Source organism: Amblyomma americanum, chromosome 7 (assembly GCF_052857255.1).
Source record: "Amblyomma americanum isolate KBUSLIRL-KWMA chromosome 7, ASM5285725v1, whole genome shotgun sequence".
NCBI lineage: Eukaryota > Metazoa > Arthropoda > Arachnida > Ixodida > Ixodidae > Amblyomma > Amblyomma americanum.
This window is the reverse complement of record NC_135503.1, coordinates 136,505,553-136,649,731: the sequence shown is the minus strand read 5'-3', so window position 1 is coordinate 136,649,731 and position 144,179 is coordinate 136,505,553.

Below are 144,179 nucleotides of genomic sequence, written 5' to 3'. Positions count from 1 at the left end.
TTACGAGTGATAGCGTAAGCCTGCCGATGTCTGTTTTATGCGGAATCTAACGATTATGTTACCGGGTCAGCGATTTCTCGCAGCCGTGTAGAAAGTGATCAAGTTCCGACCATTCATTTACGGCCAGCACCTTCCGGACGTAAGCGACCAGCACTCTTTCTCCTGGTTGATCTAAAATCTCTCAATGAACTCAGTCCTACTCATACAGCGGCAGGACGGCGTCTTACGAGTGATAGCGTAAGCCTGCCGATGTCTGTTTTATGCGGAATCTAACCATTATGTTACCGGTTAAGCGAGTTCTCGCAGCCGTGTAGAAAGTGATCAGGTTCAGACCATTCATTTACGGCCAGCACCTTCCGGACGTAAGCGACCAGCACTCTTTCTCCTGGTTGATCTAAAACCTCTCAATGAACTCAGTCCTACTCATCCAGTGGCCGGACGGCGTCTTACGAGTGATAGGATAAGCCTGCCGATGTCTGTTTTATGTGGAATCTAACCCTTATGTTACCTGTGTCAGCGAGTTCTCGCAGCCATGTAGAAAGTGATCAAGTTCCGACCATTCATTTACGGCCAGCGCCTTCCGGACATAAGCGACCAGCACTCTTTCTACTGGTTGATCTAAAATCTCTCAATGAACTCAGTCCTACTCACACAGCGGCAGGACGGCGTCTTACGAGTGATAGCGTAAGCCTGCCGATTTCTGTTTTATGCGGAATCTAACTATTCTTTTACCGGTTAACTGAGCTCTCGCAGCCGTGTAGAAAGTGATCAAGTTCCGACCATTCATTTACGGCTAGCACCTTCCGGACGTAAGCGACCAGCACTCTTTCTCCTGGTTGATCTAAAACCTCTCAATGAACTCAGTCCTACCCATCCTGTAGCCGGACGGCGTCTTACAAGTGATAGCGTAAGCCTGCTGATGTCTGCTTTATGCGGAGTCTAACCACACTGTTACCGATTAAGTGAGTTCTCGCAGCCGCGTAGAAAGTGATCAAGTTCCGACCATTCAATTACGGCCAGCACCTTCCGGACGTAAGCGACCAGCACTCTTTCTCCTGGTTGATCTAAAACCTCCCAATGACCTCAGTCCTACTCATCCAGTGACCGGACGGCGTCTTGCGTGTGATAGCGTAAGCCTGCCGATGTCTGTTTTATGCGGAATCTAACTATTCTTTTACCGGTTAACTGAGCTCTCGCAGCGGTGTAGAAAGTGATCAAGTTCCAGCCATTCATTTACGGCCAGCACCTTCCGGACGTAAGCGACCAGCACTCTTTCTCCTGGTTGATCTAAAACCTCTCAATGAACTCAGTCCTACCCAACCTGTAGCCGGACGGCGTCTTACGAGTGATAGCGTAAGCCTGCTGACGTCTGTTTTATGCGGAATCTAACCACACTGTTACCGATTAAGTGAGTTCTCGCAGCCGCGTAGAAAGTGATCAAGTTCCGACCATTCAATTACGGCCAGCACCTTCCGGACGTAAGCGACCAGCACTCTTTCTCCTGGTTGATCTAAAATCTCTCAATGAACTCAGTCCTACTCATACAGCGGCAGGACGGCGTCTTACGAGTGATAGCGTAAGCCTGCTGATGTCTGTTTTATGCGGAATGTAACCATTATGTTACCGGGTCAGCGAGTTCTCGCAGCCGTGTAGAAAGCGATCAAGTTCCGACCATTCATTTACGGCCAGCACCTTCCGGACGTAAGCGACCAGCACTCTTTCTCCTGGTTGATCTAAAATCTCTCAATGAACTCAGTCCTACTCATACAGCGGTAGGACGGCGTCTTACGAGTGATAGCGTAAGCCTGCCGATGTCTGTTTTATGCGGAATCTAACCATTATGTTACCGGTTAAGCGAGTTGTCGCAGCCGTGTAAAAAGTGATCAGGTTCAGACCATTCATTTTCGGCCAGCACCTTCCGGACGTAAGCGAGCAGCACTCTTTCTCCTGGTTGATCTAAAACCTCTCAATGAACTCAGTCCTAATCATCCAGTGGCCGGACGGCTTCTTACGAGCGATAGCGTAAGCCTGCCGTTGTCTATTTTATGGGGAATCTAACCATTATGTTACCGGGTGAGCGAGTTCTCGCAGCCGTGTAGAAAGTGATCAAGTTCCGACAATTCATTTACGGCCAGCACATTCCGGACGTAACCGACCAGCACTCTTTCTCCTGGTTGATCTAAAACCTCTGAATAAACTCAGTCCTACCCATCCAGTAGCCGGACGGCGTCTTACGAGTGATAGCATAAGCCTGCCGATGTCTGTTTTATGTGGAATCTAACCCTTATGTTACCGGGTCAGCGAGTTCTCGCAGCCATGTAGAAAGTGATCAAGTTCCGACCATTCATTTACGGCCAGCGCCTTCCGGACATAAGCGACCAGCACTCTTTCTCCTGGTTGATCTAAAATCTCTCAATGAACTCAGTCCTACTCATACAGCGGCATGACGGCGTCTTACGAGTGATAGCGTAAGCCTGCCGATTTCTGTTTTATGCGGAATCTAACTATTCTTTTACCGGTTAACTGAGCTCTCGCAGCCGTGTAGAAAGTGATCAAGTTCCGACCATTCATTTACGGCTAGCACCTTCCGGACGTAAGCGACCAGCACTCTTTCTCCTGGTTGATCTAAAACCTCTCAATGAACGCAGTCCTACCCATCCTGTAGCCGGACGGCGTCTTACGAGTGATAGCGTAAGCCTGCTGATGTCTGCTTTATGCGGAATCTAACCACACTGTTACCGATTAAGTGAGTTCTCGCAGCCGCATAGAAAGTGATCAAGTTCCGACCATTCAATTACGGCCAGCACCTTCCGGACGTAAGCGACCAGCACTCTTTCTCCTGGTTGATCTAAAATCTCCCAATGAACTCAGTCCTACTCATACAGCGGCAGGACGGCGTCTTACGAGTGATAGCGTAAGCCTGCCGATGTCTGTTTTATGCGGAATCTAACCATTATGTTACCGGGGCAGCGAGTTCTCGCAGCCGTGTAGAAAGTGATCAAGTTCCGACCATTCATTTACGGCCAGCACCTTCCGGACGTAAGCGACTATCACTCTTTCTCCTGGTTGATCTAAAACCTCTCAATGAACTCAGTCCTAATCATCCAGTGGCCGGACGGCTTCTTACGAGCGATAGCGTAAGCCTGCCGTTGTCTATTTTATGGGGAATCTAACCATTATGTTACCGGGTGAGCGAGTTCTCGCAGCCGTGTAGAAAGTGATCAAGTTCCGACAATTCATTTACGGCCAGCACATTCCGGACGTAACCGACCAGCACTCTTTCTCCTGGTTGATCTAAAACCTCTGAATAAACTCAGTCCTACCCATCCAGTAGCCGGACGGCGTCTTACGAGTGATAGCATAAGCCTGCCGATGTCTGTTTTATGTGGAATCTAACCCTTATGTTACCGGGTCAGCGAGTTCTCGCAGCCATGTAGAAAGTGATCAAGTTCCGACCATTCATTTACGGCCAGCGCCTTCCGGACATAAGCGACCAGCACTCTTTCTCCTGGTTGATCTAAAATCTCTCAATGAACTCAGTCCTACTCATACAGCGGCAGGACGGCGTCTTACGAGTGATAGCGTAAGCCTGCCGATTTCTGTTTTATGCGGAATCTAACTATTCTTTTACCGGTTAACTGAGCTCTCGCAGCCGTGTAGAAAGTGATCAAGTTCCGACCATTCATTTACGGCTAGCACCTTCCGGACGTAAGCGACCAGCACTCTTTCTCCTGGTTGATCTAAAACCTCTCAATGAACGCAGTCCTACCCATCCTGTAGCCGGACGGCGTCTTACGAGTGATAGCGTAAGCCTGCTGATGTCTGCTTTATGCGGAATCTAACCACACTGTTACCGATTAAGTGAGTTCTCGCAGCCGCATAGAAAGTGATCAAGTTCCGACCATTCAATTACGGCCAGCACCTTCCGGACGTAAGCGACCAGCACTCTTTCTCCTGGTTGATCTAAAATCTCCCAATGAACTCAGTCCTACTCATACAGCGGCAGGACGGCGTCTTACGAGTGATAGCGTAAGCCTGCCGATGTCTGTTTTATGCGGAATCTAACCAATATGTTACCGGTTAAGCGAGTTCTCGCAGCCGTGTAGAAAGTGATCAGGTTCAGACCATTCGTTTACGGCCAGCACCTTCCGGTCGTAAGCGACCGGCACTCTTTCTCCTGGTTGATCTAATACCTCTCAATGAACTCAATCTTACCCATCCTGTAGCCGGACGGCGTCTTACAAGTGATAGCGTAAGCCTGCTGATGTCTGTTTTATGCGGAATCTAACCATTATGTTACCGGGTGAGCGAGTTCTCGCAGCCGTGTAGAAAGTGATCAAGTTCCGACCATTCATTTACGGCCAGTACCTTCCGGACGTAAGCGACCAGCACTCTTTCTCCTGGTTGATCTAAAATCTCTCAATGAACTCAGTCCTACTCATACAGCGCCAGAACGGCGTCTTACGAGTGATAGCGTAAGCCTGCCGATGTCTGTTTTATGCGGAATCTAACCATTATGTTACCGGTTAAGCGATTTCTCGCAGCCGTGTAGAAAGGGATCAGGTTCAGACCATATATTTACGGCCAGCACCTTCCGGACGTAAGCGACCAGCACTCTTTCTCCTGGTTGATCTAAAACCTCTCAATGAACTCAGTCCTACTCATCCAGTGGCAGGACGGCGTCTTACGAGTGATAGCGTAAGCCTGCCGATGTCTGTTTTATGCGGAATCTAACCACACTGTTACCGATTAAGTGAGTTCTCGCAGCCGTGTAGAAAGTGATCAAGCTCCGACCATTCATTTACGGCCAGCACCTTCCGGACGTAAGCGAATAGCACTCTTTCTCCTGGTTGATCTAAAATCTCTCAATGAACTCAGTCCTACTCATACAGCGGCAGGACGGCGTCTTACGAGTGATAGCGTAAGCCTGCCGATGTCTGTTTTATGCGGAATATAACCATTATGTTACCGGTTAAACGAGGTCTCGCAGCCGTGTAGAAAGTGATCAGGTTCAGACCATTCATTTACTGCCAGCACCTTCCGGACGTAAGCGACCAGCACTCTTTCTTCTGGTTGATCTAAAACCTCTCAATGAACTCAGTCCTACTCATCCAGTGGCAGGACGGCGTCTTACGAGTGATAGCGTAAGCCTGCCGATGTCTGTTTTATGCAGAATCTAACCACACTGTTACCGATTAAGTGAGTTCTCGCAGCCGTGTAGAAAGTGATCAAGTTCCGACCTTTCATTTATGGCCAGCACCTTCCGGACGTAAGGGACCAGCACTCTTTCTTCTGGTTGATCTCAAATCTCTCAATGAACTCAGTCCTACTCAACCAGTGGCAGGACGGCGTCTTATGAGTGATAGCGTAAGCCTGCCGATGTCGGTTTTATGCGGAATCTAACCATTATGTTACCGGGTCAGCGAGTTCTCGCAGCCGTGTAGAAAGTGATCAAGTTCCGACCATTCATTTACGGCCAGCACCTCCTGGACGTAACTGACCAGCACTCTTTCTCCTGGTCGATCTAAAACCTCTCAATTAACTCAGTCCTACCCATCCAGTAGCCGGACGGCGTCTTACGAGTGATAGCGTAAGCCTGCCGATGTCTGTTTTATGCGGAATCTAACGATTATGTTACCGGGTCAGCGATTTCTCGCAGCCGTGTAGAAAGTGATCAAGTTCCGAGCATTCATTTACGGCCAGCACCTTCCGGACGTAAGCGACCAGCACTCTTTCTCCTGGTTGATCTAAAATCTCTCAATGAACTCAGTCCTACTCATACAGCGGCAGGACGGCGTCTTACGAGTGATAGCGTAAGCCTGCCGATGTCTGTTTTATGCGGAATCTAACCATTATGTTACCGGTTAAGCGAGTTCTCGCAGCCGTGTAGAAAGTGATCAGGTTCAGACCATTCATTTACGGCCAGCACCTTCCGGACGTAAGCTACCAGCACTCTTTCTCCTGGTTGATCTAAAACCTCTCAATGAACTCAGTCCTACTCATCCAGTGGCCGGACGGCGTCTTACGAGTGATAGGATAAGCCTGCCGATGTCTGTTTTATGTGGAATCTAACCCTTATGTTACCTGTGTCAGCGAGTTCTCGCAGCCATGTAGAAAGTGATCAAGTTCCGACCATTCATTTACGGCCAGCGCCTTCCGGACATAAGCGACCAGCACTCTTTCTCCTGGTTGATCTAAAATCTCTCAATGAACTCAGTCCTACTCATACAGCGGCAGGACGGCGTCTTACGAGTGATAGCGTAAGCCTGCCGATTTCTGTTTTATGCGGAATCTAACTATTCTTTTACCGGTTAACTGAGCTCACGCAGCCGTGTAGAAAGTGATCAAGTTCCGACCATTCATTTACGGCTAGCACCTTCCGGACGTAAGCGACCAGCACTCTTTCTCCTGGTTGATCTAAAACCTCTCAATGAACTCAGTCCTACCCATCCTGTAGCCGGACGGCGTCTTACGAGTGATAGCGTAAGCCTGCCGATGTCTGTTTTATGCGGAATCTAACCATTATGTTACCGGTTAAGCGAGTTGTCGCAGCCGTGTAAAAAGTGATCAGGTTCAGACCATTCATTTTCGGCCAGCACCTTCCGGACGTAAGCGAGCAGCACTCTTTCTCCTGGTTGATCTAAAACCTCTCAATGAACTCAGTCCTAATCATCCAGTGGCCGGACGGCTTCTTACGAGTGATAGCGTAAGCCTGCCGTTGTCTATTTTATGGGGAATCTAACCATTATGTTACCGGGTGAGCGAGTTCTCGCAGCCGTGTAGAAAGTGATCAAGTTTTGACAATTCATTTACGGCCAGCACCTTCCGGACGTAACCGACCAGCACTCTTTCTCCTGGTTGATCTAAAACCTCTGAATAAACTCAGTCCTACCCATCCAGTAGCCGGACGGCGTCTTACGAGTGATAGCATAAGCCTGCCGATGTCTGTTTTATGTGGAATCTAACCCTTATGTTACCGGGTCAGCGAGTTCTCGCAGCCATGTAGAAAGTGATCAAGTTCCGACCATTCATTTACGGCCAGCGCCTTCCGGACATAAGCGACCAGCACTCTTTCTCCTGGTTGATCTAAAATCTCTCAATGAACTCAGTCCTACTCATACAGCGGCAGGACGGCGTCTTACGAGTGATAGCGTAAGCCTGCCGATTTCTGTTTTATGCGTAATCTAACTATTCTTTTACCGGTTAACTGAGCTCTCGCAGCCGTGTAGAAAGTGATCAAGTTCCGACCATTCATTTACGGTTAGCACCTTCCGGACGTAAGCGACCAGCACTCTTTCTCCTGGTTGATCTAAAACCTCTCAATGAACGCAGTGCTACCCATCCTGTAGCCGGACGGCGTCTTACGAGTGATAGCGTAAGCCTGCTGATGTCTGCTTTATGCGGAATCTAACCACACTGTTACCGATTAAGTGAGTTCTCGCAGCCGCGTAGAAAGTGATCAAGTTCCGACCATTCAATTACCGCCAGCACCTTCCGGACGTAAGCGACCAGCACTCTTTCTCCTGGTTGATCTAAAATCTCCCAATGAACTCAGTCCTACTCATACAGCGGCAGGACGGCGTCTTACGAGTGATAGCGTAAGCCTGCCGATGTCTGTTTTATGCGGAATCTAACCATTATGTTACCGGTTAAGCGAGTTCTCGCAGCCATGTAGAAAGTGATCAGGTTCAGACCATTCGTTTACGGCCAGCACCTTCCGGTCGTAAGCGACCAGCACTCTTTCTCCTTCTTGATCTAATACCTCTCAATGAACTCAATCCTACCCATCCTGTAGCCGGACGGCGTCTTACAAGTGATAGCGTAAGCCTGCTGATGTCTGTTTTATGCGGAATCTAACCATTATGTTACCGGGTGAGCGAGTTCTCGCAGCCGTGTAGAAAGTGATCAAGTTCCGACCATTCATTTACGGCCAGCACCTTCCGGACGTAAGCGACCAGCACTCTTTCTCCTGGTTGATCTAAAATCTCTCAATGAACTCAGTCCTACTCATACAGCGCCAGAACGGCGTCTTACGAGTGATAGCGTAAGCCTGCCGATTTCTGTTTTATGCGGAATCTAACTATTCTTTTACCGGTTAACTGAGCTCTCGCAGCCGTGTAGAAAGTGATCAAGTTCCGACCATTCATTTACGGCTAGCACCTTCCGGACGTAAGCGACCAGCACTCTTTCTCCTGGTTGATCTAAAACCTCTCAATGAACTCAGTCCTACCCATCCTGTAGCCGGACGGCGTCTTACGAGTGATAGCGTAAGCCTGCTGATGTCTGCTTTATGCGGAATCTAACCACACTGTTACCGATTAAGTGAGTTCTCGCAGCCGCGTAGAAAGTGATCAAGTTCCGACCATTCAATTACGGCCAGCACCTTCCGGACGTAAGCGAATAGCACTCTTTCTCCTGGTTGATCTAAAATCTCTCAATGAACTCAGTCCTACTCATACAGCGGCAGGACGGCGTCTTACGAGTGATAGCGTAAGCCTGCCGATGTCTGTTTTATGCGGAATCTAACCATTATGTTACCGGTTAAGCGATTTCTCGCAGCCGTGTAGGAAGGGATCAGGTTCAGACCATATATTTACGGCCAGCACCTTCCGGACGTAAGCGACCAGCACTCTTTCTCCTGGTTGATCTAAAACCTCTCAATGAACTCAGTCCTACTCATCCACTGGCCGGACGGCGTCTTACGAGTGATAGCGTAAGCCTGCCGATGTCTGTTTTATGCGGAATCTAACCACACTGTTACCGATTAAGTGAGTTCTCGCAGCCGTGTAGAAAGTGATCAAGTTCCGACCATTCATTTACGGCCAGCACCTTCCGGACGTAAGCGAATAGCACTCTTTCTCCTGGTTGATCTAAAATCTCTCAATGAACTCAGTCCTACTCATACAGCGGCAGGACGGCGTCTTACGAGTGATAGCGTAAGCCTGCCGATGTCTGTTTTATGCGGAATATAACCATTATGTTACCGGTTAAGCGAGGTCTCGCAGCCGTGTAGAAAGTGATCAGGTTCAGACCATTCATTTACTGCCAGCACCTTCCGGACGTAAGCGACCAGCACTCTTTCTCCTGGTTGATCTAAAACCTCTCAATGAACTCAGTCCTACTCTGCCAGTGGCAGGACGGCGTCTTACGAGTGATAGCGTAAGCCTGCCGATGTCTGTTTTATGCGGAATCTAACCACACTGTTACCGATTAAGTGAGTTCTCGCAGCCGTGTAGAAAGTGATCAAGTTCCGACCTTTCATTTATGGCCAGCACCTTCCGGACGTAAGGGACCAGCACTCTTTCTTCTGGTTGATCTCAAATCTCTCAATGAACTCAGTCCTACTCATCCATTGGCAGGACGGCGTCTTACGAGTGATAGCGTAAGCCTGCCGATGTCTGTTTTATGCGGAATCTAACCATTATGTTACCGGGTCAGCGAGTTCTCGCAGCCGTGTAGAAAGTGATCAAGTTCCGACCATTCATTTACGGCCAGCACCTCCTGGACGTAACCGACCAGCACTCTTTCTCCTGGTCGATCTAAAACCTCTCAATTAACTCAGTCCTACCCATCCAGTAGCCGGACGGCGTCTTACGAGTGATAGCGTAAGCCTGCCGATGTCTGTTTTATGCGGAATCTAACGATTATGTTACCGGGTCAGCGATTTCTCGCAGCCGTGTAGAAAGTGATCAAGTTCCGACCATTCTTTTACGGCCAGCACCTTCCGGACGTAAGCGACCAGCACTCTTTCTCCTGGTTGATCTAAAATCTCTCAATGAACTCAGTCCTACTCATACAGCGGCAGGACGGCGTCTTACGAGTGATAGCGTAAGCCTGCCGATGTCTGTTTTATGCGGAATCTAACCATTATGTTTCCGGTTAAGCGAGTTCTCGCAGCCGTGTAGAAAGTGATCAGGTTCAGACCATTCATTTACGGCCAGCACCTTCCAGACGTAAGCGACCAGCACTCTTTCTCCTGGTTGATCTAAAACCTCTCAATGAACTCAGTCCTACTCATCCAGTGGCTGGACGGCGTCTTGCGAGTGATAGCGTAAGCCTGCGGATGTCTGTTTTATGCGGAATCAAACCATTATGTTACCGGGTGAGCGAGTTCTCGCAGCCGTGTAGAAAGTGATCAAGTTTCGACCATTCATTTACGGCCAGCACCTTCCGGACGTAAGCGACCAGCACTCTTTCTCCTGGTTGATCTAAAATCTCTCAATGAACTCAGTCCTACTCATACAGCAGCAGAACGGCGTCTTACGAGTGATAGCGTAAGCCTGCCGATGTCTGTTTTATGCGGAATCTAACCATTATGTTACCGGTTAAGCGATTTCTCGCAACCGTGTAGAAAGTGATCAGGTTCAGACCATTCGTTTACGGCCAGCACCTTCCGGTCGTAAGCGACCAGCACTCTTTCTCCTGGTTGATCTAATACCTCTCAATGAACTCAATCCTACCCATCCTGTAGCCGGACGGCGTCTTACAAGTGATAGCGTAAGCCTGCTGATGTCTGTTTTATGCGGAATCTAACCATTATGTTACCGGGTGAGCGAGTTCTTGCAGCCGTGTAGAAAGTGATCAAGTTCCGACCATTCATTTACGGCCAGCACCTTCCGGACGTAAGCGACCAGCACTCTTTCTCCTGGTTGATCTAAAATCTCTCAATGAACTCAGTCCTACTCATACAGCGCCAGAACGGCGTCTTACGAGTGATAGCGTAAGCCTGCCGATGTCTGTTTTATGCGGAATCTAACCATTATGTTACCGGTTAAGCGATTTCTCGCAGCCGTGTAGAAAGGGATCAGGTTCAGACCATATATTTACGGCCAGCACCTTCCGGACGTAAGTGACCAGCACTCTTTCTCCTGGTTGATCTAAAACCTCTCAATGAACTCAGTCCTACTCATCCAGTGGCCGGACGGCGTCTTACGAGTGATAGCGTAAGCCTGCCGATGTCTGTTTTATGCGGAATCTAACCGCACTGTTACCGATTAAGTGAGTTCTCGCAGCCGTGTAGAAAGTGATCAAGTTCCGACCATTCATTTACGGCCAGCACCTTCCGGACGTAAGCGAATAGCACTCTTTCTCCTGGTTGATCTAAAATCTCTCAATGAACTCAGTCCTACTCATACAGCGGCAGGACGGCGTCTTACGAGTGATAGCGTAAGCCTGCCGATGTCTGTTTTATGCGGAATATAACCATTATGTTACCGGTTAAGCGAGGTCTCGCAGCCGTGTAGAAAGTGATCAGGTTCAGACCATTCATTTACTGCCAGCACCTTCCGGACGTAAGCGACCAGCACTCTTTCTCCTGGTTGATCTAAAACCTCTCAATGAACTCAGTCCTACTCATCCAGTGGCAGGACGGCGTCTTACGAGTGATAGCGTAAGCCTGCCGATGTCTGTTTTATGCGGAATCTAACCACACTGTTACCGATTAAGTGAGTTCTCGCAGACGTGTAGAAAGTGATCAAGTTCCGACCTTTCATTTATGGCCAGCACCTTCCGGACGTAAGGGACCAGCACTCTTTCTTCTGGTTGATCTCAAATCTCTCAATGAACTCAGTCCTACTCATCCAGTGGCAGGACGGCGTCTTACGAGTGATAGCGTAAGCCTGCCGATGTCTGTTTTATGCGGAATCTAACCATTATGTTACCGGTTAAGCGAGTTCTCGCAGCCGTGTAGAAAGTGATCAGGTTCAGACCATTCATTTACGGCCAGCACCTTCCGTACGTAAGCGACCAGCACTCTTTCTCCTGGTTGATCTAAAACCTCTGAATGAACTCAGTCCTACTCATCCAGTGGCCGGACGGCGTCTTACGAGTGATAGCGTAAGCCTGCGGATGTCTGTTTTATGCGGAATCAAACCATTATGTTACCGGGTGAGCGAGTTCTCGCAGCCGTGTAGAAAGTGATCAAGTTTCGACCATTCATTTACGGCCAGCACCTTCCGGACGTAAGCGACCAGCACTCTTTCTCCTGGTTGATCTAAAATCTCTCAATGAACTCAGTCCTACTCATCCAGTGGCCGGACGGCGTCTTACGAGTGATAGGATAAGCCTGCCGATGTCTGTTTTATGTGGAATCTAACCCTTATGTTACCTGTGTCAGCGAGTTCTCGCAGCCATGTAGAAAGTGATCAAGTTCCGACCATTCATTTACGGCCAGCGCCTTCCGGACATAAGCGACCAGCACTCTTTCTCCTGGTTGATCTAAAATCTCTCAATGAACTCAGTCCTACTCATACAGCGGCAGGACGGCGTCTTACGAGTGATAGCGTAAGCCTGCCGATTTCTGTTTTATGCGGAATCTAACTATTCTTTTACCGGTTAACTGAGCTCACGCAGCCGTGTAGAAAGTGATCAAGTTCCGACCATTCATTTACGGCTAGCACCTTCCGGACGTAAGCGACCAGCACTCTTTCTCCTGGTTGATCTAAAACCTCTCAATGAACTCAGTCCTACCCATCCTGTAGCCGGACGGCGTCTTACGAGTGATAGCGTAAGCCTGCCGATGTCTGTTTTATGCGGAATCTAACCATTATGTTACCGGTTAAGCGAGTTGTCGCAGCCGTGTAAAAAGTGATCAGGTTCAGACCATTCATTTTCGGCCAGCACCTTCCGGACGTAAGCGAGCAGCACTCTTTCTCCTGGTTGATCTAAAACCTCTCAATGAACTCAGTCCTAATCATCCAGTGGCCGGACGGCTTCTTACGAGTGATAGCGTAAGCCTGCCGTTGTCTATTTTATGGGGAATCTAACCATTATGTTACCGGGTGAGCGAGTTCTCGCAGCCGTGTAGAAAGTGATCAAGTTTTGACAATTCATTTACGGCCAGCACCTTCCGGACGTAACCGACCAGCACTCTTTCTCCTGGTTGATCTAAAACCTCTGAATAAACTCAGTCCTACCCATCCAGTAGCCGGACGGCGTCTTACGAGTGATAGCATAAGCCTGCCGATGTCTGTTTTATGTGGAATCTAACCCTTATGTTACCGGGTCAGCGAGTTCTCGCAGCCATGTAGAAAGTGATCAAGTTCCGACCATTCATTTACGGCCAGCGCCTTCCGGACATAAGCGACCAGCACTCTTTCTCCTGGTTGATCTAAAATCTCTCAATGAACTCAGTCCTACTCATACAGCGGCAGGACGGCGTCTTACGAGTGATAGCGTAAGCCTGCCGATTTCTGTTTTATGCGTAATCTAACTATTCTTTTACCGGTTAACTGAGCTCTCGCAGCCGTGTAGAAAGTGATCAAGTTCCGACCATTCATTTACGGTTAGCACCTTCCGGACGTAAGCGACCAGCACTCTTTCTCCTGGTTGATCTAAAACCTCTCAATGAACGCAGTGCTACCCATCCTGTAGCCGGACGGCGTCTTACGAGTGATAGCGTAAGCCTGCTGATGTCTGCTTTATGCGGAATCTAACCACACTGTTACCGATTAAGTGAGTTCTCGCAGCCGCGTAGAAAGTGATCAAGTTCCGACCATTCAATTACCGCCAGCACCTTCCGGACGTAAGCGACCAGCACTCTTTCTCCTGGTTGATCTAAAATCTCCCAATGAACTCAGTCCTACTCATACAGCGGCAGGACGGCGTCTTACGAGTGATAGCGTAAGCCTGCCGATGTCTGTTTTATGCGGAATCTAACCATTATGTTACCGGTTAAGCGATTTCTCGCAGCCGTGTAGAAAGGGATCAGGTTCAGACCATATATTTACGGCCAGCACCTTCCGGACGTAAGTGACCAGCACTCTTTCTCCTGGTTGATCTAAAACCTCTCAATGAACTCAGTCCTACTCATCCAGTGGCCGGACGGCGTCTTACGAGTGATAGCGTAAGCCTGCCGATGTCTGTTTTATGCGGAATCTAACCGCACTGTTACCGATTAAGTGAGTTCTCGCAGCCGTGTAGAAAGTGATCAAGTTCCGACCATTCATTTACGGCCAGCACCTTCCGGACGTAAGCGAATAGCACTCTTTCTCCTGGTTGATCTAAAATCTCTCAATGAACTCAGTCCTACTCATACAGCGGCAGGACGGCGTCTTACGAGTGATAGCGTAAGCCTGCCGATGTCTGTTTTATGCGGAATATAACCATTATGTTACCGGTTAAGCGAGGTCTCGCAGCCGTGTAGAAAGTGATCAGGTTCAGACCATTCATTTACTGCCAGCACCTTCCGGACGTAAGCGACCAGCACTCTTTCTCCTGGTTGATCTAAAACCTCTCAATGAACTCAGTCCTACTCATCCAGTGGCAGGACGGCGTCTTACGAGTGATAGCGTAAGCCTGCCGATGTCTGTTTTATGCGGAATCTAACCACACTGTTACCGATTAAGTGAGTTCTCGCAGACGTGTAGAAAGTGATCAAGTTCCGACCTTTCATTTATGGCCAGCACCTTCCGGACGTAAGGGACCAGCACTCTTTCTTCTGGTTGATCTCAAATCTCTCAATGAACTCAGTCCTACTCATCCAGTGGCAGGACGGCGTCTTACGAGTGATAGCGTAAGCCTGCCGATGTCTGTTTTATGCGGAATCTAACCATTATGTTACCGGTTAAGCGAGTTCTCGCAGCCGTGTAGAAAGTGATCAGGTTCAGACCATTCATTTACGGCCAGCACCTTCCGTACGTAAGCGACCAGCACTCTTTCTCCTGGTTGATCTAAAACCTCTGAATGAACTCAGTCCTACTCATCCAGTGGCCGGACGGCGTCTTACGAGTGATAGCGTAAGCCTGCGGATGTCTGTTTTATGCGGAATCAAACCATTATGTTACCGGGTGAGCGAGTTCTCGCAGCCGTGTAGAAAGTGATCAAGTTTCGACCATTCATTTACGGCCAGCACCTTCCGGACGTAAGCGACCAGCACTCTTTCTCCTGGTTGATCTAAAATCTCTCAATGAACTCAGTCCTACTCATCCAGTGGCCGGACGGCGTCTTACGAGTGATAGGATAAGCCTGCCGATGTCTGTTTTATGTGGAATCTAACCCTTATGTTACCTGTGTCAGCGAGTTCTCGCAGCCATGTAGAAAGTGATCAAGTTCAAAACATATATTTACGGCCAGCACCTTCCGGACGTAAGCGACCAGCACTCTTTCTCCTGGTTGATCTAAAACCTCTCAATGAACTCAGTCCTATTCATCCAGTGGCCGGACGGCGTCTTACGAGTGATAGCGTAAGCCTGCCGATGTCTGTTTTATGCGGAATTTAACCATTGTGTTACCGGTTAAGCGAGTTCTCGCAGCCGTGTAGAAAGTGGTCAGGTTCAGACCATTCATTTACTGCCAGCACCTTCCGGACGTAAGCGACCAGCACTCTTTCTCCTGGTTGATCTAAAACCTCTCAATGAACTCAGTCCTACTCATACAGCGGCAGGACGGCGTCTTACGAGTGATAGCGTAAGCCTGCCGATGTCTGTTTTATGCGGAATATAACCATTATGTTACCGGTTAAGTGAGGTCTCGCAGCCGTGTAGAAAGTGATCAGGTTCAGACCATTCATTTACTGCCAGCACCTTCCGGACGTAAGCGACCAGCACTCTTTCTCCTGGTTGATCTAAAACCTCTCAATGAACTCAGTCCTACTCATCCAGTGGCTGGACGGCGTCTTGCGAGTGATAGCGTAAGCCTGCGGATGTCTGTTTTATGCGGAATCAAACCATTATGTTACCGGGTGAGCGAGTTCTCGCAGCCGTGTAGAAAGTGATCAAGTTTCGACCATTCATTTACGGCCAGCACCTTCCGGACGTAAGCGACCAGCACTCTTTCTCCTGGTTGATCTAAAATCTCTCAATGAACTCAGTCCTACTCATACAGCAGCAGAACGGCGTCTTACGAGTGATAGCGTAAGCCTGCCGATGTCTGTTTTATGCGGAATCTAACCATTATGTTACCGGTTAAGCGATTTCTCGCAACCGTGTAGAAAGTGATCAGGTTCAGACCATTCGTTTACGGCCAGCACCTTCCGGTCGTAAGCGACCAGCACTCTTTCTCCTGGTTGATCTAATACCTCTCAATGAACTCAATCCTACCCATCCTGTAGCCGGACGGCGTCTTACAAGTGATAGCGTAAGCCTGCTGATGTCTGTTTTATGCGGAATCTAACCATTATGTTACCGGGTGAGCGAGTTCTCGCAGCCGTGTAGAAAGTGATCAAGTTCCGACCATTCATTTACGGCCAGCACCTTCCGGACGTAAGCGACCAGCACTCTTTCTCCTGGTTGATCTAAAATCTCTCAATGAACTCAGTCCTACTCATACAGCGCCAGAACGGCGTCTTACGAGTGATAGCGTAAGCCTGCCGATGTCTGTTTTATGCGGAATCTAACCATTATGTTACCGGTTAAGCGATTTCTCGCAGCCGTGTAGAAAGGGATCAGGTTCAGACCATATATTTACGGCCAGCACCTTCCGGACGTAAGTGACCAGCACTCTTTCTCCTGGTTGATCTAAAACCTCTCAATGAACTCAGTCCTACTCATCCAGTGGCCGGACGGCGTCTTACGAGTGATAGCGTAAGCCTGCCGATGTCTGTTTTATGCGGAATCTAACCGCACTGTTACCGATTAAGTGAGTTCTCGCAGCCGTGTAGAAAGTGATCAAGTTCCGACCATTCATTTACGGCCAGCACCTTCCGGACGTAAGCGAATAGCACTCTTTCTCCTGGTTGATCTAAAATCTCTCAATGAACTCAGTCCTACTCATACAGCGGCAGGACGGCGTCTTACGAGTGATAGCGTAAGCCTGCCGATGTCTGTTTTATGCGGAATATAACCATTATGTTACCGGTTAAGCGAGGTCTCGCAGCCGTGTAGAAAGTGATCAGGTTCAGACCATTCATTTACTGCCAGCACCTTCCGGACGTAAGCGACCAGCACTCTTTCTCCTGGTTGATCTAAAACCTCTCAATGAACTCAGTCCTACTCATCCAGTGGCAGGACGGCGTCTTACGAGTGATAGCGTAAGCCTGCCGATGTCTGTTTTATGCGGAATCTAACCACACTGTTACCGATTAAGTGAGTTCTCGCAGACGTGTAGAAAGTGATCAAGTTCCGACCTTTCATTTATGGCCAGCACCTTCCGGACGTAAGGGACCAGCACTCTTTCTTCTGGTTGATCTCAAATCTCTCAATGAACTCAGTCCTACTCATCCAGTGGCAGGACGGCGTCTTACGAGTGATAGCGTAAGCCTGCCGATGTCTGTTTTATGCGGAATCTAACCATTATGTTACCGGTTAAGCGAGTTCTCGCAGCCGTGTAGAAAGTGATCAGGTTCAGACCATTCATTTACGGCCAGCACCTTCCGTACGTAAGCGACCAGCACTCTTTCTCCTGGTTGATCTAAAACCTCTGAATGAACTCAGTCCTACTCATCCAGTGGCCGGACGGCGTCTTACGAGTGATAGCGTAAGCCTGCGGATGTCTGTTTTATGCGGAATCAAACCATTATGTTACCGGGTGAGCGAGTTCTCGCAGCCGTGTAGAAAGTGATCAAGTTTCGACCATTCATTTACGGCCAGCACCTTCCGGACGTAAGCGACCAGCACTCTTTCTCCTGGTTGATCTAAAATCTCTCAATGAACTCAGTCCTACTCATCCAGTGGCCGGACGGCGTCTTACGAGTGATAGGATAAGCCTGCCGATGTCTGTTTTATGTGGAATCTAACCCTTATGTTACCTGTGTCAGCGAGTTCTCGCAGCCATGTAGAAAGTGATCAAGTTCCGACCATTCATTTACGGCCAGCGCCTTCCGGACATAAGCGACCAGCACTCTTTCTCCTGGTTGATCTAAAATCTCTCAATGAACTCAGTCCTACTCATACAGCGGCAGGACGGCGTCTTACGAGTGATAGCGTAAGCCTGCCGATTTCTGTTTTATGCGGAATCTAACTATTCTTTTACCGGTTAACTGAGCTCACGCAGCCGTGTAGAAAGTGATCAAGTTCCGACCATTCATTTACGGCTAGCACCTTCCGGACGTAAGCGACCAGCACTCTTTCTCCTGGTTGATCTAAAACCTCTCAATGAACTCAGTCCTACCCATCCTGTAGCCGGACGGCGTCTTACGAGTGATAGCGTAAGCCTGCCGATGTCTGTTTTATGCGGAATCTAACCATTATGTTACCGGTTAAGCGAGTTGTCGCAGCCGTGTAAAAAGTGATCAGGTTCAGACCATTCATTTTCGGCCAGCACCTTCCGGACGTAAGCGAGCAGCACTCTTTCTCCTGGTTGATCTAAAACCTCTCAATGAACTCAGTCCTAATCATCCAGTGGCCGGACGGCTTCTTACGAGTGATAGCGTAAGCCTGCCGTTGTCTATTTTATGGGGAATCTAACCATTATGTTACCGGGTGAGCGAGTTCTCGCAGCCGTGTAGAAAGTGATCAAGTTTTGACAATTCATTTACGGCCAGCACCTTCCGGACGTAACCGACCAGCACTCTTTCTCCTGGTTGATCTAAAACCTCTGAATAAACTCAGTCCTACCCATCCAGTAGCCGGACGGCGTCTTACGAGTGATAGCATAAGCCTGCCGATGTCTGTTTTATGTGGAATCTAACCCTTATGTTACCGGGTCAGCGAGTTCTCGCAGCCATGTAGAAAGTGATCAAGTTCCGACCATTCATTTACGGCCAGCGCCTTCCGGACATAAGCGACCAGCACTCTTTCTCCTGGTTGATCTAAAATCTCTCAATGAACTCAGTCCTACTCATACAGCGGCAGGACGGCGTCTTACGAGTGATAGCGTAAGCCTGCCGATTTCTGTTTTATGCGTAATCTAACTATTCTTTTACCGGTTAACTGAGCTCTCGCAGCCGTGTAGAAAGTGATCAAGTTCCGACCATTCATTTACGGTTAGCACCTTCCGGACGTAAGCGACCAGCACTCTTTCTCCTGGTTGATCTAAAACCTCTCAATGAACGCAGTGCTACCCATCCTGTAGCCGGACGGCGTCTTACGAGTGATAGCGTAAGCCTGCTGATGTCTGCTTTATGCGGAATCTAACCACACTGTTACCGATTAAGTGAGTTCTCGCAGCCGCGTAGAAAGTGATCAAGTTCCGACCATTCAATTACCGCCAGCACCTTCCGGACGTAAGCGACCAGCACTCTTTCTCCTGGTTGATCTAAAATCTCCCAATGAACTCAGTCCTACTCATACAGCGGCAGGACGGCGTCTTACGAGTGATAGCGTAAGCCTGCCGATGTCTGTTTTATGCGGAATCTAACCATTATGTTACCGGTTAAGCGATTTCTCGCAGCCGTGTAGAAAGGGATCAGGTTCAGACCATATATTTACGGCCAGCACCTTCCGGACGTAAGTGACCAGCACTCTTTCTCCTGGTTGATCTAAAACCTCTCAATGAACTCAGTCCTACTCATCCAGTGGCCGGACGGCGTCTTACGAGTGATAGCGTAAGCCTGCCGATGTCTGTTTTATGCGGAATCTAACCGCACTGTTACCGATTAAGTGAGTTCTCGCAGCCGTGTAGAAAGTGATCAAGTTCCGACCATTCATTTACGGCCAGCACCTTCCGGACGTAAGCGAATAGCACTCTTTCTCCTGGTTGATCTAAAATCTCTCAATGAACTCAGTCCTACTCATACAGCGGCAGGACGGCGTCTTACGAGTGATAGCGTAAGCCTGCCGATGTCTGTTTTATGCGGAATATAACCATTATGTTACCGGTTAAGCGAGGTCTCGCAGCCGTGTAGAAAGTGATCAGGTTCAGACCATTCATTTACTGCCAGCACCTTCCGGACGTAAGCGACCAGCACTCTTTCTCCTGGTTGATCTAAAACCTCTCAATGAACTCAGTCCTACTCATCCAGTGGCAGGACGGCGTCTTACGAGTGATAGCGTAAGCCTGCCGATGTCTGTTTTATGCGGAATCTAACCACACTGTTACCGATTAAGTGAGTTCTCGCAGACGTGTAGAAAGTGATCAAGTTCCGACCTTTCATTTATGGCCAGCACCTTCCGGACGTAAGGGACCAGCACTCTTTCTTCTGGTTGATCTCAAATCTCTCAATGAACTCAGTCCTACTCATCCAGTGGCAGGACGGCGTCTTACGAGTGATAGCGTAAGCCTGCCGATGTCTGTTTTATGCGGAATCTAACCATTATGTTACCGGTTAAGCGAGTTCTCGCAGCCGTGTAGAAAGTGATCAGGTTCAGACCATTCATTTACGGCCAGCACCTTCCGTACGTAAGCGACCAGCACTCTTTCTCCTGGTTGATCTAAAACCTCTGAATGAACTCAGTCCTACTCATCCAGTGGCCGGACGGCGTCTTACGAGTGATAGCGTAAGCCTGCGGATGTCTGTTTTATGCGGAATCAAACCATTATGTTACCGGGTGAGCGAGTTCTCGCAGCCGTGTAGAAAGTGATCAAGTTTCGACCATTCATTTACGGCCAGCACCTTCCGGACGTAAGCGACCAGCACTCTTTCTCCTGGTTGATCTAAAATCTCTCAATGAACTCAGTCCTACTCATCCAGTGGCCGGACGGCGTCTTACGAGTGATAGGATAAGCCTGCCGATGTCTGTTTTATGTGGAATCTAACCCTTATGTTACCTGTGTCAGCGAGTTCTCGCAGCCATGTAGAAAGTGATCAAGTTCAAAACATATATTTACGGCCAGCACCTTCCGGACGTAAGCGACCAGCACTCTTTCTCCTGGTTGATCTAAAACCTCTCAATGAACTCAGTCCTATTCATCCAGTGGCCGGACGGCGTCTTACGAGTGATAGCGTAAGCCTGCCGATGTCTGTTTTATGCGGAATTTAACCATTGTGTTACCGGTTAAGCGAGTTCTCGCAGCCGTGTAGAAAGTGGTCAGGTTCAGACCATTCATTTACTGCCAGCACCTTCCGGACGTAAGCGACCAGCACTCTTTCTCCTGGTTGATCTAAAACCTCTCAATGAACTCAGTCCTACTCATACAGCGGCAGGACGGCGTCTTACGAGTGATAGCGTAAGCCTGCCGATGTCTGTTTTATGCGGAATATAACCATTATGTTACCGGTTAAGTGAGGTCTCGCAGCCGTGTAGAAAGTGATCAGGTTCAGACCATTCATTTACTGCCAGCACCTTCCGGACGTAAGCGACCAGCACTCTTTCTCCTGGTTGATCTAAAACCTCTCAATGAACTCAGTCCTACTCATCCAGTGGCTGGACGGCGTCTTGCGAGTGATAGCGTAAGCCTGCGGATGTCTGTTTTATGCGGAATCAAACCATTATGTTACCGGGTGAGCGAGTTCTCGCAGCCGTGTAGAAAGTGATCAAGTTTCGACCATTCATTTACGGCCAGCACCTTCCGGACGTAAGCGACCAGCACTCTTTCTCCTGGTTGATCTAAAATCTCTCAATGAACTCAGTCCTACTCATACAGCAGCAGAACGGCGTCTTACGAGTGATAGCGTAAGCCTGCCGATGTCTGTTTTATGCGGAATCTAACCATTATGTTACCGGTTAAGCGATTTCTCGCAACCGTGTAGAAAGTGATCAGGTTCAGACCATTCGTTTACGGCCAGCACCTTCCGGTCGTAAGCGACCAGCACTCTTTCTCCTGGTTGATCTAATACCTCTCAATGAACTCAATCCTACCCATCCTGTAGCCGGACGGCGTCTTACAAGTGATAGCGTAAGCCTGCTGATGTCTGTTTTATGCGGAATCTAACCATTATGTTACCGGGTGAGCGAGTTCTCGCAGCCGTGTAGAAAGTGATCAAGTTCCGACCATTCATTTACGGCCAGCACCTTCCGGACGTAAGCGACCAGCACTCTTTCTCCTGGTTGATCTAAAATCTCTCAATGAACTCAGTCCTACTCATACAGCGCCAGAACGGCGTCTTACGAGTGATAGCGTAAGCCTGCCGATGTCTGTTTTATGCGGAATCTAACCATTATGTTACCGGTTAAGCGATTTCTCGCAGCCGTGTAGAAAGGGATCAGGTTCAGACCATATATTTACGGCCAGCACCTTCCGGACGTAAGTGACCAGCACTCTTTCTCCTGGTTGATCTAAAACCTCTCAATGAACTCAGTCCTACTCATCCAGTGGCCGGACGGCGTCTTACGAGTGATAGCGTAAGCCTGCCGATGTCTGTTTTATGCGGAATCTAACCGCACTGTTACCGATTAAGTGAGTTCTCGCAGCCGTGTAGAAAGTGATCAAGTTCCGACCATTCATTTACGGCCAGCACCTTCCGGACGTAAGCGAATAGCACTCTTTCTCCTGGTTGATCTAAAATCTCTCAATGAACACAGTCCTACTCATACAGCGGCAGGACGGCGTCTTACGAGTGATAGCGTAAGCCTGCCGATGTCTGTTTTATGCGGAATATAACCATTATGTTACCGGTTAAGCGAGGTCTCGCAGCCGTGTAGAAAGTGATCAGGTTCAGACCATTCATTTACTGCCAGCACCTTCCGGACGTAAGCGACCAGCACTCTTTCTCCTGGTTGATCTAAAACCTCTCAATGAACTCAGTCCTACTCATCCAGTGGCAGGACGGCGTCTTACGAGTGATAGCGTAAGCCTGCCGATGTCTGTTTTATGCGGAATCTAACCACACTGTTACCGATTAAGTGAGTTCTCGCAGACGTGTAGAAAGTGATCAAGTTCCGACCTTTCATTTATGGCCAGCACCTTCCGGACGTAAGGGACCAGCACTCTTTCTTCTGGTTGATCTCAAATCTCTCAATGAACTCAGTCCTACTCATCCAGTGGCAGGACGGCGTCTTACGAGTGATAGCGTAAGCCTGCCGATGTCTGTTTTATGCGGAATCTAACCATTATGTTACCGGTTAAGCGAGTTCTCGCAGCCGTGTAGAAAGTGATCAGGTTCAGACCATTCATTTACGGCCAGCACCTTCCGTACGTAAGCGACCAGCACTCTTTCTCCTGGTTGATCTAAAACCTCTGAATGAACTCAGTCCTACTCATCCAGTGGCCGGACGGCGTCTTACGAGTGATAGCGTAAGCCTGCGGATGTCTGTTTTATGCGGAATCAAACCATTATGTTACCGGGTGAGCGAGTTCTCGCAGCCGTGTAGAAAGTGATCAAGTTTCGACCATTCATTTACGGCCAGCACCTTCCGGACGTAAGCGACCAGCACTCTTTCTCCTGGTTGATCTAAAATCTCTCAATGAACTCAGTCCTACTCATACAGCAGCAGAACGGCGTCTTACGAGTGATAGCGTAAGCCTGCCGATGTCTGTTTTATGCGGAATCTAACCATTATGTTACCGGTTAAGCGATTTCTCGCCGCCGTGTAGAAAGGGATCAGGTTCAAAACATATATTTACGGCCAGCACCTTCCGGACGTAAGCGACCAGCACTCTTTCTCCTGGTTGATCTAAAACCTCTCAATGAACTCAGTCCTATTCATCCAGTGGCCGGACGGCGTTTTACGAGTGATAGCGTAAGCCTGCCGATGTCTGTTTTATGCGGAATTTAACCATTGTGTTACCGGTTAAGCGAGTTCTCGCAGCCGTGTAGAAAGTGGTCAGGTTCAGACCATTCATTTACTGCCAGCACCTTCCGGACGTAAGCGACCAGCACTCTTTCTCCTGGTTGATCTAAAACCTCTCAATGAACTCAGTCCTACTCATACAGCGGCAGGACGGCGTCTTACGAGTGATAGCGTAAGCCTGCCGATGTCTGTTTTATGCGGAATATAACCATTATGTTACCGGTTAAGCGAGGTCTCGCAGCCGTGTAGAAAGTGATCAGGTTCAGACCATTCATTTACTGCCAGCACCTTCCGGACGTAAGCGACCAGCACTCTTTCTCCTGGTTGATCTAAAACCTCTCAATGAACTCAGTCCTACTCTGCCAGTGGCAGGACGGCGTCTTACGAGTGATAGCGTAAGCCTGCCGATGTCTGTTTTATGCGGAATCTAACCACACTGTTACCGATTAAGTGAGTTCTCGCAGCCGTGTAGAAAGGGATCAAGTTCCGACCTTTCAATTATGGCCAGCACCTTCCGGACGTAAGGGACCAGCACTCTTTCTTCTGGTTGATCTCAAATCTCTCAATGAACTCAGTCCTACTCATCCATTGGCAGGACGGCGTCTTACGAGTGATAGCGTAAGCCTGCCGATGTCTGTTTTATGCGGAATCTAACCATTATGTTACCGGGTCAGCGAGTTCTCGCAGCCGTGTAGAAAGTGATCAAGTTCCGACCATTCATTTACGGCCAGCACCTCCTGGACGTAACCGACCAGCACTCTTTCTCCTGGTCGATCTAAAACCTCTCAATTAACTCAGTCCTACCCATCCAGTAGCCGGACGGCGTCTTACGAGTGATAGCGTAAGCCTGCCGATGTCTGTTTTATGCGGAATCTAACGATTATGTTACCGGGTCAGCGATTTCTCGCAGCCGTGTAGAAAGTGATCAAGTTCCGACCATTCATTTACGGCCAGCACCTTCCGGACGTAAGCGACCAGCACTCTTTCTCCTGGTTGATCTAAAATCTCTCAATGAACTCAGTCCTACTCATACAGCAGCAGGACGGCGTCTTACGAGTGATAGCGTAAGCCTGCCGATGTCTGTTTTATGCGGAATCTAACCATTATGTTACCGGTTAAGCGAGTTCTCGCAGCCGTGTAGAAAGTGATCAGGTTCAGACCATTCATTTACGGCCAGCACCTTCCAGACGTAAGCGACCAGCACTCTTTCTCCTGGTTGATCTAAAACCTCTCAATGAACTCAGTCCTACTCATCCAGTGGCTGGACGGCGTCTTGCGAGTGATAGCGTAAGCCTGCGGATGTCTGTTTTATGCGGAATCAAACCATTATGTTACCGGGTGAGCGAGTTCTCGCAGCCGTGTAGAAAGTGATCAAGTTTCGACCATTCATTTACGGCCAGCACCTTCCGGACGTAAGCGACCAGCACTCTTTCTCCTGGTTGATCTAAAATCTCTCAATGAACTCAGTCCTACTCATACAGCAGCAGAACGGCGTCTTACGAGTGATAGCGTAAGCCTGCCGATGTCTGTTTTATGCGGAATCTAACCATTATGTTACCGGTTAAGCGATTTCTCGCAACCGTGTAGAAAGTGATCAGGTTCAGACCATTCGTTTACGGCCAGCACCTTCCGGTCGTAAGCGACCAGCACTCTTTCTCCTGGTTGATCTAATACCTCTCAATGAACTCAATCCTACCCATCCTGTAGCCGGACGGCGTCTTACAAGTGATAGCGTAAGCCTGCTGATGTCTGTTTTATGCGGAATCTAACCATTATGTTACCGGGTGAGCGAGTTCTCGCAGCCGTGTAGAAAGTGATCAAGTTCCGACCATTCATTTACGGCCAGCACCTTCCGGACGTAAGCGACCAGCACTCTTTCTCCTGGTTGATCTAAAATCTCTCAATGAACTCAGTCCTACTCATACAGCGCCAGAACGGCGTCTTACGAGTGATAGCGTAAGCCTGCCGATGTCTGTTTTATGCGGAATCTAACCATTATGTTACCGGTTAAGCGATTTCTCGCAGCCGTGTAGAAAGGGATCAGGTTCAGACCATATATTTACGGCCAGCACCTTCCGGACGTAAGTGACCAGCACTCTTTCTCCTGGTTGATCTAAAACCTCTCAATGAACTCAGTCCTACTCATACAGCGGCAGGACGGCGTCTTACGAGTGATAGCGTAAGCCTGCCGATGTCTGTTTTATGCGGAATCTAACCGCACTGTTACCGATTAAGTGAGTTCTCGCAGCCGTGTAGAAAGTGATCAAGTTCCGACCATTCATTTACGGCCAGCACCTTCCGGACGTAAGCGAATAGCACTCTTTCTCCTGGTTGATCTAAAATCTCTCAATGAACTCAGTCCTACTCATCCAGTGGCAGGACGGCGTCTTACGAGTGATAGCGTAAGCCTGCCGATGTCTGTTTTATGCGGAATCTAACCACACTGTTACCGATTAAGTGAGTTCTCGCAGACGTGTAGAAAGTGATCAAGTTCCGACCTTTCATTTATGGACAGCACCTTCCGGACGTAAGGGACCAGCACTCTTTCTTCTGGTTGATCTCAAATCTCTCAATGAACTCAGTCCTACTCATCCAGTGGCAGGACGGCGTCTTACGAGTGATAGCGTAAGCCTGCCGATGTCTGTTTTATGCGGAATCTAACCATTATGTTACCGGTTAAGCGAGTTCTCGCAGCCGTGTAGAAAGTGATCAGGTTCAGACCATTCATTTACGGCCAGCACCTTCCGGACGTAAGCGACCAGCACTCTTTCTCCTGGTTGATCTAAAATCTCTCAATGAACTCAGTCCTACTCATACAGCAGCAGAACGGCGTCTTACGAGTGATAGCGTAAGCCTGCCGATGTCTGTTTTATGCGGAATCTAACCATTATGTTACCGGTTAAGCGATTTCTCGCAGCCGTGTAGAAAGGGATCAGGTTCAAAACATATATTTACGGCCAGCACCTTCCGGACGTAAGCGACCAGCACTCTTTCTCCTGGTTGATCTAATACCTCTCAATGAACTCAATCCTACCCATCCTGTAGCCGGACGGCGTCTTACAAGTGATAGCGTAAGCCTGCTGATGTCTGTTTTATGCGGAATCTAACCATTATGTTACCGGGTGAGCGAGTTCTCGCAGCCGTGTAGAAAGTGATCAAGTTCCGACCATTCATTTACGGCCAGCACCTTCCGGACGTAAGCGACCAGCACTCTTTCTCCTGGTTGATCTAAAATCTCTCAATGAACTCAGTCCTACTCATACAGCGCCAGAACGGCGTCTTACGAGTGATAGCGTAAGCCTGCCGATGTCTGTTTTATGCGGAATCTAACCATTATGTTACCGGTTAAGCGATTTCTCGCAGCCGTGTAGAAAGGGATCAGGTTCAGACCATATATTTACGGCCAGCACCTTCCGGACGTAAGTGACCAGCACTCTTTCTCCTGGTTGATCTAAAACCTCTCAATGAACTCAGTCCTACTCATACAGCGGCAGGACGGCGTCTTACGAGTGATAGCGTAAGCCTGCCGATGTCTGTTTTATGCGAAATATAACCATTATGTTACCGGTTAAGCGAGGTCTCGCAGCCGTGTAGAAAGTGATCAGGTTCAGACCATTCATTTACTGCCAGCACCTTCCGGACGTAAGCGACCAGCACTCTTTCTCCTGGTTGATCTAAAACCTCTCAATGAACTCAGTCCTACTCATCCAGTGGCAGGACGGCGTCTTACGAGTGATAGCGTAAGCCTGCCGATGTCTGTTTTATGCGGAATCTAACCACACTGTTACCGATTAAGTGAGTTCTCGCAGACGTGTAGAAAGTGATCAAGTTCCGACCTTTCATTTATGGCCAGCACCTTCCGGACGTAAGGGACCAGCACTCTTTCTTCTGGTTGATCTCAAATCTCTCAATGAACTCAGTCCTACTCATCCAGTGGCAGGACGGCGTCTTACGAGTGATAGCGTAAGCCTGCCGATGTCTGTATTATGCGGAATCTAACCACACTGTTACCGATTAAGTGAGTTCTCGTAGCCGTGTAGAAAGTGATCAAGTTCCGACCTTTCATTTATGGCCAGCACCTTCCGGACGTAAGCGACCAGCACTCTTTCTTCTGGTTGATCTAAAATCTCTCAATGAACTCAGTCCTACTCATCCAGTGGCCGGACGGCGTCTTACGAGTGATAGCGTAAGCCTGCCGATGTCTGTTTTATGCGGAATCTAACCACACTGTTGCCGATTAAGTCAGTTCTCGCAGCCGTGTAGAAAGTGATCAAGTTCCAACCTTTCATTTATGGCCAGCACCTTCCGGACGTGAGCGACCAGCACTCTTTCTTCTGGTTGATCTAAAACTTCTCAATGAACTCAGTCCTACTCATCCAGTGGCCTTACGGCGTCTTGCGGGTGATAGCGTAAGCCTGCCTTGCCTGTTTTATGCGGAATCTAACCATTCTGTAACCGGTTAAGCGAGTTCTCGAAGCCGTGTAGAAAGTGATCAAGTTACGACCATTCATTTACGGCCAGCACCTTCTGGACGTAAGCGACCAGCGCTCTTTCTCCTGGTTGATCTAAAACCTCTCAATGAACTCAGTCCTACCCATCCTGTAGCCGGACGGCGTCTTACGAGTGTTAGCGTAAGCCTGCCGATGCCTGTTTTATGCGGAATCTAACCATTCTGTAACCGGTTAAGCAAGTTCTCGAAGCCGTGTAGAAAGTGATCAAGTTCCGACCATTCATTTACGGCCAGCACCTTCTGGACGTAAGCGACCAGCACTCTTTCTCCTGGTTGATCTAAAACCTCCCAATGACCTCAGTCCTACTCATCCAGTGGCCGGACGGCGTCTTACGAGTGATAGCGTAAGCCTGCTGATGTCTGTTTTATGCGGAATCTCACCACACTGTTACCGATTAAGTGAGTTCTCGCGCCGCGTAGAAAGTGATCAAGTTCCGACCATTCAATTACGGCCAGCACCTTCCGGACGTAAGCGACCAGCACTATTTCTCCTGGTTGATCTAAAATCTCTCAATGAACTCAGTCCTACTCATACAGCGGCAGGACGGCGTCTTACGAGTGATAGCGTAAGCCTGCCGATGTCTGTTTTATGCGTAATCTAACTATTCTTTTACCGGTTATCTGAGCTCTCGCAGCCGTGTAGAAAGTGATCAAGTTCCGACCATTCATTTACGGCTAGCACCTTCCGGACGTAAGCAACCAGCACTCTTTCTCCTGGTTGATCTAAAACCTCTCAATGAACTCAGTCCTACCCATCCTGTAGCCGGACGGCATCTTACGAGTGATAGCGTAAGCCTGCTGATGTCTTCTTTATGCGGAATCTAACCACACTGTTACCGATTAAGTGAGTTCTCGCAGCCGCGTAGAAAGTGATCAAGTTCCGACCATTTAATTACGGCCAGCACCTTCCGGACGTAAGCGACCAGCACTCTTTCTCCTGGTTGATCTAAAATCTCCCAATGAACTCAGTCCTACTCATACAGCGGCAGGACGGCGTCTTACGAGTGATAGCGTAAGCCTGCCGATGTCTGTTTTATGCGGAATCTAACCATTATGTTACCGGTTAAGCGAGTTCTCGCAGCCGTGTAGAAAGTGATCAGGTTCAGACTATTCGTTTACGGCCAGCACCTTCCGGTCGTAAGCGACCAGCACTCTTTCTCCTGGTTGATCTCAAACCTCTCAATGAACTCAGTCCTACCCATCCTGCAGCCGAACGGCGTCTTACAAGTGATAGCGTAAGCCTGCTGATGTCTGCTTTATGCGGAATCTAACCATTATGTTACCGGGTGAGCGAGTTCTCGCAGCCGTGTAGAAAGTGATCAAGTTCCGACCATTCATTTACGGCCAGCACCTTCCGGACGTAAGCGAATAGCACTCTTTCTCCTGGTTGATCTAAAATCTCTCAATGAACTCAGTCCTACTCATACAGCGGCAGGACGGCGTCTTACGAGTGATAGCGTAAGCCTGCCGATGTCTGTTTTATGCGGAATATAACCATTATGTTACCGGTTAAGCGAGGTCTCGCAGCCGTGTAGAAAGGGATCAGGTTCAGACCATATATTTACGGCCAGCACCTTCCGGACGTAAGCGACCAGCACTCTTTCTCCTGGTTGATCTAAAACCTCTCAATGAACTCAGTCCTACTCATCCAGTGGCCGGACGGCGTCTTACGAGTGATAGCGTAAGCCTGCCGATGTCTGTTTTATGCGGAATCTAACCACACTGTTACCGATTAGGTGAGTTCTCGCAGCCGTGTAGAAAGTGATCAAGTTCCGACCTTTCATTTATGGCCAGCACCTTCCGGACGTAAGGGACCAGCACTCTTTCTTCTGGTTGATCTCAAATCTCTCAATGAACTCAGTCCTACTCATCCATTGGCAGGACGGCGTCTTACGAGTGATAGCGTAAGCCTGCCGATGTCTGTTTTATGCGGAATATAACCATTATGTTACCGGTTAAGCGAGTTCTCGCAGCCGTGTAGAAAGTGTTCATGTTCTGACCATTCATTTACAGCCAGCACCTTCCGGACGTAACCGACCAGCACTCTTTCTCCTGGTTGATCTAAAACCTCTGAATGAACTCAGTCCTACCCATCCAGTAGCCGGACGGCGTCTTACGAGTGATAGCGTAAGCCTGCCGATGTCTGTTTTATGCGGAATCTAACCATTATGTTACCGGTAAAGCGAGTTCTCGCAGCCGTGTAGAAAGTGATCAAGTTCCGACATTTCAATTACGGCCAGCACCTTCCGGACGTAAGCGACCAGCACTCTTTCTCCTGGTTGATCTAAAACTTCTCCATGAACTCAGTCCTACTCATCCAGTGGCCTTACGGCGTCTTGCGGGTGATAGCGTAAGCCTGCCTTGCCTGTTTTATGCGGAATCTAACCATTCTGTAACCGGTTAAGCGAGTTCTCGAAGCCGTGTAGAAAGTGATCAAGTTCCGACCATTCATTTACGGCCAGCACCTTCCGGACGTAAGCGACCAGCACTCTTTCTCCTGGTTGATCTAAAACCTCTCAATGAACTCAGTCCTACCCATCCTGTAGCCGGACGGCGTCTTACGAGTGATAGCGTAAGCCTGCTGATGTCTGTTTTATGCGGAATCTAACCACACTGTTACCGATTAAGTGAGTTCTCGCAGCCGCGTAGAAAGTGATCAAGTTCCGACCATTCATTTACGTCCAGCACCTTCCGGACGTAAGCGACCAGCACTCGTTCTCCTGGTTGATCTAAAATCTCTCAATGAACTCAGTCCTACTCATCCATTGGCAGGACGGCGTCTTACGAGTGATAGCGTAAGCCTGCCGATGTCTGTTTTATGCGGAATATAACCATTATGTTACCGGTTAAGCGAGTTCTCGCAGCCGTGTAGAAAGTGATCAAGTTCCGACCTTTCATTTATGGCCAGCACCTTCCGGACGTAAGCGACCAGCACTCTTTCTTCTGGTTGATCTAAAATCTCTCAATGAACTCAGTCCTACTCATCCAGTGGCCGGTCGGCGTCTTACGAGTGATAGCGTAAGCCTGCCGATGTCTGTTTTATGCGGAATCTAACCACACTGTTTCCGATTAAGTCAGTTGTCGCAGCCGTGTAGAAAGTGATCAAGTTCCAACCTTTCATTTACGGCCAGCACCTTCTAGACGTAAGCGACCAGCACTCTTTCTCCTGGTTGATCTAAAACCTCCCAATGACCTCAGTCCTACTCATACAGCGGCAGGACGGCGTCTTACGAGTGATAGCGTAAGCCTGCCGATGTCTGTTTTATGCGGAATATAACCATTATGTTACCGGTTAAGCGAGGTCTCGCAGCCGTGTAGAAAGTGATCAGGTTCAGACCATTCATTTACTGCCAGCACCTTCCGGACGTAAGCGACCAGCACTCTTTCGCCTGGTTGATCTAAAACCTCTCAATGAACTCAGTCCTACTCATCCAGTGGCAGGACGGCGTCTTACGAGTGATAGCGTAAGCCTGCCGATGTCTGTTTTATGCGGAATCTAACCACACTGTTACCGATTAAGTGAGTTCTCGCAGACGTGTAGAAAGTGATCAAGTTCCGACCTTTCATTTATGGCCAGCACCTTCCGGACGTAAGGGACCAGCACTCTTTCTTCTGGTTGATCTCAAATCTCTCAATGAACTCAGTCCTACTCATCCAGTGGCAGGACGGCGTCTTACGAGTGATAGCGTAAGCCTGCCGATGTCTGTTTTATGCGGAATCTAACCATTATGTTACCGGTTAAGCGAGTTCTCGCAGCCGTGTAGAAAGTGATCAGGTTCAGACCATTCATTTACGGCCAGCACCTTCCGTACGTAAGCGACCAGCACTCTTTCTCCTGGTTGATCTAAAACCTCTGAATGAACTCAGTCCTACTCATCCAGTGGCCGGACGGCGTCTTACGAGTGATAGCGTAAGCCTGCGGATGTCTGTTTTATGCGGAATCAAACCATTATGTTACCGGGTGAGCGAGTTCTCGCAGCCGTGTAGAAAGTGATCAAGTTTCGACCATTCATTTACGGCCAGCACCTTCCGGACGTAAGCGACCAGCACTCTTTCTCCTGGTTGATCTAAAATCTCTCAATGAACTCAGTCCTACTCATACAGCAGCAGAACGGCGTCTTACGAGTGATAGCGTAAGCCTGCCGATGTCTGTTTTATGCGGAATCTAACCATTATGTTACCGGTTAAGCGATTTCTCGCAGCCGTGTAGAAAGGGATCAGGTTCAAAACATATATTTACGGCCAGCACCTTCCGGACGTAAGCGACCAGCACTCTTTCTCCTGGTTGATCTAAAACCTCTCAATGAACTCAGTCCTATTCATCCAGTGGCCGGACGGCGTCTTACGAGTGATAGCGTAAGCCTGCCGATGTCTGTTTTATGCGGAATTTAACCATTGTGTTACCGGTTAAGCGAGTTCTCGCAGCCGTGTAGAAAGTGGTCATGTTCAGACCATTCATTTACTGCCAGCACCTTCCGGACGTAAGCGACCAGCACTCTTTCTCCTGGTTGATCTAAAACCTCTCAATGAACTCAGTCCTACTCATCCAGTGGCAGGACGGCGTCTTACGAGTGATAGCGTAAGCCTGCTGATGTCTGTATTATGCGGAATCTAACCACACTGTTACCGATTAAGTGAGTTCTCGCAGCCGTGTAGAAAGTGATCAAGTTCCGACCTTTCATTTATGGCCAGCACCTTCCGGACGTAAGCGACCAGCACTCTTTCTTCTGGTTGATTTAAAATCTCTCAATGAACTCAGTCCTACTCATCCAGTGGCCGGACGGCGTCTTACGAGTGATAGCGTAAGCCTGCCGATGTCTGTTTTATGCGGAATCTAACCACACTGTTGCCGATTAAGTCAGTTCTCGCAGCCGTGTAGAAAGTGATCAAGTTCCAACCTTTCATTTATGGCCAGCACCTTCCGGACGTGAGCGACCAGCACTCTTTCTTCTGGTTGATCTAAAACCTCTCAATGAACTCAGTCCTACTCATCCAGTGGCCGGACGGCGTCTTACGAGTGATAGCGTAAGCCTGCCGATGCCTGTTTTATGCGGAATCTAACCATTCTGTAACCGGTTAAGCGAGTTCTCGCAGCCGTGTAGAAAGTGTTCATGTTCTGACCATTCATTTACAGCCAGCACCTTCCGGACGTAACCGACCAGCACTCTTTCTCCTGGTTGATCTAAAACCTCTGAATGAACTCAGTCCTACCCATCCAGTAGCCGGACGGCGTCTTACGAGTGATAGCGTAAGCCTGCCGATGTCTGTTTTATGCGGAATCTAACCATTATGTTACCGGTAAAGCGAGTTCTCGCAGCCGTGTAAAAAGTGATCAAGTTCCGACAATTCAATTACGGCCAGCACCTTCCGGACGTAAGCGACCAGCACTCTTTCTCCTGGTTGATCTAAAACTTCTCAATGAACTCAGTCCTACTCATCCAGTGGCCTTACGGCGTCTTGCAGGTGATAGCGTAAGCCTGCCTTGCCTGTTTTATGCGGAATCTAACCATTCTGTAACCGGTTAAGCGAGTTCTCGAAGCCGTGTAGAAAGTGATCAAGTTACGACCTTTCATTTACGGCCAGCACCTTCTGGACGTAAGCGACCAGCGCTCTTTCTCCTGGTTGATCTAAAACCTCTCAATGAACTCAGTCCTACCCATCCTGTAGCCGGACGGCGTCTTACGAGTGTTAGCGTAAGCCTGCCGATGCCTGTTTTATGCGGAATCTAACCATTCTGTAACCGGTTAAGCGAGTTCTCGAAGCCGTGTAGAAAGTGATCAAGTTCCGACCATTCATTTACGGCCAGCACCTTCTGCACGTAAGCGACCAGCACTCTTTCTCCTGGTTGATCTAAAACCTCCCAATGACCTCAGTCCTACTCATCCAGTGGCCGGACGGCGTCTTACGAGTGATAGCGTAAGCCTGCTGATGTCTGTTTTATGCGGAATCTCACCACACTGTTACCGATTAAGTGAGTTCTCGCGCCGCGTAGAAAGTGATCAAGTTCCGACCATTCAATTACGGCCAGCACCTTCCGGACGTAAGCGACCAGCACTATTTCTCCTGGTTGATCTAAAATCTCTCAATGAACTCAGTCCTACTCATACAGCGGCAGGACGGCGTCTTACGAGTGATAGCGTAAGCCTGCCGATGTCTGTTTTATGCGGAATCTAACAATTCTTTTACCGGTTATCTGAGCTCTCGCAGCCGTGTAGAAAGTGATCAAGTTCCGACCATTCATTTACGGCTAGCACCTTCCGGACGTAAGCAACCAGCACTCTTTCTCCTGGTTGATCTAAAACCTCTCAATGAACTCAGTCCTACCCATCCTGTAGCCGGCCGGCATCTTACGAGTGATAGCGTAAGCCTGCTGATGTCTTCTTTATGCGGAATCTAACCACACTGTTACCGATTAAGTGAGTTCTCGCAGCCGCGTAGAAAGTGATCAAGTTCCGACCATTTAATTACGGCCAGCACCTTCCGGACGTAAGCGACCAGCACTCTTTCTCCTGGTTGATCTAAAATCTCCCAATGAACTCAGTCCTACTCATACAGCGGCAGGACGGCGTCTTACGAGTGATAGCGTAAGCCTGCCGATGTCTGTTTTATGCGGAATCTAACCATTATGTTACCGGTTAAGCGAGTTCTCGCAGCCGTGTAGAAAGTGATCAGGTTCAGACTATTCGTTTACGGCCAGCACCTTCCGGTCGTAAGCGACCAGCACTCTTTCTCCTGGTTGATCTCAAACCTCTCAATGAACTCAGTCCTACCCATCCTGCAGCCGAACGGCGTCTTACAAGTGATAGCGTAAGCCTGCTGATGTCTGCTTTATGCGGAATCTAACCATTATGTTACCGGGTGAGCGAGTTCTCGCAGCCGTGTAGAAAGTGATCAAGTTCCGACCATTCATTTACGGCCAGCACCTTCCGGACGTAAGCGAATAGCACTCTTTCTCCTGGTTGATCTAAAATCTCTCAATGAACTCAGTCCTACTCATACAGCGGCAGGACGGCGTCTTACGAGTGATAGCGTAAGCCTGCCGATGTCTGGTTTATGCGGAATATAACCATTATGTTACCGGTTAAGCGAGGTCTCGCAGCCGTGTAGAAAGGGATCAGGTTCAGACCATATATTTACGGCCAGCACCTTCCGGACGTAAGCGACCAGCACTCTTTCTCCTGGTTGATCTAAAACCTCTCAATGAACTCAGTCCTACTCATCCAGTGGCCGGACGGCGTCTTACGAGTGATAGCGTAAGCCTGCCGATGTCTGTTTTATGCGGAATCTAACCACACTGTTACCGATTAAGTGAGTTCTCGCAGCCGTGTAGAAAGTGATCAAGTTCCGACCTTTCATTTATGGCCAGCACCTTCCGGACGTAAGGGACCAGCACTCTTTCTTCTGGTTGATCTCAAATCTCTCAATGAACTCAGTCCTACTCATCCATTGGCAGGACGGCGTCTTACGAGTGATAGCGTAAGCCTGCCGATGTCTGTTTTATGCGGAATATAACCATTATGTTACCGGTTAAGCGAGTTCTCGCAGCCGTGTAGAAAGTGATCAAGTTCCGACCTTTCATTTATGGCCAGCACCTTCCGGACGTAAGCGACCAGCACTCTTTCTTCTGGTTGATCTAAAATCTCTCAATGAACTCAGTCCTACTCATCCAGTGGCCGGTCGGCGTCTTACGAGTGATAGCGTAAGCCTGCCGATGTCTGTTTTATGCGGAATCTAACCACACTGTTTCCGATTAAGTCAGTTGTCGCAGCCGTGTAGAAAGGGATCAAGTTCCAACCTTTCATTTACGGCCAGCACCTTCTAGACGTAAGCGACCAGCACTCTTTCTCCTGGTTGATCTAAAACCTCCCAATGACCTCAGTCCTACTCATCCAGTGACAGGACGGCGTCTTGCGTGTGATAGCGTAAGCCTGCCGATGTCTGTTTTATGCGGAATCTAACTATTCTTTTACCGGTTAACTGAGCTCTCGCAGCGGTGTAGAAAGTGATCAAGTTCCGACCATTCATTTACGGCCAGCACCTTCCGGACGTAAGCGACCAGCACTCTTTCTCCTGGTTGATCTAAAACCTCTCAATGAACTCAGTCCTACCCATCCTGTAGCCGGACGGCGTCTTACGAGTGATAGCGTAAGCCTGCTGATGTCTGTTTTATGCGGAATCTAACCACACTGTTACCGATTAAGTGAGTTCTCGCAGCCGCGTAGAAAGTGATCAAGTTCCGACCATTCATTTACGTCCAGCACCTTCCGGACGTAAGCGACCAGCACTCGTTCTCCTGGTTGATCTAAAATCTCTCAATGAACTCAGTCCTACTCATCCATTGGCAGGACGGCGTCTTACGAGTGATAGCGTAAGCCTGCCGATGTCTGTTTTATGCGGAATATAACCATTATGTTACCGGTTAAGCGAGTTCTCGCAGCCGTGTAGAAAGTGATCAAGTTCCGACCTTTCATTTATGGCCAGCACCTTCCGGACGTAAGCGACCAGCACTCTTTCTTCTGGTTGATCTAAAATCTCTCAATGAACTCAGTCCTACTCATACAGCGGCAGGACGGCGTCTTACGAGTGATAGCGTAAGCCTGCCGATGTCTGTTTTATGCGGAATATAACCATTATGTTACCGGTTAAGCGAGTTCTCGCAGCCTTTGACAACGTAAGCCACGCCGCCATCATGGAAGGCATAAACGACACGAACTGCGGAAGGAGAGCCCATAACTACATCAGGGCCTTCCTAAGCAACCGAACAGCGACCGTAGGGCTAGCCGAGCTGCGAAGTGACGTCTTCGCCACACCCTGCAAAGGAACACCCCAAGGCTCAGTCATATCGCCGGTGCTCTTCAACATGTCAATGCTAAGACTGGCAAGAAAGCTCAAAGAGATCCCGGGTATCAAACACGCCATGTACGCCGACGACATAACCGTGTGGATCACCCAAGGATCGCTAGGAGAAAAACAAGACCGACTACAGGAAGCCGCCACCTGCGTAGAAGACTACGTGAAGGAGAGGGGCCTGAAATGCTCGACCGAAAAATCGGAGCTCATCAGAATAGGGAGACACCCTACCCAAGCCCCACTGGACGTCGTCCTCGAGGGACAACCGATCCCGGAGAAAAACATAATCCGCATTCTGGGCATGTGGCTACAGAGTAGCCGCAAATGCAGCCACACCATCACCCTGCTCAGGAAAGCCACGGAACAAGTAGGAAGAATGATCAGCAGAGTATCCCAAAGAAGATACGGAATGAAGGAAGACGACACCCTAAGACTCGTAAACAGCCTAATCGTCAGCAGGGTCACATACTCGCTGCCCTACCACGCAACAACAAAAGCGGAAAGAGAGCAAGCCGACTGTATACTAAGGAAGGCCTACAAGATCGCTCTGCACCTACCCAGGAACACGTCAAATGAAAAATTACTCCAGCTCGGAGTCAGCAACACCTTTGACGAGCTAGCAGAGGCTCAAATGGGTGCGCAATTGACGAGGCTCAGGGGCTCCCCCACAGGAAGGGCGCTCCTAAAAAGGCTCGGTCGGAACGCAAGTGGTCTGGCTGACAGATACACAGAAGTTCCAGACGACCTCAGAAGAACTTTCAACGTGGGACCCTTACCTAAAAATATGGATCCCAACCTACACGAAGAAAGGCGGAGAGCCAGGGCCGAACAGATAAACAGAAGGCTAGGCCAATCCGAAAGCACACTATACACAGACGCTTCTATGTACGCAGGAGCAGAGAAACGCACAGCCGCGGTAGCGGTGGTCAACGGTACAGGGGAAACTATCACCTGCGCTTCAGTAGGGGTGTCAGGGATAGCAGAGGCCGAAGAAATTGCCGTCGCGCTAGCGATAGCCGAAGGCTACAGAAAAGGTCGCTCCCTAAATATCCTAACGGACTCGAAAGAAACATGTAGAAACTATACGAAGGGCAATATCAGCGGCACTGCCCTCAGAATAATCAGCGAGGCGGCAGCCTCAGCTGAAAGAATACCCATACAACATATAATCTGGGTGCCAGCCCACGCAGGCGTAGCAGGAAACGAAAGGGCGGACAGTCTAGCTCGAGGGCTCACTTACCGAGCAGGCTTATCGATCGTCTCGGAGTCACGGCTACTCATATGCGAGGGGGGCTACACAGAGACCCTACAACTATATAGGGGAATCAGAAAGAGATATCCATCACCACACAAAGCCCTAAATAGGGAAGAGGCTGTAGGATGGCGTAGGCTACAGACGAACACCTTCCCTAACCTACACACATACAACAAGATATCACCAACGCAATTCAGACCAGACTGCCCCTGGTGCGGCAGTACGCCCACACTCTATCACATCACCTGGGAATGCAAGAGAAACATAGCATTCCACAATCAACAAACACCGAGTGCGGAGCAATGGGAGAGCTGTCTCTTCAGCAGCGAGCTTGAGGTCCAGAGGGCCTTGGTAAAGCACGCAACTGAAGCGGCACAACTCAGTGGAGCCCTGGACTGAGGGCCCACTCTTGCTTGAAGACTCAAGTCGCCAGCACCCATGCAAGACGACCAGGAAGTCTTCATCCCCGCGAACCTCTTGGAAAGAAATAAAAGTTTTCTCTCTCTCTCTCGCAGCCGTGTAGAAAGTGATCAAGTTCCAACCTTTCATTTACGGCCAGCACCTTCTAGACGTAAGCGACCAGCACTCTTTCTCCTGTTTGATCTAAAACCTCCCAATGACCTCAGTCCTACTCATCCAGTGACAGGACGGCGTCTTGCGTGTGATAGCGTAAGCCTGCCGATGTCTGTTTTATGCGGAATCTAACTATTCTTTTACCGGTTAACTGAGCTCTCGCAGCGGTGTAGAAAGTGATCAAGTTCCGACCATTCATTTACGGCCAGCACCTTCCGGACGTAAGCGACCGCCACTCTTTCTCCTGGTTGATCTAAAACCTCTCAATGAACTCAGTCCTACCCATCCTGTAGCCGGACGGCGTCTTACGAGTGATAGCATAAGCTTGCTGATGTCTGTTTTATGCGGAATCTAACCACACTGTTACCGATTAAGTGAGTTCTCGCATCCGCGTAGAAAGTGATCAAGTTCCGACCATTCAATTACGGCCAGCACCTTCCGGACGTAAGCGACCAGCACTCTTTCTCCTGGTTGATCTAAAATCTCTCAATGAACTCAGTCCTACTCATACAGCGGCAGGACGGCGTCTTACGAGTGATAGCGTAAGCCTGCCGATGTCTGTTTTATGCGGAATCTAACCACACTGTTACCGATTAAGTGAGTTCTCGCAGCCGTGTAGAAAGTGATCAAGTTCCGACCATTCATTTACGGCCAGCACCTTCCGGACGTAAGCGACCAGCACTCGTTCTCCTGGTTGATCTAAAATCTCTCAATGAACTCAGTCCTACTCATACAGCGGCAGGACGGCGTCTTACGAGTGATAGCGTAAGCCTGCCGATGTCTGTTTTATGCGGAATATAACCATTATGTTACCGGTTAAGCGAGTTCTCGCAGCCGTGTAGAAAGTGATCAAGTTCCGACCTTTCATTTATGGCCAGCACCTTCCGGACGTAAGCGACCAGCACTCTTTCTTCTGGTTGATCTAAAATCTCTCAATGAACTCAGTCCTACTCATCCAGTGGCCGGACGGCGTCTTACGAGTGATAGCGTAAGCCTGCCGATGTCTGTTTTATTCGGAATCTAACCACACTGTTTCCGATTAAGTCAGTTGTCGCAGCCATGTAGAAAGTGATCAAGTTCCAACCTTTCATTTACGGCCAGCACCTTCTAGACGTAAGCGACCAGTACTCTTTCTCCTGGTTGATCTAAAACCTCCCAATGACCTCAGTCCTACTCATCCAGTGACCGGACGGCGTCTTGCGTGTGATAGCGTAAGCCTGCCGATGTCTGTTTTATGCGGAATCTAACTATTCTTTTACCGGTTAACTGAGCTCTTGCAGCGGTGTAGAAAGTGATCAAGTTCCGATCATTCATTTACGGCCAGCACCTTCCGGACGTAAGCGACCAGCACTCTTTCTCCTGGTTGATCTAAAACCTCTCAATGAACTCAGTCCTACCCATCCTGTAGCCGGATGGCGTCTTACGAGTGATAGCGTAAGCCTGCTGATGTCTGTTTTATGCGGACTCTAACCACACTGTTACCGATTAAGTGAGTTCTCGCAGCCGCGTAGAAAGTGATCAAGTTCCGACCATTCAATTACGGCCAGCACCTTCCGGACGTAAGCGACCAGCACTCTTTCTCCTGGTTGATCTAAAATCTCTCAATGAACTCAGTCCTACTCATACAGCAGCAGGACGGCGTCTTACGAGTGATAGCGTAAGCCTGCTGATGTCTGTTTTATGCGGAATGTAACCATTATGTTACCGGGTCAGCGAGTTCTCGCAGCCGTGTAGAAAGCGATCAAGTTCCGACCATTCATTTACGGCCAGCACCTTCCGGACGTAAGCGACCAGCACTCTTTCTCCTGGTTGATCTAAAATCTCTCAATGAACTCAGTCCTAATCATACAGCGGTAGGACGGCGTCTTACGAGTGATAGCGTAAGCCTGCCGATGTCTGTTTTATGCGGAATCTAACCATTATGTTACCGGTTCAGCGAGTTGTCGCAGCCGTGTAAAAAGTGATCAGGTTCAGACCATTCATTTTCGGCCAGCACCTTCCGGACGTAAGCGAGCAGCACTCTTTCTCCTGGTTGATCTAAAACCTCTCAATGAACTCAGTCCTAATCATCCAGTGGCCGGACGGCGTCTTACGAGTGATAGCGTAAGCCTGCCGATGTCTGTTTTATGCGGAATCTAACCACACTGTTACCGATTAAGTGAGTTCTCGCAGCCGTGTAGAAAGTGATCAAGTTCCGACAATTCATTTACGGCCAGCACCTTCCGGACGTAACCGACCAGCACTCTTTCTCCTGGTTGATCTAAAACCTCTGAATAAACTCAGTCCTACCCATCCAGTAGCCGGACGGCGTCTTACGAGTGATAGCATAAGCCTGCCGATGTCTGTTTTATGTGGAATCTAACCCTTATGTTACCGGGTCAGCGAGTTCTCGCAGCCATGTAGAAAGTGATCAAGTTCCGACCATTCATTTACGGCCAGCGCCTTCCGGACATAAGCGACCAGCACTCTTTCTCCTGGTTGATCTAAAATCTCTCAATGAACTCAGTCCTACTCATACAGCGGCAGGACGGCGTCTTACGAGTGATAGCGTAAGCCTGCCGATTTCTGTTTTATGCGGAATCTAACTATTCTTTTACCGGTTAACTGAGCTCTCGCAGACGTGTAGAAAGTGATCAAGTTCCGACCATTCATTTACGGCTAGCACCTTCCGGACGTAAGCGACCAGCACTCTTTCTCCTGGTTGATCTAAAACCTCTCAATGAACTCAGTCCTACCCATCCTGTAGCCGGACGGCATCTTACGAGCGATAGCGTAAGCCTGCTGATGTCTGCTTTATGCGGAATCTAACCACACTGTTACCGGTAAAGCGAGTTCTCGCAGCCGTGTAGAAAGTGATCAAGTTCCGACAATTCAATTACGGCCAGCACCTTCCGGACGTAAGCGACCAGCACTCTTTCTCCTGGTTGATCTAAAACTTCTCAATGAACTCAGTACTACTCATCCAGTGGCCTTACGGCGTCTTGCGGGTGATAGCGTAAGTTGCCGATGCCTGTTTTATGCGGAATCTAACCATTCTGTAACCGGTTAAGCGAGTTCTCGAAGCCGTGTAGAAAGTGATCAAGTTCCGACCATTCATTTACGGCCAGCACCTTCTGGACGTAAGCGACCAGCACTCTTTCTCCTGGTTGATCTAAAACCTCCCAATGATCTCCGTCCTACTCATCCAGTGGCCGGACGGCGTCTTACGAGTGATAGCGTAAGCCTGCTGATGTCTGTTTTATGCGGAATCTAACCACACTGTTACCGATTAAGTGAGTTCTCGCAGCCGCGTAGAAAGTGATCAAGTTCCGACCATTCAATTACGGCCAGCACCTTCTGGACGTAAGCGACCAGCACTCTTTCTCCTGGTTGATCTAAAACCTCTCAATGAACTCAGTCCTATCCATCCTGTAGCCGGACGGCGTCTTACGAGTGATAGCGTAAGCCTGCTGATGTCTGTTTTATGCGGAATCTCACCACACTGTTACCGATTAAGTGAGTTCTCGCGCCGCGTAGAAAGTGATCAAGTTCCGACCATTCAATTACGGCCAGCACCTTCCGGACGTAAGCGACCAGCACTATTTCTCCTGGTTGATCTAAAATCTCTCAATGAACTCAGTCCTACTCATACAGCGGCAGGACGGCGTCTTACGAGTGATAGCGTAAGCCTGCCGATGTCTGTTTTATGCGGAATCTAACTATTCTTTTACCGGTTAACTGAGCTCTCGCAGCCGTGTAGAAAGTGATCAAGTTCCGACCATTCATTTACGGCTAGCACCTTCCGCACGTAAGCAACCAGCACTCTTTCTCCTGGTTGATCTAAAACCTCTCAATGAACTCAGTCCTACCCATCCTGTAGCCGGACGGCATCTTACGAGTGATAGCGTAAGCCTGCTGATGTCTGCTTTATGCGGAATCTAACCACACTGTTACCGATTAAGTGAGTTCTCGCAGCCGCGTAGAAAGTGATCAAGTTCCGACCATTCAATTACGGCCAGCACCTTCCGGACGTATGCGACCAGCACTCTTTCTCCTGGTTGATCTAAAATCTCCCAATGAACTCAGTCCTACTCATACAGCGGCAGGACGGCGTCTTACGAGTGATAGCGTAAGCCTGCTGATGTCTGTTTTATGCGGAATCTCACCACACTGTTACCGATTAAGTGAGTTCTCGCGCCGCGTAGAAAGTGATCAAGTTCCGACCATTCAATTACGGCCAGCACCTTCCGGACGTAAGCGACCAGCACTCTTTCTCCTGGTTGATCTAAGACCTCTCAATGAACTCAGTCCTACCCATCCTGCAGCCGGACGGCGTCTTACAAGTGATAGCGTAAGCCTGCTGATGTCTGTTTTATGCGGAATCTAACCATTATGTTACCGGGTGAGCGAGTTCTCGCAGCCATGTAGAAAGTGATCAAGTTCCGACCATTCATTTACGGCCAGCACCTTCCGGACGTAAGCGACCAGCACTCTTTCTCCTGGTTGATCTAAAATCTATCAATGAACTCAGTCCTACTCATACAGCGCCAGAACGGCGTCTTACGTGTGATAGCGTAAGCCTGCCGATGTCTGTTTTATGCGGAATCTAACCATTATGTTACCGGTTAAGCGATTTCTCGCAGCCGTGTAGAAAGGGATCAGGTTCAGACCATATATTTACGGCCAGCACCTTCCGGACGTAAGTGACCAGCACTCTTTCTCCTGGTTGATCTAAAACCTCTCAATGAACTCAGTCCTACTCATCCAGTGGCCGGACGGCGTCTTACGAGTGATAGCGTAAGCCTGCCGATGTCTGTTTTATGCGGAATCTAACCACACTGTTACCGATTAAGTGAGTTCTCGCAGCCGTGTAGAAAGTGATCAAGTTCCGACCATTCATTTACGGCCAGCACCTTCCGGACGTAAGCGACCAGCACTCGTTCTCCTGGTTGATCTAAAAGCTCTCAATGAACTCAGTCCTACTCATACAGCGGCAGGACGGCGTCTTACGAGTGATAGCGTAAGCCTGCTGATGTCTGTTTTATGCGGAATCTCACCACACTGTTACCGATTAAGTGAGTTCTCGCGCCGCGTAGAAAGTGATCAAGTTCCGACCATTCAATTACGGCCAGCACCTTCCGGACGTAAGCGACCAGCACTATTTCTCCTGGTTGATCTAAAATCTCTCAATGAACTCAGTCCTACTCATACAGCGGCAGGACGGCGTCTTACGAGTGATAGCGTAAGCCTGCCGATGTCTGTTTTATGCGGAATCTAACTATTCTTTTACCGGTTAACTGAGCTCTCGCAGCCGTGTAGAAAGTGATCAAGTTCCGACCATTCATTTACGGCTAGCACCTTCCGCACGTAAGCAACCAGCACTCTTTCTCCTGGTTGATCTAAAACCTCTCAATGAACTCAGTCCTACCCATCCTGTAGCCGGACGGCATCTTACGAGTGATAGCGTAAGCCTGCTGATGTCTGCTTTATGCGGAATCTAACCACACTGTTACCGATTAAGTGAGTTCTCGCAGCCGCGTAGAAAGTGATCAAGTTCCGACCATTCAATTACGGCCAGCACCTTCCGGACGTATGCGACCAGCACTCTTTCTCCTGGTTGATCTAAAATCTCCCAATGAACTCAGTCCTACTCATACAGCGGCAGGACGGCGTCTTACGAGTGATAGCGTAAGCCTGCCGATGTCTGTTTTATGCGGAATCTAACCATTATGTTACCGGTTAAGCGAGTTCTCGCAGCCGTGTAGAAAGTGATCAGGTTCAGACCATTCGTTTACGGCCAGCACCTTCCGGTCGTAAGCGACCAGCACTCTTTCTTCTGGTTGATCTAAGACCTCTCAATGAACTCAGTCCTACCCATCCTGCAGCCGGACGGCGTCTTACAAGTGATAGCGTAAGCCTGCTGATGTCTGTTTTATGCGGAATCTAACCATTATGTTACCGGGTGAGCGAGTTCTCGCAGCCATGTAGAAAGTGATCAAGTTCCGACCATTCATTTACGGCCAGCACCTTCCGGACGTAAGCGACCAGCACTCTTTCTCCTGGTTGATCTAAAATCTCTCAATGAACTCAGTCCTACTCATACAGCGCCAGAACGGCGTCTTACGTGTGATAGCGTAAGCCTGCCGATGTCTGTTTTATGCGGAATCTAACCATTATGTTACCGGTTAAGCGATTTCTCGCAGCCGTGTAGAAAGGGATCAGGTTCAGACCATATATTTACGGCCAGCACCTTCCGGACGTAAGTGACCAGCACTCTTTCTCCTGGTTGATCTAAAACCTCTCAATGAACTCAGTCCTACTCATCCAGTGGCCGGACGGCGTCTTACGAGTGATAGCGTAAGCCTGCCGATGTCTGTTTTATGCGGAATCTAACCACACTGTTACCGATTAAGTGAGTTCTCGCAGCCGTGTAGAAAGTGATCAAGTTCCGACCATTCATTTACGGCCAGCACCTTCCGGACGTAAGCGACCAGCACTCGTTCTCCTGGTTGATCTAAAAGCTCTCAATGAACTCAGTCCTACTCATACAGCGGCAGGACGGCGTCTTACGAGTGATAGCGTAAGCCTGCCGATGTCTGTTTTATGCGGAATATAACGATTATGTTACCGGTTAAGCGAGTTCTCGCAGCCGTGTAGAAAGTGATCAAGTTCCGACCTTTCATTTATGGCCAGCACCTTACGGACGTAAGCGACCAGCACTCATTCTTCTGGTTGATCTAAAATCTCTCAATGAACTCAGTCCTACTCATCCAGTGGCCGCACGGCGTCTTACTAGTGATAGCGTAAGCCTGCCGATGTCTGTTTTATGCGGAATCTAACCACACTGTTTCCGATTAAGTCAGTTGTCGCAGCCGTGTAGAAAGTGATCAAGTTCCAACCTTTCATTTACGGCCAGCACCTTCTAGACGTAAGCGACCAGCACTCTTTCTCCTGGTTGATCTAAAACCTCCCAATAACCTCAGTCCTACTCACCCAGTGACCGGACGGCGTCTTGCGTGTGATAGCGTAAGCCTGCCGATGTCTGTATTATGCGGAATCTAACTATTCTTTTACCGGTTAACTGAGCTCTCGCAGCGGTGTAGAAAGTGAACAAGTTCCGACCATTCATTTACGGCCAGCACCTTCCGGACGTAAGCGACCAGCACTCTTTCTCCTGGTTGATCTAAAACCTCTCAATGAACACAGTCCTACCCATCCTGTAGCCGGACGGCGTCTTACGAGTGATAGCGTAAGTCTGCTGATGTCTGTTTTATGCGGAATCTAACCACACTGTTACCGGGTCAGCGAGTTCTCGCAGCCGTGTAGAAAGCGATCAAGTTCCGACCATTCATTTACGGCCAGCACCTTCCGGACGTAAGCGACCAGCACTCTTTCTCCTGGTTGATCTAAAACCTCTCAATGAACTCAGTCCTACTCATACAGCGGTAGGACGGCGTCTTACGAGTGATAGCGTAAGCCTGCCGATGTCTGTTTTATGCGGAATCTAACCATTATGTTACCGGTTAAGCGAGTTGTCGCAGCCGTGTAAAAAGTGATCAGGTTCAGACCATTCATTTTCGGCCAGCACCTTCCGGACGTAAGCGAGCAGCACTCTTTCTCCTGGTTGATCTAAAACCTCTCAATGAACTCAGTCCTAATCATCCAGTGGCCGGACGGCTTCTTACGAGTGATAGCGTAAGCCTGCCGTTGTCTATTTTATGGGGAATCTAACCATTATGTTACCGGGTGAGCGAGTTCTCGCAGCCGTGTAGAAAGTGATCAAGTTCCGACCATTCATTTACGGCCAGCACCTTCCGGACGTAAGCGACCAGCACTCTTTCTCCTGGTTGATCTAAAATCTCTCAATGAACTCAGTCCTACTCATCCTGTGGCCGGACGGCGTCTTACGAGTGATAGCGTAAGCCTGCCGATGTCTGTTTTATGCGGAATCTAACCACACTGTTACCGATTAAGTGAGTTCTCGCAGCCGTGTAGAAAGTGATCAAGTTCCGACCATTCATTTACGGCTAGCACCTTCCGGACGTAAGCGACCAGCACTCTTTCTCCTGGTTGATCTAAAACCTCTCAATGAACTCAGTCCTACCCATCCTGTAGCCGGACGGCATCTTACGAGTGATAGCGTAAGCCTGCTGATGTCTGCTTTATGCGGAATCTAACCACACTGTTACCGATTAAGTGAGTTCTCGCAGCCGCGTAGAAAGTGATCAAGTTCCGACCATTCAATTACGGCCAGCACCTTCCGGACGTAAGCGACCAACACTATTTCTCCTGGTTGATCTAAAATCTCCCAATGAACTCAGTCCTACTCATACAGCGGCAGGACGGCGTCTTACGAGTGATAGCGTAAGCCTGCCGATGTCTGTTTTATGCGGAATCTAACCATTATGTTACCGGTTAAGCGAGTTCTCGCAGCCGTGTAGAAAGTGATCAGGTTCAGACCATTCGTTTACGGCCAGCACCTTCTGGTCGTAAGCGACCAGCACTCTTTCTCCTGGTTGATCTAATACCTCTCAATGAACTCAATCCTACCCATCCTGTAGCCGGACGGCGTCTTACAAGTGATAGCGTAAGCCTGCTGACGTCTGTTTTATGCGGAATCTAACCATTATGTTACCGGGTGTGCGAGTTCTCGCAGCCGTGTAGAAAGTGATCAAGTTCCGACCATTCATTTACGGCCAGCACCTTCCGGACGTAAGCGACCAGCACTCTTTCTCCTGGTTGATCTAAAATCTCTCAATGAACTCAGTCCTACTCATACAGCGCCAGAACGGCGTCTTACGAGTGATAGCGTAAGCCTGCCGATGTCTGTTTTATGCGGAATCTAACCATTATGTTACCGGTTAAGCGATTTTTCGCAGCCGTGTAGAAAGGGATCAGGTTCAGACCATATATTTACGGCCAGCACCTTCCGGACGTAAGCGACCAGCACTCTTTCTCCTGGTTGATCTAAAACCTCTCAATGAACTCAGTCCTACTCATCCAGTGGCCGGACGGCGTCTTACGAGTAATAGCGTAAGCCTGCCGATGTCTGTTTTATGCGGAATCTAACCACACTGTTACCGATTAAGTGAGTTCTCGCAGCCGTGTAGAAAGTGATCAAGTTCCGACCATTCATTTACGGCCAGCACCTTCCGGACGTAAGCGACCAGCACACCTCTTTCTCCTGGTTGATCGAAAATCCCTCAATGAACTCAGTCCTACTCATACAGCGGCATGGCGGCGTCTTACGAGTGATAGCGTAAGCCTGCCAATGTCTGTTTTATTCGGAATCTAACCATTATGTTACCGGTTAAGCGAGTTCTCGCCGCCGTGTAGAAAGTGATCAGGTTCCGACCATTCATTTACGGCCAGCACCTTCCGGACGTAAGTGACCAGCACTCTATCTCCTGGTTGATCTAAAACCTCTCAGTGAACTCAGTCCTACTCATCCAGTGGCCGGACGGCGTCTTACGAGTGATAGCGTAAGCCTGCCGATGTCTGTTTTATGCGGAATCTAACCACACTGTTACCGATTAAGTCAGTTCTCGCAGCCGTGTAGAAAGTGATCAAGTTCCAACCTTTCATTTATGGCCAGCACCTTCCGGATGTAAACGACCAGCACTCTTTCCTCTGGTTGATCTAAAACCTCTCAATGAACTCAGTCCTACTCATCCAGTGTCCGGACGGCGTCTTACGAGTGATAGCGTAAGCCTGCCGATGCCTGTTTTATGCGGAATCTAACCATTCTGTAACCGGTTAAGCGAGTTCTCGCAGCCGTGTAGAAAGTGATCATGTTCTGACCATTCATTTACAGCCAGCACCTTCCGGACGTAACCGACCAGCACTCTTTCTCCTGGTTGATCTAAAACCTCCGAATGAACTCAGTCCTACCCATCCAGTAGCCGGACGGCGTCTAACGAGTGATAGCGTAAGCCTGCCGATGTCTGTTTTATGCGGAATCTAACCATTATGTTACCGGTAAAGCGAGTTCTCGCAGCCGTGTAGAAAGTGATCAAGTTCCGACCATTCATTTACGGCCAGCACCTTCCGGACGTAAGCGACCAGCACTCTTTCTCCTGATTGATCTAAAATCTCTCAATGAACTCAGTCCTACTCATACAGCGGCAGAACGGCGTCTTACGAATGATAGCGTAAGCCTGCCGATGTCTGTTTTATGCGGAATCTAAGCATTACGTTACCGGTTAAGCGATTTCTCGCAGCCGTGTAGAAAGGGATCAGGTTCAGACCATATATTTACGGCCAGCACCTTCCGGACGTAAGCGACCAGCACTCTTTCTCCTGGTTGATCTAAAACCTCTCAATGAACTCAGTCCTACTCATCCAGTGGCCGGACGGCGTCTTACGAGTGATAGCGTAAGCCTGCCGATGTCTGTTTTATGCGGAATCTAACCATTATGTTACTGGTTAAGCGATTTCTCGCAGCCGTGTAGAAAGGGATCAGGTTCAGACCATATATTTACGGCCAGCACCTTCCGGACGTAAGCGACCAGCACTCTTTCTCCTGGTTGATCTAAAACCACTCAATGAACTCAGTCCTACTCATCCAGTGGCCGGACGGCGTCTTACGAGTGATAGCGTAAGCCTGCCGATGTCTGTTTTATGCGGAATCTAACCACACTGTTACCGATTAAGTGAGTTCTCGCAGCCGCGTAGAAAGTGATCAAGTTCCGACCATTCAATTACGGCCAGCACCTTCCGGACGTAAGCGACAGCACTCTTTCTCCTGGTTGATCTAAAACCTCTCAATGAACTCAGTCCTAATCATCCTGTGGCCGGACGGCGTGTTACGAGTGATAGCGTAAGCCTGCCGATGTCTGTTTTATGCGGAATCTAACCACACTGTTACCGATTAAGTGAGTTCTCGCAGCCGTGTAGAAAGTGATCAAGTTCCGACAATTCATTTACAGCCAGCACCTTCCGGACGTAACCGACCAGCACTCTTTCTCCTGGTTGATCTAAAACCTCTGAATAAACTCAGTCCTACCCATCCAGTAGCCGGACGGCGTCTTACGAGTGATAGCATAAGCCTGCCGATGTCTGTTTTATGTGGAATCTAACCCTTATGTTACCGGGTCAGCGAGTTCTCGCAGCCATGTAGAAAGTGATCAAGTTCCGACCATTCATTTACGGCCAGCGCCTTCCGGACATAAGCGACCAGCACTCTTTCTCCTGGTTGATCTAAAATCTCTCAATGAACTCAGTCCTACTCATACAGCGGCAGGACGGCGTCTTACGAGTGATAGCGTAAGCCTGCCGATTTCTGTTTTATGCGGAATCTAACTATTCTTTTACCGGTTAACTGAGCTCTCGCAGCCGTGTAGAAAGTGATCAAGTTCCGACCATTCATTTACGGCCAGCACCTTCTGGACGTAAGCGACCAGCACTCTTTCTCCTGGTTGATCTAAAACTTCTCAATGAACTCAGTCCTACTCATCCAGTGGCCGGACGGCGTCTTTCGAGTGATAGCGTAAGCCTGCCGATGTCTGTTTTAAGCGGAATCTAACTATTCTTTTACCGGTTAACTGAGCTCTCGCAGCCGTGTAGAAAGTGATCAAGTTCCGACCATTCATTAACGGCCAGCACCTTCCGGACGTAAGCGACCAGCACTCTTCCCCCTGGTTGATCTAAAATCTCTCAATGAACTCAGTCCTACTCATACAGCGGCATGACGGCGTCTTACGAGTGATAGCGTAAGCCTACCGATGTCTGTTTTATGCGGAATCTAACCACACTGTTACCGATTAAGTGAGTTCTCGGAGCCGTGTAGAAAGTGATCAAGTTCCGACCATTCATTTACGGCCAGCACCTTCCGGACGTAACCGACCAGCACTCTTTCTCCTCGTTGATCTAAAACCTCTGAATGAACTCAGTCCTACCCATCCAGTAGCCGGACGGCGTCTTACGAGTGATAGCGTAAGCCTGCCGATGTCTGTTTAATGCGGAATCTAACCATTATGTTACCGGTTAAGCGAGTTCTCGCAGCCGTGTAGAAAGTGATCAGGTTCCGACCATTCATTTACGGCCAGCACCTTCCGGACGTAAGTGACCAGCACTCTATCTCCTGGTTGATCTAAAACCTCTCAGTGAACTCAGTCCTACTCATCCAGTGGCCGGACGGCGTCTTACGAGTGATAGCGTAAGCCTGCCGATGTCTGTTTTATGCGGAATCTAACCACACTGTTACCGATTAAGTCAGTTCTCGCAGCCGTGTAGAAAGTGATCAAGTTCCAACCTTTCATTTATGGCCAGCACCTTCCGGATGTAAACGACCAGCACTCTTTCCTCTGGTTGATCTAAAACCTCTCAATGAACTCAGTCCTACTCATCCAGTGTCCGGACGGCGTCTTACGAGTGATAGCGTAAGCCTGCCGATGCCTGTTTTATCCGGAATCTAACCATTCTGTAACCGGTAAAGCGAGTTCTCGCAGCCGTGTAGAAAGTTATCATGTTCTGACCATTCATTTACAGCCAGCACCTTCCGGACGTAACCGACCAGCACTCTTTCTCCTGGTTGATCTAAAACCTCTGAATGAACTCAATCCTACCCATCCAGTAGCCGGACGGCGTCTTACGAGTGATAGCGTAAGCCTGCCGATGTCTGTTTTATGCGGAATCTAACCATTATGTTACCGGTAAAGCGAGTTCTCGCAGCCGTGTAGAAAGTGATCAAGTTCCGACCATTCATTTACGGCCAGCACCTTCCGGACGTAAGCGACCAGCCCTCTTTCTCCTGGTTGATCTAAAATCTCTCAATGAACTCAGTCCTACTCATACAGCGGCAGAACGGCGTCTTACGAGTGATAGCGTAAGCCTGCCGATGTCTGTTTTATGCGGAATCTAAGCATTACGTTACCGGTTAAGCGATTTCTCGCAGCCGTGTAGAAAGGGATCAGGTTCAGACCATATATTTACGGCCAGCACCTTCCGGACGTAAGCGACCAGCACTCTTTCTCCTGGTTGATCTAAAACCTCTCAATGAACTCAGTCCTACTCATCCAGTGGCCGGACGGCGTCTTACGAGTGATAGCGTAAGCCTGCCGATGTCTGTTTTATGCGGAATCTAACCACACTGTTACCGATTAAGTGAGTTCTCGCCGCCGTGTAGAAAGTGATCAAGTTCCGACCATTCATTTACGGCCAGCACCTTCTGGACGTAACCGACCAGCACTCTTTCTCCTGGTTGATCTAAAACTTCTCAATGAACTAAGTCCTACTCATCCAGTGGCCGGACGGCGTCTTACGAGTGATAGCGTAAGCCTGCCGATGTCTGTTTTATGCGGAATCTAACCATTATGTTACCGGGTCAGCGAGTTCTCGCAGCCGTGTAGAAAGTGATCAAGTTCCGACCATTCATTTACGGCCAGCACCTTCCGGACGTAAGCGACCAGCACTCTTTCTCCTGGTTGATCTAAAACCTCTCAATGAACTTAGTCCTACTCATCCAGTGGCCGGACGGCGTCTTACGAGTGATAGCGTAAGCCTGCCCATGTCTGTTTTATGCGGAATCTAACCACACTGTTACCGATTAAGTGAGTTCTCGCAGCCGTGTAGAAAGTGATCAAGTTCCGACCATTCATTTACGGCCAGCACCTTCCGGACGTAAGCGACCAGCACTCTTTCTCCTGGTTGATCTACAATCTCTCAATGAACTCAGTCCTACTCATACAGCGGCAGAACGGCGTCTTACGAGTGATAGCGTAAGCCTGCCGATGTCTGTTTTATGCGGAATCTAAGCATTACGTTACCGGTTAACCGATTTCTCGCAGCCGTGTAGAAAGGGATCAGGTTCAAACCATATATTTACGGCCAGCACCTTCCGGACGTAAGCGACCAGCACTCTTTCTCCTGGTTGATCTAAAACCTCTCAATGAACTTAGTCCTACTCATCCAGTGGCCGGACGGCGTCTTACGAGTGATAGCGTAAGCCTGCCGATGTCTGTTTTATGCGGAATCTAACCACACTGTTACCGATTAAGTGAGTTCTCGCAGCCGTGTAGAAAGTGATCAAGTTCCGACCATTCATTTACGGCCAGCACCTTCTGGACGTAACCGACCAGAACTCTTTCTCCTGGTTGATCTAAAACCTCTGAATGAACTCAGTCCTACCCATTCAGTAGCCGGACGGCGTCTTACGAGTGATAGCGTAAGCCTGCCGATGTCTGTTTTATGCGGAATCTAACCATTATGTTACCGGGTCAGCGAGTTCTCGCAGCCGTGTAGAAAGTGATCAAGTTCCGACCATTCATTTACGGCCAGCACCTTCCGGACGTAAGCGACCAGCACTCTTTCTCCTGGTTGATCTAAAATCTCTCAATGAACTCAGTCCTACTCATACAGCGGCAGGAGGGCGTCTTACGAGTGATAGCGTAAGCCTGCCGATGTCTGTTTTATGCGGAATATAACCATTATGTTACCGGTTAAGCGAGTTCTCGCAGCCGTGTAGAAAGTGATCAGTTTCAGACCATTCATTTACTGCCAGCACCTTCCGGACGTAAGCGACCAGCACTCTTTCTCCTGGTTGATCTAAAACCTCTCAAAGAACTCAGTCCTACTCATCCAGTGGCAGGACGGCGTCTTACGAGTGATAGCGTAAGCCTGCCGATGTCTGTTTTATGCGGAATCTAACCACACTGTTACCGATTAAGTGAGTTCTCGCAGCCGTGTAGAAAGTGATCAAGTTCCGACCTTTCATTTATGGCCAGCACCTTCCGGACGTAAGCGACCAGCACTCTTTCTTCTGGTTGATCTAAAATCTCTCAATGAACTCAGTCCTACTCATCCAGTGGCAGGACGGCGTCTTACGAGTGATAGCGTAAGCCTGCTGATGTCTGTTTTATGCGGAATCTAACCATTATGTTACCGGTTAAGCGAGTTCTCGCAGCCGTGTAGAAATTGATCAGGTTCAGACCATTCGTTTACGGCCAGCACCTTCCGGACGTAAGCGACCAGCACTCTTTCTCCTGGTTGATCTAAAACCTCTGAATGAACTCAATCCTACCCATCCAGTAGCCGGACGGCGTCTTACGAGTGATAGCGTAAGCCTGCCGATGTCTGTTTTATGCGGAATCTAACCATTATGTTACCGGTAAAGCGAGTTCTCGCAGCCGTGTAGAAAGTGATCAAGTTCCGACCATTCATTTACGGCCAGCACCTTCCGGACGTAAGCGACCAGCCCTCTTTCTCCTGGTTGATCTGAAATCTCTCAATGAACTCAGTACTACTCATACAGCGGCAGAACGGCGTCTTACGAGTGATAGCGTAAGCCTGCCGATGTCTGTTTTATGCGGAATCTAAGCATTACGTTACCGGTTAAGCGATTTCTCGCAGCCGTGTAGAAAGGGATCAGGTTCAGACCATATATTTACGGCCAGCACCTTCCGGACGTAAGCGACCAGCACTCTTTCTCCTGGTTGATCTAAAACCTCTCAATGAACTCAGTCCTACTCATCCAGTGGCCGGACGGCGTCTTACGAGTGATAGCGTAAGCCTGCCGATGTCTGTTTTATGCGGAATATAACCACACTGTTACCGATTAAGTGAGTTCTCGCAGCCGTGTAGAAAGTGATCAAGTTCCGACCATTCATTTACGGCCAGCACCTTCTGGACGTAAGCGACCAGCACTCTTTCTCATCGTTGATCTAAAACTTCTCAATGAACTCAGTCCTACTCTTCCAGTGGCCGGACGGCGTCTTGCGGGTGATAGCGTAAGCCTGCCGATGTCTGTTTTAAGCGGAATCTAACTATTCTTTTACCGCTTAACTGAGCTCTCGCAGCCGTGTAGAAAGTGATCAAGTTCCGACCATTCATTTACAGCCAGCACCTTCCGGACGTAACCGACCAGCACTCTTTCTCCTGGTTGATCTAAAACCTCTCAATGAACTCAGTCCTACCCATGCTGTAGCCGGACGGCGTCTTACGAGTGATAGCGTAAGCCTGCCGATGCCTGTTTTATGCGGAATCTAACCATTCTGTAACCGGTTAAGCGAGCTCTCGCAGCCGTGTAGAAAGTGATCAAGTTCCGACCATTCATTTACGGCCAGCACCTTCCGGACGTAAACGACCAGCACTCTTCCTCCTGGTTGATCTAAAACCTCTCCATGAACTCAGTCCTACCCATCCTGTAGCCGGACGGCGTCTTACGAGTGATAGCGTAAGCCTGCCGATGTCTGTTTTATGCGGAATCTAACTATTCTTTTACCGGTTAACTGAGCTCTCGCAGCCGTGTAGAAAGTGATCAAGTTCCGACTATTCATTTACGGCCAGCACCTTCCGGACGTAAGCGACCAGCACTCTTTCTCCTGGTTGATCTAAAATCTCTCAATGAACTCAGTCCTACTCACACAGCGGCATGACGGCGTCTTACGAGTGATAGCGTAAGCGTGCCGATGTCTGTTTTATGCGGAATCTAACCACACTGTTACCGATTAAGTGAGTTCTCGCAGCCGTGTAAAAAGTGATCAAGTTCCGACCATTCATCTACGGCCAGCACCTTCCGGAAGTAACCGACCAGCACTCTTTCTCCTGGTTGATCTAAAACCTCTGAATGAACTCAGTCCTACCCATCCAGTAGCCGGACGGCGTCTTACGAGTGATAGCGTAAGCCTGCGGATGTCTGTTTAATGCGGAATCTAACCATTATGTTACCGGGTCAGCGAGTTCTCGCAGCCGTGTAGAAAGTGATCAAGTTCCGACCATTCATTTACGGCCAGCACCTTCCAGACGTAAGCGACCAGCACTCCTCTTTCTCCTGGTTGATCTAAAATCTCTCAATGAACTCAGTCCTACTCATACAACCTCTGGACGGCGTCTTACGAGTGATAGCGTAAGCCTGCCGATGTCTGTTTTATGCGGAATATAACCATTATATTACCGGTTAAGCGAGTGCTCGCAGCCGTGTAGAAAGTGATCAGGTTCAGACCATTCATTTACTGCCAGCGCCTTCCGGACGTTAGCGACCAGCACTCCTCTTTCTCCTGGTTGATCTAAAATCCTTCATTGAACTCAGTCCTTCTCATACAGCGGCATGACGGCGTCTTACGAGTGATAGCGTAAGCCTGCCAATGTCTGTTTTATTCGGAATCTAACCATTATGTTACCGATTAAGTGAGTTCTCGCAGCCGTGTAGAAAGTGATCATGTTCCGACCATTCATTTACGGCCAGCACCTTCTGGACGTAAGCGACCAGCACTCTTTCTCCTGGTTGATCTAAAACTTCTCAATGAACTATGTCCTACTCATCCAGTGGCCGGACGGCGTCTTTCGAGTGATAGCGTAAGCCTGCCGATGTCTGTTTTAAGCGGAATCTAACTATTCTTTTACCGGTTAACTGAGCTCTCGCAGCCGTGTAGAAAGTGATCAAGTTCCGACCATTCATTAACGGCCAGCACCTTCCGGACGTAAGCGACCAGCACTCTTCCCCCTGGTTGATCTAAAATCTCTCAATGAACTCAGTCCTACTCATACAGCGGCATGACGGCGTCTTACGAGTGATAGCGTAAGCCTGCCGATGTCTGTTTTATGCGGAATCTAACCACACTGTTACCGATTAAGTGAGTTCTCGGAGCCGTGTAGAAAGTGATCAAGTTCCGACCATTCATTTACGGCCAGCACCTTCCGGACGTAACCGACCAGCACTCTTTCTCCTGGTTGATCTAAAACCTCTGAATGAACTCCGTCCTACCCATCCAGTAGCCGGACGGCGTCTTACGAGTGATAGCGTAAGAATGCCGATGTCTGTTTAATGCGGAATCTAACCATTATGTTACCGGGTCAGCGAGTTCTCGCAGCCATGTAGAAAGTGATCAAGTTCCGACCATTAATTTACGGCCAGCACCTTCCGGACGTAAGCGACCAGCAATCCTCTTTCTCCTGGTTGATCTAAAATCTCTCAATGAACTCAGTCCTACTCATACAGCCTCAGGACAGCGTCTTCCGAGTGATAGCGTAAGCCTGCCGATGTCTGTTTTATGCGGAATATAACCATTATGTTACCGGTTAAGCGAGTGCTCGCAACCGTGTAGAAAGTGATCAGGTTCAGACCATTCATTTTCTGCCTAGCGACCAGCACTCCTCTTTCTCCTGGTTGATCTAAAACCTCTCAATGAACTCAGTCCTAATCATCCTGTGGCCGGACGGCGTCTTACGAGTGATAGCGTAAGCCTGCCTATGTCTGTTTTATGCGGAATCTAACCACACTGTTACCGATTAAGTGAGTTCTCGCAGCTGTGTAGAAAGTGATCAAGTTCCGACCATTAATTTACGGTCAGCGCCTTCCGGACATAAGCGACCAGCACTCTTTCTCCTGGTTGATCTAAAATCTCTCAATGAACTCAGTCCTACTCATACAGCGGCAGGACGGCGTCTTACGAGTGATAGCGTAAGCCTGCCGATTTCTGTTTTATGCGGAATCTAACTATTCTTTTACCGGTTAACTGAGCTCTCGCAGCCGTGTAGAAAGTGATCAAGTTCCGACCATTCATTTAATGCTAGCACCTTCCGGACGTAAGCGACCAGCACTCTTTCTCCTGGTTGATCTAAAACCTCTCAATGAACTCAGTCCTACCCATGCTGTAGCCGGACGGCATCTTACGAGTGATAGCGTAAGCCTGCTGATGTCTGCTTTATGCGGAATCTAACCACACTGTTACCGATTAAGTGAGTTCTCGCAGCCGCGTAGAAAGTGATCAAGTTCCGACCATTCAATTACGGCCAGCACCTTCCGGACGTAAGCGACCAGCACTCTTTCTCCTGGTTGATCTAAAATCTCCCAATGAACTCAGTCCTACTCATACAGCGGCAGGACGGCGTCTTACGAGTGATAGCGTAAGCCTGCCGATGTCTGTTTTATGCGGAATCTAACCATTATGTTACCGGTTAAGCGAGTTCTCGCAGCCGTGTAGAAAGTGATCAGGTTCTGACCATTCATTTACGGCCAGCACCTTCCGGACGTAAGTGACCAGCACTCTATCTCCTGGTTGATCTAAAACCTCTCAGTGAACTCAGTCCTACTCATCCAGGGGCCGGACGGCGTCTTACGAGTGATAGCGTAAGCCTGCCGATGTCTGTTTAATGCGGAATCTAACCATTATGTTACCGGGTCAGCGAGTTCTCGCAGTCGTGTAGAAAGTGATCAAGTTCCGACCATTAATTTACGGCCAGAACCTTCCGGACGTAAGCGACCAGCACTCCTCTTTCTCCTGGTTGATCTAAAATCTCTCAATGAACTCAGTCCTACTCATACAGCCTCAGGACAGCGTCTTCCGAGTGATAGCGTAAGCCTGCCAATGTCTGTTTTATGCGGAATCTAACCACACTGTTACCGATTAAGTCAGTTCTCGCAGCCGTGTAGAAAGTGATCAAGTTCCAACCTTTCATTTATGGCCAGCACCTTCCGGATGTAAACGACCAGCACTCTTTCCTGTGGTTGATCTAAAACCTCTCAATGAACTCAGTCCTACTCATCCAGTGTCCGGACGGCGTCTTACGAGTGATAGCGTAAGCCTGCCGATGCCTGTTTTATGCGGAATCTAACCATTCTGTAACCGGTTAAGCGAGTTCTCGCAGCCGTGTAGAAAGTGATCATGTTCTGACCATTCATTTACAGCCAGCACCTTCCGGACGTAACCGACCAGCACTCTTTCTCCTGGTTGATCTAAAACCTCTGAATGAACTCAGTCCTACCCATCCAGTAGCCGGACGGCGTCTTACGAGTGATAGCGTAAGCCTGCCGATGTCTCTTTTATGCGGAACCTAACCATTATGTTACCGGTAAAGCGCGAGTTCTCGCAGCCGTGTAGAAAGTGATCAAGTTCCGACCATTCATTTACGGCCAGCACCTTCCAGACGTAAGCGACCAGCACTCCTCTTTCTCCTGGTTGATCTAAAATCTCTCAATGAACTCAGTCCTACTCATACAACCTCAGGACGGCGTCTTACGAGTGATAGCGTAAGCCTGCCGATGTCTGTTTTATGCGGAATATAACCATTATATTACCGGTTAAACGAGTGCTCGCAGCCGTGTAGAAAGTGATCAGGTTCAGACCATTCATTTACTGCCAGCGCCTTCCGGACGTTAGCGACCAGCACTCCTCTTTCTCCTGGTTGATCTAAAATCCCTCATTGAACTCAGTCCTACTCATACAGCGGCATGACGGCGTCTTACGAGTGATAGCGTAAGCCTGCCAATGTCTGTTTTATTCGGAATATAACCATTATGTTACCGATTAAGTGAGTTCTCGCAGCCGTGTAGAAAGTGATCATGTTCCGACCATTCATTTACGGCCAGCACATTCTGGACGTAAGCGACCAGCACTCTTTCTCCTGGTTGATCTAAAACTTCTCAATGAACTATGTCCTACTCATCCAGTGGCCGGACGGCGTCTTTCGAGTGATAGCGTAAGCCTGCCGATGTCTGTTTTAAGCGGAATCTAACTATTCTTTTACCGGTTAACTGAGCTCTCGCAGCCGTGTAGAAAGTGATCAAGTTCCGACCATTCATTAACGGCCAGCACCTTCCGGACGTAAGCGACCAGCACTCTTCCCCCTGGTTGATCTGAAATCTCTCAATGAACTCAGTCCTACTCATACAGCGGCATGACGGCGTCTTACGAGTGATAGCGTAAGCCTGCCGATGTCTGTTTTATGCGGAATCTAACCACACTGTTACCGATTAAGTGAGTTCTCGGAGCCGTGTAGAAAGTGATCAAGTTCCGACCATTCATTTACGGCCAGCACCTTCCGGACGTAACCGACCAGCACTCTTTCTCCTGGTTGATCTGAAATCTCTCAATGAACTCAGTCCTACTCATACAGCCTCAGGACAGCGTCTTCCGAGTGATAGCGTAAGCCTGCCGATGTCTGTTTTATGCGGGATATAACCATTATGTTACCGGTTAAGCGAGTGCTCGCAGCCGTGTAGAAAGTGATCAGGTTCAGACCATTCATTTACTGCCTAGCGACCAGCACTCCTCTTTCTCCTGGTTGATCTAAAACCTCTCAATGAACTCAGTCCTAATCATCCTGTGGCCGGACGGCGTCTTACGAGTGATAGCGTAAGCCTGCCTATGTCTGTTTTATGCGGAATCTAACCACACTGTTACCGATTAAGTGAGTTCTCGCAGCTGTGTAGAAAGTGATCAAGTTCCGACAATTCATTTACGGCCAGCACCTTCCGGACGTAACCGACCAGCACTCTTTCTCCTGGTTGATCTAAAACCTCCGAATAAACTCAGTCCTACCCATCCAGTAGCCGGACGGCGTCTTACGAGTGATAGCATAAGCCTGCCGATGTCTGTTTTATGTGGAGTCTAACCCTTATGTTACCGGGTCAGCGAGTTCTCGCAGCCATGTAGAAAGTGATCAAGTTCCGACCATTCATTTACGGCCAGCGCCTTCCGGACATAAGCGACCAGCACTCTTTCTCCTGGTTGATCTAAAATCTCTCAATGAACTCAGTCCTACTCATACAGCGGCAGGACGGCGTCTTACGAGTGATAGCGTAAGCCTGCCGATTTCTGTTTTATGCGGAATCTAACTATTCTTTTACCGGTTAACTGAGCTCTCGCAGCCGTGTAGAAAGTGATCAAGTTCCGACCATTCATTTAATGCTAGCACCTTCCGGACGTAAGCGACCAGCACTCTTTCTCCTGGTTGATCTAAAACCTCTCAATGAACTCAGTCCTACACATGCTGTAGCCGGACGGCATCTTACGAGTGATAGCGTAAGCCTGCTGATGTCTGCTTTATGCGGAATCTAACCACACTGTTACCGATTAAGTGAGTTCTCGCAGCCGCGTAGAAAGTGATCAAGTTCCGACCATTCAATTACGGCCAGAACCTTCCGGACGTAAGCGACCAGCACTCTTTCTCCTGGTTGATCTAAAATCTCCCAATGAACTCAGTCCTACTCATACAGCGGCAGGACGGCGTCTTACGAGTGATAGCGTAAGCCTACCGATGTCTGTTTTATGCGGAATCTAACCATTATGTTACCGGTTAAGCGAGTTCTCGCAGCCGTGTAGAAAGTGATCAGGTTCAGACCATTAGTTTACGGCCAGCACCTTCTGGTCGTAAGCGACCAGCACTCTTTCTCCTGGTTGATCTAATACCTCTCAATGAACTCAATCCTACCCATCCTGTAGCCGGACGGCGTCTTACAAGTGATAGCGTAAGCCTGCTGATGTCTGTTTTATGCGGAATCTAACCATTATGTTACCGGGTGAACGAGTTCTCGCAGCCGTGTAGAAAGTGATCAAGTTCCGACCATTCATTTACGGCCAGCACCTTCCGGACGTAAGCGACCAGCACTCTTTCTCCTGGTTGATCTACAATCTCTCAATGAACTCAGTCCTACTGATACAGCGCCAGAACGGCGTCTTACGAGTGATAGCGTAAGCCTGCCGATGTCTGTTTTATGCGGAACCTAACCATTATGTTACCGGTTAAGCGATTTCTCGCAGCCGTGTAGAAAGGGATCAGGTTCAGACCATATATTTACGGCCAGCACCTTCCGGACGTAAGCGACCAGCACTCTTTCTCCTGGTTAATCTAAAACCTCTCAATGAACTCAGTCCTACTCATCCAGTGGCCGGACGGCGTCTTACGAGTGATAGCGTAAGCCTGCCGATGTCTGTTTTATGCGGAATCTAACCACACTGTTACCGATTAAGTGAGTTCTCGCAGCCGTGTAGAAAGTGATCAAGTTCCGACCATTCATTTACGGCCAGCACCTTCTGGACGTAAGCGACCAGCACTCTTTCTCCTGGTTGATCTAAAACTTCTCAATGAACTCAGTCCTACTCATCCAGTGGCCGGACGGCGTCTTTCGAGTGATAGCGTAAGCCTGCCGATGTCTGTTTTAAGCGGAATCTAACTATTCTTTTACCGGTTAACTGAGCTCTCGCAGCCGTGTAGAAAGTGATCAAGTTCCGACCATTCATTAACGGCCAGCACCTTCCGGACGTAAGCGACCAGCACTCTTCCACCTAGTTGATCTAAAATCTCTCAATGAACTCAGTCCTACTCTTACAGCGGCATGACGGCGTCTTACGAGTGATAGCGTAAGCCTGCCGATGTCTGTTTTATGCGGAATCTAACCACACTGTTACCGATTAAGTGAGTTCTCGGAGCCGTGTAGAAAGTGATCAAGTTCCGACCATTCATTTACGGCCAGCACCTTCCGGACGTAACCGACCAGCACTCTTTCTCCTGGTTGATCTAAAACCTCTGAATGAACTAAGTCCTACCCATCCAGTAGCCGGACGGCGTCTTACGAGTGATAGCGTAAGCCTGCCGATGACTGTTTAATGCGGAATCTAACCATTATGTTACCGGGTCAGCGAGTTCTCGCAGCCGTGTAGAAAGTGATCAAGTTCCGACCATTAATTTACGGCCAGCACCTTCCGGACGTAAGCGACCAGCACTCCTCTTTCTCCTGGTTGATCTAAAATCTCTCAATGAACTCAGTCCTACTCATACAGCCTCAGGACAGCGTCTTCCGAGTGATAGCGTAAGCCTGCCGATGTCTGTTTTATGCGGAATATAACCAATATGTTACCGGTTAAGCGAGTGCTCGCAGCCGTGTAGAAAGTGATCAGGTTCAGACCATTCATTTACTGCCAGCGCCTTCCGGACGTTAGCGACCAGCACTCCTCTTTCTCCTGGTTGATCTAAAATCCCTCAATGAACTCAGTCCTACTCATACAGCGGCATGGCGGCGTCTTACGAGTGATAGCGTAAGCCTGCCAATGTCTGTTTTATTCGGAATCTAACCATTATGTTACCGGTTAAGCGAGTTCTCGCAGCCGTGTAGAAAGTGATCAGGTTCCGACCATTCATTTACGGCCAGCACCTTCCGGACGTAAGTGACCAGCACTCTATCTCCTGGTTGATCTAAAACCTCTCAGTGAACTCAGTCCTACTCATCCAGTGGCCGGACGGCGTCTTACGAGTGATAGCGTAAGCCTGCCGATGTCTGTTTTATGCGGAATCTAACCACACTGTTACCGATTAAGTCAGTTCTCGCAGCCGTGTCGAAAGTGATCAAGTTCCAACCTTTCATTTATGGCCAGCACCTTCCGGATGTAAACGACCAGCACTCTTTCCTGTGGTTGATCTAAAACCTCTCAATGAACTCAGTCCTACTCATCCAGTGTCCGGACGGCGTCTTACGAGTGATAGCGTAAGCCTGCCGATGCCTGTTTTATGCGGAATCTAACCATTCTGTAACCGGTTAAGCGAGTTCTCGCAGCCGTGTAGAAAGTGATCATGTTCTGACCATTCATTTACAGCCAGCACCTTCCGGACGTAAGTGACCAGCACTCTTTCTCCTGGTTGATCTAAAATCTCTCAATGAACTCAGTCCTACTCATACAGCGGCAGAACGGCGTCTTACGAGTGATAGCGTAAGCCTGCCGATGTCTGTTTTATGCGGAATCTAAGCATTACGTTACCGGTTAAGCGATTTCTCGCAGCCGTGTAGAAAGGGATCAGGTTCAGACCATATATTTACGGCCAGCACCTTCCGGACGTAAGCGACCAGCACTCTTTCTCCTGGTTGATCTAAAACCTCTCAATGAACTCAGTCCTACTCATCCAGTGGCCGGACGGCGTCTTACGAGTGATAGCGTAAGCCTGCCGATGTCTGTTTTATGCGGAATCTAACCACACTGTTACCGATTAAGTGAGTTCTCGCAGCCGTGTAGAAAGTGATCAAGTTCCGACCATTCATTTACGGCCAGCACCTTCTGGACGTAACCGACCAGCACTCTTTCTCCTGGTTGATCTAAAACCTCTCAATGAACTCAGTCCTACCCATCCTGTAGCCGGACGGCGTCTTACGAGTGATGGCGTAAGCCTGCCGATGTCTGTTTTATGCGGAATCTAACCATTATGTTACCGGTTAAGCGAGTTCTCGCAGCCGTGTAGAAAGTGATCAGGTTCAGACCATTCATTTCCGGCCAGCACCTTCCGGACGTAAGCGACCAGCACTCTTTCTCCTGGTTGATCTAAAACCTCTCAATGAACTCAGTCCTACTCATCCAGTGGCCGGACGGCGTCTTACGAGTGATAGCGTAAGCCTGCCGATGTCTGTTTTATGCGGAATCTAACCACACTGTTACCGATTAGGTGAGTTCTCGCAGCCGTGTAGAAAGTGATCAAGTTCCGACCATTCATTTACGGCCAGCACCTTCTGGATGTAACCGACCAGCACTCTTTCTCCTGGTTGATCTAAAACCTCTGAATGAACTCAGTCCTACCCATTCAGTAGCCGGACGGCGTCTTACGAGTGATAGCGTAAGCCTGCCGATGTCTGTTTTATGCGGAATCTAACCATTATGTTACCGGGTCAGCGAGTTCTCGCAGCCGTGTAGAAAGTGATCAAGTTCCGACCATTCATTTACGGCCAGCACCTTCCGGACGTAAGCGACCAGCACTCTTTCTCCTGGTTGATCTAAATTCTCTCAATGAACTCAGTCCTACTCAAACAGGGGCAGGAGGGCGTCTTACGAGTGATAGCGTAAGCCTGCCGATGTCTGTTTTATGCGGAATCTAACCATTATGTTACCGGTAAAGCGAGTTCTCGCAGCCGTGTAGAAAGTGATCAAGTTCCGACCATTCATTTACGGCCAGCACCTTCCGGACGTAAGCGACCAGCACTCTTTCTCCTGGTTGATCTAAAACCTCTCAAAGAACTCAGTCCTACTCATCCAGTGGCAGGACGGCGTCTTACGAGTGATAGCGTAAGCCTGCCGATGTCTGTTTTATGCGGAATCTAACCATTATGTTACCGGTTAAGCGAGTTCTCGCAGCCGTGTAGAAATTGATCAGGTTCAGACCATTCGTTTACGGCCAGCACCTTCCGGACGTAAGCGACCAGCACTCTTTCTCCTGGTTGATCTAAAACCTCTCAATGAACTCAGTCCTACCCATCCTGTAGCCGGACGGCGTCTTACGAGTGATAGCGTAAGCCTGCCGATGTCTGTTTTATGCGGAATCTAACCATTATGTTACCGGGTCAGCGAGTTCTCGCAGCCGTGTAGAAAGTGATCAAGTTCCGACCATTCATTTACGGCCAGCACCTTCCGGACGTAAGCGACCAGCACTCTTTCTTCTGGTTGATCTAAAACCTCTCAATGAACTCAGTCCTACTCATCCAGTGGCCGGACGGCGTCTTTCGAGTGATAGCGTAAGCCTGCCGATGTCTGTTTTAAGCGGAATCTAACTATTCTTTTAACGGTTAACTGAGCTCTCGCAGCCGTGTAGAAAGTGATCAAGTTCCGACCATTCATTAACGGCCAGCACCTTCCGGACGTAAGCGACCAGCACTCTTCCACCTGGTTGATCTAAAATCTCTCAATGAACTCAGTCCTACTCTTACAGCGGCATGACGGCGTCTTACGAGTGATAGCGTAAGCCTGCCGATGTCTGTTTTATGCGGAATCTAACCACACTGTTACCGATTAAGTGAGTTCTCGGAGCCGTGTAGAAAGTGATCAAGTTCCGACCATTCATTTACGGCCAGCACCTTCCGGACGTAAGCGACCAGCACTCTTTCTCCTGGTTGATCTAAAACCTCTGAATGAACTAAGTCCTACCCATCCAGTAGCCGGACGGCGTCTTACGAGTGATAGCGTAAGCCTGCCGATGTCTGTTTAATGCGGAATCTAACCATTATGTTACCGGGTCAGCGAGTTCTCGCAGCCGTGTAGAAAGTGATCAAGTTCCGACCATTAATTTACGGCCAGCACCTTCCGGACGTAAGCGACCAGCACTCCTCTTTCTCCTGGTTGATCTAAAATCTCTCAATGAACTCAGTCCTACTCATACAGCCTCAGGACAGCGTCTTCCGAGTGATAGCGTAAGCCTGCCGATGTCTGTTTTATGCGGAATATAACCAATATGTTACCGGTTAAGCGAGTGCTCGCAGCCGTGTAGAAAGTGATCAGGTTCAGACCATTCATTTACTGCCAGCGCCTTCCGGACGTTAGCGACCAGCACTCCTCTTTCTCCTGGTTGATCTAAAATCCCTCAATGAACTCAGTCCTACTCATACAGCGGCATGGCGGCGTCTTACGAGTGATAGCGTAAGCCTGCCAATGTCTGTTTTATTCGGAATCTAACCATTATGTTACCGGTTAAGCGAGTTCTCGCAGCCGTGTAGAAAGTGATCAGGTTCCGACCATTCATTTACGGCCAGCACCTTCCGGACGTAAGTGACCAGCACTCTATCTCCTGGTTGATCTAAAACCTCTCAGTGAACTCAGTCCTACTCATCCAGTGGCCGGACGGCGTCTTACGAGTGATAGCGTAAGCCTGCCGATGTCTGTTTTATGCGGAATCTAACCACACTGTTACCGATTAAGTCAGTTCTCGCAGCCGTGTAGAAAGTGATCAAGTTCCAACCATTCATTTATGGCCAGCACCTTCCGGACGTAAGTGACCAGCACTCTTTCTCCTGGTTGATCTAAAATCTCTCAATGAACTCAGTCCTACTCATATAGCGGCAGAACGGCGTCTTACGAGTAATAGCGTAAGCCTGCCGATGTCTGTTTTATGCGGAATCTAAGCATTACGTTACCGGTTAAGCGATTTCTCGCAGCCGTGTAGAAAGGGATCAGGTTCAGACCATATATTTACGGCCAGCACCTTCCGGACGTAAGCGACCAGCACTCTTTCTCCTGGTTGATCTAAAACACTCTCAATGAACTCAGTCCTACTCATCCAGTGGCCGGACGGCGTCTTACGAGTGATAGCGTAAGCCTGCCGATGTCTGTTTTATGCGGAATCTAACCACACTGTTACCGATTAGGTGAGTTCTCGCAGCCGTGTAGAAAGTGATCAAGTTCCGACCATTCATTTACGGCCAGCACCTTCTGGACGTAACCGACCAGCACTCTTTCTCCTGGTTGATCTAAAACTTCTCAATGAACTAAGTCCTACTCATCCAGTGGCCGGACGGCGTCTTGCGGGTGATAGCGTAAGCCTGCCGATGTCTGTTTTAAGCGGAATCTAACTATTCTTTTACCGGTTAACTGAGCTCTCGCAGCCGTGCAGAAAGTGATCAAGTTCCGACCATTCATTTACAGCCAGCACCTTCCGGACGTAACCGACCAGCACTCTTTCTCCTGGTTGATCTAAAACCTCTCAATGAACTCAGTCCTACCCATCCTGTAGCCGGACGGCGTCTTACGAGTGATGGCGTAAGCCTGCCGATGTCTGTTTTATGCGGAATCTAACCATTATGTTACCGGTTAAGCGAGTTCTCGCAGCCGTGTAGAAAGTGATCAGGTTCAGACCATTCATTTCCGGCCAGCACCTTCCGGACGTAAGCGACCAGCACTCTTTCTCCTGGTTGATCTAAAACCTCTCAATGAACTCAGTCCTACTCATCCAGTGGCCGGACGGCGTCTTACGAGTGATAGCGTAAGCCTGCCGATGTCTGTTTTATGCGGAATCTAAGCATTACGTTACCGGTTAAGCGATTTCTCGCAGCCGTGTAGAAAGGGATCAGGTTCAGACCATATATTTACGGCCAGCACCTTCCGGACGTAAGCGACCAGCACTCTTTCTCCTGGTTGATCTAAAACCTCTCAATGAACTCAGTCCTACTCATCCAGTGGCCGGACGGCGTCTTACGAGTGATAGCGTAAGCCTGCCGATGTCTGTTTTATGCGGAATCTAACCACACTGTTACCGATTAAGTGAGTTCTCGCAGCCGTGTAGAAAGTGATCAAGTTCCGACCATTCATTTACGGCCAGCACCTTCTGGATGTAACCTACCAGCACTCTTTCTCCTGGTTGATCTAAAACCTCTGAATGAACTCAGTCCTACCCATTCAGTAGCCGGACGGCGTCTTACGAGTGATAGCGTAAGCCTGCCGATGTCTGTTTTATGCGGAATCTAACCATTATGTTACCGGGTCAGCGAGTTCTCGCAGCCGTGTAGAAAGTGATCAAGTTCCGACCATTCATTTACGGCCAGCACCTTCCGGACGTAAGCGACCAGCACTCTTTCTCCTGGTTGATCTAAAATCTCTCAATGAACTCAGTCCTACTCAAACAGGGGCAGGAGGGCGTCTTACAAGTGATAGCGTAAGCCTGCCGATGTCTGTTTTATGCGGAATCTAACCATTATGTTACCGGTAAAGCGAGTTCTCGCAGCCGTGTAGAAAGTGATCAAGTTCCGACCATTCATTTACGGCCAGCACCTTCCGGACGTAAGCGACCAGCACTCTTTCTCCTGGTTGATCTAAAACCTCTCAAAGAACTCAGTCCTACTCATCCAGTGGCAGGACGGCGTCTTACGAGTGATAGCGTAAGCCTGCCGATGTCTGTTTTATGCGGAATCTAACCATTATGTTACCGGTTAAGCGAGTTCTCGCAGCCGTGTAGAAATTGATCAGGTTCAGACCATTCGTTTACGGCCAGCACCTTCCGGACGTAAGCGACCAGCACTCTTTCTCCTGGTTGATCTAAAACCTCTCAATGAACTCAGTCCTACCCATCCTGTAGCCGGACGGCGTCTTACGAGTGATAGCGTAAGCCTGCCGATGTCTGTTTTATGCGGAATCTAACCATTATGTTACCGGGTCAGCGAGTTCTCGCAGCCGTGTAGAAAGTGATCAAGTTCCGACCATTCATTTACGGCCAGCACCTTCCGGACGTAAGCGACCAGCACTCTTTCTTCTGGTTGATCTAAAACCTCTCAATGAACTCAGTCCTACTCATCCAGTGGAAGGACGGGGTCTTACGAGTGATAGCGTAAGCCTGCCGATGTCTGTTTTATGCGGGATCTAACCACACTGTTACCGATTAAGTGAGTTCTCGCAGCCGTGTAGAAAGTGATCAAGTTCCGACCTTTCATTTATTGCTAGCAACTTCCGGACGTAAGCGACCAGCACTCTTTCTTCTGGTTGATCTAAAATCTCTCAATGAACTCAGTCCTACTCATCCAGCGGCAGGACGGCGTCTTACGAGTGATAGCGTAAGCCTGCCGATGTCTGTTTTATGCGGAATCTAACCACACTGTTACCGATTAAGAGAGTTCTCGCAGCCGTGTAGAAAGTGATCAAGTTCCGACCATTCATTTACGGCCAGCACCTTCTGGACGTAAGCGACCAGCACTCTTTCTCCTGGTTGATCTAAAACTTCTCAATGAACTCAGTCCTACTCATCCAGTGGCTGGACGGCGTCTTGCGGGTGATAGCGTAAGCCTGCCGATGTCTGTTTTAAGCGGAATCTAACTATTCTGTAACCGGTTAAGCGAGTTCTCGAAGCCGTGTAGAAAGTGATCAAGTTCCGACCATTCATTTACGGCCAGCACCTTCTGGACGTAAGCGACCAGCACTCTTTCTCCTGGTTGATCTAAAACCTCCCAATGACCTCAGTCCTACTCATCCAGTGGCCGGACGGCGTCTTGCGGGTGATAGCGTAAGCCTGCCGATGTCTGTTTTAAGCGGAATCTAACTATTCTTTTACCGGCTAACTGAGCTCTCGCAGCCGTGTAGAAAGTGATCAAGTTCCGACCATTCATTTACGGCCAGCACCTTCCGGACGTAAACGACCAGAACTCTTTCTCCTGGTTGATCTAAAACCTCTCCATGAACTCAGTCCTACCCATCCTGTAGCCGGACGGCGTCTTACGAGTGATAGCGTAAGCCTGCCGATGTCTGTTTTATGCGGAATATAACCATTATATTACCGGTTAAGCGAGTGCTCGCAGCCGTGTAGAAAGTGATCAGGTTCAGACCATTCATTTACTGCCAGCGCCTTCCGGACGTTAGCGACCAGCACTCCTCTTTCTCCTGGTTGATCTAAAATCCCTCATTGAACTCAGTCCTACTCATACAGCGGCATGACGGCGTCTTACGAGTGATAGCGTAAGCCTGCCAATGTCTGTTTTATTCGGAATCTAACCATTATGTTACCGATTAAGTGAGTTCTCGCAGCCGTGTAGAAAGTGATCATGTTCTGACCATTCATTTACGGCCAGCACCTTCTGGACGTAAGCGACCAGCACTCTTTCTCCTGGTTGATCTAAAACTTCTCAATGAACTCAGTCCTACTCATCCAGTGGCCGGACGGCGTCTTTCGAGTGATAGCGTAAGCCTGCCGATGTCTGTTTTAAGCGGAATCTAACTATTCTTTTACCGGTTAACTGAGCTCTCGCAGCCGTGTAGAAAGTGATCAAGTTCCGACCATTCATTAACGGCCAGCACCTTCCGGACGTAAGCGACCAGCACTCTTCCCCCTGGTTGATCTAAAATCTCTCAATGAACTCAGTCCTACTCATACAGCGGCATGACGGTGTCTTACGAGTGATAGCGTAAGCCTGTCGATGTCTGTTTTATGCGGAATCTAACCACACTGTTACCGATTAAGTGAGTTCTCGGAGCCGTGTAGAAAGTGATCAAGTTCCGACCATTCATTTACGGCCAGCACCTTCCGGACGTAACCGACCAGCACTCTTTCTCCTGGTTGATCTAAAACCTCTGAATGAACTCCGTCCTACCCATCCAGTAGCCGGACGGCGTCTTACGAGTGATAGCGTAAGCCTGCCGATGTCTGTTTAATGCGGAATCTAACCATTATGTTACCGGGTCAGCGAGTTCTCGCAGCCGTGTAGAAAGTGATCAAGTTCCGACCATTAATTTACGGCCAGCACCTTCCGGACGTAAGCGACCAGCACTCCTCTTTCTCCTGGTTGATCTAAAATCTCTCAATGAACTCAGTCCTACTCATACAGCCTCAGGACAGCGTCTTCCGAGTGATAGCGTAAGCCTGCCGATGTCTGTTTTATGCGGGATATAACCATTATGTTACCATTAAGCGAGTGCTCGCAGCCGTGTAGAAAGTGATCAGGTTCAGACCATTCATTTACTGCCTAGCGACCAGCACTCCTCTTTCTCCTGGTTGATCTAAAATCCCTCAATGAACTCAGTCCTACTCATACAGCGGCATGGCGGCGTCTTACGAGTGATAGCGTAAGCCTGCCAATGTCTGCTTTATTCGGAATCTAACCATTATGTTACCGGTTAAGCGAGTTCTCGCAGCCGTGCAGAAAGTGATCAAGTTCCGACCATTCATTTACAGCCAGCACCTTCCGGACGTAACCGACCAGCACTCTTTCTCCTGGTTGATCTAAAACCTCTCAATGAACTCAGTCCTACCCATCCTGTAGCCGGACGGCGTCTTACGAGTGATGGCGTAAGCCTGCCGATGTCTGTTTTATGCGGAATCTAACCATTATGTTACCGGTTAAGCGAGTTCTCGCAGCCGTGTAGAAAGTGATCAGGTTCAGACCATTCATTTACGGCCAGCACCTTCCGGACGTAAGCGACCAGCACTCTTTCTCCTGGTTGATCTAAAACCTCTCAATGAACTCAGTCCTACTCATCCAGTGGCCGGACGGCGTCTTACGAGTGATAGCGTAAGCCTGCCGATGTCTATTTTATGCGGAATCTAACCATTATGTTACCGGGTGAGCGAGTTCTCGCAGCCGTGTAGAAAGTGATCAAGTTCCGACGATTCATTTACGGCCAGCACCGTCCGGACGTAAGCGACCAGCACTCTTTCTCCTGGTTGATCTAAAATCTCTCAATGAACTCAGTCCTACTCATACAGCGGCAGAACGGCGTCTTACGAGTGATAGCGTAAGCCTGCCGATGTCTGTTTTATGCGGAATCTAAGCATTACGTTACCGGTTAAGCGATTTCTCGCAGCCGTGTAGAAAGGGATCAGGTTCAGACCATATATTTACGGCCAGAACCTTCCGGACGTAAGCGACCAGCACTCTTTCTCCTGGTTGATCTAAAACCTCTCAATGAACTCAGTCCTACTCATCCAGTGGCCGGACGGCGTCTTACGAGTGATAGCGTAAGCCTGCCGATGTCTGTTTTATGCGGAATCTAACCACACTGTTACCGATTAAGTGAGTTCTCGCAGCCGTGTAGAAAGTGATCAAGTTCCGACCATTCATTTACGGCCAGCACCTTCTGGACGTAACCGACCAGCACTCTTTCTCCTGGTTGATCTAAAACCTCTGAATGAACTCAGTCCTACCCATTCAGTAGCCGGACGGCGTCTTACGAGTGATAGCGTAAGCCTGCCGATGTCTGTTTTATGCGGAATCTAACCATTATGTTACCGGGTCAGCGAGTTCTCGCAGCCGTGTAGAAAGTGATCAAGTTCCGACCATTCATTTACGGCCAGCACCTTCCGGACGTAAGCGACCAGCACTCTTTCTCCTGGTTGATCTAAAATCTCTCAATGAACTCAGTCCTACTCATACAGGGGCAGGAGGGCGTCTTACGAGTGATAGCGTAAGCCTGCCGATGTCTGTTTTATGCGGAATCTAACCAATATGTTACCGGTAAAGCGAGTTCTCGCAGCCGTGTAGAAAGTGATCAAGTTCCGACCATTCATTTACGGCCAGCACCTTCCGGACGTAAGTGACCAGCACTCTTTCTCCTGGTTGATCTAAAACCTCTCAAAGAACTCAGTCCTACTCATCCAGTGGCAGGACGGCGTCTTACGAGTGATAGCGTAAGCCTGCCGATGTCTGTTTTATGCGGAATCTAACCACACTGTTACCGATTAAGTGAGTTCTCGCAGCCGTGTAGAAAGTGATCAAGTTCCGACCTTTCATTTATGGCCAGCACCTTCCGGACGTAAGCGACCAGCACTCTTTCTTCTGGTTGATCTAAAATCTCTCAATGAACTCAGTCCTACTCATCCAGTGGCAGGACGGCGTCTTACGAGTGATAGCGTAAGCCTGCCGATGTCTGTTTTATGCGGAATCTAACCATTATGTTACCGGTTAAGCGAGTTCTCGCAGCCGTGTAGAAATTGATCAGGTTCAGACCATTCGTTTACGGCCAGCACCTTCCGGACGTAAGCGACCAGCACTCTTTCTCCTGGTTGATCTAAAACCTCTCAATGAACTCAGTCCTACCCATCCTGTAGCCGGACGGCGTCTTACGAGTGATAGCGTAAGCCTGCCGATGTCTGTTTTATGCGGAATCTAACCATTATGTTACCGGGTCAGCGAGTTCTCGCAGCCGTGTAGAAAGTGATCAAGTTCCGACCATTCATTTACGGCCAGCACCTTCCGGACGTAAGCGACCAGCACTCTTTCGTCTGGTTGATCTAAAACCTCTCAATGAACTCAGTCCTACTCATCCAGTGGAAGGACGGGGTCTTACGAGTGATAGCGTAAGCCTGCCGATGTCTGTTTTATGCGGGATCTAACCACACTGTTACCGATTAAGTGAGTTCTCGCAGCCGTGTAGAAAGTGATCAAGTTCCGACCTTTCATTTATTGCTAGCACCTTCCGGACGTAAGCGCCCAGCACTCTTTCTTCTGGTTGATCTAAAATCTCTCAATGAACTCAGTCCTACTCATCCAGCGGCAGGACGGCGTCTTACGAGTGATAGCGTAAGCCTGCCGATGTCTGTTTTATGCGGAATCTAACCACACTGTTACCGATTAAGTGAGTTCTCGCAGCCGTGTAGAAAGTGATCAAGTTCCGACCATTCATTTACGGCCAGCACCTTCTGGACGTAAGCGACCAGCACTCTTTGTCCTGGTTGATCTAAAACTTCTCAATTAACTCAGTCCTACTCATCCAGTGGCCGGACGGTGTCTTGCGGGTGATAGCGTAAGCCTGCCGATGTCTGTTTTAAGCGGAATCTAACTATTCTTTTACCGCTTAACTGAGCTCTCGCAGCCGTGTAGAAAGTGATCAAGTTCCGACCATTCATTTACAGCCAGCACCTTCCGGACGTAACCGACCAGCACTCTTTCTCCTGGTTGATCTAAAACCTCTCAATGAACTCAGTCCTACCCATCCTGTAGCCGGACGGCGTCTTACGAGTGATAGCGTAAGCCTGCCGATGCCTGTTTTATGCGGAATCTAACCATTCTGTAACCGGTTAAGCGAGTTCTCGAAGCCGTGTAGAAAGTGATCAAGTTCCGACCATTCATTTACGGCCAGCACCTTCTGGACGTAAGCGACCAGCACTCTTTCTCCTGGTTGATCTAAAACCTCCCAATGACCTCAGTCCTACTCATCCAGTGGCCGGACGGCGTCTTGCGGGTGATAGCGTAAGCCTGCCGATGTCTGTTTTAAGCGGAATCTAACTATTCTTTTACCGGCTAACTGAGCTCTCGCAGCCGTGTAGAAAGTGATCAAGTTCCGACCATTCATTTACGGCCAGCACCTTCCGGACGTAAACGACCAGAACTCTTTCTCCTGGTTGATCTAAAACCTCTCCATGAACTCAGTCCTTCCCATCCTGTAGCCGGACTGCGTCTTACGAGTGATGGCGTAAGCCTGCCGATGTCTGTTTTATGCGGAATCTAACTATTCTTTTACCGGTTAACTGAGCTCTCGCAGCCGTGTAGAAAGTGATCATGTTCCGACTATTCATTTACGGCCAGCACCTTCCGGACGTAAGCGACCAGCACTCTTTCTCCTGGTTGATCTAAAATCTCTCAATGAACTCAGTCCTACTCATACAGCGGCATGACGGCGTCTTACGAGTGATAGCGTAAGCCTGCCGATGTCTGTTTTATGCGGAATCTAACCACACTGTTACCGATTAAGTGAGTTCTCGAGGCCGTGTAGAAAGTGATCAAGTTCCGACCATTCATCTACGGCCAGCACCTTCCGGAAGTAACCGACCAGCACTCTTTCTCCTGGTTGATCTAAAACCTCTGAATGAACTCAGTCCTACCCATCCAGTAGCCGGACGGCGTCTTACGAGTGATAGCGTAAGCCTGCGGATGTCTGTTTAATGCGGAATCTAACCATTATGTTACCGGGTCAGCGAGTTCTCGCAGCCGTGTAGAAAGTGATCAAGCTCCGACCATTCATTTACGGCCAGCACCTTCCAGACGTAAGCGACCAGCACTCCTCTTTCTCCTGGTTGATCTAAAATCTCTCAATGAACTCAGTCCTACTCATACAACCTCAGGACGGCGTCTTACGAGTGATAGCGTAAGCCTGCCGATGTCTGTTTTATGCGGAATATAACCATTATGTTACCGGTTAAGCGAGTGCTCGCAGCCGTGTAGAAAGTGATCAGGTTCAGACCATTCATTTACGCCCAGCACCTTCTGGACGTAAGCGACCAGCACTCTTTCTCCTGGTTGATCTAAAACTTCTCAATGAACTCAGTCCTACTCATCCATTGGCCGGACGGCGTCTTTCGAGTGATAGCGTAAGCCTGCCGATGTCTGTTTTAAGCGGAATCTAACTATTCTTTTACCGGTTAACTGAGTTCTCGCAGCCGTGTAGAAAGTGATCAAGTTCCGACCATTCATTAACGGCCAGCACCTTCCGGACGTAAGCGACCAGCACTCTTCCTCCTGGTTGATCTAAAATCTCTCAATGAACTCAGTCCTACCCATCCTGTAGCCGGACGGCGTCTTACGAGTGATAGCGTAAGCCTGCCGATGTCTGTTTTATGCGGAATCTAACCATTATGTTACCGGGTCAGCGAGTTCTCGCAGCCGTGTAGAAAGTGATCAAGTTCCGACCATTCATTTACGGCCAGCACTTTCCGGACGTAAGTGACCAGCACTCTATCTCCTGGTTGATCTAAAACCTCTCAGTGAACTCAGTCCTACTCATCCAGTGGCCGGACGGCGTCTTACGAGTGATAGCGTAAGCCTGCCGATGTCTGTTTTATGCGGAATCTAACCACACTATTACCGATTAAGTCAGTTCTCGCAGCCGTGTAGAAAGTGATCAAGTTCCAACCTTTCATTTATGGCCAGCACCTTCCGGATGTAAACGACCAGCACTCTTTCCTCTGGTTGATCTAAAACCTCTCAATGAACTCAGTCCTACTCATCCAGTGTCCGGACGGCGTCTTACGAGTGATAGCGTAAGCCTGCCGAGCCTGTTTTATGCGGAATCTAACCATTCTGTAACCGGTTAAGCGAGTTCTCGCAGCCGTGTAGAAAGTGATCATGTTCTGACCATTCATTTACAGCCAGCACCTTGCGGACGTAACCGACCAGCACTCTTTCTCCTGATTGATCTAAAACCTCTGAATGAACTCAGTCCTACCCATCCAGTAGCCGGACGGCGTCTTACGAGTGATAGCGTAAGCCTGCCGATGTCTGTTTTATGCGGAATCTAACCATTATGTTACCGGTTAAGCGAGTTCTCGCAGCCGTGTAGAAAGTGATCAAGTTTCGACCATGCATTTCCGGACAGCCCCTTCATGATGTCAGCGACCAGCACTCTTTCTCCTGGTTGATCTAAAACCTCCCAATGACCTCAGTCCTACTCATCCAGGGGCCGGACGGCGTCTTGCGGGTGATAGCGTAAGCCTGCCGATGTCTGTTTTATGCGGAATCTAACTATTCTTTTACCGGTTAACTGAGCTCTCGCAGCCGCGTAGAAAGTGATCAAGTTCCGACCATTCATTTACGGCGAGCACCTTCCGGACGTAAGCGACCAGCACTCTTTCTCCTGGTTGATCTAAAACCTCTCAATGAACAAAGTCCAACTCATCCAGTGGCCGGACGGCGTCTTACGAATGATAGCGTAAGCCTGCCGATGTCTGTTTTATGCGGAATCTAAGCACACTGTTACCGATTAAGTGAGTTCTCGCAGCCGCGTAGAAAGTGATCAAGTTCCGACCATTCAATTACGGCCAGCACCTTCCGGACGTAACCGACCAGCACTTTTTCTCCTGGTTGATCTAAAACCTCTGAACGAACTCAGTCCTACCCAACCAGTAGCCGGACGGCGTCTTACGAGTGATAGCGTAAGCCTGCCGATGTCTGTTTTATGCGGAATCTAACCATTATGTTACCGGTAAAGCGAGTTCTCGCAGCCGTGTAGAAAGTGATAAAGTTCCGACAATTCAATTACGGCCAGCACCTTCCGGACGTAAGCGACAAGCACTCTTTCTCCTGGTTGATCTAAAACTTCTCAATGAACTCAGTCCTACTCATCCAGTGGCCGGACGGCGTCTTTCGGGTGATAGCGTAAGCCTGCCGATGTCTGTTTTAAGCGGAATCTAACTATTCTTTTACCGGTTAACTGAGCTCTCGCAGCCGTGTAGAAAGTGATCAAGTTCCGACCATTCATTTACGGCCAGCACCTTCCGGACGTAACCGACCAGCACTCTTTCTCCTGGTTGATCTAAAACCTCTCAATGAACTCAGTCCTACCCATCCTGTAGCAGGAGGGCGTCTTACGAGTGATAGCGTAAGCCTGCTGATGTCTGTTTTATGCGGAATGTAACCATTATGTTACCGGGTCAGCGAGTTCTCGCAGCCGTGTAGAAAGTGATCAAGTTCCGACCATTCATTTACGGCCAGCACCTTCCGGACGTAAGCGACCAGCACTCTTTCTCCTGGTTGATCTAAAATCTCTCAATGAACTCAGTCCTACTCATACAGCGGCAGGACGGCGTCTTACAAGTGATAGCGTAAGCCTGCCGATGTCTGTTTTATGCGGAATCTAACCATTATGCTACCGGTTAAGCGAGTTCTCGCAGCCGTGTAGAAAGTGATCAGGTACAGACCATTAATTTACGGCCAGCACCTTCCGGACGTAAGCGACCAGCACTCTTTCTCCTGGTTGATCTAAAACCTCTCAATGAACCCAGTCCTACTCATCCAGTGGCCGGACGGCGTCTTACGAGTGATAGCGTAAGCCTGCCGATGTCTGTTTTATGCGGAATGTAACCACACTGTTACCGATTAAGTGAGTTCTCGGAGCCGTGTAGAAAGGGATCAGGTTCAGACCATATATTTACGGCCTGCACCTTCCGGACGTAAGCGACCAGCACTCTTTCTCCTGGTTGATCTAAAACCTCTGAATGAACTCAGTCCTACCCATCCAGTAGCCGGACGGCGTCTTACAAGTGATAGCGTAAGCCTGCCGATGTCTGTTTTATGCGGAATCTAACCACACTGTTACCGATTAAGTGAGTTCTCGCAGCCGTGTAGAAAGGGATCAGGTTCAGACCATTCATTTATGGCCAGCACCTTCCGGACGTAAGCGACCAGCACTCTTTCTCCTGGTTGATCTAAAATCTCTCAATGAACTCAGTCCTACTCATACAGCGGCAGGACGGCGTCTTACGAGTGATAGCGTAAGCCTGCCGATGTCTGTTTTATGCGGAATCTAACCATTATGTTACCGGGTCAGCGACTTCTCGCAGCCGTGTAGAAAGTGATCAAGTTCCGACCATTCATTTACGGCCAGCACCTTCTGGACGTAACCGACCAGCACTCTTTCTCCTGGTCGATCTAAAACCTCTCAATTAACTCAGTCATACCCATCCAGTAGCCGGACGGCGTCTTACGAGTGATAGCGTAAGCCTGCCGATGCCAGTTTTATGCGGAATCTAACCATTCTGTAACCGGTTAAGCGAGTTCTCGCAGCCGTGTAGAAAGTGATCATGTTCCGACCATTCATTTACGGCCAGCACCTTCCGGACGTAAGCGACAAGCACTCTTTCTCCTGGTTGATTTAAATCTCTCAATGAACTCAGTCCTATCATCCAGTGGCCGGACGGCGTCTTACGAGTGATAGCGTAAGCCTACCAATGTCTGTTTTATTCGGAATCTAGCCATTATGTTACCGGTTAAGCGAGTTCTCGCAGCCGTGTAGAAAGTGATCAAGTTTCAACCTTTCATTTATGGCCAGCACCTTCCGGACGTAAGCGACCAGCACTCTTTCTTCTGGTTGATCTATAACCTCTCAATGAACTCAGTCCTACTCATCCAGTGGCCGGATGGCGTCTTACGAGTGATAGCGTAAGACGGCCGATGCCTGTTTTATGCGGAATCGAACCATTATGTTACCGGGCCAGCGAGTTCTCGCAGCCGTGTACAAAGTGATCAAGTTCCGACCATTCATTTACGGCCAGCACCTTCCGGACGTAAGTGACCAGCACTCTTTCTCCTGGTTGATCTAAAATCTCTCAATGAACTCAGTCCTACTCATCCAGCGGCAGGACGGCGTCTTACGAGTGATAGCGTAAGCCTGCCGATGTCTGTTTTATGCGGAATCTAACCACACTGTTACCGATTAAGTGAGTTCTCGCAGCCGTGTAGAAAGTGATCAAGTTCCGACCATTCATTTACGGCCAGCACCTTCTGGACGTAAGCGACCAGCACTCTTTCTCCTGGTTGATCTAAAACTTCTCAATGAACTCAGTCCTACTCATCCAGTGGCCGGACGGTGTCTTTCGAGTGATAGCGTAAGCCTGCCGATGTCTGTTTTAAGCGGAATCTAACTATTCTTTTACCGGTTAACTGAGTTCTCGCAGCCGTGTAGAAAGTGATCAAGTTCCGACCATTCATTAACGGCCAGCACCTTCCGGACGTAAGCGACCAGCACTCTTCCCCCTGGTTGATCTAAAATCTCTCAATGAACTCAGTCCTACTCATACAGCGGCATGACGGTGTCTTACGAGTGATAGCGTAAGCCTGCCGATGTCTGTTTTATGCGGAATCTAACCACACTGTTACCGATTAAGTGAGTTCTCGGAGCCGTGTAGAAAGTGATCAAGTTCCGACCATTCATTTACGGCCAGCACCTTCCGGACGTAACCGACCAGCACTCTTTCTCCTGGTTGATCTAAAACTTCTCAATGAACTCAGTCCTACTCATCCAGTGGCCGGACGGCGTCTTTCGAGTGATAGCGTAAGCCTGCCGATGTCTGTTTTAAGCGGAATCTAACTATTCTTTTACCGGTTAACTGAGCTCTCGCAGCCGTGTAGAAAGTGATCAAGTTCCGACCATTCATTAACGGCCAGCACCTTCCGGACGTAAGCGACCAGCACTCTTCCCCCTGGTTGATCTAAAATCTCTCAATGAACTCAGTCCTACTCATACAGCGGCATGACGGTGTCTTAGGAGTGATAGCGTAAGCCTGTCGATGTCTGTTTTATGCGGAATCTAACCACACTGTTACCGATTAAGTGAGTTCTCGGAGCCGTGTAGAAAGTGATCAAGTTCCGACCATTCATTTGCGGCCAGCACCTTCCGGACGTAACCGACCAGCACTCTTTCTCCTGGTTGATCTAAAACCTCTGAATGAACTCCGTCCTACCCATCCAGTAGCCGGACGGCGTCTTACGAGTGATAGCGTAAGCCTGCCGATGTCTGTTTAATGCGGAATCTAACCATTATGTTACCGGGTCAGCGAGTTCTCGCAGCCGTGTAGAAAGTGATCAAGTTCCGACCATTAATTTACGGCCAGCACCTTCCGGACGTAAGCGACCAGCACTCCTCTTTCTCCTGGTTGATCTAAAATCTCTCAATGAACTCAGTCCTACTCATACAGCCTCAGGACAGCGTCTTCCGAGTGATAGCGTAAGCCTGCCGATGTCTGTTTTATGCGGGATATAACCATTATGTTACCGGTTAAGCGAGTGCTCGCAGCCGTGTAGAAAGTGATCAGGTTCAGACCATTCATTTACTGCCTAGCGACCAGCACTCCTCTTTCTCCTGGTTGATCTAAAATCCCTCAATGAACTCAGTCCTACTCATACAGCGGCATGGCGGCGTCTTACGAGTGATAGCGTAAGCCTGCCAATGTCTGTTTTATTCGGAATCTAACCATTATGTTACCGGTTAAGCGAGTTCTCGCAGCCGTGTAGAAAGTGATCAGGTTCCGACCATTCATTTACGGCCAGCACCTTCCGGACGTAAGTGACCAGCACTCTATCTCCTGGTTGATCTAAAACCTCTCAGTGAACTCAGTCCTACTCATCCAGTGGCCGGACGGCGTCTTACGAGTGATAGCGTAAGCCTGCCGATGTCTGTTTTATGCGGAATCTAACCACACTATTACCGATTAAGTCAGTTCTCGCAGCCGTGTAGAAAGTGATCAAGTTCCAACCTTTCATTTATGGCCAGCACCTTCCGGATGTAAACGACCAGCACTCTTTCCTCTGGTTGATCTAAAACCTCTCAATGAACTCAGTCCTACTCATCCAGTGTCCGGACGGCGTCTTACGAGTGATAGCGTAAGCCTGCCGATGCCTGTTTTATGCGGAATCTAACCATTCTGTAACCGGTTAAGCGAGTTCTCGCAGCCGTGTAGAAAGTGATCATGTTCTGACCATTCATTTACAGCCAGCACCTTGCGGACGTAACCGACCAGCACTCTTTCTTCTGATTGATCTAAAACCTCTGAATGAACTCAGTCCTACCCATCCAGTAGCCGGACGGCGTCTTAAGAGTGATAGCGTAAGCCTGCCGATGTCTGTTTTATGCGGAATCTAACCATTATGTTACCGGTTAAGCGAGTTCTCGCAGCCGTGTAGAAAGTGATCAAGTTCCGACCATTCATTTCCGGACAGCCCCATCATGATGTCAGCGACCAGCACTCTTTCTCCTGGTTGATCTAAAACCTCCCAATGACCTCAGTCCTACTCATCCAGGGGCCGGACGGCGTCTTGCGGGTGATAGCGTAAGCCTGCCGATGTCTGTTTTATGCGGAATCTAACTATTCTTTTACCGGTTAACTGAGCTCTCGCAGCCGCGTAGAAAGTGATCAAGTTCCGACCATTCATTTACGGCGAGCACCTTCCGGACGTAAGCGACCAGCACTCTTTCTCCTGGTTGATCTAAAACCTCTCAATGAACAAAGTCCAACTCATCCAGTGGCCGGACGGCGTCTTACGAATGATAGCGTAAGCCTGCCGATGTCTGTTTTATGCGGAATCTAAGCACACTGTTACCGATTAAGTGAGTTCTCGCAGCCGCGTAGAAAGTGATCAAGTTCCGACCATTCAATTACGGCCAGCACCTTCCGGACGTAACCGACCAGCACTTTTTCTCCTGGTTGATCTAAAACCTCTGAACGAACTCAGTCCTACCCAACCAGTAGCCGGACGGCGTCTTACGAGTGATAGCGTAAGCCTGCCGATGTCTGTTTTATGCGGAATCTAACCATTATGTTACCGGTAAAGCGAGTTCTCGCAGCCGTGTAGAAAGTGATAAAGTTCCGACAATTCAATTACGGCCAGCACCTTCCGGACGTAAGCGACAAGCACTCTTTCTCCTGGTTGATCTAAAACTTCTCAATGAACTCAGTCCTACTCATCCAGTGGCCGGACGGCGTCTTTCGGGTGATAGCGTAAGCCTGCCGATGTCTGTTTTAAGCGGAATCTAACTATTCTTTTACCGGTTAACTGAGCTCTCGCAGCCGTGTAGAAAGTGATCAAGTTCCGACCATTCATTTACGGCCAGCACCTTCCGGACGTAACCGACCAGCACTCTTTCTCCTGGTTGATCTAAAACCTCTCAATGAACTCAGTCCTACCCATCCTGTAGCAGGAGGGCGTCTTACGAGTGATAGCGTAAGCCTGCTGATGTCTGTTTTATGCGGAATGTAACCATTATGTTACCGGGTCAGCGAGTTCTCGCAGCCGTGTAGAAAGTGATCAAGTTCCGACCATTCATTTACGGCCAGCACCTTCCGGACGTAAGCGACCAGCACTCTTTCTCCTGGTTGATCTAAAATCTCTCAATGAACTCAGTCCTACTCATACAGCGGCAGGACGGCGTCTTACAAGTGATAGCGTAAGCCTGCCGATGTCTGTTTTATGCGGAATCTAACCATTATGCTACCGGTTAAGCGAGTTCTCGCAGCCGTGTAGAAAGTGATCAGGTACAGACCATTGATTTACGGCCAGCACCTTCCGGACGTAAGCGACCAGCACTCTTTCTCCTGGTTGATCTAAAACCTCTCAATGAACCCAGTCCTACTCATCCAGTGGCCGGACGGCGTCTTACGAGTGATAGCGTAAGCCTGCCGATGTCTGTTTTATGCGGAATGTAACCACACTGTTACCGATTAAGTGAGTTCTCGGAGCCGTGTAGAAAGGGATCAGGTTCAGACCATATATTTACGGCCTGCACCTTCCGGACGTAAGCGACCAGCACTCTTTCTCCTGGTTGATCTAAAACCTCTGAATGAACTCAGTCCTACCCATCCAGTAGCCGGACGGCGTCTTACGAGTGATAGCGTAAGCCTGCCGATGTCTGTTTTATGCGGAATCTAACCACACTGTTACCGATTAAGTGAGTTCTCGCAGCCGTGTAGAAAGGGATCAGGTTCAGACCATTCATTTATGGCCAGCACCTTCCGGACGTAATCGACCAGCACTCTTTCTCCTGGTTGATCTAAAATCTCTCAATGAACTCAGTCCTACTCATACAGCGGCAGGACGGCGTCTTACGAGTGATAGCGTAAGCCTGCCGATGTCTGTTTTATGCGGAATCTAACCATTATGTTACCGGGTCAGCGACTTCTCGCAGCCGTGTAGAAAGTGATCAAGTTCCGACCATTCATTTACGGCCAGCACCTTCTGGACGTAACCGACCAGCACTCTTTCTCCTGGTCGATCTAAAACCTCTCAATTAACTCAGTCCTACCCATCCAGTAGCCGGACGGCGTCTTACAAGTGATAGCGTAAGCCTGCCGATGCCTGTTTTATGCGGAATCTAACCATTCTGTAACCGGTTAAGCGAGTTCTCGCAGCCGTGTAGAAAGTGATCATGTTCCGACCATTCATTTACGGCCAGCACCTTCCGGACGTAAGCGACAAGCACTCTTTCTCCTGGTTGATTTAAATCTCTCAATGAACTCAGTCCTATCATCCAGTGGCCGGACGGCGTCTTACGAGTGATAGCGTAAGCCTACCAATGTCTGTTTTATTCGGAATCTAGCCATTATGTTACCGGTTAAGCGAGTTCTCGCAGCCGTGTAGAAAGTGATCAAGTTTCAACCTTTCATTTATGGCCAGCACCTTCCGGACGTAAGCGACCAGCACTCTTTCTTCTGGTTGATCTAAAACCTCTCAATGAACTCAGTCCTACTCATCCAGTGGCCGGATGGCGTCTTACGAGTGATAGCGTAAGACGGCCGATGCCTGTTTTATGCGGAATCGAACCATTATGTTACCGGGCCAGCGAGTTCTCGCAGCCGTGTACAAAGTGATCAAGTTCCGACCATTCATTTACGGCCAGCACCTTCCGGACGTAAGTGACCAGCACTCTTTCTCCTGGTTGATCTAAAATCTCTCAATGAACTCAGTCCTACTCATCCAGCGGCAGGACGGCGTCTTACGAGTGATAGCGTAAGCCTGCCGATGCCTGTTTTATGCGGAATCTAACCACACTGTTACCGATTAAGTGAGTTCTCGCAGCCGTGTAGAAAGTGATCAAGTTCCGACCATTCATTTACGGCCAGCACCTTCTGGACGTAAGCGACCAGCACTCTTTCTCCTGGTTGATCTAAAACTTCTCAATGAACTCAGTCCTACTCATCCAGTGGCCGGACGGCGTCTTGCGGGTGATAGCGTAAGCCTGCCGATGCCTGTTTTATGCGGAATCTAACCATTCTGTAACCGGTTAAGCGAGTTCTCGAAGCCGTGTAGAAAGTGATCAAGTTCCGACCATTCATTTACGGCCAGCACCTTCTGGACGTAAGCGACCAGCACTCTTTCTCCTGGTTGATCTAAAACCTCCCAATGACCTCAGTCCTACTCATCCAGTGGCCGGACGGCGTCTTGCGGGTGATAGCGTAAGCCTGCCGATGTCTGTTTTAAGCGGAATCTAACTATTCTTTTACCGGCTAACTGAGCTCTCGCAGCCGTGTAGAAAGTGATCAAGTTCCGACCATTCATTTACGGCCAGCACCTTCCGGACGTAAACGACCAGAACTCTTTCTCCTGGTTGATCTAAAACCTCTCCATGAACTCAGTCCTACCCATCCTGTAGCCGGACGGCGTCTTACGAGTGATAGCGTAAGCCTGCCGATGTCTGTTTTATGCGGAATCTAACTATTCTTTTACCGGTTAACTGAGCTCTCGCAGCCGTGTAGAAAGTGGTCAAGTTTCAACCTTTCATTTACGGCCAGCACCTTCCGGACGTAAGCGACCAGCACTCTTTCTCCTGGTTGATCTAAAATCTCTCAATGAACTCAGTCCTACTCATACAGCGGCAGGACGGCGTCTTACAAGTGATAGCGTAAGCCTGCCGATGTCTGTTTTATGCGGAATCTAACCATTATGCTACCGGTTAAGCGAGTTCTCGCAGCCGTGTAGAAAGTGATCAGGTACAGACCATTAATTTACGGCCAGCACCTTCCGGACGTAAGCGACCAGCACTCTTTCTCCTGGTTGATCTAAAACCTCTCAATGAACCCAGTCCTACTCATCCAGTGGCCGGACGGCGTCTTACGAGTGATAGCGTAAGCCTGCCGATGTCTGTTTTATGCGGAATGTAACCACACTGTTACCGATTAAGTGAGTTCTCGGAGCCGTGTAGAAAGGGATCAGGTTCAGACCATATATTTACGGCCTGCACCTTCCGGACGTAAGCGACCAGCACTCTTTCTCCTGGTTGATCTAAAACCTCTGAATGAACTCAGTCCTACCCATCCAGTAGCCGGACGGCGTCTTACGAGTGATAGCGTAAGCCTGCCGATGTCTGTTTTATGCGGAATCTAACCACACTGTTACCGATTAAGTGAGTTCTCGCAGCCGTGTAGAAAGGGATCAGGTTCAGACCATTCATTTATGGCCAGCACCTTCCGGACGTAAGCGACCAGCACTCTTTCTCCTGGTTGATCTAAAATCTCTCAATGAACTCAGTCCTACTCATACAGCGGCAGGACGGCGTCTTACGAGTGATAGCGTAAGCCTGCCGATGTCTGTTTTATGCGGAATCTAACCATTATGTTACCGGGTCAGCGACTTCTCGCAGCCGTGTAGAAAGTGATCAAGTTCCGACCATTCATTTACGGCCAGCACCTTCTGGACGTAACCGACCAGCACTCTTTCTCCTGGTCGATCTAAAACCTCTCAATTAACTCAGTCCTACCCATCCAGTAGCCGGACGGCGTCTTACGAGTGATAGCGTAAGCCTGCCGATGCCTGTTTTATGCGGAATCTAACCATTCTGTAACCGGTTAAGCGAGTTCTCGCAGCCGTGTAGAAAGTAATCATGTTCCGACCATTCATTTACGGCCAGCACCTTCCGGACGTAAGCGACAAGCACTCTTTCTCCTGGTTGATTTAAATCTCTCAATGAACTCAGTCCTATCATCCAGTGGCCGGACGGCGTCTTACGAGTGATAGCGTAAGCCTACCAATGTCTGTTTTATTCGGAATCTAGCCATTATGTTACCGGTTAAGCGAGTTCTCGCAGCCGTGTAGAAAGTGATCAAGTTTCAACCTTTCATTTATGGCCAGCACCTTCCGGACGTAAGCGACCAGCACTCTTTCTTCTGGTTGATCTAAAACCTCTCAATGAACTCAGTCCTACTCATCCAGTGGCCGGATGGCGTCTTACGAGTGATAGCGTAAGACGGCCGATGCCTGTTTTATGCGGAATCGAACCATTATGTTACCGGGCCAGCGAGTTCTCGCAGCCGTGTACAAAGTGATCAAGTTCCGACCATTCATTTACGGCCAGCACCTTCCGGACGTAAGTGACCAGCACTCTTTCTCCTGGTTGATCTAAAATCTCTCAATGAACTCAGTCCTACTCATACAGCGGCATGACGGCGTCTTACGAGTGATAGCGTAAGCCTGCCGATGTCTGTTTTATGCGGAATCTAACCACACTGTTACCGAATTAGTGAGTTCTCGCAGCCGTGTAGAAAGTGATCAAGTTCCGACCATTCATTTACGGCCAGCACCTTCTGGACGTAAGCGACCAGCACTCTTTCTCCTGGTTGATCTAAAACTTCTCAATGAACTCAGTCCTACTCATCCAGTGGCCGGACGGCGTCTTGCGGGTGATAGCGTAAGCCTGCCGATGTCTGTTTTAAGCGGAATCTAACTATTCTTTTACCGCTTAACTGAGCTCTCGCAGCCGTGTAGAAAGTGATCAAGTTCCGACCATTCATTTACAGCCAGCACCTTCCGGACGTAACCGACCAGCACTCTTTCTCCTGGTTGATCTAAAACCTCTCAATGAACTCAGTCCTACCCATCCTGTAGCCGGACGGCGTCTTACGAGTGATAGCGTAAGCCTGCCGATGCCTGTTTTATGCGGAATCTAACCATTCTGTAACCGGTTAAGCGAGTTCTCGAAGCCGTGTAGAAAGTGATCAAGTTCCGACCATTCATTTACGGCCAGCACCTTCTGGACGTAAGCGACCAGCACTCTTTCTCCTGGTTGATCTAAAACCTCCCAATGACCTCAGTCCTACTCATCCAGTGGCCGGACGGCGTCTTGCGGGTGATAGCGTAAGCCTGCCGATGTCTGTTTTAAGCGGAATCTAACTATTCTTTTACCGGCTAACTGAGCTCTCGCAGCCGTGTAGAAAGTGATCAAGTTCCGACCATTCATTTACGGCCAGCACCTTCCGGACGTAAACGACCAGAACTCTTTCTCCTGGTTGATCTAAAACCTCTCCATGAACTCAGTCCTACCCATCCTGTAGCCGGACGGCGTCTTACGAGTGATAGCGTAAGCCTGCCGATGTCTGTTTTATGCGGAATCTAACTATTCTTTTACCGGTTAACTGAGCTCTCGCAGCCGTGTAGAAAGTGATCAAGTTCCGACTATTCATTTACGGCCAGCACCTTCCGGACGTAAGCGACCAGCACTCTTTCTCCTGGTTGATCTAAAATCTCTCAATGAACTCAGTCCTACTCATACAGCGGCATGACGGCGTCTTACGAGTGATAGCGTAAGCCTGCCGATGTCTGTTTTATGCGGAATCTAACCACACTGTTACCGATTAAGTGAGTTCTCGAGGCCGTGTAGAAAGTGATCAAGTTCCGACCATTCATCTACGGCCAGCACCTTCCGGAAGTAACCGACCAGCACTCTTTGTCCTGGTTGATCTAAAACCTCTGAATGAACTCAGTCCTACCCATCCAGTAGCCGGACGGCGTCTTACGAGTGATAGCGTAAGCCTGCGGATGTCTGTTTAATGCGGAATCTAACCATTATGTTACCGGGTCAGCGAGTTCTCGCAGCCGTGTAGAAAGTGATCAAGCTCCGACCATTCATTTACGGCCAGCACCTTCCAGACGTAAGCGACCAGCACTCCTCTTTCTCCTGGTTGATCTAAAATCTCTCAATGAACTCAGTCCTACTCATACAACCTCAGGACGGCGTCTTACGAGTGATAGCGTAAGCCTGCCGATGTCTGTTTTATGCGGAATATAACCATTATGTTACCGGTTAAGCGAGTGCTCGCAGCCGTGTAGAAAGTGATCAGGTTCAGACCATTCATTTACTGTCAGCGCCTTCCGGACGTTAGCGACCAGCACTCCTCTTTCTCCTGGTTGATCTAAAATCCCTCATTGAACTCAGTCCTACTCATACAGCGGCATGACGGCGTCTTACGAGTGATAGCGTAAGCCTGCCAATGTCTGTTTTATTCGGAATCTAACCATTATGTTACCGATTAAGTGAGTTCTCGCAGCCGTGAAGAAAGTGATCATGTTCCGACCATTCATTTACGGCCAGCACCTTCTGGACGTAAGCGACCAGCACTCTTTCTCCTGGTTGATCTAAAACTTCTCAATGAACTCAGTCCTACTCATCCAGTGGCCGGACGGCGTCTTTCGAGTGATAGCGTAAGCCTGCCGATGTCTGTTTTAAGCGGAATCTAACTATTCTTTTACCGGTTAACTGAGTTCTCGCAGCCGTGTAGAAAGTGATCAAGTTCCGACCATTCATTAACGGCCAGCACCTTCCGGACGTAACCGACCAGCACTCTTTCTCCTGGTTGATCTAAAACTTCTCAATGAACTCAGTCCTACTCATCCAGTGGCCGGACGGCGTCTTTCGAGTGATAGCGTAAGCCTGCCGATGTCTGTTTTAAGTGGAATCTAACTATTCTTTTACCGGTTAACTGAGCTCTCGCAGCCGTGTAGAAAGTGATCAAGTTCCGACCATTCATTAACGGCCAGCACCTTCCGGACGTAAGCAACCAGCACTCTTCCCCCTGGTTGATCTAAAATCTCTCAATGAACTCAGTCCTACTCATACAGCGGCATGACGGTGTCTTACGAGTGATAGCGTAAGCCTGTCGATGTCTGTTTTATGCGGAATCTAACCACACTGTTACCGATTAAGTGAGTTCTCGGAGCCGTGTAGAAAGTGATCAAGTTCCGACCATTCATTTACGGCCAGCACCTTCCGGACGTAAACGACCAGCACTCTTTCTCCTGGTTGATCTAAAACCTCTGAATGAACTCCGTCCTACCCATCCAGTAGCCGGACGGCGTCTTACGAGTGATAGCGTAAGCCTGCCGATGTCTGTTTAATGCGGAATCTAACCATTATGTTACCGGGTCAGCGAGTTCTCGCAGCCATGTAGAAAGTGATCAAGTTCCGACCATTAATTTACGGCCAGCACCTTCCGGACGTAAGCGACCAGCACTCCTCTTTCTCCTGGTTGATCTAAAATCTCTCAATGAACTCAGTCCTACTCATACAGCCTCAGGACAGCGTCTTCCGAGTGATAGCGTAAGCCTGCCGATGTCTGTTTTATGCGGGATATAACCATTATGTTACCGGTTAAGCGAGTGCTCGCAGCCGTGTAGAAAGTGATCAGGTTCAGACCATTCATTTACTGCCTAGCGACCAGCACTCCTCTTTCTCCTGGTTGATCTAAAATCCCTCAATGAACTCAGTCCTACTCATACAGCGGCATGGCGGCGTCTTACGAGTGATAGCGTAAGCCTGCCAATGTCTGTTTTATTCGGAATCTAACCATTATGTTACCGGTTAAGCGAGTTCTCGCAGCCGTGTAGAAAGTGATCAGGTTCCGACCATTCATTTACGGCCAGCACCTTCCGGACGTAAGTGACCAGCACTTTATCTCCTGGTTGATCTAAAACCTCTCAGTGAACTCAGTCCTACTCATCCAGTGGCCGGACGGCGTCTTACGAGTGATAGCGTAAGCCTGCCGATGTCTGTTTTATGCGGAATCTAACCACACTATTACCGATTAAGTCAGTTCTCGCAGCCGTGTAAAAAGTGATCAGGTTCCAACCTTTCATTTATGGCCAGCACCTTCCGGATGTAAACGACCAGCACTCTTTCTTCTGGTTGATCTAAAACCTCTCAATGAACTCAGTCCTACTCATCCAGTGTCCGGACGGCGTCTTACGAGTGATAGCGTAAGCCTGCCGATGCCTGTTTTATGCGGAATCTAACCATTCTGTAACCGGTTATGCGAGTTCTCGCAGCCGTGTAGAAAGTGATCATGTTCTGACCATTCATTTACAGCCAGCACCTTGCGGACGTAACCGACCAGCACTCTTTTCCTGATTGATCTAAAACCTCTGAATGAACTCAGTCCTACCCATCCAGTAGCCGGACGGCGTCTTACGAGTGATAGCGTAAGCCTGCCGATGTCTGTTTTATGCGGAATCTAACCATTATGTTACCGGTTAAGCGAGTTCTCGCAGCCGTGTAGAAAGTGATCAAGTTCCGACCATTCATTTCCGGCCAGCCCCTTCATGATGTCAGCGACCAGCACTCTTTCTCCTGGTTGATCTAAAACCTCCCAATGACCTCAGTCCTACTCATCCAGGGGCCGGACGGCGTCTTGCGGGTGATAGCGTAAGCCTGCCGATGTCTGTTTTATGCGGAATCTAACTATTCTTTTACCGGTTAACTGAGCTCTCGCAGCCGCGTAGAAAGTGATCAAGTTCCGACCATTCATTTATGGCCAGCACCTTCCGGACGTAAGCGACCAGCACTCTTTCTTCTGGTTGATCTAAAACCTCTCAATGAACTCAGTCCTACTCATCCAGTGGCCGGATGGCGTCTTACGAGTGATAGCGTAAGACGGCCGATGCCTGTTTTATGCGGAATCGAACCATTATGTTACCGGGCCAGCGAGTTCTCGCAGCCGTGTACAAAGTGATCAAGTTCCGACCATTCATTTACGGCCAGCACCTTCCGGACGTAAGTGACCAGCACTCTTTCTCCTGGTTGATCTAAAATCTCTCAATGAACTCAGTCCTACTCATCCAGCGGCAGGACGGCGTCTTACGAGTGATAGCGTAAGCCTGCCGATGCCTGTTTTATGCGGAATCTAACCACACTGTTACCGATTAAGTGAGTTCTCGCAGCCGTGTAGAAAGTGATCAAGTTCCGACCATTCATTTACGGCCAGCACCTTCTGGACGTAAGCGACCAGCACTCTTTCTCCTGGTTGATCTAAAACTTCTCAATGAATTCAGTCCTACTCATCCAGTGGCCGGACGGCGTCTTGCGGGTGATAGCGTAAGCCTGCCGATGCCTGTTTTATGCGGAATCTAACCATTCTGTAACCGGTTAAGCGAGTTCTCGAAGCCGTGTAGAAAGTGATCAAGTTCCGACCATTCATTTACGGCCAGCACCTTCTGGACGTAAGCGACCAGCACTCTTTCTCCTGGTTGATCTAAAACCTCCCAATGACCTCAGTCCTACTCATCCAGTGGCCGGACGGCGTCTTGCGGGTGATAGCGTAAGCCTGCCGATGTCTGTTTTAAGCGGAATCTAACTATTCTTTTACCGGCTAACTGAGCTCTCGCAGCCGTGTAGAAAGTGATCAAGTTCCGACCATTCATTTGCGGCCAGCACCTTCCGGACGTAAACGACCAGAACTCTTTCTCCTGGTTGATCTAAAACCTCTCCATGAACTCAGTCCTACCCATCCTGTAACCGGACGGCGTCTTACGAGTGATAGCGTAAGCCTGCCGATGTCTGTTTTATGCGGAATCTAACTATTCTTTTACCGGTTAACTGAGCTCTCGCAGCCGTGTAGAAAGTGATCAAGTTTCAACCTTTCATTTACGGCCAGCACCTTCCGGACGTAAGCGACCAGCACTCTTTCTCCTGGTTGATCTAAAATCTCTCAATGAACTCAGTCCTACTCATACAGCGGCAGGACGGCGTCTTACGAGTGATAGCGTAAGCCTACCGATGTCTGTTTTAAGCGGAATCTAACCATTATGTTACCGGGTCAGCGAGTTCTCGCAGCCGTGTAGAAAGTGATCAAGTTCCGACCATTCATTTACGGCCAGCACCTTCCGGACGTAAGCGACGAGCACTCTTTCTCCTGGTTGATCTAAAATCTCTCAATGAACTCAGTCCTACTCATACAGCGGCAGGACGGCGTCTTACGAGTGATAGCGTAAGCCTGCCGATGTCTGTTTTATGCGGAATCTAACCATTATGTTACCGGGTCAGCGACTTCTCGCAGCCGTGTAGAAAGTGATCAAGTTCCGACCATTCATTTACGGCCAGCACCTTCTGGACGTAACCGACCAGCACTCTTTCTCCTGGTCGATCACAAACCTCTCAATTAACTCAGTCCTACCCATCCAGTAGCCGGACGGCGTCTTACGAGTGATAGCGTAAGCCTGCCGATGCCTGTTTTATGCGGAATCTAACCATTCTGTAACCGGTTAAGCGAGTTCTCGCAGCCGTGTAGAAAGTGATCATGTTCCGACCATTCATTTACGGCCAGCACCTTCCGGACGTAAGCGACAAGCACTCTTTCTCCTGGTTGATTTAAATCTCTCAATGAACTCAGTCCTATCATCCAGTGGCCGGACGGCGTCTTACGAGTGATAGCGTAAGCCTACCAATGTCTGTTTTATTCGGAATCTAGCCATTATGTTACCGGTTAAGCGAGTTCTCGCAGCCGTGTAGAAAGTGATCAAGTTTCAACCTTTCATTTATGGCCAGCACCTTCCGGACGTAAGCGACCAGCACTCTTTCTTCTGGTTGATCTAAAACCTCTCAATGAACTCAGTCCTACTCATCCAGTGGCCGGATGGCGTCTTACGAGTGATAGCGTAAGACGGCCGATGCCTGTTTTATGCGGAATCGAACCATTATGTTACCGGGCCAGCGAGTTCTCGCAGCCGTGTACAAAGTGATCAAGTTCCGACCATTCATTTACGGCCAGCACCTTCCGGACGTAAGTGACCAGCACTCTTTCTCCTGGTTGATCTAAAACCTCTCAGTCAACTCAGTCCTACTCATCCAGTGGCCGGACGGCGTCTTGCGAGTGATAGCGTAAGCCTGCCGATGTCTGTTTTATGCGGAATCTAACCACACTGTTACCGATTAAGTGAGTTCTCGCAGCCGTGTAGAAAGTGATCAAGTTTCGACCATTCATTTCCGGTCAGCCCCTTCATGACGTTAGCGACCAGCACTCTTTCTCCTGGTTGATCAAAAACCTCTCAATGAACTCAGTCCTACTCATCCAGTGGCCGGACGGCGTCTTACGAGTGATAGCGTAAGCCTGCCGATGTCTGTTTTATGCGGAATCTAACCACACTGTTACCGATTAAGTGAGTTCTCGCAGCCGTGTAGAAAGTGATCAAGTTCCGACCATTCATTTACGGCCAGCACCTTCTGGACGTAAGCGACCAGCACTCTTTCTCCTGGTTGATCTAAAACTTCTCAATGAACTCAGTCCTACTCATCCAGTGGCCGAACGGCGTCTTTCGGGTGATAGCGTAAGCCTGCCGATGTCTGTTTTAAGCGGAATCTAACTATTCTTTTACCGGTTAACTGAGCTCTCGCAGCCGTGTAGAAAATGATCAATTTCCGACCATTCATTTACGGCCAGCACCTTCCGGACGTAACCGACCAGCACTCTTTCTCCTGGTTGATCTAAAACCTCTCAATGAACTCAGTCCTACCCATCCTGTAGCCAGACGGCGTCTTACAAGTGATAGCGTAAGCCTGCCGATGCCTGTTTTATGCGGAATCTATCCATTCTGTAACCGGTTAAGCGAGTTCTCGAAGCCGTGTAGAAAGTGATCAAGTTCCGACCATTCATTTACGGCCAGCACCTTTTGGACGTAAGCGACCAGCACTCTTTCTCCTGGTTGATCTAAAACCTCCCAATGACCTCAGTCCTACTCATCCAGTGGCCGGACGGCGTCTTGCGGGTGATAGCGCAAGCCTGCCGATGTCTGTTTTATGCGGAATCTAACTATTCTTTTACCGTGTCAGCGAGTTCTCGCAGCCGTGTACAAAGTGATCAAGTTCCGACCATTCATTTACGGCCAGCACCTTCTGGACGTAACCGACCAGCACTCTTTCTCCTGGTCGATCTAAAACCTCTCATTTAACTCAGTCCTACCCATCCAGTAGGCGGACGGCGTCTTACGAGTGATAGCGTAAGCCTGCCGATGCCTGTTTTATGCGGAATCTAACCATTCTGTAACCGGTTAAGCGAGTTCTCGCAGCCGTGTAGAAAGTGATCATGTTCCAACCATTCATTTACGGCCAGCACCTTCCGGACGTAAGCGACCAGCACTCTTTCTCCTGGTTGATTTAAATATCTCAATGAACTCAGCCTTATCATCCAGTGGCCGGACGGCGTCTTACGAGTGATAGCGTAAGCCTACCAATGTCTGTTTTATTCGGAATCTAGCCATTATGTTACCGGTTAAGCGAGTTCTCGCAGCCGTGTAGAAGGTGATCAAGTTTCAACCTTTCATTTATGGCCAGCACCTTCCGGACGTAAGCGACCAGCACTCTTTCTTCTGGTTGATCTAAAACCTCTCAATGAACTCAGTCCTACTCATCCAGTGGCCGGATGGCGTCTTACGAGTGATAGCGTTAGCCGGCCGATGCCTGTTTTATGCGGAAACGAACCATTATGTTACCGGGCCAGCGAGTTCTCGCAGCCGTGTACAAAGTCATCAAGTTCCGACCATTCATTTACGGCCAGCTCCTTCCGGACGTAAGTGACCAGCACTCTTTCTCCTGGTTGATCTAAAACCTCTCAGTTAACTCAGTCCTACTCATCCAGTGGCCGGACGGCGTCTTACGAGTGATAGCGTAAGCCTGCCGATGTCTGTTTTATGCGGAATCTAACCACACTGTTACCGATTAAGTCAGTTCTCGCAGCCGTGTAGAAAGTGATCAAGTTCCAACCTTTCATTTATGGCCAGCACCTTCCGGATGTAAACGACCAGCACTCTTTCTTCTGGTTGATCTAAAACCTCTCAATGAACTCAGTCCTACTCATCCAGTGGCCGGACGGTGTCTTACGAGTGATAGCGTAAGCCTGCCGATGTCTGTTTTATGCGGAATCTAACCATTATGTTACCGGTTAAGCGAGTTCTCGCAGCCGTGTAGAAAGTGATCAGGTTCAGACCATTCATTTACGGCCAGCACCTTCCGGACGTAAGCGACCAGCACTCTTTCTCCTGGTTGATCTAAAATTTCTCAATGAACTCAGTCCTACTCATCCAGTGGCCGGACGGCGTCTTGCGAGCGATACCGTAAGCCTGCCGATGTCTGTTTTATGCGGAATCTAACCTCACTGTTACCGATTAAGTGAGTTCTCGCAGCCGTGTAGAAAGTGATCAAGTTTCGACCATTCATTTCCGGCCAGCCCCTTCATGACGTTAGCGACCAGCACTCTTTCTCCTGGTTGATCTAAAACCTCTCAATGAACTCAGTCCCACTCATCCAGTGGCCGGACGGCGTCTTACGAGTGATAGCGTAAGCCTGCCGATGCCTGTTTTATGCGGAATCTAACCATTCTGTAACCGGTTAAGCGAGTTCTCGCAGCCGTGTAGAAAGTGATCATGTTCTGACCATTCATTTACAGCCAGCACCTTCCGGACCTAACCGACCAGCACTCTTTCTCCTGGTTGATCTAAAACCTCTGAATGAACTCAGTCCTACCCAACCAGTAGCCGGACGGCGTCTTACGAGTGATAGCGTAAGCCTGCCGATGTCTGTTTTATGCGGAATCTAACCATTATGTTACCGGTTAAGCGAGTTCTCGCAGCCGTGTAGAAAGTGATCAAGTTCCGACCATTCATTTACGGCCAGCACCTTCTGGACGTAAGCGACCAGCACTCTTTCTCCTGGTTGATCTAAAACTTCTCAATGAACTCAGTCCTACTCATCCAGTGGCCGGACGGCGTCTTTCGGGTGATAGCGTAAGCCTGCCGATGTCTGTTTTAAGCGGAATCTAACTATTCTTTTACCGGTTAACTGAGCTCTCGCAGCCGTGTAGAAAGTGATCAAGTTCCGACAATTCATTTACGGCCAGCACCTTCCTGACGTAAGCGACCAGCACTCTCTCTCCTGGTTGATCTAAAACCTCTCAATGAACTCAGTCCTACCCATCCTGTAGCAGGAGGGCGTCTTACGAGTGATAGCGTAAGCCTGCTGATGTCTGTTTTATGCGGAATGTAACCATTATGTTACCGGGTCAGCGAGTTCTCGCAGCCGTGTAGAAAGTGATCAAGTTCCGACCATTCATTTACGGCCAGCACCTTCCGGACGCAAGCGACCAGCACTCTTTCTCCTGGTTGATCTAATATCTCTCAATGAACTCAGTCCTACTCATACAGCGGCAGGACAGCGTCTTACGAGTGATAGCGTAAGCCTGCCGATGTCTGTTTTATGCGGAATCTAACCATTATGTTACCGGGTCAGCGAGTTCTCGCAGCCGTGTAGAAAGTGATCAAGTTTCGACCATTCATTTCCGGTCAGCCCCTTCATGACGTTAGCGACCAGCACTCTTTCTCCTGGTTGATCAAAAACCTCTCAATGAACTCAGTCCTACTCATCCAGTGGCCGGACGGCGTCTTACGAGTGATAGCGTAAGCCTGCCGATGTCTGTTTTATGCGGAATCTAACCACACTGTTACCGATTAAGTGAGTTCTCGCAGCCGTGTAGAAAGTGATCAAGTTCCGACCATTCATTTACGGCCAGCACCTTCTGGACGTAAGCGACCAGCACTCTTTCTCCTGGTTGATCTAAAACTTCTCAATGAACTCAGTCCTACTCATCCAGTGGCCGAACGGCGTCTTTCGGGTGATAGCGTAAGCCTGCCGATGTCTGTTTTAAGCGGAATCTAACTATTCTTTTACCGGTTAACTGAGCTCTCGCAGCCGTGTAGAAAATGATCAATTTCCGACCATTCATTTACGGCCAGCACCTTCCGGACGTAACCGACCAGCACTCTTTCTCCTGGTTGATCTAAAACCTCTCAATGAACTCAGTCCTACCCATCCTGTAGCCAGACGGCGTCTTACAAGTGATAGCGTAAGCCTGCCGATGCCTGTTTTATGCGGAATCTATCCATTCTGTAACCGGTTAAGCGAGTTCTCGAAGCCGTGTAGAAAGTGATCAAGTTCCGACCATTCATTTACGGCCAGCACCTTTTGGACGTAAGCGACCAGCACTCTTTCTCCTGGTTGATCTAAAACCTCCCAATGACCTCAGTCCTACTCATCCAGTGGCCGGACGGCGTCTTGCGGGTGATAGCGCAAGCCTGCCGATGTCTGTTTTATGCGGAATCTAACTATTCTTTTACCGTGTCAGCGAGTTCTCGCAGCCGTGTACAAAGTGATCAAGTTCCGACCATTCATTTACGGCCAGCACCTTCTGGACGTAACCGACCAGCACTCTTTCTCCTGGTCGATCTAAAACCTCTCATTTAACTCAGTCCTACCCATCCAGTAGGCGGACGGCGTCTTACGAGTGATAGCGTAAGCCTGCCGATGCCTGTTTTATGCGGAATCTAACCATTCTGTAACCGGTTAAGCGAGTTCTCGCAGCCGTGTAGAAAGTGATCATGTTCCAACCATTCATTTACGGCCAGCACCTTCCGGACGTAAGCGACCAGCACTCTTTCTCCTGGTTGATTTAAATATCTCAATGAACTCAGCCTTATCATCCAGTGGCCGGACGGCGTCTTACGAGTGATAGCGTAAGCCTACCAATGTCTGTTTTATTCGGAATCTAGCCATTATGTTACCGGTTAAGCGAGTTCTCGCAGCCGTGTAGAAGGTGATCAAGTTTCAACCTTTCATTTATGGCCAGCACCTTCCGGACGTAAGCGACCAGCACTCTTTCTTCTGGTTGATCTAAAACCTCTCAATGAACTCAGTCCTACTCATCCAGTGGCCGGATGGCGTCTTACGAGTGATAGCGTTAGCCGGCCGATGCCTGTTTTATGCGGAAACGAACCATTATGTTACCGGGCCAGCGAGTTCTCGCAGCCGTGTACAAAGTCATCAAGTTCCGACCATTCATTTACGGCCAGCTCCTTCCGGACGTAAGTGACCAGCACTCTTTCTCCTGGTTGATCTAAAACCTCTCAGTTAACTCAGTCCTACTCATCCAGTGGCCGGACGGCGTCTTACGAGTGATAGCGTAAGCCTGCCGATGTCTGTTTTATGCGGAATCTAACCACACTGTTACCGATTAAGTCAGTTCTCGCAGCCGTGTAGAAAGTGATCAAGTTCCAACCTTTCATTTATGGCCAGCACCTTCCGGATGTAAACGACCAGCACTCTTTCTTCTGGTTGATCTAAAACCTCTCAATGAACTCAGTCCTACTCATCCAGTGGCCGGACGGTGTCTTACGAGTGATAGCGTAAGCCTGCCGATGTCTGTTTTATGCGGAATCTAACCATTATGTTACCGGTTAAGCGAGTTCTCGCAGCCGTGTAGAAAGTGATCAGGTTCAGACCATTCATTTACGGCCAGCACCTTCCGGACGTAAGCGACCAGCACTCTTTCTCCTGGTTGATCTAAAATTTCTCAATGAACTCAGTCCTACTCATCCAGTGGCCGGACGGCGTCTTGCGAGCGATACCGTAAGCCTGCCGATGTCTGTTTTATGCGGAATCTAACCTCACTGTTACCGATTAAGTGAGTTCTCGCAGCCGTGTAGAAAGTGATCAAGTTTCGACCATTCATTTCCGGCCAGCCCCTTCATGACGTTAGCGACCAGCACTCTTTCTCCTGGTTGATCTAAAACCTCTCAATGAACTCAGTCCCACTCATCCAGTGGCCGGACGGCGTCTTACGAGTGATAGCGTAAGCCTGCCGATGCCTGTTTTATGCGGAATCTAACCATTCTGTAACCGGTTAAGCGAGTTCTCGCAGCCGTGTAGAAAGTGATCATGTTCTGACCATTCATTTACAGCCAGCACCTTCCGGACCTAACCGACCAGCACTCTTTCTCCTGGTTGATCTAAAACCTCTGAATGAACTCAGTCCTACCCAACCAGTAGCCGGACGGCGTCTTACGAGTGATAGCGTAAGCCTGCCGATGTCTGTTTTATGCGGAATCTAACCATTATGTTACCGGTTAAGCGAGTTCTCGCAGCCGTGTAGAAAGTGATCAAGTTCCGACCATTCATTTACGGCCAGCACCTTCTGGACGTAAGCGACCAGCACTCTTTCTCCTGGTTGATCTAAAACTTCTCAATGAACTCAGTCCTACTCATCCAGTGGCCGGACGGCGTCTTTCGGGTGATAGCGTAAGCCTGCCGATGTCTGTTTTAAGCGGAATCTAACTATTCTTTTACCGGTTAACTGAGCTCTCGCAGCCGTGTAGAAAGTGATCAAGTTCCGACAATTCATTTACGGCCAGCACCTTCCTGACGTAAGCGACCAGCACTCTCTCTCCTGGTTGATCTAAAACCTCTCAATGAACTCAGTCCTACCCATCCTGTAGCAGGAGGGCGTCTTACGAGTGATAGCGTAAGCCTGCTGATGTCTGTTTTATGCGGAATGTAACCATTATGTTACCGGGTCAGCGAGTTCTCGCAGCCGTGTAGAAAGTGATCAAGTTCCGACCATTCATTTACGGCCAGCACCTTCCGGACGCAAGCGACCAGCACTCTTTCTCCTGGTTGATCTAATATCTCTCAATGAACTCAGTCCTACTCATACAGCGGCAGGACAGCGTCTTACGAGTGATAGCGTAAGCCTGCCGATGTCTGTTTTATGCGGAATCTAACCATTATGTTACCGGGTCAGCGAGTTCTCGCAGCCGTGTAGAAAGTGATCAAGTTCCGACCATTCATTTACGCCCAGCACCTTCCGGACGTAAGCGACCAGCACTCTTTCTCCTGGTTGATCTAAAATCTCTCAATGAGCTCAGTCCTACTCATCCAGCGGCAGGACGGCGTCTTACGAGTGATAGCGTAAGCCTGCCGATGTCTGTTTTATGCGGAATCTAACCACATTGTTACCGATTAAGTGAGTTCTCGCAGCCGTGTAGAAAGTGATCAAGTTCCGACCATTCATTTACGGCCAGCACCTTCTGGACTTAAGCGACCAGCACTCTTTCTCCTGGTTGATCTAAAACTTCTCAATGAACTCAGTCCAACTCATCCAGTGGCCGGACGGCATCTTTCGGGTGATAGCGTAAGCCTTCCGATGTCTGTTTTAAGCGGAATCTAACTATTCTTTTACCGGTTAACTGAGCTCTCGCAGCCGTGTAGAAAGTGATCAAGTTCCGACCATTCATTTACGGCCAGCAGCTTCCGGACGTAAACGACCAGCACTCTTTCTCCTGGTTGATCTAAAACCTCTCAATGAACTCAGTCCTACCCATCCTGTAGCCAGACGGCGTCTTACAAGTGATAGCGTAAGCCTGCCGATGCCTGTTTTATGCGGAATCTAACAATTCTGTAAAAGGGTTAAGCGAGTTCTCGAAGCCGTGTAGAAAGTGATCAAGTTCCGACCATTCATTTACGGCCAGCGCCTTCCGGACGTAAGCGACCAGCGCTCTTTCTCCTGGTTGATCTAAAACCTCTCAATGAACTCAGTCCTACTCATCCAGTGGCCGGACGGCGTCTTACGAGTGATAGCGTAAGCCTGCCGATGTCTATTTTATGCGGAATCTAACCATTATGTTACCGTGTCAGCGAGTTCTCGCAGCCGTGTACAAAGTGATCAAGTTCCGACCATTCATTTACGGCCAGCACCTTCTGGACGTAACCGACCAGCACTCTTTCTCCTGGTCGATCTAAAACCTCTCATTTAACTCAGTCCTACCCATCCAGTAGGCGGACGGCGTCTTACGAGTGATAGCGTAAGCCTGCCGATGCCTGTTTTATGCGGAATCTAACCATTCTGTAACCGGTTAAGCGAGTTCTCGCAGCCGTGTAGAAAGTGATCATGTTCCAACCATTCATTTACGGCCAGCACCTTCCGGACGTAAGCGACCAGCACTCTTTCTCCTGGTTGATTTAAATATCTCAATGAACTCAGCCTTATCATCCAGTGGCCGGACGGCGTCTTACGAGTGATAGCGTAAGCCTACCAATGTCTGTTTTATTCGGAATCTAGCCATTATGTTACCGGTTAAGCGAGTTCTCGCAGCCGTGTAGAAGGTGATCAAGTTTCAACCTTTCATTTATGGCCAGCACCTTCCGGACGTAAGCGACCAGCACTCTTTCTTCTGGTTGATCTAAAACCTCTCAATGAACTCAGTCCTACTCATCCAGTGGCCGGATGGCGTCTTACGAGTGATAGCGTTAGCCGGCCGATGCCTGTTTTATGCGGAAACGAACCATTATGTTACCGGGCCAGCGAGTTCTCGCAGCCGTGTACAAAGTCATCAAGTTCCGACCATTCATTTACGGCCAGCTCCTTCCGGACGTAAGTGACCAGCACTCTTTCTCCTGGTTGATCTAAAACCTCTCAGTTAACTCAGTCCTACTCATCCAGTGGCCGGACGGCGTCTTACGAGTGATAGCGTAAGCCTGCCGATGTCTGTTTTATGCGGAATCTAACCACATTGTTACCGATTAAGTGAGTTCTCGCAGCCGTGTAGAAAGTGATCAAGTTCCGACCATTCATTTACGGCCAGCACCTTCTGGACTTAAGCGACCAGCACTCTTTCTCCTGGTTGATCTAAAACTTCTCAATGAACTCAGTCCAACTCATCCAGTGGCCGGACGGCATCTTTCGGGTGATAGCGTAAGCCTTCCGATGTCTGTTTTAAGCGGAATCTAACTATTCTTTTACCGGTTAACTGAGCTCTCGCAGCCGTGTAGAAAGTGATCAAGTTCCGACCATTCATTTACGGCCAGCAGCTTCCGGACGTAAACGACCAGCACTCTTTCTCCTGGTTGATCTAAAACCTCTCAATGAACTCAGTCCTACCCATCCTGTAGCCAGACGGCGTCTTACAAGTGATAGCGTAAGCCTGCCGATGCCTGTTTTATGCGGAATCTAACAATTCTGTAAAAGGGTTAAGCGAGTTCTCGAAGCCGTGTAGAAAGTGATCAAGTTCCGACCATTCATTTACGGCCAGCGCCTTCCGGACGTAAGCGACCAGCGCTCTTTCTCCTGGTTGATCTAAAACCTCTCAATGAACTCAGTCCTACTCATCCAGTGGCCGGACGGCGTCTTACGAGTGATAGCGTAAGCCTGCCGATGTCTATTTTATGCGGAATCTAACCATTATGTTACCGTGTCAGCGAGTTCTCGCAGCCGTGTACAAAGTGATCAAGTTCCGACCATTCATTTACGGCCAGCACCTTCTGGACGTAACCGACCAGCACTCTTTCTCCTGGTCGATCTAAAACCTCTCATTTAACTCAGTCCTACCCATCCAGTAGGCGGACGGCGTCTTACGAGTGATAGCGTAAGCCTGCCGATGCCTGTTTTATGCGGAATCTAACCATTCTGTAACCGGTTAAGCGAGTTCTCGCAGCCGTGTAGAAAGTGATCATGTTCCAACCATTCATTTACGGCCAGCACCTTCCGGACGTAAGCGACCAGCACTCTTTCTCCTGGTTGATTTAAATATCTCAATGAACTCAGCCTTATCATCCAGTGGCCGGACGGCGTCTTACGAGTGATAGCGTAAGCCTACCAATGTCTGTTTTATTCGGAATCTAGCCATTATGTTACCGGTTAAGCGAGTTCTCGCAGCCGTGTAGAAGGTGATCAAGTTTCAACCTTTCATTTATGGCCAGCACCTTCCGGACGTAAGCGACCAGCACTCTTTCTTCTGGTTGATCTAAAACCTCTCAATGAACTCAGTCCTACTCATCCAGTGGCCGGATGGCGTCTTACGAGTGATAGCGTTAGCCGGCCGATGCCTGTTTTATGCGGAAACGAACCATTATGTTACCGGGCCAGCGAGTTCTCGCAGCCGTGTACAAAGTCATCAAGTTCCGACCATTCATTTACGGCCAGCTCCTTCCGGACGTAAGTGACCAGCACTCTTTCTCCTGGTTGATCTAAAACCTCTCAGTTAACTCAGTCCTACTCATCCAGTGGCCGGACGGCGTCTTACGAGTGATAGCGTAAGCCTGCCGATGTCTGTTTTATGCGGAATCTAACCACACTGTTACCGATTAAGTCAGTTCTCGCAGCCGTGTAGAAAGTGATCAAGTTCCAACCTTTCATTTATGGCCAGCACCTTCCGGATGTAAACGACCAGCACTCTTTCTTCTGGTTGATCTAAAACCTCTCAATGAACTCAGTCCTACTCATCCAGTGGCCGGACGGTGTCTTACGAGTGATAGCGTAAGCCTGCCGATGTCTGTTTTATGCGGAATCTAACCATTATGTTACCGGTTAAGCGAGTTCTCGCAGCCGTGTAGAAAGTGATCAGGTTCAGACCATTCATTTACGGCCAGCACCTTCCGGACGTAAGCGACCAGCACTCTTTCTCCTGGTTGATCTAAAATTTCTCAATGAACTCAGTCCTACTCATCCAGTGGCCGGACGGCGTCTTGCGAGCGATACCGTAAGCCTGCCGATGTCTGTTTTATGCGGAATCTAACCTCACTGTTACCGATTAAGTGAGTTCTCGCAGCCGTGTAGAAAGTGATCAAGTTTCGACCATTCATTTCCGGCCAGCCCCTTCATGACGTTAGCGACCAGCACTCTTTCTCCTGGTTGATCTAAAACCTCTCAATGAACTCAGTCCCACTCATCCAGTGGCCGGACGGCGTCTTACGAGTGATAGCGTAAGCCTGCCGATGCCTGTTTTATGCGGAATCTAACCATTCTGTAACCGGTTAAGCGAGTTCTCGCAGCCGTGTAGAAAGTGATCATGTTCTGACCATTCATTTACAGCCAGCACCTTCCGGACCTAACCGACCAGCACTCTTTCTCCTGGTTGATCTAAAACCTCTGAATGAACTCAGTCCTACCCAACCAGTAGCCGGACGGCGTCTTACGAGTGATAGCGTAAGCCTGCCGATGTCTGTTTTATGCGGAATCTAACCATTATGTTACCGGTTAAGCGAGTTCTCGCAGCCGTGTAGAAAGTGATCAAGTTCCGACCATTCATTTACGGCCAGCACCTTCTGGACGTAAGCGACCAGCACTCTTTCTCCTGGTTGATCTAAAACTTCTCAATGAACTCAGTCCTACTCATCCAGTGGCCGGACGGCGTCTTTCGGGTGATAGCGTAAGCCTGCCGATGTCTGTTTTAAGCGGAATCTAACTATTCTTTTACCGGTTAACTGAGCTCTCGCAGCCGTGTAGAAAGTGATCAAGTTCCGACAATTCATTTACGGCCAGCACCTTCCTGACGTAAGCGACCAGCACTCTTTCTCCTGGTTGATCTAATATCTCTCAATGAACTCAGTCCTACTCATACAGCGGCAGGACGGCGTCTTACGAGTGATAGCGTAAGCCTGCCGATGTCTGTTTTATGCGGAATCTAACCATTATGTTACCGGGTCAGCGAGTTCTCGCAGCCGTGTAGAAAGTGATCAAGTTCCGACCATTCATTTACGCCCAGCACCTTCCGGACGTAAGCGACCAGCACTCTTTCTCCTGGTTGATCTAAAATCTCTCAATGAACTCAGTCCTACTCATCCAGCGGCAGGACGGCGTCTTACGAGTGATAGCGTAAGCCTGCCGATGTCTGTTTTATGCGGAATCTAACCACATTGTTACCGATTAAGTGAGTTCTCGCAGCCGTGTAGAAAGTGATCAAGTTCCGACCATTCATTTACGGCCAGCACCTTCTGGACTTAAGCGACCAGCACTCTTTCTCCTTGTTGATCTAAAACTTCTCAATGAACTCAGTCCTACTCATCCAGTGGCCGGACGGCATCTTTCGGGTGATAGCGTAAGCCTTCCGATGTCTGTTTTAAGCGGAATCTAACTATTCTTTTACCGGTTAACTGAGCTCTCGCAGCCGTGTAGAAAGTGATCAAGTTCCGACCATTCATTTACGGCCAGCAGCTTCCGGACGTAAACGACCAGCACTCTTTCTCCTGGTTGATCTAAAACCTCTCAATGAACTCAGTCCTACCCATCCTGTAGCCAGACGGCGTCTTACAAGTGATAGCGTAAGCCTGCCGATGCCTGTTTTATGCGGAATCTAACAATTCTGTAAAAGGGTTAAGCGAGTTCTCGAAGCCGTGTAGAAAGTGATCAAGTTCCGACCATTCATTTACGGCCAGCGCCTTCCGGACGTAAGCGACCAGCGCTCTTTCTCCTGGTTGATCTAAAACCTCTCAATGAACTCAGTCCTACTCATCCAGTGGCCGGACGGCGTCTTACGAGTGATAGCGTAAGCCTGCCGATGTCTATTTTATGCGGAATCTAACCATTATGTTACCGTGTCAGCGAGTTCTCGCAGCCGTGTACAAAGTGATCAAGTTCCGACCATTCATTTACGGCCAGCACCTTCTGGACGTAACCGACCAGCACTCTTTCTCCTGGTCGATCTAAAACCTCTCATTTAACTCAGTCCTACCCATCCAGTAGGCGGACGGCGTCTTACGAGTGATAGCGTAAGCCTGCCGATGCCTGTTTTATGCGGAATCTAACCATTCTGTAACCGGTTAAGCGAGTTCTCGCAGCCGTGTAGAAAGTGATCATGTTCCAACCATTCATTTACGGCCAGCACCTTCCGGACGTAAGCGACCAGCACTCTTTCTCCTGGTTGATTTAAATCTCTCAATGAACTCAGTCTTATCATCCAGTGGCCGGACGGCGTCTTACGAGTGATAGCGTAAGCCTACATATGTCTGTTTTATTCGGAATCTAGCCATTATGTTACCGGTTAAGCGAGTTCTCGCAGCCGTGTAGAAAGTGATCAAGTTTCAACCTTTCATTTATGGCCAGCACCTTCCGGACGTAAGCGACCAGCACTCTTTCTTCTGGTTGATCTAAAACCTCTCAATGAACTCAGTCCTACTCATCCAGTGGCCGGATGGCGTCTTACGAGTGATAGCGTTAGCCGGCCGATGCCTGTTTTATGCGGAAACGAACCATTATGTTACCGGGCCAGCGAGTTCTCGCAGCCGTGTACAAAGTCATCAAGTTCCGACCATTCATTTACGGCCAGCACCTTCCGGACGTAAGTGACCAGCACTCTTTCTCCTGGTTGATCTAAAACCTCTCAGTTAACTCAGTCCTACTCATCCAGTGGCCGGACGGCGTCTTACGAGTGATAGCGTAAGCCTGCCGATGTCTGTTTTATGCGGAATCTAACCACACTGTTACCGATTAAGTCAGTTCTCGCAGCCGTGTAGAAAGTGATCAAGTTCCAACCTTTCATTTATGGCCAGCACCTTCCGGATGTAAACGACCAGCACTTTTTCTTCTGGTTGATCTAAAACCTCTCAATGAACTCAGTCCTACTCATCCAGTGGCCGGACGGTGTCTTACGAGTGATAGCGTAAGCCTGCCGATGTCTGTTTTATGCGGAATCTAACCATTATGTTACCGGTTAAGCGAGTTCTCGCAGCCGTGTAGAAAGTGATCAGGTTCAGACCATTCATTTACGGCCAGCACCTTCCGGACGTAAGCGACCAGCACTCTTTCTCCTGGTTGATCTAAAATTTCTCAATGAACTCAGTCCTACTCATCCAGTGGCCGGACGGCGTCTTGCGAGCGATAGCGTAAGCCTGCCGATGTCTGTTTTATGCGGAATCTAACCTCACTGTTACCGATTAAGTGAGTTCTCGCAGCCGTGTAGAAAGTGATCAAGTTTCGACCATTCATTTCCGGCCAGCCCCTTCATGACGTTAGCGACCAGCACTCTTCCTCCTGGTTGATCTAAAACCTCTCAATGATCTCAGTCCCACTCATCCAGTGGCCGGACGGCGTCTTACGAGTGATAGCGTAAGCCTGCCGATGCCTGTTTTATGCGGAATCTAACCATTCTGTAACCGGTTAAGCGAGTTCTCGCAGCCGTGTAGAAAGTGATCATGTTCTGACCATTCATTTACAGCCAGCACCTTCCGGACCTAACCGACCAGCACTCTTTCTCCTGGTTGATCTAAAACCTCTGAATGAACTCAGTCCTACCCATCCAGTAGCCGGACGGCGTCTTACGAGTGATAGCGTAAGCCTGCCGATGTCTGTTTTATGCGGAATCTAACCATTATGTTACCCGTTAAGCGAGTTCTCACAGCCGTGTAGAAAGTGATCAAGTTCCGACCATTCATTTACGGCCAGCACCTTCCGGACGTAACCGACCAGCACTCTTTCTCCTGGTTGATCTAAAACCTCTGAATGAACTCAGTCCTACCCAACCAGTAGCCGGACGGCGTCTTACGAGTGATAGCGTAAGCCTGCCGATGTCTGTTTTATGCGGAATCTAACCATTATGTTACCGGTTAAGTGAGTTCTCCCAGCCGTGTAGAAAGTGATCAAGTTCCGACCATTCATTTACGGCCAGCACCTTCTGGACGTAAGCGACCAGCACTCTTTCTCCTGGTTGATCTAAAACTTCTCAATGAACTCAGTCCTACTCATCCAGTGGCCGGACGGCGTCTTTCGGGTGATAGCGTAAGCCTGCCGATGTCTGTTTTAAGCGGAATCTAACTATTCTTTTACCGGTTAACTGAGCTCTCGCAGCCGTGTAGAAAGTGATCAAGTTCCGACAATTCATTTACGGCCAGCACCTTCCTGACGTAAGCGACCAGCACTCTCTCTCCTGGTTGATCTAAAACCTCTCAATGAACTCAGTCCTACCCATCCTGTAGCAGGAGGGCGTCTTACGAGTGATAGCGTAAGCCTGCTGATGTCTGTTTTATGCGGAATGTAACCATTATGTTACCGGGTCAGCGAGTTCTCGCAGCCGTGTAGAAAGTGATCAAGTTCCGACCATTCATTTACGGCCAGCACCTTCCGGACGCAAGCGACCAGCACTCTTTCTCCTGGTTGATCTAATATCTCTCAATGAACTCAGTCCTACTCATACAGCGGCAGGACGGCGTCTTACGAGTGATAGCGTAAGCCTGCCGATGTCTGTTTTATGCGGAATGTAACCATTATGTTACCGGGTCAGCGAGTTCTCGCAGCCGTGTAGAAAGTGATCAAGTTCCGACCATTCATTTACGGCCAGCACCTTCCGGACGCAAGCGACCAGCACTCTTTCTCCTGGTTGATCTAAAACTTCTCAATGAACTCAGTCCTACTCATCCAGTGGCCGGACGGCATCTTTCGGGTGATAGCGTAAGCCTGCCGATGTCTGTTTTAAGCGGAATCTAACTATTCTTTTACCGGTTAACTGAGCTCTCGCAGCCGTGTAGAAAGTGATCAAGTTCCGACCATTCATTTACGGCCAGCAGCTTCCGGACGTAAACGACCAGCACTCTTTCTCCTGGTTGATCTAAAACCTCTCAATGAACTCAGTCCTACCCATCCTGTAGCCAGACGGCGTCTTACAAGTGATAGCGTAAGCCTGCCGATGCCTGTTTTATGCGGAATCTAACAATTCTGTAAAAGGGTTAAGCGAGTTCTCGAAGCCGTGTAGAAAGTGATCAAGTTCCGACCATTCATTTACGGCCAGCGCCTTCCGGACGTAAGCGACCAGCGCTCTTTCTCCTGGTTGATCTAAAACCTCTCAATGAACTCAGTCCTACTCATCCAGTGGCCGGACGGCGTCTTACGAGTGATAGCGTAAGCCTGCCGATGTCTATTTTATGCGGAATCTAACCATTATGTTACCGGGTGAGCGAGTTCTCGCAGCCGTGTAGAAAAAGATCAAGTTCCGACCATTCATATACGGCCAGCACCTTCCGGACGTAAGCGACCAGCACTCTTTCTCCTGGTTGATCTAAAATCTCTCAATGAACTCAGTCCTACTCATACAGCCGCAGAACGGCGTCTTACGAGTGATAGCGTAAGCCTGCCGATGCCTGTTTTATGGGGAATCGGACCATTCTGTAACCGGTTAAGCGAGTTCTCGCAGCCGTGTAGAAAGTGATCAAGTTCCGACCATTCATTTACGGCCAGCACCTTCCGGACGTAACCGACCAGCACTGTTTCTCCTGGTTGATCTAAAACCTCTGAATGAACTCAGTCCTACCCATTCAGTAGCCGGACGGCGTCTTACGAGTGATAGCGTAAGCCTGCCGATGTCTGTTTTATGCGGAATCTAAGCATTACGTTACCGGTTAAGCGATTTCTCGCAGCCGTGTAGAAAGTGATCAAGTTCCGACCATTCATTTACGGCCAGCACCTTCCGGACGTAAGCGACCAGCACTCTTTCTCCTGGTTGATCTAAAACCTCTCAATGAACTCAGTCCTACTCATCCAGTGGCCGGACGGCGTCTTACGAGTGATAGCGTAAGCCTGCCGATGTCTGTTTTATGCGGAATCTAACCACACTGTTACCGATTAAGTGAGTTCTCGCAGCCGTGTAGAAAGTGATCAAGTTCCGACCATTCATTTACGGCCAGCACCTTCCGGACGTAACCGACCAGCACTATTTCTCCTGGTTGATCTAAAACCTCTGAATGAACTCAGTCCTTCCCATCCAGTAGCCGGACGGCGTCTTACGAGTGATAGCGTAAGCCTGCCGATGTCTGTTTTATGCGGAATCTAACCATTATGTTACCGGGTCAGCGAGTTCTCGCAGCCGTGTAGAAAGTGATCAAGTTCCGACCATTCATTTACGGCCAGCACCTTCCGGACGTAAGCGACCAGCACTCTTTCTCCTGGTTGATCTAAAACCTCTCAATGAACTCAGTCCTACTCATCCAGTGGCCGGACGGCGTCTTACGAGTGATAGCGTAAGCCTGCCGATGTCTGTTTTATGCGGAATCTAACCACACTGTTACCGATTAAGTGAGTTCTCGCAGCCGTGTAGAAAGTGATCAAGTTCCGACCATTCATTTACGGCCAGCACCTTCTGGACGTAACCGACCAGCACTCTTTCTCCTGGTTGATCTAAAACCTCTGAATGAACTCAGTCCTGCCCATCCAGTAGCCGGACGGCGTCTTACGAGTGATAGCGTAAGCCTGCCGATGTCTGTTTTATGCGGAATCTAACCATTATGTTACCGGGTCAGCGAGTTCTCGCAGCCGTGTAGAAAGTGATCAAGTTCCGACCATTCATTTACGGCCAGCACCTTCCGGACGTAAGCGACCAGCACTCTTTCTCCTGGTTGATCTAAAATCTCTCAATGAACTCAGTCCTACTCATCCAGCGGCAGGACGGCGTCTTACGAGTGATAGCGTAAGCCTGCCGATGTCTGTTTTATGCGGAATCTAGCCACATTGTTACCGATTAAGTGAGTTCTCGCAGCCGTGTAGAAAGTGATCAAGTTCCGACCATTCATTTACGGCCAGCACCTTCCGGACGTAAGCGACCAGCACTCTTTCTCCTGGTTGATCTAAAATCTCTCAATGAACTCAGTCCTACTCATACAGCGGCAGAACGGCGTCTTACGAGTGATAGCGTAAGCCTGCCGATGTCTGTTTTATGCGGAATCTAACCATTATGTTACCGGTTAAGCGATTTCTCGCAGCCGTGTAGAAAGTGATCAGGTTGAGACCAATCATTTACGGCCAGCGCCTTCCGGACGTAAGCGACCAGCACTCTTTCTCCTGGTTGATCTAAATCCTCTCAATGAACTCAGTCCTACTCATCCAGTGGCCGGACGGCGTGTTACGAATGATAGCGTAAGCCTGCCGATGTCTGTTTTATGCGGAATCTAACTATTCTTTTACCGATTAACTGAGCTCTCGCAGCCGTGTAGAAAGTGATCAAGTTCCGACCATTCATTTACGGCCAGCACCTTCCGGACGTAAGCGACCAGCACTCTTTCTCCTGGTTGATCTAAAACATCTCAATGAACTCAGTCCAACTCATCCAGTGGCCGGACGGCGTCTTACGAATGATAGCGTAAGCCTGCCGATGTCTGTTTTATGCGGAATCTAACCATTATGTTACCGGGTCAGCGAGTTCTCGCAGCCCTGTAGAAAATGATCAGGTTCAGACCATTCATTTACGGCCAGCGCCTTCCGGACGTAAGCGACCAGCACTCTTTCTTCTGGTTGATCTAAAATCTCTCAATGAACTCAGTCCTACTCATCCAGCGGCAGGACGGCGTCTTACGAGTGATAGCGTAAGCCTGCCGATGTCTGTTTTATGCGGAATTTATCCACATTGTTACCAATTAAGTGAGGTCTCGCAGCCGTGTAGAAAGTGATCAAGTTCCGACCATTCATTTACGGCCAGCACCTTCTGGACGTAAGCGACCAGCACTCTTTCTCCTGGTTGATCTAAAACCGCTCAATGAACTCAGTCCTACCCATCCTGTAGCCGGACGGCGTCTTACGAGTGATAGCGTAAGCCTGCTGATGTCTGTTTTATGCGGAATCTAACCATTATGTTAACGGGTCAGCGAGTTCTCGTAGCCGTATAGAAAGTGATCAAGATCTGACCATTCATTTACGGCCAGCACCTTCCGGACGTAAGCGACCAGCACTCTTTCTCCTGGTTGATCTAAAATCTCTCAATGAACTCAGTCCTACTCATACAGCGGCAGGACGGCGTCTTACGATTGATAGCGTAAGCCTGCCGATGCCTGTTTTATGGGGAATCGGACCATTCTGTAACCGGTTAAGCGAGTTCTCGCAGCCGTGTAGAAAGTGATCAAGTTCCGACCATTCATTTACGGCCAGCAACTTCCGGACGTAACCGACCAGCACTGTGTCTCCTGGTTGATCTAAAACCTCTGAATGAACTCAGTCCAACTCATCCAGTGGCCGGACGGCATCTTACGAATGGTAGTGTAAGCATGCCGATGTCTGTTTTATGCGGAATCTAACCACACTGTTACCGATTAAGTGAGTTCTCGCAGCCGTGTAGAAAGTGATCAAGTTCCGACCATTCATTTACGGCCAGCACCTTCCGGACGTAACCGACCAGCACTCTTTCTCCTGGTTGATCTAAAACCGCTCAATGAACTCAGTCCTACCCATCCTGTAGCCGGACGGCGTCTTACGAGTGATAGCGTAAGCCTGCCGATGTCTGTTTTATGCGGAATCTAACCATTATGTTAACGGGTCAGCGAGTTCTCGCAGCCGTGTAGAAAGTGATCAAGTTCCGACCATTCAATTACGGCCAGCACCTTCCAGACGTAAGCGACCAGCACTCTTTCTCCTGGTTGATCTAAAATCTCTCAATGAACTCAGTCCTACTCATACAGTGGCAGGACGGCGTCTTACGAGTGATAGCGTAAGCCTGCCGAAGTTTGTTTTATGCGGAATCTAACCATTATGTTACCGGTTAAGCGAGTTCTCGCAGCCCTGTAGAAAATGATCAGGTTCAGACCATTCATTTACGGCCAGCGCCTTCCGGACGTAAGCGACCAGCACTCTTTCTTCTTTTTGATCTAAAATCTCTCAATGAACTCAGTCCTACTCATCCAGCGGCAGGACGGCGTCTTACGAGTGATAGCGTAAGCCTGCCGATGTCTGTTTTATGCGGAATTTATCCACATTGTTACCGATTAAGTGAGTTCTCGCAGCCGTGTAGAAAGTGATCAAGTTCCGACCATTCATTTACGGCCAGCACCTTCTGGACGTAAGCGACCAGCACTCTTTCTCCTGGTTGATCTAAAACCTCTCAATGAACTCAGTCCTACTCATCCAGTGGCCAGACGGCGTCTTGCGGGTGATAGCGTAAGCCTGCCGATGTCTGTTTGATGCGGATTCTAACTATTCTTTTACCGGTTAACTGAGCTCTCGCAGCCGTGTAGAAAGTGATCCAGTTCCGACCGTTCATTTACGGCCAGCACCTTCCAAACGTCAGCGACCATCACTCTTTCTCCTGGTTGATCTAAATCCTCTCAATGAACTCAGTCCAACTCATCCAGTGGCCGGACGGCGTCTTACGAATGATTGCGTAAGCCTGCCGATGTCTGTTTTATGCGGAATCTAACCACGCTGTTACCGATTAAGTGAGTTCTTGCAGCCGTGTAGAAAGTGATCAAGTTCCGAACATTCATTTACGGCCAGCACCTTCCGGACGTAAGCGACCAGCACTCTTTCTTCTGGTTGATCTAAAATCTCTCAATGAACTCAGTCCTACTCATCCAGCGGCAGGACGGCGTCTTACGAGTGATAGCGTAAGCCTGCCGATGTCTGTTTTATGCGGAATTTAACCACATTGTTACCGATTAAGTGAGTTCTCGCAGCCGTGTAGAAAGTGATCAAGTTCCGACCATTCATTTACGGCCAGCACCTTCTGGACGTAAGCGACCAGCACTCTTTCTCCTGGTTGATCTAAAACCTCTCAATGAACTCAGTCCTACTCATCCAGTGGCCGGACGGCGTCTTGCGGGTGATAGCGTAAGCCTGCCGATGTCTGGTTTATGCGGAATCTAACTATTCTTTTACCGGTTAACTGAGCTCTCGCAGCCGTGTAGAAAGTTATCAAGTTTCGACCATTCATTTACGGCCAGCACCTTCCGGACGTAAGCGACCAGCACTCTTTCTCCTGGTTGATCTAAAACCTCTAAATGAACTCAGTCCAACTCATCCAGTGGCCGGACGGCGTCTTACGAATGATAGTGTAAGCCTGCCGATGTCTGTTTTATGCGGAATCTAACCACACTGTTACCGATTAAGTGAGTTCTCGCAGCCGTGTAGAAAGTGATCAAGTTCCGACCATTCATTTACGGCCAGCACCTTCCGGACGTAACCGACCAGCACTCTTTCTCCTGGTTGATCTAAAACCGCTCAATGAACTCAGTCCTACCCATCCTGTAGCCGGACGGCGTCTTACGAGTGATAGCGTAAGCCTGCCGATGTCTGTTTTATGCGGAATCTAACCATTATGTTAACGGGTCAGCGAGTTCTCGCAGCCGTGTAGAAAGTGATCAAGTTCCGACCATTCATTTACGGCCAGCACCTTCCGGACGTAAGCGACCAGCACTCTTTCTCCTGGTTGATCTAAAATCTCTCAATGAACTCAGTCCTACTCATCCAGCGGCAGGACGGCGTCTTACGAGTGATAGCGTAAGCCTGCCGATGTCTGTTTTATGCGGAATTTATCCACATTGTTACCGATTAGGTGAGTTCTCGCAGCCGTGTAGAAAGTGATCAAGTTCCGACCATTCATTTACGGCCAGCACCTTCCGGACGTAACCGACCAGCACTCTTTCTCCTGGTTGATCTAAAACCGCTCAATGAACTCAGTCCTACCCATCCTGTAGCCGGACGGCGTCTTACGAGTGATAGCGTAAGCCTGCCGATGTCTGTTTTATGCGGAATCTAACCATTATGTTAACGGGTCAGCGAGTTCTCGCAGCCGTGTAGAAAGTGATCAAGTTCCGACCATTCATTTACGGGCAGCACCTTCCGGACGTAAGCGACCAGCACTCTTTCTCTTGGTTGATCTAAAATCTCTCAATGAAGTCATTCCTACTCATACAACGGCAGGACGGCGTCTTACGATTGATAGCGTAAGCCTGCCGATGCCTGTTTTATGGGGAATCGGACCATTCTGTAACCGGTTAAGCGAGTTCTCGCAGCCGTGTAGAAAGTGATCAAGTTCCGAACATTCATTTACGGCCAGCACCTTCCGGACGTAACCGACCAGCACTGTTTCTCCTGGTTGATCTAAAACCTCTGAATGAACTCAGTCCTACCCATCCAGTAGCCGGACGGCGTCTTACGAGTGATAGCGTAAGCCTGCCGATGTCTGTTTTATGCGGAATCTAACCATTATGTTACCAGGTCAGCGAGTTCTCGCAGCCGTGTAGAAAGTGATCAAGTTCCGACCATTCAATTACGGCCAGCACCTTCCGTACGTAAGCGACCAGCACTCTTTCTCCTGGTTGATCTAAAATCTCTCAATGAACTCAGTCCTACTCATACAGCGGCAGAACGGCGTCTTACGAGTGATAGCGTAAGCCTGCCGATGTCTGTTTTATGCGGAATCTAACCATTATGTTACCGGTTAAGCGATTTCTCGCAGCCGTGTAGAAAGTGATCAGGTTGAGACCAATCATTTACGGCCAGCGCCTTCCGGACGTAAGCGACCAGCACTCTTTCTCCTGGTTGATCTAAAACCTCTGAATGAACTCAGTCCTACCCATTCAGTAGCCGGACGGCGTCTTACGAGTGATAGCGTAAGCCTGCCGATGTCTGTTTTATGCGGAATCTAACCATTATGTTAACGGGTCAGCGAGTTCTCGCAGCCGTGTGGAAAGTGATCAAGTTCCGACCATTCAGTTACGGCCAGCACCTTCCAGACGTAAGCCACCAGCACTCTTTCTCCTGGTTGATCTAAAATCTCTCAATGAACTCAGTCCTACTCATACAGTGGCAGGACGGCGTCTTACGAGTGATAGCGTAAGCCTGCCGAAGTTTGTTTTATGCGGAATCTAACCATTATGTTACCGGTTAAGCGAGTTCTCGCAGCCCTGTAGAAAGTGATCAGGTTCAGACCATTCATTTACGGCCAGCGCCTTCCAGACGTCAGCGACCATCACTCTTTCTCCTGGTTGATCTAAATCCTCTCAATGAACTCAGTCCAACTCATCCAGTGTCCGGACGGCGTCTTACGAGTGATAGCGTAAGCCTGCCGATGTCTGTTTTATGCGGAATCTAACCACACTGTTACCGATTAAGTGAGTTCTCGCAGCCCTGTAGAAAGTGATCAAGTTCCGACCATTCATTTACGGCCAGCACCTTCCGGACGTAACCGACCAGCACTCTTTCTCCTGGTTGATCTAAAACCGCTCAATGAACTCAGTCCTACCCATCCTGTAGCCGGACGGCGTCTTACGAGTGATAGCGTAAGCCTGCCGATGTCTGTTTTATGCGGAATCTAACCATTATGTTACCGGGTCAGCGAGTTCTCGCAGCCGTTTAGAAAGTGATCAAGTTCCGACCATTCATTTACGGCCAGCACCTTCCGGACGTAAGCGACCAGCACTCTTTCTCCTGGTTGATCTAAAACCTCTCAATGAACTCAGTCCTACTCATACAGCGGCAGGACGGCGTCTTACGAGTGATAGCGTAAGCCTGCCGATGTCTGTTTTATGCGGAATTTAACCACATTGTTACCGATTAAGTGAGTTCTCGCAGCCGTGTAGAAAGTGTGATCAAGTTCCGACCATTCATTTACGGCCATCACCTTCTGGACGTAAGCGACCAGCACTCTTTCTCCTGGTTGATCTAAAACCTCTCATGAACTCAGTCCTACTCATCCAGTGGCCAGACGGCGTCTTGCGGGTGATAGCGTAAGCCTGCCGATGTCTGTTTGATGCGGTTTCTAACTATTCTTTTACCGGTTTACTGAGCTCTCGCAGCCGTGTAGAAAGTGATCCAGTTCCGACCGTTCATTACGGCCAGCACCTTCCAGACGTCAGCGACCATCACTCTTTCTCCTGGTTGATCTAAATCCTCTCAATGAACTCAGTCCAACTCATCCAGTGGCCGGACGGCGTCTTACGAATGATTGCGTAAGCCTGCCGATGTCTGTTTTATGCGGAATCTAACCACGCTGTACCGATTAAGTGAGTTCTTGCAGCCGTGTAGAAAGTGATCAAGTTCCGACCGTTCATTTACGGCCAGCACCTTCCGGACGTAAGCGACCAGCACTCTTTCTTCTGGTTGATCTAAAATCTCTCAATGAACTCAGTCCTACTCATCCAGCGGCAGGACGGCGTCTTACGAGTGATAGCGTAAGCCTGCCGATGTCTGTTTTATGCGGAATTTAACCACATTGTTACCGATTAAGTGAGTTCTCGCAGCCCGTGTAGAAAGTGATCAAGTTCCGACCATTCATTTACGGCCAGCACCTTCTGGACGTAAGCGACCAGCACTCTTTCTCCTGGTTGATCTAAAACCTCTCAATGAACTCAGTCCTACTCATCCAGTGGCCGGACGGCGTCTTGCGGGTGATAGCGTAAGCCTGCCGATGTCTGGTTTATGCGGAATCTAACTATTCTTTTACCGGTTAACTGAGCTCTCGCAGCCGTGTAGAAAGTTATCAAGTTTCGACCATTCATTTACGGCCAGCACCTTCCGGACGTAAGCGACCAGCACTCTTTCTCCTGGTTGATCTAAAACCTCTCAATGAACTCAGTCCAACTCATCCAGTGGCCGGACGGCGTCTTACGAGTGATAGCGTAAGCCTGCCGATGTCTGTTTTATGCGGAATCTAACCATTATGTTAACGGGTCAGCGAGTTCTCGCAGCCGTGTAGAAAGTGATCAAGTTCCGACCATTCATTTACGGGCAGCACCTTCCGGACGTAAGCGACCAGCACTCTTTCTCTTGGTTGATCTAAAATCTCTCAATGAACTCATTCCTACTCATACAACGGCAGGACGGCGTCTTACGATTGATAGCGTAAGCCTGCCGATGCCTGTTTTATGGGGAATCGGACCATTCTGTAACCGGTTAAGCGAGTTCTCGCAGCCGTGTAGAAAGTGATCAAGTTCCGAGCATTCATTTACGGCCAGCACCTTCCGAACGTAACCGACCAGCACTGTTTCTCCTGGTTGATCTAAAACCTCTGAATGAACTCAGTCCTACCCATCCAGTAGCCGGACGGCGTCTTACGAGTGATAGCGTAAGCCTGCCGATGTCTGTTTTATGCGGAATCTAACCATTATGTTACCAGGTCAGCGAGTTCTCGCAGCCGTGTAGAAAGTGATCAAGTTCCGACCATTCAATTACGGCCAGCACCTTCCGGACGTAAGCGACCAGCACTCTTTCTCCTGGTTGATCTAAAATCTCTCAATGAACTCAGTCCTACTCATACAGCGGCAGAACGGCGTCTTACGAGTGATAGCGTAAGCCTGCCGATGTCTGTTTTATGCGGAATCTAACCATTATGTTACCGGTTAAGCGATTTCTCGCAGCCGTGTAGAAAGTGATCAGGTTGAGACCAATCATTTACGGCCAGCGCCTTCCGGACGTAAGCGACCAGCACTCTTTCTCCTGGTTGATCTAAAACCTCTGAATGAACTCAGTCCTACTCATACAGTGGCAGGACGGCGTCTTACGAGTGATAGCGTAAGCCTGCCGAAGTTTGTTTTATGCGGAATCTAACCATTATGTTACCGGTTAAGCGAGTTCTCGCAGCCCTGTAGAAAGTGATCAGGTTCAGACCATTCATTTACGGCCAGCGCCTTCCGGACGTAAGCGACCAGCACTCTTTCTCCTGGTTGATCTAAACCTCTCAATGAACTCAGTCCTACTCATCCAGTGGCAGGACGGCGTCTTACGAGTGATTGCGTAAGCCTGCCGATGTCTGTTTTATGCGGAATCTAACCACACTGTTACCGATTAAGTGATTTCTCGCAGCCGTGTAGAAAGTGATCAAATTCCGACCTTTCATTTATGGCCAGCACCTTCCGGACGTAAGCGACCAGCACTCTTTCTTCTGGTTGATCTAAAATCTCTCAATGAACTCAGTCCTACTCATCCAGCGGCAGGACGGCGTCTTACGAGTGATAGCGTAAGCATGCCGATGTCTGTTTTATGCGGAATTTTACCACATTGTTACCGATTAAGTGAGTTCTCGCAGCCGTGTAGAAAGTGATCAAGTTCCGACCATTCATTTATGGCCAGCACCTTCTGGACGTAAGCGACCAGCAATCTTTCTCCTGGTTGATCTAAAACCTCTCAATGAACTCAGTCCTACTCATCCAGTGGCCAGACGGCGTCTTGCGGGTGATAGCGCAAGCCTGCCGATGTCTGTTTGATGCGGATTCTAACTATTCTTTTACCGGTTAACTGAGCTCTCGCAGCCGTGTAGAAAGTGATCAAGTTCCGACCGTTCATTTACGACCAGCACCTTCCAGACGTCAGCGACCATCACTCTTTCTCCTGGTTGATCTAAATCCTCTCAATGAACTCAGTCCAACTCATCCAGTGGCCGGACGGCGTCTTACGAATGATTGCGTAAGCCTGCCGATGTCTGTTTTATGCGGAATCTTACCACGCTGTTACCGATTAAGTGAGTTCTTGCAGCCGTGTAGAAAGTGATCAAGTTCCGACCGTTCATTTACGGCCAGCACCTTCCGGACGTAAGCGACCAGCACTCTTTCTTCTGGTTGATCTAAAATCTCTCAATGAACTCAGTCCTACTCATCCAGCGGCAGGACGGCGTCTTACGAGTGATAGCGTAAGCCTGCCGATGTCTGTTTTATGCGGAATTTAACCACATTGTTACCGATTAAGTGAGTTCTCGCAGCCGTGTAGAAAGTGATCAAGTTCCGACCATTCATTTACGGCCAGCACCTTCTGGACGTAAGCGACCAGCACTCTTTCTCCTGGTTGATCTAAAACCTCTCAATGAACTCAGTCCTACTCATCCAGTGGCCGGACGGCGTCTTGCGGGTGATAGCGTAAGCCTGCCGATGTCTGGTTTATGCGGAATCTAACTATTCTTTTACCGGTTAACTGAGCTCTCGCAGCCGTGTAGAAAGTTATCAAGTTTCGACCATTCATTTACGGCCAGCACCTTCCGGACGTAAGCGACCAGCACTCTTTCTCCTGGTTGATCTAAAACCTCTCAATGAACTCAGTCCAACTCATCCAGTGGCCGGACGGCGTCTTACGAGTGATAGCGTAAGCCTGCCGATGTCTGTTTTATGCGGAATCTAACCATTATGTTAACGGGTCAGCGAGTTCTCGCAGCCGTGTAGAAAGTGATCATATTCCGATCATTCATTTACGGGCAGCACCTTCCGGACGTAAGCGACCAGCACTCTTTCTCTTGGTTGATCTAAAATCTCTCAATGAACTCATTCCTACTCATACAACGGCAGGACGGCGTCTTACGATTGATAGCGTAAGCCTGCCGATGCCTGTTTTATGGGGAATCGGACCATTCTGTAACCGGTTAAGCGAGTTCTCGCAGCCGTGTAGAAAGTGATCAAGTTCCGAACATTCATTTACGGCCAGCACCTTCCGGACGCAACCGACCAGCACTGTTTCTCCTGGTTGATCTAAAACCTCTGAATGAACTCAGTCCTACCCATCCAGTAGCCGGACGGCGTCTTACGAGTGATAGCGTAAGCCTGCCGATGTCTGTTTTATGCGGAATCTAACCATTATGTTACCAGGTCAGCGAGTTCTCGCAGCCGTGTAGAAAGTGATCAAGTTCCGACCATTCAATTACGGCCAGCACCTTCCGGACGTAAGCGACCAGCACTTTTTCTCCTGGTTGATCTAAAATCTCTCAATGAACTCAGTCCTACTCATACAGCGGCAGAACGGCGTCTTACGAGTGATAGCGTAAGCCTGCCGATGTCTGTTTTATGCGGAATCTAACCATTATGTTACCGGTTAAGCGATTTCTCGCAGCCGTGTAGAAAGTGATCAGGTTGAGACCAATCATTTACGGCCAGCGCCTTCCGGACGTAAGCGACCAGCACTCTTTCTCCTGGTTGATCTAAAACCTCTGAATGAACTCAGTCCTACTCATACAGTGGCAGGACGGCGTCTTACGAGTGATAGCGTAAGCCTGCCGAAGTTTGTTTTATGCGGAATCTAACCATTATGTTACCGGTTAAGCGAGTTCTCGCAGCCCTGTAGAAAGTGATCAGGTTCAGACCATTCATTTACGGCCAGCGCCTTCCGGACGTAAGCGACCAGCACTCTTTCTCCTGGTTGATCTAAACCTCTCAATGAACTCAGTCCTACTCATCCAGTGGCAGGACGGCGTCTTACGAGTGATTGCGTAAGCCTGCCGATGTCTGTTTTATGCGGAATCTAACCACACTGTTACCGATTAAGTGATTTCTCGCAGCCGTGTAGAAAGTGATCAAATTCCGACCTTTCATTTATGGCCAGCACCTTCCGGACGTAAGCGACCAGCACTCTTTCTTCTGGTTGATCTAAAATCTCTCAATGAACTCAGTCCTACTCATCCAGCGGCAGGACGGCGTCTTACGAGTGATAGCGTAAGCCTGCCGATGTCTGTTTTATGCGGAATTTTACCACATTGTTACCGATTAAGTGAGTTCTCGCAGCCGTGTAGAAAGTGATCAAGTTCCGACCATTCATTTATGGCCAGCACCTTCTGGACGTAAGCGACCAGCACTCTTTCTCCTGGTTGATCTAAAACCTCTCAATGAACTCAGTCCTACTCATCCAGTGGCCAGACGGCGTCTTGCGGGTGATAGCGCAAGCCTGCCGATGTCTGTTTGATGCGGATTCTAACTATTCTTTTACCGGTTAACTGAGCTCTCGCAGCCGTGTAGAAAGTGATCAAGTTCCGACCGTTCATTTACGACCAGCACCTTCCAGACGTCAGTGACCATCACTCTTTCTCCTGGTTGATCTAAATCCTCTCAATGAACTCAGTCCAACTCATCCAGTGGCCGGACGGCGTCTTACGAATGATTGCGTAAGCCTGCCGATGTCTGTTTTATGCGGAATCTTACCACTCTGTTACCGATTAAGTGAGTTCTTGCAGCCGTGTAGAAAGTGATCAAGTTCCGACCATTCAATTACGGCCAGCACCTTCCGGAAGCAACCGACCAGCACTCTTTCTCCTGGTTGATCTAAAACCTCTCAATGAACTCAGTCCTACCCATCCTGTAGGCGGACGGCGTCTTACGAGTGATAGCGTAAGCCTGCCGATGTCTGTTTTATGCGGAATCTAACCATTATGTTAACGGGTCAGCGAGTTCTCGCAGCCGTCTAGAAAGTGATCAAGTTCCGACCATTCATTTACGGCCAGCACCTTCCGGACGTAACCGACCAGCACTGTTTCTCCTGGTTGATCTGAAACCTCTGAATGAACTCAGTCCTACTCATACAGTGGCAGGACGGCGTCTTACGAGTGATAGCGTAAGCCTGCCGAAGTTTGTTTTATGCGGAATCTAACCACACTGTTACCGATTAAGTGAGTTCTCGCAGCCGTGTAGAAAGTGATCAAGTTCCGACCATTCATTTACGGCCAGCACCTTCCGGACGTAACCCACCAGCACTCTTTCTCCTGGTTGATCTAAAACCGCTCAATGAACTCAGTCCTACCCATCCTGTAGACGGACGGCGTCTTACGAGTGATAGCGTAAGCCTGCCGATGTCTGTTTTATGCGGAATCTAACCATTATGTTAACGGGTCAGCGAGTTCTCGCAGCCGTGTAGAAAGTGATCAAGTTCCGACCATTCATTTACGGGCAGCACCTTCCGGACGTAAGCGACCAGCACTCTTTCTCCTGGTCGATCTAAAATCTCTCAATGAACTCAGTCCTACTCATACAACGGCAGGACGGCGTCTTACGATTGATAGCGTAAGCCTGCCGATGCCTGTTTTATGGGGAATCTAACCATTATGTTACCGGGTCAGCGAGTTCTCGCAGCCGTGTAGAAAGTCATCAAGTTCCGACCATTCAATTACGGCCAGCACCTTCCGGACGTAAGCGACTAGCACTCTTTCTCCTGGTTGATCTAAAATCTCTCAATGAACTCAGTCCTACTCATACAGCGGCAGAACGGCGTCTTACGAGTGATAGCGTAAGCCTGCCGATGTCTGTTTTATGCGGAATCTAACCATTATGTTACCGGTTAAGCGATTTCTCGCAGCCGTGTAGAAAGTGATCAGGTTGAGACCAATCATTTACGGCCAGCGCCTTCCGGACGTAAGCGACCAGCACTCTTTCTCCTGGTTGATCTAAATCCTCTCAATGAACTCAGTCCTACTCATCCAGTGGCCGGACGGCGTGTTACGAATGATAGCGTAAGCCTGCCGATGTCTGTTTTATGCGGAATCTAACTATTCTTTTACCGATTAACTGAGCTCTCGCAGCCGTGTAGAAAGTGATCAAGTTCCGACCATTCATTTACGGCCAGTACCTTCCGGACGTAAGCGACCAGCACTCTTTCTCCTGGTTGATCTAAAACCTCTCAATGAACTCAGTCCAACTCATCCAGTGGCCGGACGGCGTCTTACGAATGATAGTGTAAGCCTGCCGATGTCTGTTTTATGCGGAATCTAACCACACTGTTACCGATTAAGTGAGTTCTCGCAGCCGTGTAGAAAGTGATCAAGTTCCGACCATTCATTTACGGCCAGCACCTTCCGGACGTAACCGACCAGCACTCTTTCTCCTGGTTGATCTAAAACCGCTCAATTAACTCAGTCCTACCCATCCTGTAGCCGGCCGGCGTCTTAAGAGTGATAGCGTAAGCCTGCCGATGTCTGTTTTATGCGGAATCTAACCATTATGTTACCGGGTCAGCGAGTTCTCGCAGCCGTTTAGAAAGTGATCAAGTTCCGACCATTCATTTACGGCCAGCACCTTCCGGACGTAAGCGACCAGCACTCTTTCTCCTGGTTGATCTATAATCTCTCAATGAACTCAGTCCTACTCATACAGCGGCAGGACGGCGTCTTACGAGTGATAGCGTATGCCTGCCGATGCCTGTTTTATGGGGAATCGGACCATTCTGTAACCGGTTATGCGAGTTCTCGCAGCCGTCTAGAAAGTGATCAAGTTCCGACCATTCATTTACGGCCAGCACCTTCCGGACGTAACGGACCAGCACTGTTTCTCCTGGTTGATCTAAAACCTCTGAATGAACTCAGTCCTACTCATACAGTGGCAGGACGGCGTCTTACGAGTGATAGCGTAAGCCTGCCGAAGTTTGTTTTATGCGGAATCTAACCATTATGTTACCGGTTAAGCGAGTTCTCGCAGCCCTGTAGAAAGTGATCAGGTTCAGACCATTCATTTACGGCCAGCGCCTTCCGGACGTAAGCGACCAGCACTCTTTCTCCTGGTTGATCTAAACCTCTCAATGAACTCAGTCCTACTCATCCAGTGGCAGGACGGCGTCTTACGAGTGATTGCGTAAGCCTGCCGATGTCTGTTTTATGCGGAATCTAACCACACTGTTACCGATTAAGTGATTTCTCGCAGCCGTGTAGAAAGTGATGAAATTCCGACCTTTCATTTATGGCCAGCACCTTCCGGACGTAAGCGACCAGCACTCTTTCTTCTGGTTGATCTAAAATCTCTCAATGAACTCAGTCCTACTCATCCAGCGGCAGGACGGCGTCTTACGAGTTATAGCGTAAGCCTGCCGATGTCTGTTTTATGCGGAATTTTACCACATTGTTACCGATTAAGTGAGTTCTCGCAGCCGTGTAGAAAGTGATCAAGTTCCGACCATTCATTTACGGCCAGCACCTTCTGGACGTAAGCGACCAGCACTCTTTCTCCTGGTTGATCTAAAACCTCTCAATGAACTCAGTACTACTCATCCAGTGGCCAGACGGCGTCTTGCGGGTGATAGCGCAAGCCTGCCGATGTCTGTTTGATGCGGATTCTAACTATTCTTTTACCGGTTAACTGAGCTCTCGCAGCCGTGTAGAAAGTGATCAAGTTCCGACCGTTCATTTACGACCAGCACCTTCCAGACGTCAGCGACCATCACTCTTTCTCCTGGTTGATCTAAATCCTCTCAATGAACTCAGTCCAACTCATCCAGTGGCCAGACGGCGTCTTACGAATGATTGCGTAAGCCTGCCGATGTCTGTTTTATGCGGAATCTAACCACTCTGTTACCGATTAAGTGAGTTCTTGCAGCCGTGTAGAAAGTGATCAAGTTCCGACCATTCAATTACGGCCAGCACCTTCCGGAAGTAACCGACCAGCACTCTTTCTCCTGGTTGATCTAAAACCTCTCAATGAACTCAGTCCTACCCATCCTGTAGGCGGACGGCGTCTTACGAGTGATAGCGTAAGCCTGCCGATGTCTGTTTTATGCGGAATCTAACCACACTGTTACCGATTAAGTGAGTTCTCGCAGCCGTGTAGAAAGTGATCAAGTTCCGACCATTCATTAACGGCCAGCACCTTCCGGACGTAACCGACCAGCACTCTTTCTCCTGGTTGATCTAAAACCGCTCAATGAACTCAGTCCTACCCATCCTGTAGCCGGACAGCGTCTTACGAGTGATAGCGTAAGCCTGCCGATGTCTGTTTTATGCGGAATCTAACCATTATGTTACCGGGTCAGCGAGTTCTCGCAGCCGTTTAGAAAGTGATCAAGTTCCGACCATTCATTTACGGCCAGCACCTTCCGGACGTAAGCGACCAGCACTCTTTCTCCTGGTCGATCTAAAACCTCTCAATGAACTCAGTCCTACTCATACAGCGGCAGGACGGCGTCTTACGAGTGATAGCGTATGCCTGCCGATGCCTGTTTTATGGGGAATCGGACCATTCTGTAACCGGTTAAGCGAGTTCTCGCAGCCGTGTAGAAAGTGATCAAGTTCCGACCATTCATTTACGGCCAGCACCTTCCGGACGTAACCGACCAGCACTGTTTCTCCTGGTTGATCTAAAACCTCTGAATGAACTCAGTCCTACCCATTCAGTAGCCGGACGGCGTCTTACGAGTGATAGCGTAAGCCTGCCGATGTCTGTTTTATGCGGAATCTAACCATTATGTTAACGGGTCAGCGAGTTCTCGCAGCCGTGTAGAAAGTGATCAAGTTCCGACCATTCAATTACGGCCAGCACCTTCCAGACGTAAGCGACCAGCACTCTTTCTCCTGGTTGATCTAAAATCTCTCAATGAACTCAGTCCTACTCATACAGTGGCAGGACGGCGTCTTACGAGTGATAGCGTAAGCCTGCCGAAGTTTGTTTTATGCGGAATCTAACCATTATGTTACCGGTTAAGCGAGTTCTCGCAGCCCTGTAGAAAATGATCAGGTTCAGACCATTCATTTACGGCCAGCGCCTTCCGGACGTAAGCGACCAGCACTCTTTCTTCTGGTTGATCTAAAATCTCTCAATGAACTCAGTCCTACTCATCCAGCGGCAGGACGGCGTCTTACGAGTGATAGCGTAAGCCTGCCGATGTCTGTTTTATGCGGAATTTATCCACATTGTTACCGATTAAGTGAGTTCTCGCAGCCGTGTAGAAAGTGATCAAGTTCCGACCATTCATTTACGGCCAGCACCTTCTGGACGTAAGCGACCAGCACTCTTTCTCCTGGTTGATCTAAAACCTCTCAATGAACTCAGTCCTACTCATCCAGTGGCCGGACGGCGTCTTGCGAGTGATAGCGTAAGCCTGCCGATGTCTGTTTGATGCGGATTCTAACTATTCTTTTACCGGTTAACTGAGCTCTCGCAGCCGTGTAGAAAGTGATCCAGTTCCGACCGTTCATTTACGGCCAGCACCTTCCAGACGTCAGCGACCATCACTCTTTCTCCTGGTTGATCTAAATCCTCTCAATGAACTCAGTCCAACTCATCCAGTGGCCGGACGGCGTCTTACGAATGATTGCGTAAGCCTGCCGATGTCTGTTTTATGCGGAATCTAGCCACGCTGTTACCGATTAAGTGAGTTCTTGCAGCCGTGTAGAAAGTGATCAAGTTCCGACCATTCATTTACGGCCAGCACCTTCCGGACGTAAGCGACCAGCACTCTTTCTTCTGGTTGATCTAAAATCTCTCAATGAACTCAGTCCTACTCATCCAGCGGCAGGACGGCGTCTTACGAGTGATAGCGTAAGCCTGCCGATGTCTGTTTTATGCGGAATTTAACCACATTGTTACCGATTAAGTGAGTTCTCGCAGCCGTGTAGAAAGTGATCAAGTTCCGACCATTCATTTACGGCCAGCACCTTCTGGACGTAAGCGACAAGCACTCTTTCTCCTGGTTGATCTAAAACCTCTCAATGAACTCAGTCCTACTCATCCAGTGGCCGGACGGCGTCTTGCGGGTGATAGCGTAAGCCTGCCGATGTCTGGTTTATGCGGAATCTAACTATTCTTTTACCGGTTAACTGAGCTCTCGCAGCCGTGTAGAAAGTTATCAAGTTTCGACCATTCATTTACGGCCAGCACCTTCCGGACGTAAGCGACCAGCACTCTTTCTCCTGGTTGATCTAAAACCTCTATATGAACTCAGTCCAACTCATCAAGTGGCCGGACGGCGTCTTACGAATGATAGTGTAAGCCTGCCGATGTCTGTTTTATGCGGAATCTAACCACACTGTTACCGATTAAGTGAGTTCTCGCAGCCGTGTAGAAAGTGATCAAGTTCCGACCATTCATTTACGGCCAGCACCTTCCGGACGTAACCGACCAGCACTCTTTCTCCTGGTTGATCTAAAACCGCTCAATGAACTCAGTCCTACCCATCCTGTAGCCGGACGGCGTCTTACGAGTGATAGCGTAAGCCTGCCGATGTCTGTTTTATGCGGAATCTAACCATTATGTTAACGGGTCAGCGAGTTCTCGCAGCCGTGTAGAAAGTGATCAAGTTCCGACCATTCATTTACGGCCAGCACCTTCCGGACGTAAGCGACCAGCACTCTTTCTCCTGGTTGATCTAAAATCTCTCAATGAACTCAGTCCTACTCATCCAGCGGCAGGACGGCGTCTTACGAGTGATAGCGTAAGCCTGCCGATGTCTGTTTTATGCGGAATTTATCCACATTGTTACCGATTAGGTGAGTTCTCGCAGCCGTGTAGAAAGTGATCAAGTTTCGACCATTCATTTACGGCCAGCACCTTCCGGACGTAACCGACCAGCACTCTTTCTCCTGGTTGATCTAAAACCGCTGAATGAACTCAGTCCTACCCATCCTGTAGCCGGACGGCGTCTTACGAGTGATAGCGTAAGCCTGCCGATGTCTGTTTTATGCGGAATCTAACCATTATGTTAACGGGTCAGCGAGTTCTCGCAGCCGTGTAGAAAGTGATCAAGTTCCGACCATTCATTTACGGGCAGCACCTTCCGGACGTAAGCGACCAGCACTCTTTCTCTTGGTTGATCTAAAATCTCTCAATGAAGTCATTCCTACTCATACAACGGCAGGACGGCGTCTTACGATTGATAGCGTAAGCCTGCCGATGCCTGTTTTATGGGGAATCGGACCATTCTGTAACCGGTTAAGCGAGTTCTCGCAGCCGTGTAGAAAGTGATCAAGTTCCGAACATTCATTTACGGCCAGCACCTTCCGGACGTAACCGACCAGCACTGTTTCTCCTGGTTGATCTAAAACCTCTGAATGAACTCAGTCCTACCCATCCAGTAGCCGGACGGCGTCTTACGAGTGATAGCGTAAGCCTGCCGATGTCTGTTTTATGCGGAATCTAACCATTATGTTACCAGGTCAGCGAGTTCTCGCAGCCGTGTAGAAAGTGATCAAGTTCCGACCATTCAATTACGGCCAGCACCTTCCGGACGTAAGCGACCAGCACTCTTTCTCCTGGTTGATCTAAAATCTCTCAATGAACTCAGTCCTACTCATACAGCGGCAGAACGGCGTCTTACGAGTGATAGCGTAAGCCTGCCGATGTCTGTTTTATGCGGAATCTAACCATTATGTTACCGGTTAAGCGATTTCTCGCAGCCGTGTAGAAAGTGATCAGGTTGAGACCAATCATTTACGGCCAGCGCCTTCCGGACGTAAGCGACCAGCACTCTTTCTCCTGGTTGATCTAAAACCTCTGAATGAACTCAGTCCTACCCATTCAGTAGCCGGACGGCGTCTTACGAGTGATAGCGTAAGCCCGCCGATGTCTGTTTTATGCGGAATCTAACCATTATGTTAACGGGTCAGCGAGTTCTCGCAGCCGTGTGGAAAGTGATCAAGTTCCGACCATTCAATTACGGCCAGCACCTTCCAGACGTAAGCCACCAGCACTCTTTCTCCTGGTTGATCTAAAATCTCTCAATGAACTCAGTCCTACTCATACAGTGGCAGGACGGCGTCTTACGAGTGATAGCGTAAGCCTGCCGAAGTTTGTTTTATGCGGAATCTAACCATTATGTTACCGGTTAAGCGAGTTCTCGCAGCCCTGTAGAAAGTGATCAGGTTCAGACCATTCATTTACGGCCAGCGCCTTCCAGACGTCAGCGACCATCACTCTTTCTCCTGGTTGATCTAAATCCTCTCAATGAACTCAGTCCAACTCATCCAGTGTCCGGACGGCGTCTTACGAGTGATAGCGTAAGCCTGCCGATGTCTGTTTTATGCGGAATCTAACCACACTGTTACCGATTAAGTGAGTTCTCGCAGCCGTGTAGAAAGTGATCAAGTTCCGACCATTCATTTACGGCCAGCACCTTCCGGACGTAACCGACCAGCACTCTTTCTCCTGGTTGATCTAAAACCGCTCAATGAACTCAGTCCTACCCATCCTGTAGCCGGACGGCGTCTTACGAGTGATAGCGTAAGCCTGCCGATGTCTGTTTTATGCGGAATCTAACCATTATGTTCCCGGGTCAGCGAGTTCTCGCAGCCGTTTAGAAAGTGATCAAGTTCCGACCATTCATTTACGGCCAGCACCTTCCGGACGTAAGCGACCAGCACTCTTTCTCCTGGTTGATCTAAAACCTCTCAATGAACTCAGTCCTACTCATACAGCGGCAGGACGGCGTCTTACGAGTGATAGCGTAAGCCTGCCGATGTCTGTTTTATGCGGAATTTAACCACATTGTTACCGATTAAGTGAGTTCTCGCAGCCGTGTAGAAAGTGATCAAGTTCCGACCATTCATTTACGGCCATCACCTTCTGGACGTAAGCGACCAGCACTCTTTCTCCTGGTTGATCTAAAACCTCTCAATGAACTCAGTCCTACTCATCCAGTGGCCAGACGGCGTCTTGCGGGTGGTAGCGTAAGCCTGCCGATGTCTGTTTGATGCGGATTCTAACTATTCTTTTACCGGTTTACTGAGCTCTCGCAGCCGTGTAGAAAGTGATCCAGTTCCGACCGTTCATTTACGGCCAGCACCTTCCAGACGTCAGCGACCATCACTCTTTCTCCTGGTTGATCTAAATCCTCTCAATGAACTCAGTCCAACTCATCCAGTGGCCGGACGGCGTCTTACGAATGATTGCGTAAGCCTGCCGATGTCTGTTTTATGCGGAATCTAACCACGCTGTTACCGATTAAGTGAGTTCTTGCAGCCGTGTAGAAAGTGATCAAGTTCCGACCGTTCATTTACGGCCAGCACCTTCCGGACGTAAGCGACCAGCACTCTTTCTTCTGGTTGATCTAAAATCTCTCAATGAACTCAGTCCTACTCATCCAGCGGCAGGACGGCGTCTTACGAGTGATAGCGTAAGCCTGCCGATGTCTGTTTTATGCGGAATTTAACCACATTGTTACCGATTAAGTGAGTTCTCGCAGCCGTGTAGAAAGTGATCAAGTTCCGACCATTCATTTACGGCCAGCACCTTCTGGACGTAAGCGACCAGCACTCTTTCTCCTGGTTGATCTAAAACCTCTCAATGAACTCAGTCCTACTCATCCAGTGGCCGGACGGCGTCTTGCGGGTGATAGCGTAAGCCTGCCGATGTCTGGTTTATGCGGAATCTAACTATTCTTTTACCGGTTAACTGAGCTCTCGCAGCCGTGTAGAAAGTTATCAAGTTTCGACCATTCATTTACGGCCAGCACCTTCCGGACGTAAGCGACCAGCACTCTTTCTCCTGGTTGATCTAAAACCTCTCAATGAACTCAGTCCAACTCATCCAGTGGCCGGACGGCGTCTTACGAGTGATAGCGTAAGCCTGCCGATGTCTGTTTTATGCGGAATCTAACCATTATGTTAACGGGTCAGCGAGTTCTCGCAGCCGTGTAGAAAGTGATCAAGTTCCGACCATTCATTTACGGGCAGCACCTTCCGGACGTAAGCGACCAGCACTCTTTCTCTTGGTTGATCTAAAATCTCTCAATGAACTCATTCCTACTCATACAACGGCAGGACGGCGTCTTACGATTGATAGCGTAAGCCTGCCGATGCCTGTTTTATGGGGAATCGGACCATTCTGTAACCGGTTAAGCGAGTTCTCGCAGCCGTGTAGAAAGTGATCAAGTTCCGAACATTCATTTACGGCCAGCACCTTCCGGACGTAACCGACCAGCACTGTTTCTCCTGGTTCATCTAAAACCTCTGAATGAACTCAGTCCTACCCATCCAGTAGCCGGACGGCGTCTTACGAGTGATAGCGTAAGCCTGCCGATGTCTGTTTTATGCGGAATCTAACCATTATGTTACCAGGTCAGCGAGTTCTCGCAGCCGTGTAGAAAGTGATCAAGTTCCGACCATTCAATTACGGCCAGCACCTTCCGGACGTAAGCGACCAGCACTCTTTCTCCTGGTTGATCTAAAATCTCTCAATGAACTCAGTCCTACTCATACAGCGGCAGAACGGCGTCTTACGAGTGATAGCGTAAGCCTGCCGATGTCTGTTTTATGCGGAATCTAACCATTATGTTACCGGTTAAGCGATTTCTCGCAGCCGTGTAGAAAGTGATCAGGTTGAGACCAATCATTTACGGCCAGCGCCTTCCGGACGTAAGCGACCAGCACTCTTTCTCCTGGTTGATCTAAAACCTCTGAATGAACTCAGTCCTACTCATACAGTGGCAGGACGGCGTCTTACGAGTGATAGCGTAAGCCTGCCGAAGTTTGTTTTATGCGGAATCTAACCATTATGTTACCGGTTAAGCGAGTTCTCGCAGCCCTGTAGAAAGTGATCAGGTTCAGACCATTCATTTACGGCCAGCGCCTTCCGGACGTAAGCGACCAGCACTCTTTCTCCTGGTTGATCTAAACCTCTCAATGAACTCAGTCCTACTCATCCAGTGGCAGGACGGCGTCTTACGAGTGATTGCGTAAGCCTGCCGATGTCTGTTTTATGCGGAATCTAACCACACTGTTACCGATTAAGTGATTTCTCGCAGCCGTGTAGAAAGTGATCAAATTCCGACCTTTCATTTATGGCCAGCACCTTCCGGACGTAAGCGACCAGCACTCTTTCTTCTGGTTGATCTAAAATCTCTCAATGAACTCAGTCCTACTCATCCAGCGGCAGGACGGCGTCTTACGAGTGATAGCGTAAGCCTGCCGATGTCTGTTTTATGCGGAATTTTACCACATTGTTACCGATTAAGTGAGTTCTCGCAGCCGTGTAGAAAGTGATCAAGTTCCGACCATTCATTTACGGCCAGCACCTTCTGGACGTAAGCGACCAGCACTCTTTCTCCTGGTTGATCTAAAACCTCTCAATGAACTCAGTCCTACTCATCCAGTGGCCAGACGGCGTCTTGCGGGTGATAGCGCAAGCCTGCCGATGTCTGTTTGATGCGGATTCTAACTATTCTTTTACCGGTTAACTGAGCTCTCGCAGCCGTGTAGAAAGTGATCAAGTTCCGACCGTTCATTTACGACCAGCACCTTCCAGACGTCAGCGACCATCACTCTTTCTCCTGGTTGATCTAAATCCTCTCAATGAACTCAGTCCAACTCATCCAGTGGCCGGACGGCGTCTTACGAATGATTGCGTAAGCCTGCCGATGTCTGTTTTATGCGGAATCTAACCACTCTGTTACCGATTAAGTGAGTTCTTGCAGCCGTGTAGAAAGTGATCAAGTTCCGACCATTCAATTACGGCCAGCACCTTCCGGAAGCAACCGACCAGCACTCTTTCTCCTGGTTGATCTAAAACCTCTCAATGAACTCAGTCCTACCCATCCTGTAGGCGGACGGCGTCTTACGAGTGATAGCGTAAGCCTGCCGATGTCTGTTTTATGCGGAATCTAACCACACTGTTACCGATTAAGTGAGTTCTCGCAGCCGTGTAGAAAGTGATCAAGTTCCGACCATTCATTTACGGCCAGCACCTTCCGGACGTAACCGACCAGCACTCTTTCTCCTGGTTGATCTAAAACCGCTCAATGAACTCAGTCCTACCCATCCTGTAGCCGGACAGCGTCTTACGAGTGATAGCGTAAGCCTGCCGATGTCTGTTTTATGCGGAATCTAACCATTATGTTACCGGGTCAGCGAGTTCTCGCAGCCGTTTAGAAAGTGATCAAGTTCCGACCATTCATTTACGGCCAGCACCTTCCGGACGTAAGCGACCAGCACTCTTTCTCCTGGTTGATCTAAAACCTCTCAATGAACTCAGTCCTACTCATACAGCGGCAGGACGGCGTCTTACGAGTGATAGCGTATGCCTGCCGATGCCTGTTTTATGGGGAATCGGACCATTCTGTAACCGGTTAAGCGAGTTCTCGCAGCCGTGTAGAAAGTGATCAAGTTCCGACCATTCATTTACGGCCAGCACCTTCCGGACGTAACCGACCAGCACTGTTTCTCCTGGTTGATCTAAAACCTCTGAATGAACTCAGTCCTACCCATTCAGTAGCCGGACGGCGTCTTACGAGTGATAGCGTAAGCCTGCCGATGTCTGTTTTATGCGGAATCTAACCATTATGTTAACGGGTCAGCGAGTTCTCGCAGCCGTGTAGAAAGTGATCAAGTTCCGACCATTCAATTACGGCCAGCACCTTCCAGACGTAAGCGACCAGCACTCTTTCTCCTGGTTGATCTAAAATCTCTCAATGAACTCAGTCCTACTCATACAGTGGCAGGACGGCGTCTTACGAGTGATAGCGTAAGCCTGCCGAAGTTTGTTTTATGCGGAATCTAACCATTATGTTACCGGTTAAGCGAGTTCTCGCAGCCCTGTAGAAAATGATCAGGTTCAGACCATTCATTTACGGCCAGCGCCTTCCGGACGTAAGCGACCAGCACTCTTTCTCCTGGTTGATCTAAATGCTCTCAATGAACTCAGTCCAACTCATCCAGTGGCCGGACGGCGTCTTACGAATGATTGCGTAAGCCTGCCGATGTCTGTTTTATGCGGAATCTAACCACGCTGTTACCGATTAAGTGAGTTCTTGCAGCCGTGTAGAAAGTGATCAAGTTCCGACCATTCATTTACGGCCAGCACCTTCCGGACGTAAGCGACCAGCACTCTTTCTTCTGGTTGATCTAAAATCTCTCAATGAACTCAGTCCTACTCATCCAGCGGCAGGACGGCGTCTTACGAGTGATAGCGTAAGCCTGCCGATGTCTGTTTTATGCGGAATTTAACCACATTGTTACCGATTAAGTGAGTTCTCGCAGCCGTGTAGAAAGTGATCAAGTTCCGACCATTCATTTACGGCCAGCACCTTCTGGACGTAAGCGACCAGCACTCTTTCTCCTGGTTGATCTAAAACCTCTCAATGAACTCAGTCCTACTCATCCAGTGGCCGGACGGCGTCTTGCGGGTGATAGCGTAAGCCTGCCGATGTCTGGTTTATGCGGAATCTAACTATTCTTTTACCGGTTAACTGAGCTCTCGCAGCCGTGTAGAAAGTTATCAAGTTTCGACCATTCATTTACGGCCAGCACCTTCCGGACGTAAGCGACCAGCACTCTTTCTCCTGGTTGATCTAAAACCTCTAAATGAACTCAGTCCAACTCATCCAGTGGCCGGACGGCGTCTTACGAATGATAGTGTAAGCCTGCCGATGTCTGTTTTATGCGGAATCTAACCACACTGTTACCGATTAAGTGAGTTCTCGCAGCCGTGTAGAAAGTGATCAAGTTCCGACCATTCATTTACGGCCAGCACCTTCCGGACGTAACCGACCAGCACTCTTTCTCCTGGTTGATCTAAAACCGCTCAATGAACTCAGTCCTACCCATCCTGTAGCCGGATGGCGTCTTACGAGTGATAGCGTAAGCCTGCCGATGTCTGTTTTATGCGGAATCTAACCATTATGTTAACGGGTCAGCGAGTTCTCGCAGCCGTGTAGAAAGTGATCAAGTTCCGACCATTCAATTACGGCCAGCACCTTCCAGACGTAAGCGACCAGCACTCTTTCTTCTGGTTGATCTAAAATCTCTCAATGAACTCAGTCCTACTCATACAGTGGCAGGACGGCGTCTTACGAGTGATAGCGTAAGCCTGCCGAAGTTTGTTTTATGCGGAATCTAACCATTATGTTACCGGTTAAGCGAGTTCTCGCAGCCCTGTAGAAAATGATCAGGTTCAGACCATTCATTTACGGCCAGCGCCTTCCGGACGTAAGCGACCAGCACTCTTTCTCCTGGTTGATCTAAATGCTCTCAATGAACTCAGTCCAACTCATCCAGTGGCCGGACGGCGTCTTACGAATGATTGCGTAAGCCTGCCGATGTCTGTTTTATGCGGAATCTAACCACGCTGTTACCGATTAAGTGAGTTCTTGCAGCCGTGTAGAAAGTGATCAAGTTCCGACCATTCATTTACGGCCAGCACCTTCCGGACGTAAGCGACCAGCACTCTTTCTTCTGGTTGATCTAAAATCTCTCAATGAACTCAGTCCTACTCATCCAGCGGCAGGACGGCGTCTTACGAGTGATAGCGTAAGCCTGCCGATGTCTGTTTTATGCGGAATTTAACCACATTGTTACCGATTAAGTGAGTTCTCGCAGCCGTGTAGAAAGTGATCAAGTTCCGACCATTCATTTACGGCCAGCACCTTCTGGACGTAAGCGACCAGCACTCTTTCTCCTGGTTGATCTAAAATCTCTCAATGAACTCAGTCCTACTCATCCAGTGGCCGGACGGCGTCTTGCGGGTGATAGCGTAAGCCTGCCGATGTCTGGTTTATGCGGAATCTAACTATTCTTTTACCGGTTAACTGAGCTCTCGCAGCCGTGTAGAAAGTTATCAAGTTTCGACCATTCATTTACGGCCAGCACCTTCCGGACGTAAGCGACCAGCACTCTTTCTCCTGGTTGATCTAAAACCTCTAAATGAACTCAGTCCAACTCATCCAGTGGCCGGACGGCGTCTTACGAATGATAGTGTAAGCCTGCCGATGTCTGTTTTATGCGGAATCTAACCACACTGTTACCGATTAAGTGAGTTCTCGCAGCCGTGTAGAAAGTGATCAAGTTCCGACCATTCATTTACGGCCAGCACCTTCCGGACGTAACCGACCAGCACTCTTTCTCCTGGTTGATCTAAAACCGCTCAATGAACTCAGTCCTACCCATCCTGTAGCCGGATGGCGTCTTACGAGTGATAGCGTAAGCCTGCCGATGTCTGTTTTATGCGGAATCTAACCATTATGTTAACGGGTCAGCGAGTTCTCGCAGCCGTGTAGAAAGTGATCAAGTTCCGACCATTCATTTACGGCCAGCACCTTCCGGACGTAAGCGACCAGCACTCCTTATCCTGGTTGATCTAAAATCTCTCAATGAACTCAGTCCTACTCATCCAGCGGCAGGACGGCGTCTTACGAGTGATAGCGTAAGCCTGCCGATGTCTGGTTTATGCGGAATCTAACTATTCTTTTACCGGTTAACTGAGCTCTCGCAGCCGTGTAGAAAGTTATCAAGTTTCGACCATTCATTTACGGCCAGCACCTTCCGGACGTAAGCGACCAGCACTCTTTCTCCTGGTTGATCTAAAACCTCTCAATGAACTCAGTCCAACTCATCCAGTGGCCGGACGGCGTCTTACGAGTGATAGCGTAAGCCTGCCGATGTCTGTTTTATGCGGAATCTAACCATTATGTTAACGGGTCAGCGAGTTCTCGCAGCCGTGTAGAAAGTGATCAAGTTCCGACCATTCATTTACGGGCAGCACCTTCCGGACGTAAGCGACCAGCACTCTTTCTCTTGGTTGATCTAAAATCTCTCAATGAACTCATTCCTACTCATACAACGGCAGGACGGCGTCTTACGATTGATAGCGTAAGCCTGCCGATGCCTGTTTTATGGGGAATCGGACCATTCTGTAACCGGTTAAGCGAGTTCTCGCAGCCGTGTAGAAAGTGATCAAGTTCCGAACTTTCATTTACGGCCAGCACCTTCCGGACGTAACCGACCAGCACTGTTTCTCCTGGTTGATCTAAAACCTCTGAATGAACTCAGTCCTACCCATCCAGTAGCCGGACGGCGTCTTACGAGTGATAGCGTAAGCCTGCCGATGTCTGTTTTATGCGGAATCTAACCATTATGTTACCAGGTCAGCGAGTTCTCGCAGCCGTGTAGAAAGTGATCAAGTTCCGACCATTCAATTACGGCCAGCACCTTCCGGACGTAAGCGACCAGCACTCTTTCTCCTGGTTGATCTAAAATCTCTCAATGAACTCAGTCCTACTCATACAGCGGCAGAACGGCGTCTTACGAGTGATAGCGTAAGCCTGCCGATGTCTGTTTTATGCGGAATCTAACCATTATGTTACCGGTTAAGCGATTTCTCGCAGCCGTGTAGAAAGTGATCAGGTTGAGACCAATCATTTACGGCCAGCGCCTTCCGGACGTAAGCGACCAGCACTCTTTCTCCTAGTTGATCTAAATCCTCTCAATGAACTCAGTCCTACTCATCCAGTGGCCGGACGGCGTCTTACGAATGATAGCGTAAGCCTGCCGATGTCTGTTTTATGCGGAATCTAACTATTCTTATACCGGTTAACTGAGCTCTCGCAGCCGTGTAGAAAGTGATCAAGTTCCGACCATTCATTTACGGCCAGCACCTTCCGGACGTAAGCGACCAGCACTCTTTCTCCTGGTTGATCTAAAACCTCTCAATGAACTCAGTACAACTCATCCAGTGGCCGGACTGCGTCTTACGAATGATAGTGTAAGCCTGCCGATGTGTGTTTTATGCGGAATCTAACCACACTGTTACCGATTAAGTGAGTTCTCGCAGCCGTGTAGAAAGTGATCAAGTTCCGACCATTCATTTACGGCCAGCACCTTCCGGACGTAACCGACCAGCACTCTTACTCCTGGTTGATCTAAAACCGCTCAATGAACTCAGTCCTACCCATCATGTAGCCGGCCGGCGTCTTACGAGTGATAGCGTAAGCCTGCCGATGTCTGTTTTATGCGGAATCTAACCATTATGTTACCGGGTCAGCGAGTTCTCGCAGCCGTTTAGAAAGTGATCAAGTTCCGACCATTCATTTACGGCCAGCACCTTCCGGACGTAAGCGACCAGCACTCTTTCTCCTGGTTGATCTAAAATCTCTCAATGAACTCAGTCCTACTCATACAGCGGCAGGACGGCGTCTTACGAGTGATAGCGTATGCCTGCCGATGCCTGTTTTATGGGGAATCGGACCATTCTGTAACCGGTTAAGCGAGTTCTCGCAGCCGTCTAGAAAGTGATCAAGTTCCGACTATTCATTTACGGCCAGCACCTTCCGGACGTAACCGACCAGCACTGTTTCTCCTGGTTGATCTAAAACCTCTGAATGAACTCAGTCCTACCCATTCAGTAGCCGGACGGCGTCTTACGAGTGATAGCGTAAGCCTGCCGATGTCTGTTTTATGCGGAATCTAACCATTATGTTAACGGGTCAGCGAATTCTCGCAGCCGTGTAGAAAGTGATCAAGTTCCGACCATTCAATTACGGCCAGCACCTTCCAGACGTAAGCCACCAGCACTCTTTCTCCTGGTTGATCTAAAATCTCTCAATGAACTCAGTCCTACTCATACAGTGGCAGGACGGCGTCTTACGAGTGATAGCGTAAGCCTGCCGAAGTTTGTTTTATGCGGAATCTAACCATTATGTTACCGGTTAAGCGAGTTCTCGCAGCCCTGTAGAAAGTGATCAGGTTCAGACCATTCATTTACGGCCAGCGCCTTCCAGACGTCAGCGACCATCACTCTTTCTCCTGGTTGATCTAAATCCTCTCAATGAACTCTGTCCAACTCATCCAGTGTCCGGACGGCGTCTTACGAATGATTGCGTAAGCCTGCCGATGTCTGTTTTATGCGGAATCGAACCATTCTGTAACCGGTTAAGCGTGTTCTCGCAGCCGTGTAGAAAGCTATCAAGTTCCGACCATTCAATTACGGCCAGCACCTTCCGGAAGTAACCGACCAGCACTCTTTCCCCTGGTTGATCTAAAACCTCTCAATGAACTCAGTCCTACCCATCCTGTAGGCGGACGGCGTCTTACGAGTGATAGCGTAAGCCTGCCGATGTCTGTTTTATGCGGAATCTAACCACACTGTTACCGATTAAGTGAGTTCTCGCAGCCGTGTAGAAAGTGATCAAGTTCCGACCATTCATTTACGGCCAGCACCTTCCGGACGTAACCGACCAGCACTCTTTCTCCTGGTTGATCTAAAACCGCTCAATGAACTCAGTCCTACCCATCCTGTAGCCGGACGGCGTCTTACGAGTGATAGCGTAAGCCTGCCGATGTCTGTTTTATGCGGAATCTAACCATTATATTACCGGGTCAGCGAGTTCTCGCAGCCGTTTAGAAAGTGATCAAGTTCCGACCATTCATTTACGGCCAGCACCTTCCGGACGTAAGCGACCAGCACTCTTTCTCCTGGTTGATCTAAAACCTCTCAATGAACTGAGTCCTACTCATACAGCGGCAGGACGGCGTCTTACGAGTGATAGCGTAAGCCTGCCGATGTCTGTTTTATGCGGAATTTAACCACATTGTTACCGATTAAGTGAGTTCTCGCAGCCGTGTAGAAAGTGATCTAGTTCCGACCATTCATTTACGGCCATCACCTTCTGGACGTAAGCGACCAGCACTCTTTCTCCTGGTTGATCTAAAACCTCTCAATGAACTCAGTCCTACTCATCCAGTGGCCAGACGGCGTCTTGCGGGTGATAGCGTAAGCCTGCCGATGTCTGTTTGATGCGGATTCTAACTATTCTTTTACCGGTTTACTGAGCTCTCGCAGCCGTGTAGAAAGTGATCCAGTTCCGACCGTTCATTTACGGCCAGCACCTTCCAGACGTCAGCGACCATCACTCTTTCTCCTGGTTGATCTAAATCCTCTCAATGAACTCAGTCCAACTCATCCAGTGGCCGGACGGCGTCTTACGAATGATTGCGTAAGCCTGCCGATGTCTGTTTTATGCGGAATCTAACCACGCTGTTACCGATTAAGTGAGTTCTTGCAGCCGTGTATAAAGTGATCAAGTTCCGACCGTTCATTTACGGCCAGCACCTTCCGGACGTAAGCGACCAGCACTCTTTCTCCTGGTTGATCTAAAACCTCTCAATGAACTCAGTCCTACTCATCCAGTGGCCGGACGGCGTCTTGCGGGTGATAGCGTAAGCCTGCCGATGTCTGGTTTATGCGGAATCTAACTATTCTTTTACCGGTTAACTGAGCTCTCGCAGCCGTGTAGAAAGTTATCAAGTTTCGACCATTCATTTACGGCCAGCACCTTCCGGACGTAAGCGACCAGCACTCTTTCTCCTGGTTGATCTAAAACCTCTCAATGAACTCAGTCCAACTCATCCAGTGGCCGGACGGCGTCTTACGAATGATAGTGTAAGCCTGCCGATGTCTGTTTTATGCGGAATCTAACCAAACTGTTACCGATTAAGTGAGTTCTCGCAGCCGTGTAGAAAGTGATCAAGTTCCGACCATTCATTTACGGCCAGCACCTTCCGGACGTAACCGACCAGCAATCTTTCTCCTGGTTGATCTAAAACCGCTCAATGAACTCAGTCCTACCCATCCTGTAGCCGGACGGCGTCTTACGAGTGATAGCGTAAGCCTGCCGATGTCTGTTTTATGCGGAATCTAACCATTATGTTAACGAGTCAGCGAGTTCTCGCAGCCGTGTAGAAAGTGATCAAGTTCCGACCATTCATTTACGGCCAGCACCTTCCGGACGTAAGCGACCAGCACTCTTTCTCCTGGTTGATCTAAAATCTCTCAATGAACTCAGTCCTACTCATACAGCGGCAGGACGGCGTCTTACGATTGATAGCGTAAGCCTGCCGATGCCTGTTTATATGGAATCGGACCATTCTGTAACCGGTTAAGCGAGTTCTCGCAGCCGTGTAGAAAGTGATCATGTTCCGACCATTCATTTACGGCCAGCACCTTCCGGACGTAACCGACCAGCACTGTTTCTCCTGGTTGATCTAAAACCTCTGAATGAACTCAGTCCAACTCATCCAGTGGCCGGACGGCATCTTACGAATGGTAGTGTAAGCCTGCCGATGTCTGTTTTATGCGGAATCTAACCACACTGTTACCGATTAAGTGAGTTCTCGCATCCGTGTAGAAAGTGATCAAGTTCCGACCATTCATTTACGGCCAGCACCTTCCGGACGTAACCGACCAGCACTCTTTCTCCTGGTTGATCTAAAACCGCTCAATGAACTCAGTCCTACCCATCCTGTAGCCGGACGGCGTCTTACGAGTGATAGCGTAAGCCTGCCGATGTCAGTTTTATGCGGAATCTAACCATTATGTTAACGGGTCAGCGAGTTCTCGCAGCCGTGTAGAAAGTGATCAAGTTCCGACCATTCATTTACGGGCAGCACCTTCCGGACGTAAGCGACCAGCACTCTTTCTCCTGGTTGATCTAAAATCTCTCAATGAACTCATTCCTACTCATACAACGGCAGGACGGCGTCTTACGATTGATAGCGTAAGCCTGCCGATGCCTGTTTTATGGGGAATCGGACCATTCTGTAACCGATTAAGCGAGTTCTCGCAGCCGTGTAGAAAGTGATCAAGTTCCGAACATTCATTTACGGCCAGCACCTTCCGGACGTAACCGACCAGCACTGTTTCTCCTGGTTGATCTAAAACCTCTGAATGAACTCAGTCCTACCCATCCAGTAGCCGGACGGCGTCTTACGAGTGATAGCGTAAGCCTGCCGATGTCTGTTTTATGCGGAATCTAACCATTATGATACCAGGTCAGCGAGTTCTCGCAGCCGTGTAGAAAGTGATCAAGTTGAGACCAATCATTTACGGCCAGCGCCTTCCGGACGTAAGCGACCAGCACTCTTTCTCCTGGTTGATCTAAATCCTCTCAATGAACTCAGTCCTACTCACCCAGTGGCCGGACGGCGTCTTACGAATGATAGCGTAAGCCTGCCGATGTCTGTTTTATGCGGAATCTAACTATTCTTATACCGGTTAACTGAGCTCTCGCAGCCGTGTAGAAAGTGATCAAGTTCCAACCATTCATTTACGGCCAGCACCTTCCGGACGTAAGCGACCAGCACTCTTTCTCCTGGTTGATCTAAAACCTCTCAATAAACTCAGTACAACTCATCCAGTGGCCGGACAGCGTCTTACGAATGATAGTGTAAGCCTGCCGATGTCTGTTTTATGCGGAATCTAACCACACTGTTACCGATTAAGTGAGTTCTCGCAGCCGTGTAGAAAGTGATCAAGTTCCGACCATTCATTTACGGCCAGCACCGTCCGGACGTAACCGACCAGCACTCTTTCTCCTGGTTGATCTAAAACCGCTCAATGAACTCAGTCCTACCCATCATGTAGCCGGCCGGCGTCTTACGAGTGATAGCGTAAGCCTGCCGATGTCTGTTTTATGCGGAATCTAACCATTATGTTACCGGGTCAGCGAGTTCTCGCAGCCGTTTAGAAAGTGATCAAGTTCCGACCATTCATTTACGGCCAGCACCTTCCGGACGTAAGCGACCAGCACTCTTTCTCCTGGTTGATCTAAAATCTCTCAATGAACTCAGTCCTACTCATACAGCGGCAGGACGGCGTCTTACGAGTGATAGCGTATGCCTGCCGATGCCTGTTTTATGGGGAATCGGACCATTCTGTAACCGGTTAAGCGAGTTCTCGCAGCCGACTAGAAAGTGATCACGTTCCGACCATTCATTTACGGCCAGCACCTTCCGGACGTAACCGACCAGCACTGTTTCTCCTGGTTGATCTAAAACCTCTGAATGAACTCAGTCCTACCCATTCAGTAGCCGAACGGCGTCTTACAAGTGATAGCGTAAGCCTGCCGATGTCTGTTTTATGCGGAATCTAACCATTATGTTAACGGGTCAGCGAGTTCTCGCAGCCGTGAAGAAAGTGATCAAGTTCCGACCATTCAATTACGGCCAGCACTTTCCAGACGTAAGCCACCAGCACTCTTTCTCCTGGTTGATCTAAAATCTCTCAATGAACTCAGTCCTACTCATACAGTGGCAGGACGGCGTCTTACGAGTGATAGCGTAAGCCTGCCGAAGTTTGTTTTATGCGGAATTTAACCATTATGTTACCGGTTAAGCGAGTTCTCGCAGCCCTGTAGAAAGTGATCAGGTTCAGACCATTCATTTACGGGCAGCGCCTTCCAGACGTCAGCGACCATCACTCTTTCTCCTGGTTGATCTAAATCCTCTCAATGAACTCAGTCCAACTCATCCAGTGTCCGGACGGCGTCTTACGAATGATTGCGTAAGCCTGCCGATGTCTGTTTTATGCGGAATCTAACCACGCTGTTACCGATTAAGTGAGTTTTGCAGCCGTGTAGAAAGCTATCAAGTTCCGACCATTCAATTACGGCCAGCACCTTCCGGAAGTAACCGACCAGCACTCTTTCCCTGGTTGATCTAAAAACTCTCAATGAACTCAGTCCTACCCATCCTGTAGGCGGACGGCGTCTTACGAGTGATAGCGTAAGCCTGCCGATGTCTGTTTTATGCGGAATCTAACCACACTGTTACCGATTAAGTGAGTTCTCGCAGCCGTGTAGAAAGTGATCAAGTTCCGACCATTCATTTACGGCCAGCACCTTCCGGACGTAACCGACCAGCACTCTTTCTCCTGGTTGATCTAAAACCGCTCAATGAACTCAGTCCTACCCATCCTGTAGCCGGACGGCGTCTTACGAGTGATAGCGTAAGCCTGCCGATGTCTGTTTTATGCGGAATCGAACCATTATGTTACCGGGTCAGCGAGTTCTCGCAGCCGTTTAGAAAGTGATCAAGTTCCGACCATTCATTTCCGGCCAGCACCTTCCGGACGTAAGCGACCAGCACTCTTTCTCCTGGTTGATCTAAAACCTCTCAATGAACTCAGTCCTACTCATACAGCGGCAGGACGGCGTCTTACGAGTGCTAGCTTATGCCTGCCGATGCCTGTTTAATGGGGAATCGGACCATTCTGTAACCGGTTAAGCGAGTTCTCGCAGCCGTGTAGAAAGTGATCAAGTTCCGACCATTCATTTACGGCCAGCACCTTCCGGACGTAACCGACCAGCACTGTTTCTCCTGGTTGATCTAAAACCTCTGAATGAACTCAGTCCTACCCATTCAGTAGCCGGACGGCGTCTTACGAGTGATAGCGTAAGCCTGCCGATGTCTGTTTTATGCGGAATCTAACCATTATGTTAACGGGTCAGCGAGTTCTCGCAGCCGTGTAGAAAGTGATCAAGATCCGACCATTCAATTACGGCCAGCACCTTCCAGACGTAAGCGACAAGCACTCTTTCTCCTGGTTGATCTAAAATCTCTCAATGAACTCAGTCCTACTCATACAGTGGCAGGACGGCGTCTTACGAGTGATAGCGTAAGCCTGCCGAAGTTTGTTTTATGCGGAATCCAACCATTATGTTACCGGTTAAGCGAGTTCTCGCGGCCCTGTAGAAAGTGATCAGGTTCAGACCATTCATTTACGGCCAGCGCCTTCCGGACGTAAGCGACCAGCACTCTTTCTCCTGGTTGATCTAAACCTCTCAATGAACTCAGTCCTACTCATCCAGTGGCAGGACGGCGTCTTACGAGCGATTGCGTAAGCCTGCCGATGTCTGTTTTATGCGGAATCTAACCACACTGTTACCGATTAAGTGATTTCTCGCAGCCGTGTAGAAAGTGATCAAATTCCGACCTTTCATTTATGGCCAGCACCTTCCGGACGTAAGCGACCAGCACTCTTTCTTCTGGTTGATCTAAAATCTCTCAATGAACTCAGTCCTACTCATC